General features: G+C 28.3%; 4 protein-coding genes across 5 annotated transcripts; 1 reads left to right on the top strand and 3 right to left on the bottom strand.

Moving 5' to 3' along the window:
* Window positions 1–15940: 15940 nt before the first annotated feature.
* Window positions 15941–38676, bottom strand: Nprl2 (Nitrogen permease regulator-like 2). 2 transcript variants are annotated; one of them, XM_043039437.3, is made up of 11 exons: window positions 38485–38676; window positions 38250–38341; window positions 33867–34035; window positions 32510–32618; window positions 28312–28448; window positions 24172–24192; window positions 20679–20776; window positions 19299–19429; window positions 17880–17997; window positions 16946–17097; window positions 15941–16059 (listed from the first exon to the last, which is right to left on the bottom strand). In XM_043039437.3, exons 1-11 carry the CDS (start codon window positions 38578–38580, stop codon window positions 15992–15994), a joined length of 1191 nt encoding a protein of 396 aa, XP_042895371.1. In that variant the 5' UTR covers window positions 38581–38676; the 3' UTR covers window positions 15941–15991. The 2 variants fall into 2 exon arrangements, with proteins under 2 accessions (XP_042895371.1, XP_042895372.1); XM_043039438.3 differs by lacking the exon at window positions 24172–24192 and having other exon boundaries at window positions 38485–38675.
* Window positions 38677–38835: 159 nt separating this feature from the next.
* LOC107439594 (putative protein-lysine deacylase ABHD14B) lies at window positions 38836–49148 on the top strand. The gene is made up of 4 exons (XM_016052248.4): window positions 38836–39145; window positions 43639–43810; window positions 45555–45853; window positions 48885–49148. Exons 1-4 carry the CDS (start codon window positions 39038–39040, stop codon window positions 49056–49058), a joined length of 753 nt encoding a protein of 250 aa, XP_015907734.3. The 5' UTR covers window positions 38836–39037; the 3' UTR covers window positions 49059–49148.
* A 2054-nt stretch (window positions 49149–51202) lies between these two features.
* Window positions 51203–79050, bottom strand: shop (sulfite oxidase). The gene is made up of 10 exons (XM_043039435.3): window positions 78693–79050; window positions 78228–78338; window positions 76758–76957; window positions 67585–67805; window positions 63853–64043; window positions 61759–61948; window positions 57903–58097; window positions 56045–56234; window positions 52272–52549; window positions 51203–51453 (listed from the first exon to the last, which is right to left on the bottom strand). The coding sequence occupies exons 2-10, from the start codon at window positions 78314–78316 to the stop codon at window positions 51289–51291; spliced, it is 1719 nt and encodes a 572-aa protein (XP_042895369.2). The 5' UTR covers window positions 78317–78338; window positions 78693–79050; the 3' UTR covers window positions 51203–51288.
* A 6079-nt stretch (window positions 79051–85129) lies between these two features.
* LOC147808012 (uncharacterized protein F54H12.2-like) lies at window positions 85130–87322 on the bottom strand. The gene is made up of 3 exons (XM_087166824.1): window positions 86983–87322; window positions 86138–86844; window positions 85130–85147 (listed from the first exon to the last, which is right to left on the bottom strand). Exons 1-3 carry the CDS (start codon window positions 87320–87322, stop codon window positions 85130–85132), a joined length of 1065 nt encoding a protein of 354 aa, XP_087022950.1.
* Window positions 87323–104745: the final 17423 nt, after the last annotated feature.

The following is a 104745-nucleotide window of genomic DNA, read 5'->3' as shown; positions in this document are numbered from 1 at the left end:
TGTTCGCAGAATGTTTTTCCTAGTCTGATCGTGTGCTCGGTATAACGTAAAATACCCTCGTGCACTTCTAATTCTTATCTCATTATATCGCCAACAGTGAGCTTGAAACAACACTCTTAAAGTATATTTTTAGCAACTATATCACGTCTAAGTAGCTCTTAAAAGCCTCTTTTATTACTGAAATCTCAAAAAATGCTTTTACAAAAATTGAAGAGTTATGTTGAAGGCACAAAAGGAAATTTTTGTGAATTTAGGAAAAGTAGCTTTAGAAAGTGTAGCAACAGCAGAAATTGTTTCACGAGGAAAAAAAATTTTCTTTATTAAAAACTTTCTTATTTATTGACCTGTCAGAAAAGAAATGTTTTACGCAGATGGCTGATCATAATTTGAAGAGCTTTTAAATCACAGCTGATAATAATTAGAAGTGCTTTTAAATCCGAAATTCCACTCTTCAAATTTCGGGTAAGTCATTGATTGGTTCCTTCTTCGTGAAAACTCTTCTATTATGAAGGTAATGAAGTCAATTATATATTTAAAAGTAAAAAAGTTTATATATTTCTCTTCAGTTGAGAAAGAAGTTTATTTCAGCCCTGAATTTCTATTAACTTTTATAGAAACTACGATAGCAAGTACTAATTTTCAGTTTAGCATTATAGAACATGAAGGAAAACTAATTTAAAAAAAAGTTTGTCTTATTGCAGGCTAATTAGAATAAATGTATTTTATAAACAAAGTAATCTTCCTTTAATCAAATTTTTAAAAAAAAATAAAGCAATATTATATGAGAAACAACTACAAGCATTCGCACTTCTTGGTGGTACTTAAAATATTTGTTGGAGATTTAGAAAAGGAAATGAATGTGGCGGAAAATCCAAAATGAAACATTAAAAAAATTCAGAACAGTTATGTTTCTTTTCCCCCATTCTCATGTGATCCAGTTTGATTAAAATAATTGTTTCTCTCTCTTTTAAGTAACTTTCTTATGTAAAAAATCTTATTATTATTTTCTCAAGAATCTTAAATTAGACTATCTATTAATTCAAAAGATATAAGTAAGAATCAATTAATTCAAAAGATAAGCCACAAAATAAGGTTAATAGTAAGAAAGTTATATGTTTTAATTCATTTCAGTTTCATTCATCGCATTTTTGAAAATAACGACAAAAAAAAAAAAATATTTACGCTTGTCACTTTTTCCAGGATTTATAACACCTATTTACAAGGTGTTATAAATCCTAGGTGTTATAATTACCATCAGCTGTGAACAATTTACCAGAATTTACTTGTGTAGTAAAAATATTTTCAGTTTTTCTATCGACGATTTTTTTCTTTTTTTAAATTTACGCTTCAAGTCAAATGTAAATTAAAAATTTTGTTTTAAAAAAAATCAAATTTCTCGAATCTTGACTTAAAAAAAATTCTATTAAAATAGGTCATAAAAAATGTTTTCAAATATGAATTCAGCAGTTTCTTATGCAAATGATGTTAACATGGACTTGGAGAAACGATTAAAAAATTAATTTAAAAGTGTATATATATATATATATATATATATATATATATATATATATATATATATATATATATATATATATATATATATATATATATATATATATATATATATATATATATATATGTAATACAAGAATTAAATACTTTTGTATTAATAAAAGAATTAAAACTCCTTCGGTTTCATAAAATGTCTTTGTTAAAGAATAAGCGTAGAGAGATTCTATTTTGGGAATTCAAGGCTGAAAACATACCATTGAAATATAAATAGATTTATATTTCAAAGGAAGAGTTATTTATAGAATCGTGCCCTTTTTCAATTCCATATAAGGAAGCAGAAATGATTTTCCTTAATGCGTAAGGATACAAGGAATGTACGAATGTGCCTTTTTACCTAAAATCTATGTTGGTATAAAACCTAAGAGCGCATAGTTTTGCGTGTCCTTTCATCATAATGTGATCCTGATAAGCTGTACCGGGATTGTCCGGAGTCTTGTCCACTCCCCCTCCTTTGCAGGGGTGGGGACGTGACTGTTATCGATACCAGCCTACATTTAATAAACCTGTTTAGAACGTCTGATGGCTTAAGACTGCAATTATTTCAAGCTAAATACAACACTGATAACAGGGTTGGAGCCCTGTTATTACAAGCCGGCAGGATAGTTGCTTCTTGCGGAGGAAGTTTACCCATTTTGACTGCTTCGTGGAAATTTTCCATCACCCCCGGAGGAGGAAAAATTGGCAGTGAAAAAAACGTTGAAGGAAGGAAGGATGGCGATTTTCCACCCGTACTACTTGTACCTCGTCGCGCCTGATGCTGATGTACTGAAACCAGTGAAAGTATCCCATCCGATGACCCTACAATTCCATAGTGCCTCTAAGTTGGAAGAAACATCAAACATGGTAGTGATTCGACACCGAGTGATCCTACAATTCTTACTACTCAAGTTGTGAAATAAAAAGTGAATGTGCGCGAATCTTAATCATGAATATTCATGAAATGCTATGATTTAAGTGCGCGAAAGAAAAAGAAAAAAAAAAGTGATAGATTTTGTGTCTCTCGTCAACGAAAATAAATGAAGGTCAAATGGAAAGGATTGACTGTAGATATATATTTTTTTTTTCACTCTCTCATTTTTATTTTCTTTCTCAATGTTATGATTAAATATTTTAGTAATATTAGATATCAGTAGTAATCTAAATATTTTTTTTGAATAATGGAATAGAGTATTATTAAGAGTTAGCTTGTATTTCTTGTGTTTATATATATTTTTTTTATATATAATATTGATATAATATTGTTCTTTAGTGCATTTAAAATGTTTTTTTTTTTTTGAAGAAAAAAATATGGTTCAAACGTCAATTAAATTAGTGACGGCAAACTAAATTAAGTTTTTTTTTGAAACTTTTGTTTCCAAATGATTTTTTAGATTTAACCACATTAAAAATTAAATTTTTCAGAACTTTCTTTTAAACCTAACAATGAAGAATTTTCAAACAAACTTAAAGAAATTTGTAATTCTCTTACTTTTTCGGACTTGGTCAAAAATAAATATTCCTATTATAAAAAATGTGAAACCCAAACAAACGGACAGTTAACACTTAACAAAATTTGTGAGACTCCCTTATTACGATAGGCGAAATTGTTAAATCAGCTAAGTTTTTATAATTGATACTGATTTACCATATGCTTTAGTAGGGTTGTAGACTTGCAGGGATTTTTGTTTGTTTATTGATTGTGTCGGGCCAGTTGTTACTCTATTTGGTAAGAGACTGATCATCTCTGCTAATTCTAAAAGTGACAGCTTATCTTTGCACATTAAACAGTAGAATTCTCAAAATGATAAGGTTGAAAACAGTGAAAAAGATGTTTAAAAAAAAAGTAAACATCGAAAAAAGAAAAGAATGATGTTTCAAAAAAGTAAGCATCGAAAAAATGAATGTTAAGGATGTTTCAGTAAAAGTAAACATCAAAAAATAGAAAGAAAGAATGTCCAAAAAGTTCAAATGTTTCGAAGATAGATCTAGGTAATGGATGCGTTCATTATCAGGTTAATATCGACGAAAAATTTGTAAAGGATAACAAAAGCAAAAAATAAAAGGAAAAATAGGAAAAGGAAAGAATGACCAAGAAACTGATTACAAAAACAAAATAGAACAAAAGGAAATTTAAGTAAACAAAATTTTGAAAAAGTACATGTATCAAAGCATAGGAAATATCAAACCACAAATGTTGAAATTAAGTTCTGATTAAATGACACTTGTTGACCAGTTCATTTGCATAAAAATTTTGTATATTTTTGTGTGAAAATTTTTGTTTTGAAAATTTTAGTAGAATAGTTATATTTCACCAAATAAATAATCATTTAACCACACAGAATCTTAAATTCTGAATAAATGACACTTGTTGTCCAGTTCATTTGCATAAAAATTTGGAATATTTTTGTGTGAAAATTTTTTGAACATTTTAGTAGATTAGTTTATAAATGTTTAATTTTTCTTTCTGTTTAGTTGAGTAAACAGATAATTTGCATAATCATGTTTTACATATTTTTGTCATTGTAAATAATTTTTTCTTTGCATAATTGAAAAAATGTTGTTTGTAGTAGGGAAAAGGAACAATCGTACCAACCTAAAAATTTTAAATTTAAAGTATTCAAAATTTTTTTTGGCTCACCAAAAATTTTTTTGGGGGGGATGTAATACAAGAATTAAATACTTTTGTATTAATAAAAGAATTAAAACTCCTTCGGTTTCATAAAATGTCTTTGTTAAAGAATAAGCGTAGAGAGATTCTATTTTGGGAATTCAAGGCTGAAAACATACCATTAAAATATAAATAGATTTATATTTCAAAGGAAGAGTTATTTATAGAATCGTGCCCTTTTTCAATTCCATATAAGGAAGCAGAAATGATTTTCCTTAATGCGTAAGGATACAAGGAATGTACGAATGTGCCTTTTTACCTAAAATCTATGTTGGTATAAAACCTAAGAGCGCATAGTTTTGCATGTCCTTTCATCATAATGTGATCCTGATAAGCTGTACCGGGATTGTCCGGAGTCTTGTCCACTCCCCCTCCTTTGCAGGGGTGGGGACGTGACTGTTATCGATACCAGCCTACATTTAATAAACCTGTTTAGAACGTCTGATGGCTTAAGACTGCAATTATTTCAAGCTAAATACAACACTGATAACAGGGTTGGAGCCCTGTTATTACATATATATATATATATATATATGTAATGTTATGCCTTTAAAGGCTAGAGATTTGAAGAGAATTAGGCGAATACATTTAAAAAGGCATTTTATTACTTATATGGAGGATGGAAATCAGTGTTCATGAAATCTTTACAATTATGGTTTCCCCATTTCAGGGCTTGTTTGGGTTTGGCCTAGATTTCTCTAGCCATGGAAAATATGGAAAAGCCACGCATTTTTGCCTCTCCCGAGCTTTTAAAGAGAGGTCCTGTAAAGGGGAGGGCGTTGCAAGCATCTTATTATTCAATGAAACGTCATTCAATTGATAAACTTTAGAGATTTTGATTCGTTAAAAGGATATCGCCACTCTGACGGTGGGAAGTTTTTGGGGTATTTTAATGTCTACTTCATTTACGAATTATTAGACAATTAGCTTCAAAAAATAATCTTTTATCCGGCCGTATCTGGTTTATCTTGACTTTTTATGGTTCTTTGTGAGAGACCGGCTTCCATATCTTAACTTTGATAAGAAACATATGTTTTAAGCTTATCGGTTAATATAGAAAGACTCGTCTGAGAATTTCTATATTACATCCCCCCTCTCCAAAAAGTTTCGTTTTATATTAAATTTAGGAGAAAGTTTATATCTAATTACTTGCAACCCCCTCTATCAGAATTTTCAATGAAATTATAACAAAACACATGTTAAATTTTCAAATACAAAATATTCAAGCAAAAACAAAAATAACAAATATAAAGTGAAATCTATGTACAAGAAAACCTGCATACCTATTAAGTATAACAGTATGTAATGTTTACATTAAAATATCTTCTATATGTAATGTATTAAAGTTTATGTGCACATAAACATATAACAAAAAGAATTAGAGTCTCTAATATTATTCAGCATTTTTTTCGTGAAAAGTTCTGTGCATTAACACCACAAAATGCTGTAAGTAAAGATTCTTTTTGTTTCTTTTTTAAGTAAATAAAGAAGACAAATTAAAAAATAATAAACTTAAAAACATATATACAAAAATTCATTATTCACAAAGTTTTTTTAAAATAAATGAAAGAAAAAATAAGAAAAGGACACCAATGTGTCTTAATTCTAGAATTTAAGATTCTAGTATCGTTAAGGGCATGCTACTGGATACCAAGTTGTAGTCCCGAAAAGAAGGAGAACAATTCTGTATCTTATCAATATTGATACGGCAGATTTTATCTCAAAATACACAACAATGAAAAATATTATTTGTTGATGGTTAGATTATATGAGAAATTTCACCCTATATTTATTTTGGATTTGGGTAAACACACCCTTTGTAGAAATTTTGAGGGGTCAGATCTTCCGTGAAAAAGGGCTAATATGCTCAAATGAACCATGTACATGATAATTTCCTATCATCAAATTTATATAATGCAAAACAAATCATATATTTGTTTTTCTCTTTTATATTTACATTTTTTATTTAATAAATTTTATTCATGATTAAGCTTCAATTTCTCTGGTTCATAATACTTTCTTAGTTTTGAAACATGTACAATTTCTGTTTTTTCTTTAGTGTGACTATTCTTTTTATTTATTTCATAATTTACATCAGACATTTTTTGAATGATGCTATAAGGACCACTAAAAGTTGGAGAGAGTTTTCTCGTGTTAGGATATTTAAACTCTTCATACATGACTGTGTCACCTGGTGAAAAGTTTATATCTACAAATCTAGAATCGTAATAAACTTTATTTTTCTCGTGGTATCGTTTTGTGTTTTCTATAGCTATTTTCCTAGCTTCTTCAATTGGAGGATAAATATCCTCTTTTAAAGGATTTTCATATGGAACTATGCCATTTAATAAATATGCCGGCGGGAATTCCGTAACTGAGTGAGGAGTTAAATTATATTCCTGAACAACTTCTTTTAATAATTTAGGCCACGGTATCCTGGAAGAATTTTGATTAATTTTGCATTTTAAACGCGTTATTATAGTTTGTCCTAATCTCTCTACTTTGCCATTAGTTTCAGGCCGATGAGCTGTAGTTAAAAGTTGTTTAACTTTATGATGTTTAAGAAATTTTTTGAAATGCGAAGATGTAAAAGCTGCATTTCTATCACTCAAAAGCTTTGTAGGTATTTGATTTTGAAAAATTTGATGAAGAAAAGTGGTATAAGTTTCTGTTGTTATAGATTTTGAAGCGAATGCCCATATATATCTAGTCATATGATCAATAATTAAGGTCAAATATTTTTTTGTTGAATTATAATGATTAAGACCACACACCAATATGCAAGTAAATCAAACGATTTATCAACAGGAGGCATTGATTGTAAAAGCCCAAATCTTTTTTGTCGGGGCTTCTTATTTAATTGACATGTGTGACAATGCTTAATAAATTTAGTGATATCAGAAGTAATGTTTTGCCAATAATATACCGGAGTTAATAAATTAATTGTTTTTTGAATACCCGGATGTCCAAACTTTTCATGAGTAATTTTGAGTAATTTTAACCGTAATGAAAAAGGTACTACAACTTTAGTAAACCCTTTTTTACGAAGGCATAATACATCATTAATTTCTACAAATTTTCCAGTTAAATTATCACATTTTTGAGCCTCTATAATTTCATTTAATTGCAAAAGATGTGATACTTGACCTCCATCATTGTTTACATTTACATTTGAATCTGGTGTTTCTCTCGAAAGCATATCTGCTTCTATGTTTGTACTACCTTTTGTATATTTTACAACGTAATCATACATACTAAGGTGTAAAGACCAGCGAAATAATCGTCCTTTAAGATTTTTAACATTTTTAAGCCAAAGAAGGGCTGCATGGTCCGTATGTATTGTAAATTTCTTTCCAAAAAGGTAGTGATGAAATTTATTTAAAGTGTCCACAATAGCGAGACATTCCAGCTCAGTGATAAAATAGTTCTTTTCATAATCTTTTAATGAGCGGGAGTGGAACGCTACGGGATACAGAACACCAGATTCATCACATTGTTTAAGTACAGCTCCAATACCATTTGTACTGGCATCAACAAAAATATGACAATCATGAGATGGATTAAATATTTTTAATATTGGTTTGCTAGTTAAAGCTGATTTAAGAGATTCAAAAGATTTCTGACATTCATCTGTCCATATCCATTTAGTATTCTTTTTTAACAAATTATTTAATGGAGCTCGAATAGATGCATATTTATCTATAAATTTGTTGTAAACATTAATGGATCCCAGAAATCTTTGCAAAGATTTTACATTTGTAGGAGGTTTTAATTTTTTAATAACTTCAATATTACTATTATTTGGTGTAACAGTGCCGTTTGTTATCTCATATCCCAAAAAGTCAATTTTTTGTTTTAGAAAGGAACATTTAGAGAATTTTAATTTAATATTTTCTTGTCTACATATATCAAAAATTTGTTTAATATGATCTAAATGTTCAGAATAGCTGTTTGAAAAAATAATTATATCGTCAAAATAATTTGCAGCGAATTTAATTTTATGTTTAGTAAGGATTCTACGAATAGTTCTTTGAAAAATGCTTGGGGCATTTTTCCAACCAAAAGGTAAACGTAACCATTCATATAACCCATTGTGTGTTGCAAATGCTAATTTTTCTGTGTCTTCTGGGTGGATTTGTAAATGCCAATAACCACTAATCAGGTCAATCGAAGAATAATAAGAACTTTGAGCTAGTTTATCAATTAGAGATTCCATGAGAGGTAACGGTTCCGCGTCCGACTTCGTCACCTGATTTAATTTTCTAAAATCTACACATAAACGCGTTTTTTTATTTTCCTCCTTTTTAAATACTAATGTTACTGGGGCCGAATATGGAGAAGAACTTTCTTTTATTATATTATGTTTTAATAACTCTTGAATTTGGTTATCGATTTCTTCCTGTTGTTTCGGAGATGTTTTATACGGCCTTAAAGAGATCGGTAAATCTGAAGTCAACCTCACCCGTTGCGGTTCTATTCTAACTTTGCCTATATCATACTTATTTTTTGCAAATATGTCCTCATATTCCTTTAGAATTTTGAGTAAATCAGAATTTTTCACATTTTCCATTAATTTCGGTGTTTCGTTGACGTCTATCTGACAATGTGCGCGCTTATTATCAGAATTTATCTCAGAAACATTCGAAATTTTTATATTTTTATCAGTTTCATTCTTTTTCGTACAGTTTTTATTTTTGTGTACTTCTTTTGTCTTATTTATTTTTGAAATTGTTTCTCCAATGTTCCCTGTTTCTTTTATATTTACATTTCGTTTATTTTGGTTAACACTTATAGGTATTGGATTTTCAGGTGAGAAGTGCAATGACAAGTTATTTACTTTGACTGGAGAGAAAGTGATCAGTTTTCTGTTCCTTTGAAAAACAACTTGATTTACACAATTTATCACTAATTGAAAATCCTTTAATGCCTGTAATCCAAGTATGGCATATGTGAGATCGGTATTAAGTAACAGAAACTCAGTCGATTTCACAATATTTCCAATTTTTAGATCCAGTGTGCATATTTTATTTAGTGTTAACTTTCCTTTTGTTTGGATAACATTTATTCCTTTACAACTTTTAACGGGAACCTTCAATTTTAATACAATATGTTCGGGTATCAAATTTATTGTTGATCCCGTATCCAAATTTAACATTAATTTTTGCATGCAACTCGAGTTATCTTTGTTCTTTATCTTTTCCTTATTCCGTACGTACGTATCATTTTTTATGTATCCGGATACTAATAATTGCTACTTTTGATTTTGTATAGCCTTATCTTGGGTTTCCGCAACAATTGGATTATTCACACAAGATTGCCCCCAGTGATAATCATTAAATATCCCTATCAGCGCAAAATTTGCATGGTTTGGGCGGCAAATTTTGTATAACATGATTAGTTGGGAGTCTTTGTTTTTGGTAATTACTCATATTCCGTTTATTCCTCATTCGGTTTTCTTTGCATTGAGGAGATTTATGGCCAACTTTGTTGCAATTATAGCAACGAATTTCTGGCTTTTGTTTGTCGAATTTGGGAGTATAGTAAGGTACGCGATTCATTTGCGTTTTATTTTTAACTCTATCCATGCATAGTTGTTCGTATATGCGTAATTTATTTTTAAAATCACTTAAATCAGTAGAGCCATATAAAATTGTTTTGTTATTTATTGTGTCCTGAATGCCAGCAATACAATATTTAATTAATGCTTTCTCATCTATCTTACTTAGGCACGAAATTTGCTGCATTTTCAAAAAATACTCTTGCAGGGATTCGTGGGAACGCATTTTTCGGCACTGCAACATTTCATGAATATCAGCAGAATTGTACGGTATTTGATATTCATCCATTAACGCATCTTTTAATTTTGAATATGAAACGACATGAGGCTGAGTATGCAGAAATAATAAAGCATTTCCTCTCAAACACCTTTTAGCATATATAAACTTTTGAATCGGTGATAAATTAAACATTTCAGATATATCTTCAAATGATTCTAACCATACAGTAATGCTTTCATGTTTTTCTCCTTTAAAAAGAGGAGTAACAGTTTCAATATCCGAAAAATTAAGCAGTAATCTAGGTTCATTCACATTTTGCTCTTGTATTGTTACATTTTTTTAAATGAGAATCTATTTTTTTTTTTTTTTTTTTTTTTTTTTAAACATTAATGTTATCTGTTTGTGAATCTCGATTACCTGCTTCATTTTTCTTTCCAGTGTCTAAGTCATTAAAATTTTCATCTTCCGAAATATCGTCCATAATTAACGAATTTCGAAGAGCATCAAAATCCGTTAAATAGGTGACGATATTTTTCGCGAGGTCCTCAATCTGACCATCACCTGAAATATTTAATACATCGGCTATATGAATTAATTCGGATAATTTAAAATCATCCATAACTTTCATTACCTTTTCATTGAATTTATCACTAGAGATTTCGAATTGAAATCCTGGAAAATTCAAAATTTTTGTTCTACTTAAGCGCGCCTTATTATTAGGAAAAATAATTTTATCCAATAATTTAACTTTAGTTACTTGAGTTGTTTTTATTGACTTAGCCACAGCTTCAATATCTTTTAACGTGCAGGCCGGGATAGCCTGGTCGGTAGGGCGCTGGGCCCATATCCAAGAGGTCGTGGGTTCGATCCTCGCCGGCCGAAGACTCCCCGTGTAGTAAATGGTGACTGATGCACGTTAAATCTGTCGAGTCTCAAAGTCCTCCATGTTCCCACAACAAATCAATACCTCTGGGGGTACTGATCCAGGAGTTTCCTTGTCTTCTGGATTGGTTCAAAATTACAAGGCTACGGAGTTGAACGTAAGTAGTCGTAAACCCATGAAATTGGGTCGGCTGTTCAACGACGGTTATAAAATAAAATAAAATATCTTTTAACGACATTTTTATGGCAATAACAAATTTAAACACTATTATATCGTTAAAAGAAAAGTGAATAATTATTTACATTTAAACATTTTTAAAATTAATAATTCTATTAGAATTTATATCTTCAAAAATAATGAGCAGTAATAGACTTACCCATCTGGTAGCTTTTGTTGACACTCGAAAATTAGAAGCATTAGAATTTTACAAACCACAAAAATGTATTTCTTTTTCACTACAAAGTATCCTAGGTGTTAGTGCACAAGCGAAGTGACATTTCATCTGAACTAAACAAGAGTCTTGAAAGCATTTCGAGGAACAAATCTTGACGGTGCTTTATATGTTATTGTCCAGATGGAACACAGAAGTTAGATGTAAGGGCTTCATTTGTCAGCAGTTCTATGATGAAGGCAGCGTTATCTCAAATAGCCTGGGTGGGAATTACTCTTCTGTCTTTTTATCATGCACAGGAACTTGTTGAAATATAAAATTATTCTGTTGGTGGGCCACTTGATGATTCTTTCTATTTCTTTCTTTTTGGGAAGGAGCTATGTGAAACTTTTTTGACTTTTCATCTTCTTTCTCTTCTTTTAACAGAATAGTAACGCATCAAAAGTTTTTTTTTTTCTTTTCTTTTACTTCTTCTTCGGAGGGAACTATAGTGAATTCAGCTTTTTTCACCCCATCCATCGGAGCTTGTTGACATATTATTAGTTGTTTCTTTTCACGTTCTTTTTCGGTCTGCGGCCAATTTTTCCAAACAAATTACATTTCACATGCCGGCTTGTAATGTTATGCCTTTAAAGGCTAGAGATTTGAAGAGAATTAGGCGAATACATTTAAAAAGGCATTTTATTACTTATATGGAGGATGGAAATCAGTGTTCATGAAATCTTTACAATTATGGTTTCCCCATTTCAGGGCTTGTTTGGGTTTGGCCTAGATTTCTCTAGCCATGGAAAATATGGAAAAGCCACGCATTTTTGCCTCTCCCGAGCTTTTAAAGAGAGGTCCTGTAAAGGGGAGGGCGTTGCAAGCATCTTATTATTCAATGAAACGTCATTCAATTGATAAACTTTAGAGATTTTGATTCGTTAAAAGGATATCGCCACTCTGACGGTGGGAAGTTTTTGGGGTATTTTAATGTCTACTTCATTTACGAATTATTAGACAATTAGCTTCAAAAAATAATCTTTTATCCGGCCGTATCTGGTTTATCTTGACTTTTTATGGTTCTTTGTGAGAGACCGGCTTCCATATCTTAACTTTGATAAGAAACATATGTTTTAAGCTTATCGGTTAATATAGAAAGACTCGTCTGAGAATTTCTATATATATATATATATATATATATATATATATATATATATATATATATATATATATGCACGATGATTTACTATAGCACAGGGGGTTATGGATGATCATATCAATTTTAATGTTAAAATTAGAGGAGATATTTATCATTTTCTTTGAAAATAGAATTATACAGATAAAAGAATGAACTATAATTGAATTTAAATATTTGAAGTCAGTACTCATAATAAGACTCAAAAATTTTTAAATCGTAATGCCCAGATAAATAATTTAGAAGAATCGTCAAAATTAAAAACCATAAATATTCTAAGATTTAGCAGAGCAATTAAGATGTTTACTTTATTGGCAATCATGCGCAATTTTTGGCTAGTCCCCAGAGCGTTTGATTCGTCCTTACGTCATGTATTTCTCAATTAGAGTAAATTTCGAATCTATTTAAGATTTGGTGGTAGGTGGCAATGCTTTTGATGTATCTCAACATGATATTGAATGTCAGATGTCGTAACGTGAAAAGACGCATCATTAAATCGAACCTCACCAGTAATTATTTTTAGAAGGAAAACATGGTTGTAAACATAAACTTTCTAATGTAGGGTTTGCTTAAATGAAAGCCAAGGACAAATCTTTAAGCAAATTTTATAGACAACGAAACTAACATCGACACATAAATTTTAAATCAATGGAACATATTTTGGAAATTTAAATCCGATTTTATCAGAATGATACAAATTTAAATACATATTTTAAAATTTTATGCACCAGAGAAACGCCTTGTTGATGTTAGTATTTATTTGGAAAATTTGGTGATATTCTAGAATGTAGAATCACCTATATTAAAAGATTAAGAAATTAGCTTGTTGATTTCAAGAAAGTAAGAAACTGTGTTATGGCAATTCCAGTATTTAGGAATATAATTTTTTCAGACTTTAAAATCATCTAACTCAGTTTTAAAAAATTCAACCAGTTTTAATAAGTTTTGTGAAAATAAGCCTTGGTGTTATTTATTCTTACTCTAATGTTCAGAAACTTTTAAAAATTTAGGTTTTTTAAAAATTAAAAACTGGTTGGTCTACATCTGTAGAGCCCAGTTTTCAATTTCCAAACATTTTTGATGTTGTTGTTGTTGTTAATTTACGTCGCACTAGAGCTGCACAATGGGCTATTGGCGACGGTCTGGGAAACATCCCGGAGGATGATCCGAAGACATGCCATAGCAATTTTGATCGTCTGCGGAGGGGATGGCACCCCCGCTTCGGTAGCCCGACGACCTGCGCGCGAAGTCGAGCACTTTACGGTAGCACAGTTTAACGAGAACCAATACCGCACACCCTCGGTCCCTACGCAGTCTGATCCAAGTGGTCACCCACCCGCACACTGACCGTAGCCAGTGATGCTTGACTTCAGTGATCTGCTGGGAACCGTGTCTTAACGATCAGTCCACTGCGGGACCCAAAAATTTTTGAACTTATGAAAGTTACTAATAATTGGAGTAAGAGTAAATCACACTAAATAATATTTTGATAAAAAATTATTGGAACTGGTTGAATTTTTAAAACTGAGTTTCATGATTTTAATGTTTGCAAGCACGATATTTGTAAACAGTGGTATTATCAAATAAGTACTATCGTGCTTATTATAAGGAATTTGGTGCAAGAAAAGCATTTTTCTACTCAATCATTTAAAGTTTAATCTCAGTTTTTCTAACTAATTCAATTTGAGACCATTTTTAGTCAATTAAGAAACTTATTCAGTTAAACTATTCAATAATTTAATATACCTCATTATGATATAACTTACGCAATTATTTAGTCAATTAAACTATTATTTAAAGTAGAAAGCGATGAGAATTCACTACAATTAATTATTTTGTGTAATATATTTCGTATAAATAAAACTAAAGCCGAACAGAAATTTATTTCCTATTAGATTTTTTTTAATAATAAATTTAATTAAACTAATTTTTAAAAGCAATCGGTATATGTTTAGCAAATAAAATAAAAAAATTTTAAATTGAGCATTTCTTAAAATTAAATGGAATGAAACGATTTTGCATGTTTTAAATTTCACGATAATAATACATTCATAATTTTCGAAAACATAAAGAATAAGGAATAAATAAAAATTCTGAAATCGAAATGAAGCTTTCCAATGGCAATCAATGGCTGATTTATGGTAAGGCCTGAGAGGCCCCATCCTGGGATCTCTTTAGATGTTACAAATAATATCCTTTTGTGTTTTTCCTTAAGGATTGTCTATTAGAATTATGAGTTAGCAAAAATTAAAAGAAATAAAAATATAAGCTCAAATTTACTAATGTACCATAATTTGCTTATGTAAGAAATAATTTAAAAACTTTTCATAATTAAACAATGTGTAAATTGGTTTTAAAGTAACGACCAGAGGATCAGACTTTTTTTATTTTTACTTTACTTTTTCTAATCCTTGAAACTTAAGAAATTCCAAATTAATGAGCTATTTTGGTTATTTTTTTGAAATTTATTATTTCTAAGATTCATTGTTTTCTTTTTTCTGATTAATTCAAATCCTTTCACGCTCAATTTGTAACCAACTCAGAGTTATTCACTGGATTAAGCAATGATTATTCTACTTAAGAGAAAGACACACTATACACTAGTGTGCTAGGTTTATAAGCTTTTCTTATCAAAGCTAATAGTGCACCAGGAGGGGACAACAATACAAATCACTCTGTACCTTTTTTACATTCTAAATGATGTGGGAGTGAAGTCACCCCCTTTGTTTACTCCAATGTATAACTGGCAGCAAGATTCAATTAATTTTTCAACTTTACTTCTGTTTAGACCAACTAATGAACAGGAAGTTCTTATTGAAGTGACTACCTATTGTATCCTTATCTTAACTGTAAAACGGAAAATCCATTTTAGCCGGTGAAACATTTCTCATAAATAAACAAAGTTTTTTTAATTTCAGAACCTCTTCTTTATGCAGTTAGGCGGAGACAAAAAAGCAACCAATATCCATTTAAACAGGGAAGTTTAACATTAGTTTCATATAAAATTATTTGATTCCATTAAATTTTATTCGTAGAAGCGGGTTATTCGATTATTAGATATGCAATTAAGTTATAACGACTGTATATATATATATAAATATTATCCTTTCTCTTTGAATACAAAATTTTACTCAAATTTACTTCCAAAAAATCCTGTTTCTTAATCTCAAATCTCCCAGCATACAATTCTGTATAAAAAATTATACAGAATAATACTCAACAAAGCAATATCTTCTCATTGATTAACACAGGGAGAGATCTGTTTTTGTCAAAGGAAACAAAATCAAATAAAAAGTTTTTTTTTAAAAAGAGAAAAAAACTATAACACAAAGGGAAGTTGGAAGAACGGGTCTGAAAATGCTGTCAGTTAAATAAATGTAAAAATCAATATGAAGATCAATAATTAAAAAACAAATAAAATGATGAAAAAATTCTAAATCAATACATTTAAATATATATGAAACAATAAAAAGATGAGAAATTATAAGCATGGTTATTAAATATATAAACTTTATTCAAAATATATACAGTATGCTTTACAGTTCTATTTCCAACAAACAACTATATGAGGATCCTTTTCCACTCTCTCATCCAAATCTTGATAGCTGATTCCTAAAATGCATAAAATTTTATTCACACTTGTCAAAATATGAAGCCATTTTATTTCTTTAGGAAATTAACAAAAAGCATTTAAAAAACAAAATATGAATAAAAATTTATGAAAGAATCCTATTTTACACCATATAACTGATTTAGCTTTTTTGTCTCTATTTCAGAACTATATAAAAAATAAAATAAAAATATTTTATACTAATTCAATAATAAAAGTGGGTAATCTTATTACATTTGATACAATGTTATACAACAAAAACTTTTGAAATGATAACCATGTTCTATTTTTACAGCCTGTTCTTGCTTGAAAATTCTTATTCTTATTTCTCTTTATGGAAACAAAATTTTATAACAAACCATTCAAGTAAGATGAAGATATAAAACTTCAAATGTAAAAAAAAATAATAATAATAAAAACTGTGTAAGTTAAATTCACATTAAAATAATTTACAAACAAATTATAGCTTCAACATGCAATTCTCTTTGTGAATCTCTTTTGAAAGAATATTCATGGTTCATAACAATGCCTTAGTTGCATTAAAAAAATAAAATTATAAAAACCAAAAAATAAAGGTAGCATATTATACCATAATGGCTGAAAGAAAGTCATTAGAAGACGATATAATCCAGTTTTCACGGGATTTATTACTCAATGCAACAGATTTGTTAGATTTCTACAGCCATATTATTTTCTTGTTTTTATTTAAATAATTTGTGACCCTTGATATGCATAATATTTTTTTTTACTTGATTTTCTCAAAGATTCTAAAGATATTCAGTGAGGTCATTAGAGAACACCCTGTATAAAAATTTTGGTCATTACCTAAATTGTATGATTAAAAATAAATTAGTTAAATAAAGACACATAGACTAAAATATTCCCTACCTGTTTTACAACAAATTTCTTCAAAGCTATATTTTCCATTGAAATATTTAACTAATGATCTTTGTCTTGAGACATTATCTGAAGAAATTTGAATCGGATACTTTTGGAGTTGCCTAATCAAACCTCTCATCAGTCCAAATTGTATTAGTTTTCTAAGGAGATAATATTTTTCATACAAATTCACAATCATCTAAAAATATGTACTGAAATAAACTAAAAAACCTTACAAGCTGAGAAATTTTGATTTGTAAAATAGTTCTTATAGACTCAAATCATACAAAAAATTATTTTAAAAATCAGATATGCATTCCCAAAACAAATTATACATAAAGCTACTATACTTCAGCAGAATAAATTTCTCATATTCAAAGAACACTATAGTGCAATTATCACAAGAATAAGCTTGGCAATATTGCACTGTAAATATCAATATTATTACCATATGATGTAATAATAAATTTCTTTATATATTATACCATATAAAATTGCATGTAATTATGAGAAATCTTTTAAAATTAACAAAAAAATTAAAGCAAAATATTTAAAAAAAGTATGTGAATCATAAAGAATATGTAAAGAAAAAATTACATGAGCACAAATTATAACAAACATGGAATTTTATGTACTAATTTTGCTTTATACTACTAAAGCATATTACTGTTATTTGAATAATACATATTTTGCTATTTCTTATATAAACAAAATAAAATAAAAACATAAAGAATCTAATAACGCAATGTTTTGTATGTATAATGTAATGTTAGTGTAAAAAACTACCATTACATATAAATAATAATATGTATGTTATTATTTATATATAACTAGATGTAAATCATATTACAAATAAATCACAGAGCATTTTTTGATTATATTAAATAGTTATACACTTACATGCAATAAATTTTTGTTGAACATATAAAAAATTAAAACATACCTTTCATCTATTCCATTAGCTCTGGGATTATTTCGCATACATAGAGTCTTCACATTTGTTTGGGGTGTTAATTGACAATAAAGAGCAAAAATGGATCGAAAAAAAGGTCTGTGACATCCTGTAAAAAATAATTTTTAATATTTGTCCAACCAATTATAATTATTGTAAAAAAAACTTATACAGAAACAAAAAACTACATTTATGGTATGAGGATATGTCATTTTAAAGACTAATAAAAGCAAAGCTCTAATCATAGATACTTTTATAATGTTAAGATGAATCTAGTTTTACAAAATTTTGTAAAATTACCATGGAATAAAATATAGACAAAATTTAGAAACTGACATGCTATAAATAAAGTAAGGCAAAAGGGACGAAAAATGTAATATTTAGTAATTTTTAATGTATTTTAATATGCTAATTGACATATTAAAATACATAAAAAAAAAATTATGTATTTTACTCCTCTTTTTTTTTGGGACAGTTAACTTCTATCAGTACTTAACTACTAAATTTAACCAAACATAACTTAACTAAAATTACTTTTATTAATATTGTAATAATTTTAAATATATATGATCATGAAAACTAAAGCTGTATTATCGCCAAAACTCGCCACTAGATGGCAGCTATGTTCATAGACACTGCCTATTTTGGTATTTTTCTCCAAATAAAGGTGATCAGAACAGTGTAGAGAGCGCTCGAGTATATATAGTTTTGTTTTCAGCACTGGCGTGCAGATGTTATAATGTTTCATTCAATAAAATGTTAAATTTTAAATATTTTTTTAGTTCTTTAATTTATTCTACCTAATAATATTATAACAAAACAAAGGTTAAAAAATAATTAAAAATCATGAACAGAGAGTGCTCATTTTATTTGACTTGATTTCAAAAAAACTGCTGATTTTATAGGATAGAAAATTTTTTTAAGTTTTCAGAGTTAAATTTTTTAAATACATACATACTCAAAGGTTGTATACATTTTAAAATTATATACAAAAAAAAGATGGACATGATTTCCACTAAAGCATACACGTAAAAGGTGAATCAGGTTTTCTTTAATTATAAAATTTTAAAAAAAAAGGGAAAGGTTTTCTTTAATTATAAAATTAAAGAAAACTTTTAATTTAAAAATTATATGAGATTTTTTTTAAACAGTTCAACAAAATTCTTAATTTTAATGAAACGCAAATGCTTTGTAGAAGAAACATTTTGATAAATTAATTTTTATAGTTTCAATGAGAATGAAGTTCTTTTTTTAGTTGTTTAAAAATGTAATGACATTTAGTACAATAATTTTTAAAAATGCTCTAATATTCAAAAAAATTAATTTGAAAATAGATAAATATTAATTTGAAATGCACCTGAAAAATTAAATTTTTTTAATTTTTTAAATTAGAAATAAAAAGGTATATACCTTGACGAGCAACATAATTTATACATTCTTCTTGTAAATCATAATTTTCAGCAAGATCATGCAATCTAGTTGTAGGCGTATAAACATTTGAATACATAAAAATTGGAATCAGAGTAACTACACCATAATACCTGAAATTTTCAAAAGTGCACAATGTTAAATAGATTGCCTTACTTAAAAATACTGACCTATAGTAAAATAGAGAAAAAAATTCCGAAAATATACTATAATTATATCATCCTTAAACATTAATGATCTGAAAAAATTCTAAATATTTAAATAATGAACATTGTCTTAAATTATGAACTAAAAAACAATTATTTTCAGTTTAATAAATATGAATGAAAATTACATTTCAAATTAGTTTATCTTTTTTAAATTTTCATTTAAAAGAAACAATATGAAAACAGATAAATGTCAAATTTTTACAATTCTCTCAATATAAGAAGGATAATAATGTTAAAGAAAACTATTTTAAAAATTTAAAACATATTTCTTCTTATAAAGTTTACAAACAACCAGAAAACATAATTCCACACTTTCCATGACAATAAAATGACAAAAGTATTTTTAGAGTACATGCAAATTAATAATTCAATATAAACATTACCACACCTGTATAATATACATGAATGCCATTCGAGGAAAAATTGTCATCACTGCAGAAAATTTTTTCACTATTACTAAAAAAGAAAAATAATCTGCCTCTTCAAAAAAAGTTTGTCTTTTTCCTAATTTTATATCAATCATCACATTTCGTATTCATGAGAAAAGCCACTATTATGATTCGTCTTCAAGTGACTAAAAAACTATACAACAGAATTTGTATTCACACGCTTTTAAAATTAAACATGGAGGTTTGTATTCACGTGATCTAAAAATTACACATTTCCAGAATTTAAACAAATAACATCACGCATTGATGCTTTTATTAAAATATTGATAATATTTTGTGAATCAATAATTCCTTCATACTTTTTTCTTGCTCAAATTTTAGGTATTTTTTCAAATATTTAAAAAATGTTTTTTGTACTTAACATTTCTGGATTTTTATTTTCCGCTTTTTTGATTCTTGACCTAACTCAAACCTGTGGTCTATAAAAATTAAGCTCTATAAAAAAAAAGCTCGATAAAAATTAAAAATTTTTTTAAAAAAAGCCGAGATTTTCAAACAAATTTCGCCAAAATGGGAATTACGCAAAAGGATTGAAACTACTTACTACCACTTTTTTTAAACTACTTTTTTAATTGAGACTTGTGTTCACATAAAGTTTTTCTTTTTATCTATGTTACATCACTAAAAAATTATAATTTCAAGTAAAAAAAGATAGATATGTTTATTATAAATGAATATGAAACAGTAAAATAAAAGAAACTAACACCATATTCTGAATAAAAGCTTTCACTAAATGTATCTCCACGCCAGCTTCAATTGCGATTTTTGAAACATGACGAAAACCATCAATGTATGGTAAAATCTGTAAGGAACAAAATAAATTTGAGTGAATATCTTTCCATAGTCATTAGAAATGAAAGAGTAACTAATACTATTTTAGAAATAATTAAAACTTTTTATAAATTACATGTCTGTGGTTTAAATATCTTTTACATAATTACAAGCATAAACAATTACTTTTTATAGCTTTGACTTTTTTAAAAATTATTATTATTTGAATTATTATTTATAAAATTAAGAAGGCATTCATACACTCTAGAGGAGAACTGCATAAAAAATTTACAAAGCTCTATAAAAAAATTTTCCTCTTAAAAGATGAGAACTTAGATTGCATGTTTCCTATTTATTTTACTAAAAACATTTGGTCAGAAATAAACTTTTCAATGACAAACTTTTTTTACAAAAAAAGTTTGACTTTTTTACAGAAATGAGCAAATAAAGAAAATGAAAAAGCAAATTATTTAAAGATTTGGCAGTATACAAGAAGAAATTGGCAGTATACAAAAAATTCATTACTACTTATGATAATTATTGAAACAATTTTCAGTCAGTAAATGTACAAGCATCTAATAGCTTAGATGTGTAGCTACGTGGAATAAACATTCATTTTACCAATTGGGTTAAAAAAAATTATGTTGTAAAGTAAGTTTTATTTAGAATTACCTTATCAACACCATTATCATACATAATGTTAAATAGCGGTAATGTTAGATATATTAGATAGGGGTTATCAAATTTAACAGTAATAAAAATCAAACTTATTGGGTTAATTAAAAATTTATTTGATAATAAATGCTTTTATGTATTTAATGACCAATGATATTTAAGAAGGAAAAGAATCAAGAATCTATAAGTGCAATTGAAATAAAAAGAAAATTATTTCCTATTTTTATACTAAATAAAAATTTAAAAAAGCAAAATATAATTAGGGAATAAAATTAAAAATTGAATAATTAATTATTAAGCTGGAGTTAACGCTTTAACAAAAAAACCTAATTCCCTCTTAAAACCTGTATAAAAAAGAAAAACTTAAAATGGGCATTTATTTCTGAAATTTAAAAATGTTAAACAACTTTATGAAAAATAAATAGATGCGAATGCACTTAAAATACACAACAAAGTGGCAAAAAGTAATTGTTTTTTTCCCCTTCTTTTACTATTTACAGCAGTTTCTGCGACATTGTCTTATCAAAGTGAAATAGGCACTTAATAAAAAATGTGAACTTTTACAGTCACATTTTTACAAAAATCGCACGCGCTCTATTTAACTTCCCATTTAGATATACTACTTTTCCATTTTGATAATGTTTTAAATGTGATTATTCAAATCATTTTACTTCAATTACTTACACAAGTTTAGATGGTTGTAACGGGTAAAACTATAAGACTATATATTACCACCTCAGACAAGATATACTAAAAATAAATTATTGTAGTGAAGTTTTTACATTACAAAAACTAAATGGAAAGTAAGTTCTTGAAGTCTTTAATAGTTGTGATTGTTGGGTTCCTAATAAAAGACCTTAGAATGATAGGGATAAACCATTAAAAAAAACGTTAGGGATAGAATTTTTTCTTTGTCAAGTTCCATTGTTTTCAGAAAAAAATAACCCTGGATATTTATTCCATATTTTCCGCCATTTTGAATTTAATAAATGCAGAATTTTAATAAGATTCAAATTTTTCGAGAAATTTAATGAATTAGTCAAAATTTTTAAATAATGAGGAACCTGCATGCTTTTTTTTATGCTTTAAAATGAAACATCGTGCCATTTTATAAAAATGGACACCAATTTCAGACCGGTGCAATAACTAGTTGTTTTGTTACTGATAGTTAAAATCGCTCGATTAGCCCCGCCCCCTAAATCGCTGCTAGGTTTCCCATCCGCTCTGATGACGTCACAGGATAGTACAACCATGACTCCCATCATGTTGTGAAACGGTAAAAGCATATGCCGCCCGAGTATAAATTCTGAAAAAGGGCTCCAAGCGAAAACTACAAATGTTGCTTTGTACTATGTGCAATAGTTCTATGTTACGTTAAACACGCCAAATAAATTATTTTTTAGTGTACCAAAAGGAGAAAAAAGACAAATTTGGTGCAAAGCCATCAGTTAAAAAATAATTAATTAATTTTATCTAAAAGAAAAAATTTTGAAAGTTAAAATAAAAAATGATAGGGGCTTAGCATTATTTACATTTTTTCAAAAAAAAATTTCAAGAAAATATTTTAGAAGTTAATAATAAAAAAGAATTTTTTAAAAAATTTTATTTACCTAAAAACTTATAATTCCAGGTCATATACCATTTATTTCATTCCCTCTAATTGGGATCAACTCATTAAATAAAAAACTTTCAAAACAGTTCAGACTTTTAAATGAATGAATCGGTATAAATAAAGAAAAATGAATTTATTTCAAAAGTTATTGAAAAAAAAGTAGTTTCGACATTTATTTTTTCCTTCCTCAATTTTATTTCATTATGCTGAAAGGTGCCCACAAAAATTTTCTCAAGATGGAGGATGCAACTGATATACACTACATATATATTTAAACTATACGAGTATATATGATATAAACATGAAAGAAAAAGAAAATTTTTAAAAATGCAATTCAAATTAAAACGCCTTTGTAACACATTTCTAGAAAGGAAGCTTATGGTTTAACTCCTTCTGCTCGTTGTGTTACTATACTTTGACGTCATAAGCAAACCCCGCCTCATTTTGTGTCATGTGAAGCTAGTTTCGTTTCCAGCTAATTTTAAGTTAAGTTTTTTTCAATATTCGGGTCAGTTTTTTAAATTTTGAATAGATTTTAGAGAGTTTTAAGATATAGACTATTTAAAATAATCAACATTCTGCGATTGCCCAACGCATGCAGGTTCCTCATTGAAGTTTTAGATAGTTAAAAAATACTTAAGAAATTGTTAGATTAAATACTCTAGATTTAGAAGCAGAGAGCTAAAATTCAAAATTAAAAGAAAGAAGAAAAATAATGGGGTGACTTTGGCAGAAAATTTAAAATAGGAAATGATGATTAAAAAAATGTTCCTTAAATTATATTTGAAATATGAGCGAAACATATAAATGTAAACAGTACAAAAAGTCAACTAAAATTAGTTTACATAAATATAAAATAGGGATCTAGATACACTTTTATTACTGCAAATAATTTATGCGTGCAAATTATAAAACTCTATAGCAGCATGCATTCTATCATTCATAAAGGCATTTCTATTGCCATTGCAAGCTTAAAAGGGAAAAAAATTATGAAAAAATATATCCAATATTAAACATTTTTCTTAAAAAAAATTGCAGAAATCAATATGCAAAGCACTCTATTGGATTTTAATTTCTGTGATAACAAACCAAAAATATTTCAAGCACTTCATGCAGAGTATTACAGAAATTGTACTTACCAACATTACAGTCAAATCCCACTATAGCAGCAAAAACGAACAATTAGTTAGGTAAATAAACTTATCACACATTATAGAAAGAACTATTTTTTTAAAATCTTCTTGCATAAAATTTTAAAATTATTATTGCCTTAAGTTTAAGAACTTAATCACTGACTTAATTCATTATTTTTATTTTTCGCAATATATATTGATATATGGTTATCTGAAAACAGAGCATATATTAATTCTCTTATTCATTATTCTATCAGTTTAAGCCCACATTTTACAGGAAAAAAATAAAAAGAACCAGTTTAACATGAATTTCTCCCTTCCAAAAATTACTATTTTTAATAAATTGTCTTCAATCAAAACGAAATAAAAAAAAGTTTTTGAAACATGCTATAAAATTTATATTTATAACAAGATACAAGATAATAAAGCTGATTAAGAATTTTTTTTTTCCTTCAAAAACTCTTTTAAAGTTGAAATATCATCTTTATGCAGATATAAATGAATCCATTAAATAGACTAAGTTAGTTAACATTGCCTTAAAATAAAATTACTCATATTTATTCATTAAATAGAAATCTTACAAGCTACTAGTATAATGATCACAAAGCGATGATACAGATGCATATAAACATAAAAACATAGGTATAATGCGTACACATAAAATTTAAAAACACAATACTAAACTTTTCATCATCTTTTGATTTAATGTTCTTACAGTTTAAGCTCTCATTTTTAAGCAAAACAAATAAAATAAATTATTTTCAAGTAATAACTAAAGTTAGAAATGTAATAGCTAAATTTATTCACAATTGGAAAGTACTACTTACTTCATTGCTATAAATTATTTACATAGAGGAGAAAATGGAATTAACAAATAATAAATATGACAAACAGACAAGTACACATTCTCTATACAATATATGAACTATTTCCTTAATGAAATCTGATAATAAAATTTAAAGCAGAGTTTAAAAGTATTAAAGAAAATGAAATATTTTAAAATATTTTATTGTTTTGACAAAATACTTCTTACAAGGAGAAAAGTCAAATATAAAAGAAAAGTCCTATCACTGATCTTTTTATAATAATGCATTGTTATAGAAATAAGTACTAATAAAGTTTTTAAAAAATTATAAATTTTAAAACTTTGTATTTTTAAAAAATTTTGCACCATAATGTAAAGATAAATATCAATGTGTAGGCATTGCATGGGTTGATTTGTAAAATAATGATATTCTTTCAGAGAGTTCAACTACATAATCAGATAATAAAAAATACACCACAATTGATGGAGCATCAGAAAAGACCTATATTCTTATACAGGGGTTATTTCAAATGAAATCCAATTTTTATTGCAACATTTATGAGAGGGGAACCAGGATAATTATTTTATAAACAAGAATAAAACTAATAACAGCTTACAGTCCTCATAATAATCTTCAGCATTTTAACAATGTTTCAGATTAAAATTCTTCAGATTTTTTATTTACATATATATACAGTAGAGCGCCGATTATCAGAGCCTTTATTATCCGAACTGCAACTGAATTCGTTTTTTTTTTTTTTTTGAAGTTTAGAATACTTTTTAACCTATCGACAATTTTTCGAAATTGAGAAGAATAAATAATACCCCCTACATCTGAAGACCATATTTAATTTACAACCTTTTTAGCAGTTTTCTTATAGTAGCCATACATACATGTATTGTGATACAGTTAAACCTACATACCCCTTTAGCCCTTTAAAACAGAAAATTATCTTCCAAGAATGCAAGCTTCATTTTGATAGTCTGCAATGGTTGGAATGCAGAAGGAGTTTATGAATTGATAAGTTCTGAAGTTCTATAATTGGGGAATGGGTAGTTGTAACTTATGGTTAATAATTAGTGAATACAGTGCTTGGAATCTTAAATCTTGGAATAAAATTCTTAACAGAAAAACAAACGAAACTAAAGTTTCTGAACCAGTAGATCTTTCGGATGAAAATGATGAAATTATTGCTGAAATTTTGAATGAAAATCGGAACTCTACAGACGAAGTGAAAGAAGTAGGTGATCAAGTTCAAAATAGTGGACCTTCTCATATAGAAGCATGCAATCCATTAGATTTCGCAATGAATTGGCTAGAACGTCAAAATGATGTTGATCCAGTTCAGTTGATTTATTTATGAAGAATAAGGGATAAATGGCTGCTGAAAAAAACGATATGGGATAAATGGCTGATAAAAAAAAATGTGTCTTCTTTGAAACGAGATCTTTGCTGGGGTTTTTTTTTGCAATGGAAAATAATGAAAAATGTTTTAAAATCAGTAATTGACAAAAAAATTATAAAAAACTGAAATATGATAAAAATAATTCAAAATGAAAAAAAAAGTTTAAAATTTTTTTTTATTAAAAATATTTAAAAATTTAAAAAGGAAAAAAATTTTAAACACGCCAGAGCTATTTTAGATAGTACTGCCAGTCCTAAGCCTACAAAAGGTGCGAAGGGAAGTTAATGCATAAATAATAATCATTTACACTAGATTTTAAACAACTTTCCAATTATCCGAACTTTTCATTATCCGAACCATGTTCGGTCCCGAGCAGTTCGGATAATCGGCGCTCTACTGTATATATATATACACAGTTGAACCTGTCTATCACGAACCTCTTTATCTCGAAAACCTCTATATCTCAAAATTTCTAAAATTCTCTACGTTTTGTCTAAAATCAATGTATTTTCCATGTTTAAGTCAAAAACTTATTTTCAAAACCTCTATTTCTCAAATTTCTAATAATAGATCATAAATGTCAAAACTTTCTTTATCAGTAGAACTTGCAGACAGAGATGAATCTCATGAGCCCACAGGAAATAGGGATGAACAGGTTGGGGGTGTTTCTTGGAATTTCAATCACTATCCCTGCACTTCCTTAACTAGAAAGGAATGTAATGATTCTGACAGTAAGTGAAGGGTTAATGAGTAGTGATCACTAGGGATTAACTTTTCAACATAGATAAGAAAGCTAAGAATAGAAATTCATTTTCACCTCAAAATTGCAACCAATGGATCAAAGGATAATTAGGAGTTTTAAAGTGAAGTATAGAAAACAGTTGGTACGCAAACTTGTAGATGCCATTGATGAAAAAAGTTCTCTTCCAAAAATAAAGATGTTAGATGCTATCAGAATTATTGTTTTGCCTACAGAAATGTGTCTCTAAAAAACATCCAAAATGGTTTTAAAAAGCTGGTTTTAAGAATAGCTGTGAAGATGATGAACAAGAGGGTGAAGGCATCAGTAAAGAAGAAGAAACTGTCGACGCTGAAAATGCAGTGACAGATTTGCCAGAATAGAATGCAATAAAACCAGGATTTAATGTTAACATTAACTTTGAAGATTTTTACAAGGGGACAACTGCCTGGCAACATGAGGAACATCAACAGATGCAGAAATCATAGATAATGTCAGATGAAGAGGAAGAAGCTGAAGATCATATTGATGAACCAAAAGTGAATGCAAAAGAGGTAGAAAAAGCAGTACAATTCTTATAAACTATTCTTGAATCTCAGGAAAATGTTGGCTATTGGATTTGCGATCTTTTTAGCCTTAAAAGAATAATCGAAACAAATAATGTTATGCGTCAAAATTCTCCGAAAAATTTTTTTCAGTGTTAAACGTATGTTAGGAAAATGTTATGTGAATAGATGTATGTGGTTTTTAATTTAAAGAAGTGCCTATATTTTTCTATTAAAAACAATTAAAGCATTTTTCATAGAATTTCTTAAATAAATTTAATTTTTTAAAGTACCTGTATAACTCGAAACCTCTTTATCTCAAATCTTTCGCCTTTAATGTGAAATTAAAGATAAACAGGTTCGACTGTAAGTATATATATATATAAACTATTGGATTGCCAATAATAGAAAAAAATCATTGCAGAAACAAATATTTTTATCATGATTTCAAAATTATCTTAAATTGAGTTATAAGTATAATTCAGTTACATAAATAATTATTTTCAGTTTAACATAGCATTTCTGTAACACTTAGTAAACATTGATTAATAGAGTTACGGTCAAATTGTAAACCCTAAAGAAAAAATATAACATAGTGGTTTCAAAAAGTTTTAAAATTACGATAAGCATATCTAATGGAAATAAACATACTTGTTGCATAGTAATATCCCAATCTGTAGGTAAAACAGGAAATTTTCTCTCAGTAAATATAGGAACATCCTGGTCTTTTACTTCAGGTGGTTTTGGATAAACTCTGATTACATTCAAAAAAATAGTATTGGAAGCATCTAAAATATAAATTATTTTTGTACAATGTTTAATTCATCTTTAAATAAACATTTTCCATAATTTTTATTTTCTACATAAAAGGAGTATAATTGAAACATGAGAAAAATTAATGTTTGATTAATTAGTTTCTTCATTCACAAGTTATTTCTTTTTTAAAAAAATAATTAATTTGAAATAATCTATGATCAGAAAATAAAGCTATTTTGAATAAAAGCTATTTTGAATAAGATTTTCCTATTATGAATATCCAATGGGAGGATACAAATTTGTTATGCAGAAAAACAACTAGTTGAAACGGGGAGAAATTCCAGATCAAACAGACATAAGGTAAAAAAAAAACAGAGAATTTTCTGGAAGTATAACAATGGGATGGGAGAAGTTTAAAAATATGAAATCATTAAGAACCTAAATACTTTGTATGGACTTCTAGTGATAAAATAAAAAGTAAATTGAAATTTATTCTACATTTTTCATATTATTATTTGAATTGTTGAATATGTTCTCCTTACACATTATTGTTGGCCAGAATATAGAAAGCAATATGTCTACGATAAAAAATGTATTTCAACAAAAAATAAGTCAAAAATAATAATACAAAACAAATGAAATAAAACAAAAATACGACCACCGAAGCCGACGTCTTCAGGGGGTACCGGCCCCGGTAGCCATTAAAAACAAAACCATTTCTATTTGAGGGAGAAGCAAAAGCTTAAAATATCTCCCTCAGTACCCCGATGGTTTTGTATAGAGGTCCAGGAAAAACAAGATACATTCAAAAGAATAAACAAATTACGAAAAGAAAATCAATAAAAATCATCAGAAAATTAAAAACTCACAGTCACAGGTCAAGAATCAACTTCAAAAGCGGAGGAAAAGAAAACACTAAAAACTGAAAAACAACGCCCCCTATAATAATGCGCAGTAAAAGTTTAAAAATGATATGAAAAGGTCAGGAGAAGGAGATACGTAGATAAATTAATAGAATGCTTAACTGGGGCTGCTCAGTTAAGACTAGAATTGCGCCCTGTTAAAAGAAAAAATATAAAAAAAAACTAAAAACCATCAATCATTTTTTTAATTAAAAAATTAACATTACAAAAATTAAAAGGAAAATCATTTTTACTCAAATTATTTAAAAAATTATCCACAGCTTCTCGAAAACTTTCAACATTATTACAAATTTTCTTGATCCTAACTAATTGCGAAAAAACAAGATTTTTGAATATTTTACTACACAAATTAGTTTTAAAGTTGCAGAAAAAAATAACATAAAATTAAAGGCTTTTCTTTTATCAAACACACCAATTTTAATAAAATTGTTAACAATATCAATTTTAAAATCTAAATATTCAATATTAAAGCAATTTTCATTAGTTTTTTTCAGGACCAAATCATCAGGATAAATTGTATAAATAAAATTAAAATCGTCACAATTAAACAAAATCAAATCATCAATGTATCGGAAAGCATTAAGTACTTTATGTTCAAGAAATTTAGCCTCAAAAAAGTGCAAAAAAATGTTGGCAAAAGCCCCAGAAAAGGAATTACCTTGTGGAATTCCAATAATTTGTTTATAAAAATCTAAACCATTAAAAAGAACATTCTCAAAAAGATTAAACTTGCATAAATCTAACCAGTTAAACCTATCAATTTTTTCATCAAATAAATACTTGTCATAAATACCTTCACATATCTCAATAATTTTTTCATGTGGTATGCTGGTATACAAATTTTCAAAATCAAAAGTGTTAATGCTGGAAATATCATTACTTTTAATAAAATCCAAAACTTCAACATTACTTTCAATAATAATATTTTTCTCTTTTTTAATTTTAAGCAAAATAATTTTTAAAAAACAAAAAAACCTTTTACTAATATCAGAATTATAACTATTAGTACCACATGCTATAAACCTAAATTTAATTGGATTTTTATGAAATTTAACTATTGGAAATAAATATGGAAATGTAATCCTATTTAATTTAAATTTTAATTTTTTACTAAATGCAATAATTCTTTTTTCAATAACTTTTTTATCTTCTTTTAACTTTAAATAGGTATTATTTGCATTATATTCTCCAATAATCAATTTTTTAAAAAAATATTTACACATAATACAAAAATTATTTGAAGCTTTATCTACAACAGTAACAATGAATTTATCCTTAAGATTTTTAATTTTTCTAGATAAATCATAATCAATAAAAGTACCTTTAGGAAAAGAACTAAAACTGGTATTAAATAAATTAAATCTAACCCTTTCAATAATTTTAGCTTTCCACTCAGAAAAACCTTCAACAGGCCAATGATATTTTCTGGAAATTTTTGCAATAAAAAAATCTAGATCTTTTTTAATGGATAAAATAAAATCTTCTTTTTTCATCTTAACTCTGGTTCTAAATTTTGAACCCTTACTTAAAATGCTAATTAGATCCTGATCACCCACAATTTCCAAATTTCCGGTAATAACATGTCCATAATCATTATCAATAAATTTTGAAAAACCCTCCTCATTACAATAACAATCAGATTTAGAAATACAATTAAGATTTCGACTTAAAAAATTATAATTACACACCTTTTTCCTAAGTGTAGAAGAATATTTAAAAGCAGCAGTAACTCTAATTTGTTCTAAAGGAAAGAAATCAGAAAGACCATGAATAATCTGTGGTAACTTAGCATTTTCAAAATCCTTATCATGAAAATTAATCGTACAAAAAACCCTTTCGACTTTAGAAACATTATTAAAAAGCAAATCAGTTTTATTAACACCAATTTTTGATTTAATTAAATCCAAAACTATAAATTTAACAAGTTCAGTATCAAATTTAATTTTAGAACCAAATTTAATAAGGAAATATTTTAAAATTTTATTTTTAAAACCAAAAATATATTTCCTAATAGTGAAAATATTATTCAAATTAACAGGTAAGTTACAAAAATTCGAAAACTCATCAAACTCAATAAATTTACCCTTACCTTTTCCACCTCCCCTTTTACTTCTAAATTTTGAATCACAAACACCAGGAAAATCAAAAACTTTTAATTTATTATAAATACAAAAATCTTCAGTATTAACAGTACCTTCCCCATTAAATTTACTATTTAATCCATAAGGAAAAAGAGTCTTAAGACTACCAATGTAAATATTTTCTAAATCAAGTCTTTTATCTAAATTTTCCATAAAATCCAAAATAAAAAGAGCAACATTATTAAAATCATGAAATTGAAAATGTAAAATTTCATAATCCGTGGAACAATTACTATTTTTAAAATTTTTATAGCTGATCTGTGGGAATTAATCCGCTTATGAAATTCAAGACCTGTCTGACCAACATAACACAAATTACAACAATTGCACTGAATTAAATAAATAATATTAATACTTTTACAAAAAAATACATTAGAATGACTGTCAATTTGAGAACTATCAGCCAAAGGACAAGTTTTACATTTTTTATTACAACATTTCTTAAACTTTTTAAATTTTTTTATATTTTTAAATTTATTTAAACAAAATATTTGACTTAGTAACTTTTGTCCGAAGTAATCCCTAAGTCAAGACTAACTTCAGTGCTCCTTGTTTGGGCGCGCGACGAGCCAGGCGCCATAAAATATTTAACTAAAATAATATCAAAAATAATAACTAATATATTAAACTTTGAAAGATACATCTTTCTTACCTTCAAAAATTAAAAAAAACTTAATATAAATTGAAATGATTCTAATAAGAAAATTATCCTACATATCAATTGAAACTGAACTTAATTTATTTTTCAAAATACATATATGATACAAAGGATAACTGAATAAGTTAAAGCTAAACTAAAATAATTTCAAACTATTTTTTTAGAAAATAGTGTGTATCTTTGACTTGTATAAGCTTATGCTAAAAAAATCATTAAGTTATCAAAAGAGTATATATATATATATATATATATATATATATATATATATATATATATATATATATATATATATATATATATATATATATATATATATATATATATATAAACAGCAGTAAAACTACTACTAATAAAAAGAGAGAGAAACTTACTTATTGGTATAGAACATTGACCAGTTTTGTTGAGCTCGTGCCTAATATTGTCCATTATACCAGGAAGTCTAGCTTTGGTTTCTTCATTAACTAAAAATCCATCTTCCAACTGTATGAAAAGAAAGTATCACAGTTAACAATTTGTTTAGTAATTATTCTCTAAAATCAGTTTCTTTAAGTGGTCACTTATATATTCAATAATAAAAAAAGAAATAATATTTAGATACACATAAACCTTGGTAAAAGTTTTGAAGAACAGCATGATAATTCAAAAATCTATGCTATTATGATGGTAAAAATAAAAACACAATTAGAAATTGTGTTAATATTGATTTAAATCTAATAAAGTCACAAAAATTAACCGTATAAAAATTCAATGTGCCACTAACATGCCGTTTTACATTGTTCAAACAAAGAAAAATAATGAAGTCTAATAAAAGTTTATTTTAAATGATTTTATCATATCTGATGTTTGTGAAGCATTTTAAAATAGTTTAACATTTTAATTACAACATTAATTTTGGAAGGAAAAAGTGCCTTAGTTAATCAATAACCCCCTGAACTATTCTGGGAAATTCTAGGAAGGAGTTACTAATGAATGGTTCTGAAATTAATATAAAATACTTAAGTATGAAAAGTATTAAACAGGCGGTGGCAATACCTACCAGTAAAGAACAGGTTGTTTTGGAGCTTTTTTCTTCCTCTATACCACCCCTATACCATTATTTTGTCCTTGAAAAAATACATGAGACACAAAAAATCATTTATAAAAATGTCAAGTGTATGTCTTGAAGAGATTCAAGAGATTTTTTTACCTTTAATTGAGAATTTCTTTGATGTAATATTACAAATTAATGTTTGTATTCATTTAAGAGAGTGTCTGCCTAAAGTTATAATGGTTAATTCATAGAAAACTATTGGAGGTTTTTTTGAAAATTTTCCTTAATTTGAAGGGTTTGCAAATTTGAGGTTTCCTGGTACATTAATCTAAACATTTAATATTTTTATTCTATGCTGTAAAGAACCTTTAAATAAAATATTCAAATTATTGGTGAACATTTCCAAGATTAAGACATGGAAAAAATTACTCCATATTAAAAAAAAAAATTATCTAAACATGAAGATGAAATATTTTAGTGAATATTTTCCTGGTCTCATTCACTGGGCATTTAGCAAATAAACCCACATTTGAAAAGAAAAAACTTGTCATAACCTTTATATAGTCTTTAAAATTGATCTGAAAATTATTGAACCAAACTTTACAATACCTTCTAACTTTATAACTGATATGTCAACTCGGAAGAAAAAACTAAGTTAATATTAAGAATAATACAAAAATTGATAGTATTTTTCTTACCTCTAATTTTACCAGGTAGTTTGCTAATTTTCTGACAATGGGTTCATACTGAGTTGTTTTCTTTGATGCATCACACACAAAACATAGATTGAATATTAATCTATTCCGGGGATATTTCTGATTTTCAATATGAATGGGGTATCCTATGATCTTGTCCTTTTTGGAATTACTAGAAGAAATTAAAGTTTGTAAATTAAGCACCATATTGATGAAATTGATATAAAGCAGGGTTGGCAGGTTTTTGACATGTGACAGTTTTTGACGGTTTAAACCCTGGTTTAAACCGTCACGTCAAAAACCTATATTCATATGTGAAATTTAATTAATACATAAAATTTATATATTTTTTATAAAGGATAGTGTTTCTAAATATGTTCTAGAAAATTTTGAGGAAACACTTATATTTTGAATAGTAACCAAAATCTTGTACTTTTGAAAGCTCACATCTTTTGTAATATTATGTATTCATTTTCATGTGTTATTGAAAATCTGCAGTGATATTATTAAGAAATTTATTTATAACCAAATTTAGTGTATAGTATAGATTATACTAAAAATTAGACATTTTTAAAGATAAACATTAGACATCTTTTAAAGAAAAATCTTTTTAATATTCTTTTAAATCTTCTTAATAATCTTTTTAACATAAGACAATACAAATTTAAGTGCTTTCTGTTAAATACACAGAGTAGTTAGTGTCGATTTACAGTATATTCAGCCTATTCATTTACTGTGCTGAAAATTTAGTTTATCCAAATACTTGTGAATTTCATTTTGCTTAATACTATATAGTTTTGTTGAATATCTAAATATTCAGCTGTTGAATAATTACTTCTTGCTTTCAAGATATGCATTATTTGTAGTCTTAATACAAGTGGAGAAAAAAAAATTAAGAGATAAAAATTGTTTTAAAATGATAAGTGTAATAATTATAAATAAATATAATAAACAATATGAATTACATTTATCATTATTCACAAATATAACTACTTTTAAATTCAAATTAACATACTGGATAATAAAGATATTCGGTATAACATTAAAAAAATTTTTTATACACTTGTATCAAGTTTGTATTTATACAACATAACTTGTAAGTTCCTTACAAATATAAGTTATATGTTCCTTATATGTCAAAAATGCATAATAATAAACTTTTAATTTTCTTAAGTATCAAAAAAAAAAAAAAAATTTTTTTTTCAAAATACAAATATTTAAACAATTTTTGCACAAAATTTTTCTGCACATGCATTTGAATATAAATTTCTGAGATTTTAAATCTGTTATTTTACCTTAATTTTAATTAAAAAATATTTTAAAACCTGCTGATTTCCTATAGTATAATTAAATTTCAATATACTGCATGGCAACTGTTGGTAGTTTTGAAGTTTATACATTTTCTTGGCAAACTTCAGTGTTTGACGGTTTAAACCGATATTATACCCTTGTCATGTCAAAAACCACTTTTTGACGTCAAAAACCCAACCCTGATATAAAGACTTTCAAAATGTAAATAAGTCCTTACGAGTTCACATTTTAAAGATACAAAAATATACAAAGTAATAGTATCAGAATAAAAAAGATTTAATTTTATAAATAATGTATAGAAATAAATTTATGAAAAGTTCTTATTTGCAGTTTAAGTTTTTTAAAAAAAAGTTTTTTTTTCAAAAATGAGAAATAGTATAATTCTTACATGCCTCTCAATTTATGAAAGATAAAATTAAAATACATATCTACAACAGTTTCTTGAAAAATAAATTGAAAAACTTTTCTATCATCAACTAAAAATCTCCCAAAAAAATTTATTATTTTCATTTTTAACTTAGCTAGATTTAAATAGATGTTAATTCATAAAAATTCTCTTCATTTCTCTGAAATATTTAGGGGGAGTTTAATAAATTTCTATTAGCAAGGTCAAATATAACATTCCTTTTACAAAGTAAGCTTTTGGGAGAGTAGAAAATAGAAATAAAGTAACGAAGCACTTAGAACCATTTCAAGTAACAAAGTGTTTATGCATAATTTATATAGTTTATACATTATTGAAAATGTTAGTTAAAAAAATCCTACTAGCACTAACTTAAAAGAGCCATTATATCTCCTTATACAAAATGGAATAAATTTCTGAAAAATAATATTTTTCAGTAGGGTGACCCGGGGTAATTCACGATCACTCTGTTTCTGGGGTAAATAATGATCACCTAAGTTTTATTCAAAAATTTTTTTTTTATAAATGTGAGACATGGACAAGAATGCTTGTACACTTTACTAAAGTATAACTACATTTACTTAATAATAGTTTTTTGTTAAATCTAACAAAATAAGTATATTTTAAACTGCTTTCTCTATTTTCCATTTCAAAGATGGGTTTCAAAATGTGCACATTTCTGTGCACCTTCTCTTAATAATAAATATTTTGAGTTGCTTTCTTTTTCTTTGATATAAAAATAGTGTAAGCTTTCGCTTAATTGTTTCACATCTACTGTAAACATTATAATTTATTATAGGAAACTATATCAAATGTTGCCCCCTACAGATGGGGTAATTATTGATCACTGGGGTAATTCCTGATCAATGTCATTTCTTCTTATAAATAGTATAAAAAATAGGAAACTATATCAAATGTTGCCCCCTACAGATGGGGTAATTATTGATCACTGGGGTAATTCCTGATCAATGTCATTTCTTCTTATAAATAGTATAAAAAATAGCTAATAAATAGCTAATTGTCTTTTCTTAAATAGCAGTTCATATTTATTAAGTGGAACAACTATAAAATATATTCTAACTGTAAACACAAACTTTGTTTTTAACTGTATACAAGACAAATGTGTTCCGATTTGCTCCATTTCTAGTTTGTCTTACCTTGCTTCTATCTTAATTTTATGTGTGTACATTGTTAGAATAGTTTTAAAGTTTATAAATTAGCCTAATATAAATATGGAGAAAAATTATGAGCCTAAAAAGGATACTAAGCTTCTAGAAAGCAAAATGAGTGAATTTCCTGTAATGATTGAAAATGAAAATTTCAGTGTGAGAGCTGCTGTCAGAGTTGTTGACATACTGTACTTAGCTTTACTCTCACATAATTAAGTTAAAAAATCCAGCAAAAGTAACCCATGTAGGAACTCTTTCTTATATTCCAGCAGAACATGAGAATGAGTTGGATGCTTGCCTAAAATGTATCGCATGATGCAAAGATTTTTGGAAAATTTAAAATGTTAATCTTTATTCCTGCTTTTAAATAAATCATTTTATTAACTGCTTAAACATATCTTTTTGGTTTACTTGTTTGACCTTGATGTCTAATTTGTTAATTACGATTGTATAATTATTTTCAAGCAGCCCCTTAACTATAAAAACTGCTGATCAGTATTTACCCCAGAAGTGATCAGGAATTTCCCCAGAAATGATCAAGAGAAGGGGTAATTCCTGATCACTAAAAATTTAAAATTTTTTTAAATTCTAATTAGATTTTCAAACAAACGAAGGTAGCATAGGACTCATCTCATATACCCTCAAACTTCCACTAAATATTAAAATTCTATCTTGAATAGTTTTTTCACAAAATAGATGTTTGCAGTTTTTGATTAGGAATTTCCCCAGGTCACCCTACAAGTTGTCAGCATTAAATCCGCAAACAAATTTAAAATGACATCTAAGAAAAATTTCAAAAACTGATATGTTTTTGTTCAGACGAAGTTTGAGTCATCTTTACAAGTTACACCAAATAAAACTACAGATTTCAAGTTTTGGGGGAGATTTCCATATTGTGATCTGTGCAGAATAATGGCCAAGTCTTGGCAACTTCCAGGCAGCAGCCTGCGAGAAACTAAAGAAAAAAACATCACAGAAAGGTACCAAGTCAAAAGGTATAACTTGTAGCCACCCCTGGGCAAACATCTACACATTTTTTGTAAACAAATTTGCAAGTTTAAAATCTATTTGGCACCTTGGCGATTGTAATTGGGGAGACAGATCACTATATGGAAATATTCCCAGGTTTTTCTTGCAGTTTAGTCAAAAATTGGAAAGATTTCCTTAGTGAGACCTGCAGTAGAATAATTGTCAAGTCTAGGCAACTAAGGGGCAGCAGCCTGTGAGAAACTTAAAAAACATGATGAGCCAACTTAAAGGTAATGACTCGTAGCTACCCCCTCCCCCCTTCTGGAGTAAATCTCTCCATTTATTTTCTTTAATCCACTTAGCACCTCGGTGATTGTAGTTGTCGCGACATATCACGAGACAGAAGTGACACAGAAACGAATCAAATAACTAAATGCACATGATAAAGATGCATCCCTCAAAAATTAAAAAAAAAATTAAACATAAATAATACTAAAATTTTGAATTTGCATGTAATTAGTAAGAACAACTTACACTACCATAATCTTTCGCTGCAACTCTTCTTTGGGAATTAAATAGCACACAAACGAATCAAATAGCTTATTTGCAAAATAGTCAGTTGGTACCTACATAATGATAAATAAACAATTAATTTAACTCGTTATTACAATACACAAAGATACAAACAAATAAAGATATACTTTTTAACATATTTTTGAAATTCAAGAACTACAAAACCAAAACAAATTCTATTTATAAAATTACTCACTTGAAAAGTTATTTTAGGCCCAGTTACAGGATGAAATTCACAAAAAAATATACATTTTACATCACTTTCTTCTAGACATTCATTAATTCCATACATTGTGACATAAGAAAATCGTATACAGTTTAAAAAAAAAAAAAAAATCAGCAGACTAAATGACAAAAACAAACATTTTTGAAGATTTGAAAACGCTTCCTACTGCTTATTTTTACAAATTGGACTTACTTGTTTACTTATGCTATCCATAAATGAAATTAAATTAGTTAATTTAAAATTATAGAGACGTAAGCAAGCTTCAATACACAATAAAAGTAAAAGTATATTTCCAAAGGATCGTAAATATTTCAGTTTTTTAAATTTAACGAGTTTTATTGTTCGTAATTGTAGTATTCAGAGATGTATCATGTTATAACCTAGAACATTCAGTTTTTAGCTTTCAATCAGGGGACTCAGAAATATAAATTAGTAGAGAAAAACTTTTATCAACTACATTTACCTCCTATTATCTGTTATGAAATTGCAAATTTTATTCATGTTCATAATAGTGTGAAGAAATATGTCGCAGCACTGGAAACATTTAGATCTAAAAGCATTGCCTATTCCTGATGATATTATTCTTAAAAAGGACTGCGTTACCGTAAATGAAGGATTTAAAAATGTAGAAGTAAGTTCTTAAAAAGTTTGTTTGATTATCTATTTGTTTTGGGTGTCTTTTGATGCGTCCGTTGATAATTGAGTCGCTCAGCAGCCAATGCGGTTAAGTCCGAAACACAGAAATTGAGAAAATTAATGTTTTCTGATACATTAGTTTTTAAAATTCTTGGTTTAATAATTTAATTAGAAAAGTGTATAAAGTCTTTTTTCGAGGTGTAAACAAGATATGTACAGGATGTCTAAATAAAAACGTAAGTATTTATTGAAATAATGACAGCATCTTGAAAATTTTAGGACTTATACCTTTTGGCAGCTGAAAAAGATAAGAAATTTATGTAAAAAAATACATATAAAAAGTGGACTTATTCACAATGGCTTCTGAAATTATTGTACAATATATTCAGAAGCTATTAAAAAAAGGGCTGTCTAACCTAGAAAAAAGTAACCAACGAGTTAATCCTTTAATAACTTAGAAGATTATTATTTATTTCATCAAAATTTCCAAAAATCAGAAAATATCAAAAAATGGACTTAACCGCATTGGCTTCTGAGCGGCTCAATTCTAAAATTATCATTGTAGTAATAAGTTTTAAAAGTTAGGAAACGAATTTCTTATGTTGTATTCAAGAGAATCAAAGTTTTATATTCCGTTAGTTTTTATTTCCGTTTTTGTTTTTCACTGAGAAAATTGGGAGTCATTTAAAATTATTTATCCTATAAATTTGTACAGATTTAGTAATTGTCTACAGTAATTTATGGTTAAATTTGGATTTTTTTTATAAATTTAATTCTTGTTTTTAGGTTTTGTAATATATTTTCTTAAACTAGTGATGCAAAATGGGAAAACATTGGTCTGCTAATACAATAAAAATTCTGATCTCAATAATACCATAAAAGAGAAATTAAAATTGAATATTTTTTATTAGTCGCATAAATGTTTTATAATTTCTATAGAAAAGCTATTATTAATGAATTATTTTAGAAAGAGGGGATTGGCCCACAAAAGTGCAATAGCTTCTAAAATCTCCCTGGTACATTTTTTTTTTTTAACACCTTCCTCTACAAAAACCAGAGGTGTTTTGCTCCTTGCACAAATTCTGCCTCACACTTTGAGTAACTTCAGATTTTAGCAATTCTCAACAATTTCAGAGATGTTTAGAGTGACTAATTATTGTTTTATGGATTATCTACAGAATTCAGTTATGTGCCTGTCAGAGTATATATGTATAGGAGATATATAGGAAATTATGAATATTTTTTTATGCTTGTCAAACAGATATTTTAATTTAAAAATATATTTATGAATTAATTTAAACAAACAAAGAATAACTTTGTGATGCCACAATTGGCATTACATATTTATTTTCTATCCTTTTAAAATATCTTTCATTACTTAAGCTTATTTTTCTTAATAGAAGAATTATATTTAAAATAAATCAAAAACTTAATCTTTTTAAACGAACATAAAATATTTATTTCTTCTCTTCTAAATCAAAGTAACGGATACTTTTTATTTTATTATTATGCAGACTTATTAATTCACTGTCTCCCCTAATCGAAAACAAAAATCTATTTATAACTTTTTAGTCTAAATTTCCAACTACTAAATGTTTCGGTTGCATGTTTGCAATAATTCTCATAAATTTGTTGGCGACTCGTGATCGCCAAGGTATTCTTTTACATCCATGTTGATATGCTAGTTGGCTTTGTTTTGGCTATGGTATATTAGGAAAAATCGCCAAATTATGGATCTTTCTATGTCCGTTGGGAATAATTATATTCACTTTTAATTTCAAATTTGTGGAGGCTGGGAGCCCTTTGGGGGCCTCCCCAGTCTCAATTTTTTAACCGTCAGAAATGATATTCTGGCTGTATGATCTCTCAATCGAGAGTATTCTGATTTCATCCCTTTAAGGGATTTCTTATTTTTTTGGATGAAGAAATGGCCATTGTCTAAATCTCAAATTATGCTTAATAAAATCTAAATTTACATTCAACGATTTGTACACAGGGTTCCCACGGTCCTTGAGAGTCCTTGAATTTTTTTTTGCTAAATTTAGGTCCTTGAAAGTGCTTGAAAAACGTCTTAGGTCCTTGAAAAACTTGATAGGTCCTTGAATTTGTCCAATACTGCCGGTGGCGCTTTTTATAAAACACCCACGGATCTTTCTGTTTTGTTCCCAAGCTCTCTCACGTGGTTTTTAACGCCACCGTTTCTAACCCTGCCTAGCGTTTTGGTGTCTGCCAAGCGCGCGGAGCACGGCAGACAATCAATGCGTTCAGGGTGAGACTCCACTTCATCTTCTGTCGCATATGCTTAGATCTTCTTTTTTTTATCGAAACTGGAATGCTCTCGAATTTCGTAACAATATGTACCTTGTAGTTTTCAATAAATTTGTCGTTTTACCATCCGCACTTGTCCTTACGTTTGCGTCATTTCAAAACTTTATTGCAAAGCGTATTCGCAAAAGGCACGGCTTCGTATTTGTGTTATGTAGTTTAGACTAGTTATGCCTGGGAAGTGCTATTTTAATCCCCAATGGATGGATAATCAAGCTTATAATAAATGGATTTTATCGACGCCCGAAAAGAAGTTCAGAGCCAAGTGCCGATTATGCATGAAGGAGATCGATATCGCAAAAATGGAATAATCTGCTCTGAAATCACACATGAAAGAAAGGTAAAACAAAAAAGCAGTCTCATGCCCTGAGTTCTCTTTTTCCAAAGACATCAACATCTAATTCATCTGGTGTAAATACTCCTTCAACATCATGTGCCCCAAGTGAAACAGAAACTTTAGTGGCTGAGGTAACATTGTCTTCTTATCTGGCCAAAAGGAATGTGCTTGATGCTGAAATTCTCTGGAGTAGTATCTGGTGCATCACTAGTAATTATTCATGTAACTCCTGTGAAGGGATTAGTAAATTGTTCTCCAAAATGTTTGCTGATAGCTGTATAGCGAGACAATTTTTTTGTAGTGCCACAAAGTGAGCCTATTTGGGCTCCTTTGGATTGGCACTATACTTCAAAGGGATTCTTATAAATGAGCTGAAGAATGTTGATTGCTACACTGTACTCTTTGATGAGACGTTAAATCAGTCTCTACAATCTAAGCAGATGGATATTATGGTAAGGAATTGATAATCAAGTTTGCACTAAGTATCTTACCTCCCAATTTATGGGTCATGGAACTGCAGAAAATATTTTGTCCTCTTTTTACAAATGCATGGATGATGGTTAAAAGCTCTCTAAAATACTTCAATTATCCATGGATGGACCCTATGTCAATTGGAAATTCTATTAGAAGCTTCAGTGTGAATTAAAAGAGAAATATTCCCACCAGGTCATATTCATTGGCAGTTGTGGATTACACATAACGAATAATGCTTTTAAACATGGTGAAAATGGGATATGTTCCATCAAATTTTTATTTTCAGAAAGAATTGTTGCTGCATAACATTTAGAGAAGGTTGTGTAAATTATGGATGAATAATTTCAGAAACGATGTTTAATAAAGGAGAGGAGGGGGTTATGGAATAGTCATGGAATACCTAAGATTTAGCTCTGTCTTTCATGCAGCCTTCACATGGAAATACGCAGGATTGAAGGATTTCACCATTAACACCTCATTACCATTAGTTATAGATTGTGCTGAAAATGATTTTGTGAATTAATATGTAAAACCAGTAGGGTTGTTTTTAAAAAAATATAAATCTTAGTCCATAATACATATACTCTCTTCTCTCTGTATAGGCAAAGCATTTAGGTATTATATTTGAAATTAATTATTGCCACAACAAGCATTGTTGCTTCTAGTAAAATAGAAGAGAATAATTTTTAAAATTGGTCTTAGATTAAGGTCCTTGAAAATTTTGTTGAGGTCCTTGAAAAGTCCTGGAAAGTCCTTGAATTTCAATCTCATTATAGAGTGGGAACCCTGGTACATTATTTCCTGGAAACTCAATTGTTCAATTCATTCATTAATGGCCTAAATGAACATTCATGTACTACACTATACAACTATGGGCGGCCACTGACGGAGACACAAAACTTCCGTCATAAACTTAGTAACATTTATATTCTTACTATTGTTAAATTCCATCCTAGGCCTACATCTGTCAGCTATTTCAAATAGTAGTACGGTTTGTTGAGGTCCTTGAAAAGTCCTGGAAAGTCCTTGAATTTCAATCTCATTATAGAGTGGGAACCCTGGTACATTATTTCCTGGAAACTCAATTGTTCAATTCATTCATTAATGGCCTAAATGAACATTCATGTACTACACTATACAACTATGGGCGGCCACTGACGGAGACACAAAACTTCCGTCATAAACTTAGTAACATTTATATTCTTACTATTGTTAAATTCCATCCTAGGCCTACATCTGTCAGCTATTTCAAATAGTAGTACGCCTTGATTACACCACACAGTTATATTTTTTAAAATCTTGGTTATTTTTAAGAAAAAAAAATTGACATTCATTATTGTGTTTATTTACAGAAAGCTGAAGTTTTTTATCGTGAAGCTCTACCACCTAATGATTCTCGAACTCATCCTATAAGTGTTTTGTTACTTCATGGACAAATGTTTTCCTCACAGACTTGGTTGAATTTAGGAACAATTCAGATGTTAGCTGCAATGGGTTATCGCACAATAGCTGTAGATCTTCCTGGTAATATCAATGTCTCTTTGCGGAGTTTACGATGTTTTACTTTATTACAATTTTAGTTTTTATTATTTCTTTTTTTTTTTTTTTAATTATTTGTAGTACTTTAGTAATCAGCAATCTAACATAAAAAATGGGATTTTTTTCCCTTGTAAAACAATTGAGATATTTTTTTATGTAATTTAAGTAAAAAAAATTTATATTGAGAGATAGTTTGGTTATATTTATTAAGCTTTTGTTTACAACTGATACAGAAGAAAACCAGAATTGCAGGCTACAATGCTAAGCGTGCAACAGGTTAAATTAAACCAAAAATTAAGACATGGAAAATAATGAACGTTTTTTTTTTTTTTTTCCTGCTACTGTGTCAACCCTATACAGTTGCTATTTTTTAGAATAGTTAGGAAACATTTACAGCTTTGAAAAGTAGAATTTTTTTTAATTTTTTTTGTATTACAGTGAACGAGTGTAAGGAAACTGTGATAATTGCAAGAATGTAACTAATTTTTTACTAGTATATATAAAAGTCTACTGATGGTGTCACAGTTTTCCATTGTTGTCCATGCATTTTTATTGGCCGAAAAATCATGTGGTAGGATCCAGTTTTTCCTCATTCATTTCCATATTGTTTTGGTTGCCATCAGCAAAAAATTAATAAAAGTCATGAAGGCTCCATAGAGCTTTTCTATAAATATTTTTGTATACCTAATTAAAGAAACTTACAAAAGTAAATGGAAGCATGTTGAATTTTAAGAAGAGCCTCAGAGCTCAAATAAATCTTATTAGGCTAAATTAAGCCTTACTTATTGAAACGCAGTGCTATAAGCGAAAGCAGAGAGCACGCCGCATTTTACTATATTCAATACCTAATTAAAGTTATTTTCTTGTACTGCTTGTAAAAAAACAAAGAGTTTTTTATTTTATTTTATTATTATTCTTATGTAATTCTGTCGCACATTTTAAGATAAAGTTATTTAGAAAAGTGGTCTAATCTTATTAACCATTTTACAATGATCATTTTTGTGCAACATTAATATACTGTTATAAATTACAGTTAAAGGGATCTGTTAAATGATTTAGAACTTAACGATTAGCTTTATTCACAATGAGTTGCAAGTAAAAATAGTATTTAATATATCTGCCTGTTTGGTAAGCGAAAATATTAAATTACGGTTTCGAACTCATTAAATTTGTTTGAACAATATGTCATATGTTTTTTATAATGCTTAAATAGATAATAATGTTTGGACATAGAAAGTGAAGACATGTGTGTAAGGAAAAACAAAATTCCTTTTAGTATATATATGTTAAGTGCATAATTTTAACTTTAGTAGGAAAACTTTTTCATGATAAGAAACAACAATAATTATGAAGCAATCATCGGGGTTGGTAAACGGCAGCGAACATGATGCTTAGCCCTTTTGTAACATATTAGGTTCTTATACTCTTCTACCTTTTTTTGATAAAACACAAATTAAAAACTAAACATCAGCATTAAATCCCAATAGAAACAACTATCGTGAATTTTAAGCCAATATTCTTAAATGAATTTTTCTTATTTATTGTAAATATATTATAGAGATTTTTAGAAAAGTATAAATTTCTAAATGGCTGAAAAGTTAGAACATTTTACTTTTGATTTTATGATAATTTAGAAATATTTTGTTGAATTGTCACATTATATCAACACAAATGAACTCTAAACATAATTATTTGCTCAAAATTATAACAGTTTTGTTTATTTAATTAGGTTATGTAAATTCACCAGCTGTTAAAATTTCTGATAAAGGAAGTTTTTTGCAGTCATTGCTAGAAAGCTTTAATATGGAAAAGCCGGTCATAGTAAGCCCAAGTATGAGTGGAAGTTATGCTTTACCTTTCCTAGTCAAACACAGTGAAAAACTAGCTGGATATGTTCCTGTTGCTCCTGTAGGCATTGAAAACCTAGAAAATTTACCAGGATGCACAGATTTGTCTGTTAAAAATCAAGTTTATGTTCCTTTACAAGCATTCCTGCATGACCCTGTTCCTGATTTGAGTTTTATAAAGGTATGTCTCTGCCTTTTCTTCTTTTTCTCTTTTACAAAATACTTATGTTTGCCTTTTAAATGTAATGAAAAATTTATTATATATTTTATTTATATAAAACAAAATATATTTTATTTTTATTCTAAAATGTTCTTTATTTATTCAGATATTTTTTAAAGATAATTAAGTTACAGGGTGTTGTGATGATTTATTATTCAGAATTACTTTTTGAACTGCAAAGTTTTTATTTTAATCATTTTGATTTTTTTTCTTATTTGTTTTACAAAACTATTAAATGCTCATTTTTTTCCCAATTTGGTTCAGATGGGGTATAGTGGGTATAAAATCAAGCTTTTTTTAAATAATGCTCTAAAATCAAACTATTAAAATTATTTTACCCAAAATTTTGATGCATTTATGTACATTGTGTTCATATAGATTAAATATGAAATATAACTTATCGATTTTGTTTGATTGTTTTCTTACAGTAATGCATTCAAAAGAACATGTTTTAATCTATCCACTTTTCCAAAGTAGAATGAAGTGGGTATAGTTCTAAAATTGTAATATATTTCCTTAAAAAGCATATGTAAATATTGTTTTCGAAATAAAAATGCTTTTAAATAAATGTATCTTGATTATATTTAAAAAAATTCTGAAAAATAATTTTTTTCATATTAAATTAAAGAGCTAATGTTCATGGCTATAAAAATTAGGTTTCACTTAGAATGAACTATATTTTGCTGAACTTTACACAATTTCATTAAAAAGTGTGAAAAGTATAATAGTTTTTGGTTTATATGAAATGTAAATGAGAGTGTAAAAATTAATATCTTTTGTGGTAATTCATAGTGTTTTTCTATTTATATAATACATGTAATTATTATAATGTAATTTTGTTTTCCATGAAAAAACTGCCATATAAAGGCAGAAATTTGCATGAAAACTTATCTATATCTTTAAATATGCTCACTAAGTTGTACCATTATACTATTTTGGTAATTTCTTTAATATACGTGATATTGTTATTATCATTCTTATCTTTAAAAAATGAAATTTAATAGAAATTTTGTTTTCATAGTTAAAGTTACTATGTAGGGCTATAATAAAATGACTAAATTATTTTTAAGCTATTTTATTATTAAATATAGTTCACAAAATACAAAAATATCCCTTTTATACAAAACTTGACTAAGCTTAACCACTTTTCCCTACCTCAGAAAACAGTTCATAATAAATGGAATTTTGAAATTTATTCTTAAATTTTTATGTAGATCTGTCCTTTAGGTGTCCCTCTACTAGTTTAGAATAGTTTTATATTTTTGTTAAATAATAGTTTTTGCCAGTTTTTAATGATATTAGAAGAAAGTTCATCAGCAACTTAAACTGACTTGTATAAGTTGATCATAAACAGATAGTTTGTAAACATTTATCAGTTTCTAAAACTGAAATAAAAATGCTTGCCGGAAATCCCAGTAAATGTCTCTAAAAATATTAAATGAATTATCTCAATTTAAAAGGAGAAAATAGATGTTTTTTAACATATGCCCACTTTCCCCCATGTACCACCCTCTTTATCCCACCTGACCTTATAAAATAAACATTATAAATTTATTTGAATGTCTAAAATGCGAGAAAAGTATTTAAAACAAATATACATAATCATATGTTTACTGGTATAAACTTAACTATTTATTCATCCTGTGATGTATAAATATAATTTATCATCAGTAAAACTAGCTATTTCATTAATTATTTTATATTTAACTAATAATCAGGCTATATTTTAACTATTCCGAATTTCATAAAATACTGAAAATTGAACTGAAATAGCAGTAAAAAATAACTTGAAAACTAAATTTGTAATATAAGGTTAAAATCATTTATCACTTAAAACATAGCTTTAGAATTGCATAATTTTTTCTGTTCTCATTTTTTTATTAAATTATGCTATCTACTTACTTAAATAAATATCTGTCACAAAATAATTATAACCTAACTAAACCTAAAAGAATATAACAAAAAAAGATATTGAAATGAGAAAACTATGGTAGAGTAACTGCAGCTTCCAGTGAAACACATAGTGTCTACCATAGTAATCTTACACATTGCTTGTATAACGGCTAACTATTATTTTATTACAAACTTATTTTGCTCTTTTTGCCATTTGAAAAATCATTAAACTTTCTGAAATTAATATTTTTCTTTAATGTATGTATATTAGCATAAAAAACTGTGTATTTTTCTATTTATAGTTGCTAGTATATTTCTTCATTTTGTAACCATATCACTTTTTGTAGCATATCTTGTAAATGTAAAACAATATTTTTTTATTCAAAAAACTCCTATAACTTACAGGCTTGTGTTTGGTTTTTGAGTATACAGAATTCATGTAATTATTTGATAAAAATGTGATGCTACCTGTTTTGTCTTTCATTTTTTGTCGTAGATGTAGAGACATTTGGAAAAATATTAGGCAAAAAGTTTGTAGATTCCTTTAAAAAGAATATATTTTTAATAAAATTTGTTGCATTCCTCCTTTATAATTGAAGATCTTGCCAAAAGGCTTTATTTTTAAAATCAAAAAAAAGTCATAATTGCTTCTTTATAAATATTTCCTGTTAGTTAACATTGATAAAAAAAAAATTTATTCAAATTATTATTTTGGGGGAAAAAACAAGTTGAACACAAATGATAATTCTTCTACACCAGGTAATTTTTGCTATTTATTGTTAGGTGAGTTTGATATGTAATTTTTATTTGATTGCTTTTAACTGAAAATTTTATACTGGTATGATGTTCCACTTTCTATTCTTTTACTGGAACAATCTGTCAGCATGCTTTCATTGCTGGTTTTAACCCATTGGTATTTCCCTCCATTCCCAAATTCTGTAGGTTAAAAAGTTTCACAACGAATAACATAAAAAGTTTGTTTTGATTGGTAAGACTATTCTGCATGAAAATAGGTTGGTACAGATAGTTATAATTAATAAATTATGCTGTTAATATTAGGTTAAAATGTTAAGTTTGACAAAAATAATTTTTCTTTCAGACACCAACAATGGTAGTGTTTGGAGAAAGGGATAGATCTCGAAGCTCAGCTTTACTAAATTTATTGCCAAACAGCCAGTGTCAAGAAATACCTAATGGAAGGCATCCTGCATATTTGGATAACCCAAATTTATGGCATCAACTTTTGTACAATTTTCTGTTAAAATTATGGTGAAATACTTTTTATACAAGCAATTTTTGTTAAAATTTGTATGATTTTTTTAAAAATATTGTATAATTTTATAATTTAAATACTTTTGATTTAGTTAGCTTGCATATAGGTTAAAATATTTACTTTATTGTTTTTCTGTACTGCACTTTTTAAACAATTTTGTAAATTACTCATCAGGATTTTAAGCTTCATACTTCGTGTAAGCAATTATTTTTAAACACTAAATTATTACAAAACAATTCTGTAAATCTTTAAAAAATTAAAATATAAGTATATAAGAATTAATGCTATTATTTAATAATAACATCAATATACAGTTATTTTCTTTTCTATTCTTCGTTGTACTAAAATGAGCTTTATTTTTACATAGTTAATATTAAGCTCATTTATTAAAAAATAATAAATTGAGCGGTAGCTGTCTTAGGAAAACAAAATTTTAGATTTATTAAATTAAAACTCTGCATATATTGTTGGGAAGCATTTTAGTTTTGCAGTGTCAGATTAAAAAGAATAATTTTAAAATAGATAAATTGTTCATGAGTAATAATTTTAAATCCACAATTATTTTATAATTGGAATTTTAAAATTTATAAACTTAGAAATTCGTTGATTAAAAAAAAAATTTTTTTTGCATTAGTATTGTTGAAAAATATATTTTTTACTGTGCCTGTGTTGCTTGGAGCTAAATGAATTAAAAAATCTTTCATTTTCCTGAATTCCTCCTGTTTTAGAAAAAAATTACTTCCCCCAGGACACTAAAAAGAAATAAATCTTTTCCAATGTTTTAGATTTAAAAAAAAATTTTCATTTGTTTCTCTTGGGTTGAGATAAACTTATTTCTCCTGGGACAGTTTTTCATATTTTTTTTCCTTTCCACCATGGTGGAAATTTGTTATCCCTGCCCTAGAGGTGATTTTTCCAATCCTGCAGCCTTTAACAACCTGCTCTCCTGTTTAACATTTTCTTTAAAAAAAACTCTAATCTTAAATTTTATTTTACAATTCGGATAACAAATTTTAAAAAAAAACTATATGTGTGTATTATAATTAAGATTAATAACAGCCAAGAGGGAAATCTCTAAAATAGAGAGCAAGTTGTTAAAGGCCGCTAGTTTGTAAATTAGCTCCCTGGAATGTCAATAAAATCTCACTACTACTCCACTTATCACGAGTGCCAAAAAGCCATAAAATAAGAACTGGCAAAATGTCACTAAAAACTTTTTCAGTTAACCTATATTTAAGAAAATATGCAAGACAATGATGACAAACAAAAATTGCATATCGTTAAAAATTAATATTTTGTGATCAAAAATTTTCTATGACCACTTTTAATATTTAAGTGGTGACAGTTATTCTTCCTGTAGCATTCAAGTGTCATCTGTTGTAGTGCCTCAAATTGTTTCTAATCATTATTTCTAATAGTCCCTTTATTAACCAATTTATACTTGTGCTCTCTTTAAAAAATGAACTAAAAGTGTTCCCTCTTCTAAAGATGCACTTTTGGTCAAAAAGTCAAATCGTTCAGAAAGTTTTTGACTCTAAACATATCAATGCAGAGAGTGTTCAATATTTATTTCTTGCAGATTTTATATTTAATTGTAGACAGCATATTTTTTTTTTAAAATTGGGTTTACACTTTTAATTTAGGAATCCATAATATTTTTTTACCCATAAGTGCTTTCTCAAATGCCAATGAGACATCAGACACAGTTTAGTTTTTAAAAAATGAATGATACTTATACATAGCATTTTATAGAAAATTGGAATATTTTTATTATGGTTGCACAGTAACTGGAGCACATTGCTTTAGAGCATTATAAGACTTATTAAAAATTGAATATATTTTCTTACTTATTAAGTAAATAGGATGGTTTTATTATGATAATAGATATTTTAAATCCTGAGTTAATTCTCTTTTTTATCCATATAATTTAAATGAAATTGTGATGATATTTTAAAGAAGGCTGTAATTTATTGGTGTGTAAAATTCATTGTATTTAATAATGGTTATCATTACTTCTGCTAGTCATTTAATATGTTTTTAATGAAAGATTTAAATATTTTCTGAAGATTAATGTATTATAATAAATATTAAGAAAGTAGTAATTACTATGTAGATTAATTTTATAAATAATAAATATTATTAAGAAAGTTTTGTTATAAATTTTATTGTTCTTTAATTCATATAAATCCATACATATATACATGAATAACAAAATAAATAAAAACTTTATTTATTTACAAACTTTTACATTTACTCTATGCCATGCATTACCCAAGACCCCACGTAAATTCCATATAGGTGGGAAGGAATCTGGTTGATTGTTATAGGATGAATCAATAGCTTTGCATATAATTTGTAAATCAGTTACCCCTTGGACATCAACCGGAATTTTTGCCTAAACACGAGAGAAAAAGAAAACAGGAATGTTTAAAAAGATAGTAAAAAAGAGACATTTTATGTTTTAGAAATGAAAACATTTCAATATTATTCCTTTATAAATTTTATTAGATTATGTTTTTTAAATTTATTAAGATACGAAGTTGAAAAACAGGATTTCTTACATATTTTTTTTCTCCGTCAAATGCAATAATTATCTGGTTAAAAACATTATTAGTTATTGCAATTAAATTGTTTTATAGGAGGATCATAATTATTTAAAATAAATATATTAATTCAAAATCGGAACTCATAAATTTCCAGAATATGTATTCTGATAGTAAAAAATTAAAGGTTCTATTGTTTGTTTAATGTAATATTTTTACATCTTTTGTCTCCATACAAAATCACTGAAAAGTTTTGCTTACTAGCAAATAAAATTACTCAGTAAAGATTTTAGTTTGATTTTACAGTTTCTCTTGTATGATAAATAATTTGTTAGATGTAAAAATTGAGAGAAATTTTGAATATCAATTATTATCAATCAAATATCAGTTATTTTTTTTAATATGTAATAAAAATTAGTATATAATTTTAATCACAATAATTATATAATTTTTATCATAAGTATAATAAAAATTATATCATTATTGTACTAAAACAAGATAAATTGTAAATAAGATTATTTTTTACCAAGATGACCAGAACTATAGTAAGAAAAATTAATATACAAAATAATAGTGATGAAGAGGCATGCACATTATCTGGAAGCTTTATACATATTCACACGTACATTAATAAGACTAAAATAAGTTACAATATTTAAAAGCAACTTACATTCCACAGAGTCCAAGCCCAACATTTATATAAAGGACTGTCATCTTGTTGCAAATCAGCTTTATGCCATGTTTTCCCACCATCAACAGTGATATCCACCCTCACTATTTTCCTTCCCCCTCCACTCCATGCATAGCCTTCTACTTTCAAACAATTATCCTCCAAAGTGACATTACTGTTTTCAGAGGGTTTACAAATGGCTGAATTAACAGGAAGCTCTTGAATAGCAGGCGCAGAAGAGAAATCGACATTTTCCCAGGTCGTTGATGGGGAAAATCCTAAAACAAAAGAGCAAAATTGAATGTTTCATAAATTTCAATCATCAAAATTGTAAGGTTTGTAAATTTACATAAATTTAAGAGATATGTAGGATTGTAATCAGTATGACTCATAAACTGTATGTTCTGTTTATAAATCTGATATGTAGTATCATCAAATATGTAGTATCGAAATTTGTTTTATTGTTTTTCAAAATATTCTCCATGATGATCAATACACTTTTGCATGCGTTTGAACCAATTTTTAAAGCACTTTTTCCAGTCCGATTGAGGTAACTCCAAAACATGCGTTTTGAATGCATCAACCGCTTCTTCGGGGGTTGAAAATCGTTGTCCACGTAATTTATTTTTGATGTGTGGGAATAAGAAGAAGTCACTGGGTGCCAAATCAGGGTTGTACGGCGGATGACTCATCAGTTCGATCTTTCGCTCCGCCAGAAATGCCTTTGTTTGAGTCGATGTGTGAGAGCTCGCATTGTCATGATGAAGAATGATTCGCCTGTTCTGCTTTTTTCGAATTTCTCCGATGACTTCCGGCAAACAAATGGTCGTGTACCATTCAGAATTGACCGTCCTGCGTTGCTCTAACGCCACTGTTGCCACATGACCGTTAATGCCGAAGAAACAGGCAATCATTTGTTTCGATGTGCTTCTTCTTCGAACAACTTTTGTTGGTTTTGCCTCGTCTTGGAAGACCCATACAGTTGATTGCTGTTTTGTTTCCGGCTCATATGCATAGATCCATGATTCGCCACCTGTGTAGATGTTATACACAGCCTTTGATGTACCTTGAACGTATTTTTCCAACATTTCCTTGCACCAATCGACACGAGCCTTTTTTTGAGCGCTTGTCAGATTATGCGGGATCCAACGCGAATAAATTTTTTTTACGCTCAAATGTTCATGCAATATTTTATTGATGCTAGTCATACTAATGTCCAAAGACGCCTCTATCTCACGGTATGTCACATGACGATCTTGCTTTATCAGTTCACGCACAGCATCGATCTTTTCTGGCACAACAACGGATTTTGGACGACCTGCACGGGATTCGTCCTGGATCGAACATTGACCACGATTAAATTCGTTATACCAATTTTTTACAGTGCTGTAGGATGGCGCTTTATCGCTGAATAAAGAATTAAGTTTATCGAAGCACTCTTGTCTTGACACTCCACGTCGAAAGTTATGAAAAATAATGGCACGAAAATGTTCACAATTCAATTCCATTTTTTGAAAGAGAAGAACTTTTCAATTTACTGTCAACAGCACAAATGAAGCTATAATGGTAAATTGTCTGCTGAATTTATGTTTAAAAATATCAAACTTTCGATTAAAATCGTCTGCGGTCGCTTAGCAAGACTTACTGTTGCCAAGGCCAGAAATATAAATAGCAACCCTCGTATATGTAATAATTTGAGACCCTTAATGTGTAAATTTCTTTTACTTCATTTTTAATAAGAATTCTAAAAGTTTATATTAAAGGTGGTCATTACTGAGCTTCGTATGTATTTGTAGAATGAATTGTCCACATCCACTTTCTGTAGTATTACTGGATAAAAAAATTTTTAGCACAACATTGGGATAGGAGCCATATAAGGAAAAGCAAAACTTTCAATCGTGTTTTAGTTGAAAAACACAATTTCCATATGCTGGCTATAAGATGTTTCCGGAAATTATATTGCTATTTAGGGGGAAAATCTGTAAAATACTTACATAACAACAATATTTTGAAAACATTTTCTTTAAAATTGTCAAGCTTTGGAAAAAAATTTAGCTTATTACTAAATTGCTTCAATTGATAATTATAGAGCAATGAGGAAATATTGTTGTAACAATTAAATTACGATTTTTTACAGCTAGTAACAAAAAACGACTCAAGTTTTAATGTATTTTACATAATATGAAGTTATTATTTGAATTAACTGTTATTATTACTAATTACAAACAGCAATCTTGTACATTATTTGATAGTTATCACTAGTAAGTTTAAAAGGTAGTTTGTTCTACTTATTCATATAATTTAAACAGAATCCAAACTTATTTGCTTTTCAGTATTTATTTTAGTCTCCAATTACAAAAGTCAGGCAAATTGGGGGAATAAGTTGGCACCTTTTCAGTAGTAATAAATATAGATGAGTTAAAATGAAACTGTATCTTCCAATTAGGTTGTAGGTCAAAGTATTTAATTTTAATTAATTGCTGTAGTACTTAATTTTGTTTTGGACAAGGTGAGACAAAATGTGAATATATAGAAAGTTATGTCTGTTAATATGCAGTGTCTATTTTTTTTAATAACCTTAAAGAAAATTTACTGCTTGACACCATAATCTTATAGATTCATACTATAATTCAATCCATAATTTTTTTATAAAAATGTTTTTTCATGACAATGATTTTTTTGGTTTTTTGAACTGAGTAATTTGTTACACTTTTGCTCCGTTTTTCTAATTCTTTCAAGTAACTGTCGATTGTGCATGCCCTTCAACATGTTACTCAAAAAACAAAACTATAAACTTTTATAGTGATTAGTTACTTAGGAACAACAATTAGAGTAAGCTTTTTTGTAATAAAAATTGGTATAATCTGGGTTATAAAAAAGAAAAAAATTTATTAATAAATTGTTGATGACAAACATAATAGATTCTCTTTCTCTCTCTCTATATATATATATAGTCTCATCTGACATCTTGGTCAAAATTTGAGGTATACTTAATCAGTATTTTACAGTATTTCTAATTAAATATTAATATACCTAGTCATACAATAAAGGTAAAGAATATATACCCTCTCCAAATTTCACATGCCCTGAGCATGTAAAGAGATATAATTTTTAGCCCCTTTTTACAATGAAGAAAATTATTTAAAAAAAATAACATAGATTTTCATTTGAGGAGAAAGAAATAATTTGAATATTTTTAACACAGTAACTATTTCAGCAAGTAATAACTTCTAGAGCCGATCTTTAACAGCATAGAAATCATCCTACTCTAAGCCTGTCAAAATAAAAAATTCCAAATTAATTTTTTAATTTAAAGATGCAAGAAATATAATAATATCTTTTGCATATTTTAAAGATACATTATAACTTTAAGTTAAAACTTCTTCTAATTAAAATAACAATTCTTTGAGCATATGGTAACATTATATGAGCATCAGACCAAACAGTGACAGTGTGGAACATTGTAAATAAGATAACGAAAATAAAATGTAATATAATAATTAATATTTTACTTATATTACCTCAATATTTATTTTTTGACTCACTTTAGAAAATGTACTTTAAAGAATTATGTGTTTAAAGGTTCTAAGCAAAAACTAAATCAGTTCCTTATTTCTTAATCAATAATAACAATATCCTAAATGATGTGTGCTTTTCTAATAAAATTTCTGCAAATCATTGTACGAAACAACATTTTCAACTACACAAGATCATAGCATAAAACAATGTTGTCAACTTCACATCATTATGTAATATTTTTTTGTGCTTCTCACCTTTGTAATCATTTACTTGCCAATGACTTTTATTTTCTTCATCACTTACAATGATTTTTCCCAACCACTTTACATTCCTTGCACCAACAATTCCTGGAGCAACAAGTCTTATAGGATATCCATGATCTCTAGGCAATTCTTTACCATTCATTTCATATGCAAGTAGTACATCATTTTTAGGATCGAGGGCCTAGAAAATAAATTGATAAAGCTAAATGTTTTCAACAACTAATCTAGTGAAAACAACAAAACTTTTCAACAACTAATAAACTAATGAAAACCATTAAATTGTTCAACAACTAAACACATAAAAAATAATTAAACTTTTCAACAACTAAACTAATTAAAGCAACCAAACTTTTCAACAAATAAATTAATGAAAACAATTAAATTGTTCAACAACTAAACTAATAAACATCATTTACTAAATTAAAGAATTTATTATTTTTTCTTTAACCAAATAATAGAAAGTAGAATAAAGAATAATTTTACCAAATTTTGTTTTCAAACATCAATAGCTATGAAATAGCAAAAAATAGTGATTTTTCAAATTTCTAAAATGCTGATATAGAACTATCTAGCTTACAGGATAAGTGGCACATCAAAATTTAATAATATTAATAGATCCTGGGGGAAAAAATATTAAGCTTGTAAAAAAAATTTCACATGACTATTAAAAATTTTTAAAGACTTTGCTTAGTCTTGAGTATTATAAAATTATTTTGAGAGTGCCTTCAAAAAGATGTATTTCTTTTTAAAATGACAAACCCATATTGCTTTCAATTCTGTTACAAGATTCGTTTTTCAGACTACATGATACTTTCTAATTTGGTACCATTGATTGGAAAAATATGCTCTTCCTCTTGACAAGGAAAAATATGTTGTAATAAGATGTTCCTAGTAAGATTTTTATAATAGTAATCATCTATTTGTCTAATTTCTTATAAGTTAAAGAAAAGCAGTAAAGATATTAGAATCAATTTTTTTTTTAATTTTGCTAAAATTTTAGTTAGCAAAATAATAATAATAAGCTAAGTTTTTTCCTTTGTAAATATATTTAATTTTTTTTTTCATCATAAAATTCAGAACTGAAATTTGTACATGATGCAATAAATTTTGAATTAACTTTGCTAATCTCTAAAAACACAATTCATAGATTATATATTTTCTCCCATTTTCTTACAGTTAATGACAGATTTATTAAATTAAGATCGACATTGTACATTTAGAAAAATAAAAGTTAAAAACACATATCAAACTTAATTTTTTTTTTTTTACTTTAGCTACAAATGTGGCCATTAGAAAAATACAGCAAACTCATACATTGTACAGCAAAATCGTACAAGTTTTCCATGATCACAAATATTTATAATAATTTATTAATTAATAAATTTAATGGAAACATTCTATGTGAATAAAGAAAATATACTTAAAAATTAAAGAAATTTTCTTAAGAATTCTAGATTGTATCATCTGTTGTAAATTGCATTAATGCACATCACAAATGTAGTATAAGGTTTTTCCATAACTATTTAGAAAAATGGATGCAGATAATAAATTTATAAACTGTGAAAAATGTCTTTAACAATGATGTCTTAACACCCTTTTGTTCTATGTTAAAGTACTTAAAGTTAATAAATGTTTATATGTCTTTATAAATTAAAAGATAACAGTTTAGATTTAAAAAAAATTATGGTAAAGAGGTAAATGTATCAAAAAGCTAAATTGATAGCAAAATGTATTTTTTTTAAAAAAGAGCAAAAATCTTTTTCTGTTACCAGATATTTTCTCCTCCAGATGAAAAGCAGAATCTTAGCAATTTTATAAAAAGCTAAGTTGGAAGTAATTTAGAAATCACCTTAATAGAAGGAATCGATGCACCATATGGACAGTTTGCAGGATCCATATCCAATCCTTCAAATTGAATGTGTTGAATCTTCGGATCATCAAAATCAACACCAGCATATTTTAAAACATCATATAATCTTGCTCCTGCCCATTCAGCATTGCTAATTGCTGCACCACCCCAACTTAAGCCCTTGACTTCTTTTACCTACAAAAAGTCGAAGAAAAAAATTAAATATATTTTTAATAAGAATAGATGCAAGCTTATGTATCACACAAACAAAACTAGTCTACACTGAAAATTAATTATATGTCCTAATTATCAAAGATAATTTGTTAATTCCAATCCAATATATACTTTTCATTATTTTAGTGCAATATATGATGTAATTTCTAGTGTAAGTAATAACTGAAGCACAAATTAGGGGAAAATACTAAGCAGATGGATTGATTGAATGTAACATTTTATAGCACAAGATCCAAAGGAGGATATGCCGCATCAAACAATTTGTTGAATCAGATCAGATCAACATTTAATAAAAATTTAGATAAATATGTTATTATATTCTACACAATAGTGTAATAATTAATTACACAATTGAAATTTAATTTAGTAAGAAAGGTGATGTGGAGTGGACAGTTCTAATGCTTTTGTAAGTATATTAATGTGTTTATTACAAGTGTAACAATAACAGAAACAATAAACAATACAACACAATATGGAAACACAGATGGTATTGTGAAACATTTGAAATCTTTGGATGTTTTCATCAACTATTTTAATTAAAGTACAAATTACAGTGCAATTTCATTTTAAAACATAATGTTTGATATACTGATGATCTCTAATGTCTCATCCTATGTCATTCTATTTCCCGAAACTTGCTAGGGAAAGGGTTCTGAGTTCAAATAATCACCTAGTAACATTTGAGATATTGGCTAGCTCATGCCATTCAATTTAGCTCCTATTGGTAAATAAAGCCTGAATAAAAGCACACGATGGTAAATAGTTTTTTACTAGGTAATATGTAAATTTTCTTTTCCAAGACTTATTTCCAATTTTTGAGCTGTATTTTTTTTTCTGATGAGAGTACACACATTTTAAAACATGAATAGATATGCTGCCCTTTCAAAGACTATTACTTTATACTTAATATCACACATTCATGCTTCAGTTGCATTTTTTTTTTCATAAATACACATAGAGTTGCAGTAAGAATTTTACCAGTTGCCATGCTTCACATTTAGACTGAAATGGTAGCATTGGCTTTATCTGATTAGACCACGATAGGCACATGCAGAAGGAGAAGTAGGAACCAGTGTATATCCCTATTAAATTATGAAAAATATTGTTCAAAGTCACTATAATTGAACAGGAGATATTTTTGGAAAAAATATTAAATAATAATTTGAATTAAGACTGTTGCCACCCAATGCTAAACCATAGTAAAATTTTGCTTTCATATTTTCTATAAGGAATATACTTAAATTAGTTTTTAAATTTTGAACAGATCATATACTTCTGCGGTCCAATAATTTAGTTAATCAAAGAGTGTCTTGGTATGTTTTATTTTATTGAAAAATAAAAGTTCAAAATTAAAAATTTAAAAAAAATTCCAAATCTGGAACTAAGAAAACAGTTTCTTAAAAAAAGTTTAATTTATTTATTTTGCTATTTTCTTCATATTAGGGAACTTTTTTTTAATGAAATAAGATATGCCAATTATTTTTAAATAAAATAAAGCATATTAAATCACATTATGGGTCATAAATGCTGCAGCAGTTTGATAGTTATGAAAAATTTGAAAAGCAATTTAAGTATTGTTTGTATAAAATAAGTCATGAACTGCTACATGTGCTAATATAATACAATATGCAAACGTTTTATTATCTTTATTAATTTCTTTCCATTACTGAATGCCTGCCTTTAAAATAATTTTTGCCAGTAAAAACTTTAAAACATAGCTGGATAAGTACATAATACTTATACTGTACATAAGTAAAATAGATAGTAAGATCTTATATATAAGAAAATATGAATGCAGAAATTTTATATGATTCCTTTAATTAGAGAACAACAGCTTTTGACTTACTTGTTTTCCACTATAAGGAGGTATTGCCATTAAGCATTTCAAAACTACATCACTTTAAATATAAAACATGCTTAACAATAAAATAAAAATAACTTTTAAGAAAATACAATAAAAAAAAACTACAGTTCATACAATCTTAAACAGTTTATACAATATTTTATTAAATATAATACAAACCAGGTTTTAAAGAAATATCTAATATTTTTTCTTAAATTTTAATGTGTAAAAAATTAAGTTTTCAAATAGGTATAAAACATTGACACTTTCTAAGCCTTCAAATACATAATTTCAGGAAAAATTAATTATATCATGAGATAAGGTACATTGATCATAAAGCAAGCTAATAGCTAATATTAGAATTAATGCCAGCTTCTTATTCTACTTCTTACAAGTTATGAATTAAGTTCAACATACAAAGTTTATTAATGGTAACATTTTAGCAAAATAAAATGTTTTTTATTCCTTCTTCATTTTAAATTGCTAAGAATTAAAAATTTATATTCATTGATGCAGTATTTTCAAAGGAGCCATGTTGCTTAAAAGTACAGTGATTATTACAACAATGATAAATAATAGAATAAATTCAAAGAATTTTGATATGTCATCCTTATATTTAAGCATTTACATTAAATCAAAATTATAACAAAATATAAATCATATATTGATAATGAATGATTAATGAAAATGATAAATTGTCATTTCAACTTAAAGAATTTAGATGCATCATTACATTTAAGTATTTAAAGGGACTTGAAACTAAGAGATGACAAAATAACATTAAAATAGTATATTAAAAGATAACATTTGTAGTATAACACTTACAAATGATAATGCTCTCTACATCAAAGATATCAATATATCATAATCTATTTTAAATTGACGGAACAATTTCTAATTAATAATGAAATAAATTCTAACAAACTAACTATAACTCCATAGATTCATTCATATTCCTAGATTTGTTCATTGGAGGAAAAAGGCACTTTATCCATTTTTAAAGCAATAGAGTAAAATGTAAGAAAATACACAAAAGAATCATTAAACTGGTTTGTTGGAAAAAATTAATATTCTTAAAAATATTGCTTTCAGGGTGAAAGCAGTATTTTTAAGAATATTAAATTTTCCTCACTATAATAAAGGCATTTATTAGTGACTTCATTGATAGAAATTAAAGCATATTTAAAATAGTAATGAAAAAGGATGAGCAAACTCAACATGTAAGCCCAGTAGCAGAAACTATATAATATGTTAGTGTTGGTTGCAGATTATTGTGTTTAGCCACAGATTATTTTTATCGTTTTAAAAAACAAAATATCGATGGAAAATGTTAAATCTTTATAAATGGCTAAAGGGTGATTAATATTCACAATACTTATTAGTGCATGATTTACAGTACTGCATACATTTTTAATTTATTAACTATAAAAAAAATTTCAGTGTGTAAATATGGTTACTTGCTTTTTATGAATGCACATTTTTATGAGCTGCAATAATTATGGTCTATTATTTGAAATTCAAAGTCAATTTTTGAAAGAAAGCAACAATACCGGAAGTCACAGAAAGTTCTGCGTCTTGGTATCCAATTAAATTTTTTTTTTAAATAAATAAATACTGTTCAAATTACATCAATAGATGTTAGGCTATCACTTGTCTAATAAATAAAATAAATTCATAATTTATAAATGTATTCTTCTTCATGTCCACAGACTAAATAAAAAAATCTATTGTACTTTATTGTTTACAGAAAATTTCAAATGAAATAATCAGCTAACTTACAGCATTTAACTCTGTGCGTCTGTTTCCAGCACACTGTATGGCAGCAGTAATTTGATGCTTTTTAAATTTTGTTTTAATATCATTGAGATTCAGAGTGATTTCTTTAATACCTATTCCTTCAATTTCTAATTCATACTCATCAGGATCGACTAGAGGCACAGGGAGATGATTTCGAACAAAAAATACCTCACTGAAATAAAAAAACAAAAGTCTATAACAAGCATTCCCAAATCACCTATCTTAAAATTTTACGAATCATTGCTAAAAGTAAGATTAAATTTTTTTTAGAAAAAAGTGAGCTCCATAGTTATATGACAAATGATATTTGCATAAGGAAAAAAAACAAAAACAGTAAAAAAGATCTGAAAAACCACCATTAAGGAAGACAAGATTTAAAGCTAGAGATGTTACAAGGTTATTACCCAGCCTTGACAAAAAAATATCACTACCCAGTACAGGGTACCCAGACCCATTTTAACTGGTAACATTCATTTATGTTTGACACAACTCTATTCAGAATTATAGTAGCCTTAAAACTATTCATAAAAAATAATTGTAATTTGGAAAATCCATGTATTTATTCCATCTGTTCTTCATAATCGATCTGAAATAATTGTTTAAGCATGACATATTTTACTTTTGAGCAGAATTTTAGTTCAGGTAAAATTTAACAAAATAGGCACCTTCAGGAGAGAGAAATATGTACGATAAAGAGAGATCTGCTTGGAAGAAGGACTTGAAAATTCAGAAATCTAATGCTGAAAGCTATTTTAACTAAATTAATATGATAGTTAAATAAATACAAAATTGGAAATAATTACACTGATATTTTTTTTAAAGTTATTAAAATCATACAGAAAAAAATTCAAAGATAACTGTAGAAATTTGTGATAAAAATATAAATATATATATTATAATGACAGTGATTGTTTAAAATTAATTAGTGGATTTATACAGGTAGCATTATTTGACTTCTTGGCTGTTACAGATACATCTTAATTTGGATGTAATAACATGATAATTGTCTCAGAGTAATAAATAAAATCGTCAAAGGAAAATTGATTTATTAATTATTGAAAATGGCCATAATTCAAAAATATAAATATAATAAAGAATAGAAATCCCTTAAATGGATCAAGACAAAACTATCTTACATTGAGAATTTTAGTTAGCAATTTTTTATTCAACTGTTGGAACTGGGAAGCACAAAAGGGCACCCCCAGCCACCAAAAATTGTTCATTGGAAGTGAATGAATTTATTCCCCATGGCCAGTTAGGAGCAAGGGGAAGAGAGCCTAAGAAATGTGAGAGATCACAGAAAAAAAACATGTTGTATACTTACAAGAAATCAAAATTAAGGAAATTATATCACACATTTACAAAGATATTATGGATACCTTCCTGGCAGAATCGTGGTGACGGGGCGACATTGTCGCCGAATATTGCCTAGTATAAGATTTTTTATTTGGGAACCAAAGAAGTTTGAGGTTTTTATCTCCAGAATTTTTCAACATATTTTTTTCCTACATAACTTTTTTCCCCCTTTCTGCAGAATTATATACAAAAAATACTTTTCTCACCCATCATAGGTGGAAAAAAAATGCTCATGATTTTTTTTTTTTTATTATTCCCTTTTAATAATAAAAAGTTTTTTCGCAATGATTGACTTTAGCTAGAATTTCAGATTGACATTATAAAAAGTAGCTTCCAAATACCAAAAATTACAAAAAGGTTAGCTATACAAACATTTTTTAGAACAGGAGAATCTCTCCAATAACATTAGAATATGTATTCTTTTATATTTAGATTTAAAAAAAAATTCTTACATTTATAATTTTAAAAAACATATACTGTTCTGTTTTATACATGAAGGCTTTCTTTTTGTAAACAAAAAGCACTTCTGTTACTTTAAATTAGTTGTATATATATTTGCTACTATAATAAATGTCTCTCAGAAAGTATTAATATTAGAGAGAATTGTTGCAGAAAGTTCGAAAAAATTCCGCCACAGGGATGAATACAATTGCTTTTGTAATAAATATTTCAACACATAAATTTAAAAAATTGAAAATAAATGGATAACAATATTCTTACTTTGGTGTCAAAAAATTTTCTACTAATAGATCTTCAGGTGGTTCAGCATTAAAAGGTTTCTTTGAACGAGGCTGTAACACAGGATGTCGTTTCGGGTCTAAAGCAAAAGGATCATTTGACTTATCAATACTTAAACCTCTATCATCAGGTCTCAAATTTCCTATTCGATATTCCTCTAACATTTCCATGACCTAAAAAAATATTAAATATAAGAAAATAGCACATAAATCTCATAAATGCACATAAAACATAAATTTATTACTGTAGACACTAATCAAATTATTATTCATTAATTTCAAAAGAACACAAAAAGCCTTCTGAGCCAAGAGAGTTACTTCACAGTTACATGATATTTACAATCCGGCAATAGATGTAAAATTATTAACAGTATTTATATTCTCATTTCGATGCTTTTTTTGAAACTATTTTATATTTATGAAATAGATTGATGACATTGCAGAGTAAAAGTTTTTAATAATTGTTAATTGCTGTTTCCATAATTAACTGAATGATGTAAAATTAAATTAAAAAAATTATAATTAGTTGATTTATGTGTGATTCAGATGATTATAATGATTTTTGCATGAAAATATTAATTATCAGCAAGTAACTAGTTATCAAATTCTAAATATGGAATTATTTTGGTCTACAAAGTTTATTGATACGCTTATTCAGCAAATTTTTTATACAGATTTTTCATTTCAGATTCCTTTAATGTATAAGATACCCAAACAAATAAACTTTTTAAAAAGTTATTTAATTAAAATTAGCACTTTATTTAATGATCTTTGATATCAATGATATATAATTTATTAAATACATTTTTCTTTTTTAAAAGCAAATGAGATAATGTATAAAAAAAATGTTTGGAACATTTTAAAGTTATTAATAAATAATACATTAAACAATTTAATTAAGTTATTGCAAAGGGAAATAAATAAGGTATATAAAAGTAACAGAAATTTAAAAAACCGGTAAGCTTCCATTATCCTTCTATTAAATCTAATTTGCGGTGTTGGATTTTCTTTTTAACATTAAAAATTTCAGACAAATTAATGATTTATAAACAAAATATATATTTTTATAAACTGGTTTTAAGCAAATTGTATTGTTTGTTAGCCACACAAATGCCATTTATGACAAAAAATAAAAACTTATGTTTCGGTTAAAAGTTGTAGCCTCAACTTTTAAACTGCAGGTTTTTCCTTTTTGAATTATTAATATTTCAATTTCTTTCATTTCTGAATCAAAATTGTAAAGTTCATGTTTACTGAATTTGCGATTGAAGCACCTAAGTTATATACTGCGTTTTACAGCAAAAGATCAGAACAATTCTGAGCTAATAGCTAAACGTTCTACAAAAAATATTTCAAAAACTAATATGCTTCCAAATGTTTATAACTGCACATTTTTAGAATTATGTGTAAATTAATAGAATAAATTTAATGTTATTTAAAAGAAAAGCTACACTATGAAATATTTCTGAATAATATAAAACATATTATTAATATAGTATAAATAGATTTAAATTACATATCATTCTTATTAATATTTTTATAGTATCCATAAGAAAAATTTCAATAATTTTTCCTTTTATATTTAAACATTGCAGATTATTTGTTCATTCAGCCATAGAAACTATTTAATTACGTATTCAGCAATACAGATCAAATAATTTATTTTTCATACTTATAAAAATTTAATATACTTAATAAATTACATTCTAAATTTTTAAATTTTACATTTATTTAAAGTATTTATTACTTTTCTATTTTCATTCAACAAAAAACATAGCTAAATTATTTATACACTTATTTTTTAATTTAAAATTACAATTACAGGCCTTACAACTACTACGCTTTTTGCAAAATACTTAATAGAATGGTAGGCATTTAAAAACCAAAGCTTTCAGAATTTTTGGTATTTTTGGAAATATCTTAAAAGCAAAAGAGATAAAGCAAAGTGACATTGCATATGAACTTATAAATGTTGTTATGGGGGGGGATAAGTTCAAATGAATATAAAATAATGCATTTAAACATAAACTTAGGTACCACTAAAATAAATTTTAACAAAAAGAGTAGAAAGTTGGCAGCAAAGCAATTAGGTAATTTGATTGAAGAAAAAAAAATGTGATAACACTCTGATTTTTATACCTGAGAGAAAATTTTTTTTGAGTGCAACTGCTATTAATAATAAAGATTTAGGAAAAATTTAATGTGATACTGACTCATAAAAAATCACTTTTTTGTTTTATTTAGTTATTTGATATAAATTCATGAGTTCTTTGGTATAGGAATTCAAAACCAAGATGCTTATGTGGTTATCCCGGGAAACTCTATAATGGTGACATCTAGTGATGAATCAACCCCATAAGAAAATAAAATAGTAATTCAAGATGGTACCCAAGATTCACAACTAAAAATACTTTATTATAAATACCTAAACACGTTTCTTAAATATTCAATATGCTATAAAAAAATTTACACGAACACAAATGCTTTTTTTTTTACATTGTTTTAAGAAAACATGTACTCTGAAATTTTTAAAAACTCAGTTTTCCTTCAACATTTCTAAGAACATTACAGAAGGTAAAGTGTTATAAACCATCATTTTGTCATGACATTTCAGAAATTTAAAACAAACTTACTCAATCCTTATTGTCAAATTTGAAAATTTTTCAACTAATAAAGGAAGCAATCTAACGATTTTTGCATTATTTGCGATGATTAAAAAGTATCACAAAAATTTAGATTGCTTTCTGTCGACATGAAATGGACTTAAATTTATTTGATGTTAATGGAACCCTTTAAAATTATAAAAACATTTGATGGAATTAAATTAAAGAAACTTTCGAGAACATGTTAATAATGTTATTATTACAAACTAATTAGAGTATTTTATGCCTATAACTAATTTTCTTTCCTTCACGTATTTAAATCAATGCGAAATGTCAGTTATGCCTGCATACAAGGTGTGATTTAACACTTATTGTCGATGAATATTAGAAAATATGTAACACACAAAAAAAAATATTTTGCTCAATTTTGTTGATCTTAAGCAATAATTTACAAAAATGATTATTAACATGACAATATATAGAAATGTTAAGAAAATGTGTTACCCAAGCTGAAGTATTAAATGAATGTGGTCCAATAATCTGTACAATTCATTACATGCTCATATAGTTTAGGACCATATTGATGGTGGTCTTTTGGTCTGAAACAACTAAAATTTTACCATCATAAAATAATTATCAGTGGTCCCCTAGATCAACAATCGATATAAAAAAATAGTATGCTGTTTTGATTTTTCTTCTTCTTTTTGATTTCATGGTCTGGTCGCTGTTTTCACAACAAAATAGCCTATTTCATCCCTGAAATCATGCCTCTTTGTATTGTAATCTTTTAAATCAAATTAACTAACTTTTTTTAGCAAAACGAAAATTGATTCTGGTAAATTTTGACTAACATGAATTGGCCGGATGCAATAGCATCATGCCAAATGATACTGAATGCAATTATGTGTGTTTTGATGAGATGAACTACTAAAATAGTGTTTTGCTTAATCTAATATTTTAAAGCTACTGGGAAGGATAAAACATAATAATTAATGGAAAATTTTGGAATAATTATAACTTCATTAATTGTGTTGGTTAATGTCCTTAAGTTATGTATATGACTCTGTAGTGTTTACTTTCTCAGTTTTGAATTATTGATTATTTTAACATACTTGCTCACTTTTATGAACAGCAAATATCTCCCAAAACGGTTCAATTGATGCCCCAGCAGCCATCAAAATCTTGTCACCACCAGGATGCTTGGAGATAAAATCTGTAATATCATAAACACCACTTTTGAAACAGACCCAAACTCCTTTTTCTATGCTATCATGTTTTGAAATTTCATCAGCTGAAAACTCAGGAAGTCCAGTAATTTCAACACCAGCTACATCTATTAAAAAGCAATTAAAATTATAAATATAAACTGTAACTAACATTAAAAAATGTATTGTCGAATAACATAATAATATAATGGTTAAAAATTTGATAGTAATTGGTAGTTATTGATTTGATAATATTTTATGTAAAAAAAAATTAAAAAAAAAAAAAAAAAAAAAAAAACTATTTACTGTATAGAAGAAAAATATTCACAAAAAATTAACAAATATTATTAATAAAGAACAAAAAAATATACACATTTTATTTTTTATAAAAATTATATCTATCTATAGAATAAAAAAATATAGATTAAGTGAATTCATAATAATGAATGCAAATATCAGTTTAAGAATTTATTTTTCAATAAATTTATTTAAGAATAAAACTATATATCTTCATAAAAAAAAGCTTTTTTTCTGTGATAAACCACAAAATATTTGTTTTTAAAAAGCTGTCAAGGAAAATAAATTTTTAAAACATAATAAAAATAAAGGATAGTTACAATTAAATTTATTGAAACCCTTAAATCAAAAATGCCCAGAAAAAAACAATATCTTACTAGTTAATATTATATAATATTTTTAAAACAATCTTAAAAAATAAATAATATAATTAAATCAAATAATAAAATCACTGATTGAAAAAAAGTATCTAAGTATATTCTTCATTAGTGTACAGTCCGCAAAAAAAAAAACGAATCACCCTGAATAACTTTCGTTCTAATGATCGGATTTTCACGAACTAAGTGTCAATCTTAATGGTTCCTGGGGGTGACCTCAAATATGTTAATTAATTAGTGCTAACTATTAATTAAATTACGAAATCAGACACAAAAACGTACTTTCTCTGAATAAACATATAATTTTTTTTACATATTTGGAATCTAGACCCTTGAATTAGTGGGGGTAGACAAAATTTTAAAAAAATTGGGTGGTAAATTGGGCCGCAATAAAGGTTTATATATTTGGCGATAGTCCAGAAAACCGCCAAAAAAAGTCGCCTGCGCAAATAAATATTTTAAGATAACCCATTGACTAATTCAAAAGAGGAGTGCTTAATTTTACTAGGTTGCTACGCAACCAAACTCTAATAGTAAAAAAATTGAAATAATGTTCAGTGATTGCTCGGAGGGGCTTAATTTATTGTTAATAGAAAATATCTCGAAGTTTCCAGGCCATAAACAATTTTTTTAGGGGATTTCTGTCCAAAAAGGAAAAAAAATATTATTTTAATCTCCTTTGAAAAGTAAATTTGAATCGATTTATAAATTATTTATGATAGTTTTTAGAATTTAAATACATGAACTTTTTATCTGATATTATTTAGATTACACTGTTTTTACTATATTTATTCGAGGATTTTATACTAAAATAAAATGAGCATAACTTATTATAGCTATATACAAAATTTTAGGGATAATCATTTTTACAGTTTTAATCGAGTCTTCTAGGCAAGAAAGTTTGAGGAAAGAAAAAGTGCTTGAAAAATAAAATGTAGATTGTATAATAATTCTAATGCACATTCACAAGGCTTTCTATAATATACGATATTTCTTTTTTCTATAACTCAAGGAATTGCTGAATGTTTAGTGGCATTTTAAAAAGATTGAAATATGTTATGTTTAAGAATAAGATATTGAAATAATATGTTGCAAATTGTAGGATTCATTGCTTAAAAAATCGCTTCATTCTACTAGATATTTAGGTTACATCGTTTCCTTTGGATAAAGATGATTAGCAAATAGCATCCTCATGTTTCGATACATTCTGAAACTTATACGTTCGCAAATTCACCATAAAATGTCGCACAGCATATTCTTCAATTACGATAAGCTACATTTACCACCAAATACTGCTACTATGGTTATTTTTGTTTTCTTATATATATCTGATGCTCTCTTTTTAAACAGAGCTCGTAAGATCCTTAAGATACTGAAATGGGGGCACAAAAGCTTAAGAGATAAAATATTTAATTTCATTAACTCAAAATATCTGGTGTCAAAATGTTAATTTTTAAGTTAAATATAACTTTTACAATATTGATGTTCTTACATTTTTAAAGACCATATGAATCCTGATAAAATATTAAAATGCATATGTTTACTTTAACTAGTGTAAAATCCTTATCAAAATAATGATCAAGACCCAAATGTAAAACAGTATAATTGACGATAAAAACTCAACTGGCTTCAAAACATATGAAGAGGGAAGTAAAAGTCGACATGTTTCGAGTTTTCAAATATAATCGACCATTCTAAAGACTTGTCAGGCTTGGATAACTTGTGACTTTTATTATTGGACGCTCAAAACATGTCTATTTTTATTATCATCTATTATTTTTTTAAATCAATGAAGTTTTTATATTTTCGATTCAGTTTCTTGGGATTATCCATTTAGTTACACAACATATTAAATTATTTCACTCGATATTAAAATAAGTTTTACATATGTTATAGGCACAGGTTCTTAGATTGAAAAAATAATAATTCACTACTTTGTAAAAACATTAATGCAGTAAAAAAAAATTTTTTTTTTTTTGCTGCAAGCCTTAACATTTTAGTTTAAGGTCATAAAAAAATTCCGTTTACAATTGAAATTTCAAAAGTCGAATGTGAAAATGGAATGTCCCCTAGTACCAGGAATCGAAATTAAATAGTAACAAGGACAACTTTTTTAAACAAGTTAGCGTTTCCGTCCTACTCGAAGTTGTTTGAAAAGATATTTTTTATATATCGATTCCAAAGTTTATTCTACATATATTTCAGGGTATAATTTCGGAGTATTTCGATCGAGTTTATTTTTACACCCTTATTTGCTTAAAATTATTAAATAATTTACTTAAAATAAATTATTCAAGCTACATGATTTAATGCATTTATAGTATAATAATAAACGGAGCTTCCGACGCATATCCTTAACCTTAATACCGCTATCATTAAATAAATGGAATAAGCTTAGATAAATAATAAAAGTTAATTTTTCCCTCGTGTAATTTTCAAGGAATAATATGTTTCGATCAAACAGATTTCATTCTGGAAATAGCGAAATTATTGAGTAGGTCTCTTGGAGCAATATCATTCTTATCCTCTTTTGACGAAATATAGGAAAAATTAGTTTTCACAGTTTCTGTAAAAAGTATGTTAGCCTACTTGCCACGTTTTTTTTTTTTTAATTTTTTTTTATTAAAATAAGGTCGGAAATTGTGTATTGTGTGCACAGCTTCGGAATCCTTACAAATTTCAATTTTTAGTATTTCCTGATTAGCAAAGTAAGGCATTTTCCTGATAACAAATTATACTACAATAATATCTTGGAAATCATGCTAAAGTAAAAGATTAAACTAAATAGTTTAGTGTATTATCAGGAAAAAAAATCTACTTGGTATCATAAAGAGTAAAAGATATAATGAAATAATTAGTGAATCACACGTGGTCAGAAAATTAAAAATTTAATTTCATAACTAAGATAGTAGGACGACATTTAAGATACTGAGATATTTTAAGACACTAAAAAAATTGGCTACGTATTCCACAGCTTTTTATGTTCGGTATCTTTATCCTCTTTGTAGTGACTTATAAAACATCAACACTATTTTAGATAATCTAAGTTGAAGTCACAAGAAACAAAAAAAAAAGACAATCAACAATTTATATTCTTTTTTCAAAAAAATAGTATGCTAAGTAAATAATCAGCTGTTTTGCATTAAATAATTTTAAACAGCTGAATGTTTTTAATTTCTTAACAAGGTTTTATTCTTAGCTAGCAGACAATAATTCTTTAAAAAAAACTTGACTATAATTTGAAAAGGAAACCTAAATTAAAGAAAATCTAAATTAAAGTTCCAAAAAATTATTAGTATATTAATGAAGAAATAATAAACGTAAAATGGAAAAGAATAAGAATCTTAAAATGTTAAAATTTTATTAAATAGTTGGTAAAATAGTTCTGCGATACACTTCCGGAAATTTCTTTTAAGATTAGGATGATATAAGGAAAACCAACAAATGAAGGAGCATTTCATAGATATTTCTTAGAAATAAGATTTTAAACGTTTTAATTTAGATTGATTGGTAAGAGTAGCTTACTACCTAACAATAGGAAGTTCTTTAACAATGCATTTAGTTATCTGGTCTTTGAGTCTTCTCTGGAAAAAGTTTTGAATTTGTTAGTATCTGTTCAACGCCTTGTTTCTTTGACAAAATTATAAGGTCAGTGTTTGTTGTTATCCGTTTAAACTACAATTAATTGCATATAATAATGCTTTTTCTTTTCATTGTGAAAAAAAGAATTCAAAATATGGTCATTGAATTAACGTTTTATTTATTTTAAGCATCATAACATAAGCAAGTACTGAGATTAGGGGGTGTTTATTAACTGGATTACAGAACGATGAAAAACCAATGTATAAACAAGTGTTCCTTTACTGGGATTTTTTCAAGTTAATGAAAATAAAAGAAAAATTTTAATTTTCTTGTACCTTTTGTTATATTATAAATCAAAATTATGTTAGAAATTAAAAAAACAACTTCTAACCAGTTAAGGAACAGGCATGTTCCTTCACTGAGAATAGATTTCCCAGTGAATGAATAGTATGTGTGAAATATGATATTACTTGGATAATTAGTAGTTCAGCGACATAGAGGACTCCTAAAATTCAGTTAAATGTTGTATGAATAGTTCCTATAACTATTTCATTTAAATATGCAAATTTAATTGCTAAATTTATTTAAAGAATTATAATAATAATTAATTTATTATTTATCTTTATAAATGTAGTGATTAGTTATTACATCATACCTTAGACTCTTTAATAAACTATGTTTATTAACTAAATATAACAACTGAATATAATAATAAAAGCTTGAATGGAATCTTTGCAGGATTTTGTGCCAATAATTAGCTAAATTATTATCCTATTGCCGTCTTTAATGTCCTAACGGGAACTGGTAGGAAAAATCCATTTAAAGACAATTATCTAGGTGAAAAATGGGTGAAGTTTTTTTAAGGTGACATCCACCCATAACTCAGTGCAATGCGAAGATAATTTCAAAAGGCAAAACTTCCCTTAGAGAATAATATTCGAAATACTGGTTTTAAGAACTTCAGAGAATCTTTAGGAGGGAAGTAGCCCTGGCATCCTTTTATAAAGTGATTGCATTTACAATGCGAATGAAACAAGAGTTGAATACTGCCCTTAAACGGGAAAAATCTGCGGCCTTAAAAATTATAAGGATTTATATTCTAAAGTACCTAGGAAAGAAAAAGAACCTCCATTGGTAGTTTTTCCTTACAGAAGAATTCGTAGAGATATTACAGAATCAGTCCCTGCTACATATTTCATTGGTAAAAGCTATTCATGAAATGAAACGATGACCGCAGCAACATTTTACAAATATATTGCAAATGTTTCTACCCATGGCTAATTAAAAATGCAATCAAATTCCTAATTTTGCTTCTTCTGGATAGGTATAAATCTCATATCAATTTGAAACTGAGCAAGTTTTGTTCCTCAAAACAAATTTTCTGGTTTAGTTTTCTACGTAATTCTTGGAAATCTCGTTAGATCTTGAAAACAAAAGAATTGTAAAACAATATGTCTAGAAAATTTTACATCCATTTTTAAATAAGATTTGAGGCATCAACTGATGAAGTTAAAATGCTTTTATGAAATGCGATATTTTTTCATTCGATGTAGAAAACGTTGACTGTAACAAATGCATGCAAAACAGACACCAAGAGTTAATGAGCAAGACAACTTATCAACAAAACACATGCTTCGAGAGTAACGATGCGCTATTTCTTCAGAAGCTTGAGAAGGAAATCTCACAAGTTATGTTGCAAATTTTTAAAAGAACATTGACAGAAAAGTTTAATCTCCCAAATATCCAATAGCCTGCGCTTTTCTCAATATTGAAGAATTTATTTCAAAAAGAACAATTGTATAATCAAATTTTGGCTCTGAAGCTGAGACAACTAACATTAATAATGAAAGTATCTTGAAAACCGATTTTGAGATAAATCCTCTTGAGGCATTGTTAGTTGCAAAAACGATTGGTTTCATAAGTAACTACTAGATATAAGTCAATGAGAGATGGGTTTTACTCAAACTGTGAAACTCCTTTTTCTCATTTATTATCCAGTGAGGAATTCTGGAAAATCAAAAGAAATTTCGAAGATACATTTACATTGGCCAAAAATTTAGAAAAAAGGAAGGTTAAATCAAGAAAAAAAATTACTCATGACGAAGAGAAAAAAAATACTTAAAAAGATTAAAAAAAAAGCTTAAAAAATATGGGGATAAGAGTAAACAAAAAATGATCGAATTATGATAATAATAAAAACATCATCAAATTACACAATGATAAACATTCATAATTTAGAACGGACTATTAAACTGTGAGAAAAAAATGAAAAACATTTTTTTAAAATTATGTATTCAAACATATTTTACTTTCCATTCCATGACTGAAAAAAAAGTAAAATTTTCCACATTAACTATGGTTATATGTCGTAATTCCAAGAAAAATCTTGTTTTTAGACATTTGTGTGGCCTATGGATTCCTAACGAGCATCAAACATTATCAAAATTAAGTGTTCATTCTCTGGAAAATTTAGTGCTTATTCACTGGTAAGAACTGTTCCTTCACTTGGTCATCTTACTACTTATTATTTAAACCACCAAAAGCTTAAAACAATATTATGTAAGTTATCTAACTTTTTTTATATAATTTGCATTTAATAACAAATATGTCGAAACCATCATTTAGCTGAAATTACAAATTTTGAAATTTTTATGAATTTTTTTTAAAGGCAAGCTAAGCTTAAGTGTTCCTTCATTGTTTAGTTTACCCTATAAGATGTTGAGAAATTTGCGATGTTGTGAGAGATGTTTAAAAATGTTGACTACGTATTTTTATTAATATTTATAAAATATATATTCAAGAAATTGATAAATATATTATTCCAAATCTATGCATACGTATGTATATTATTGAAATTGTATCAGTTATTGAAAAACAAAATAAAAAAAATAAAAAATAATCACATTAAATAAGCACAATCTGGTGTATTCTATCAGAAGCACGCTTTTTTAAAACTAGACATTTGTTGAATAAAGTGTTTTTTATTCAAAATTCTTTACTAAATTGGAAATAAATTATTAAATGACTAAAAAAGAAACATCGTATTTCATAGTGTGAAAGAAATAAAAATAAAAAGATTAGCAAACGATTATTAGCGAAAAAATATGAATGAAATTTTACGCTACGCACGCGAAGTCCAGTTCCTCCGAAGTTTATCACATTTTAATATTAATCGCCCCAATTAGTTATTTCTTTATTGTCGCCAAATTATTTTTTTAAAAATAATTAATTTTAATTTTTCTCAGCTTCTAATAAATAAAAACAGTTGAAACTTTAGATTTTTCAATTGAAAAATATGTAGATTAATATGGTATAAAAAAATTCATACCTTATAATTCAATATTTTTTCATCCTCACTTTAATTAAATAATAAAAAATAATAAATAATTATTAAAAATTATTTTTTGCATGAAATTATCTTTGGGTAAATGAGTTTTATGAGTGGGTGCAAATTTTTTTGAATTGCTTCATTAGTTTTGAAAATATGACTGAAAACGCAAAAAGCGAAATTAACATTAAGGGGAACGAACTTTGAATCGCTCTCCTGACCAAACTATGGGGACCACATTTCCCAGATTGCGGCTACCCCCTATATTTTGAAGATAAGAAATCCAAATATGTAAAAAAAAATGCATGTTTATTCAGAGAAAGTACGTTTTTGTGTCTGATTTCGTAACTTAATTAATAGTTAGCACTAATTAATTAGCATATTTGAGGTCACCCCCAGGAACTATTAAGATTGACACTTAGTTCGTGAAAATCCGATCATTAGAACGAAAGTTATTCAGGGTGATTCGTTTTTTTTTTTGCGGACTGTACATGCTTTTCAAATAGTTTTTGACAGTACACTTATAAGCATCGCAAAAATACACTTTTCGTTACAGAAACACTTAATTTTTCCCTTTCACTTCAGTCTTTTCTAAAATTGTTTTATGTTATTTTAAATGGAAAATTCAATTTTAATTCTAAATATAAATTAATAATAAAAAAATATAACATGAATCATCAGAATTATTCTAAAAATTTAACTTCAACATAAGCTTATAAAATCCCTTTTACAATATAATTAGAGAAAATAAAAAATTTTAGTAAGCAATTTAGATTTTATTTATGTCTTATAAAGTTTTTTACTCTGAATTATAAAATTGTTAATTCAACTTATGGAAATAAAATCATGACGTTAATATTCTTACACAAATAATGTGCAAGCACGGTGTAAAAAATCAGAAATATCAATTTTATGATTTTTATAATACCGCAATTGGCATTGTAGTATATATATCTAAGCTTTAAGCCCATCCAGCTTCAAAATGATGGGTACCAGCCTATCAAAGAAGTGAAGACGACCAGTACTACCATGATGCTACTGACTTTGAAATCATGCCTCTGTGACCACCTCAACTGACTGTTGCGTAAGTATTTTACGTTTTATAAAGACAAACTTGGAAAAAAAAGCATTGTACGCCAGGTAAAAATAAAGTTAAAGATGCATCAAAAATGTACATATTATATTATATAAATTTTCGAAGTACATTATGTACATTTTGCTATTATGCGCAAATGTACATATTTATACTGTACAAGATCTTGATAAGAAGTATTAAGATTATAATTATAAAGAGCTCATAATTATAAAGAGAAGATTCAATTAGACTGCAAAGAATCACAATTGAATTTACAGTATTTAAACTATAATTCAATACCTTTCAGCTCAAACAAGAAATGTTCCTAAAAATGTAAAAGAAAATAATTCACAACTCATAAACTGGAAAGTGATTATATTAAACTTGTACTTATTTTAAATAAATTAAATTTCTACCATACTCTTTCGTTTTTCAGCTAACAGCTTCACATCCTTCAAATACCAAAGTGCAACGCCGGTTGAAAACAAACCAATTCCAAGCCAAAATCGAGGGTTTTGACTGGTTCTGTTATTTTCTTTCGAAGAAGTTGAAAAGTTAGGCTTTAGTTTAAAACTATATGTTCCAGAAGCATTTTTGAAAGGAAATTTATACTGAGAATATCTGGAAAGAAAAAAAAAGAAATATATAAATAAATAAATAATAAAAAAATAATTGAATACTGGAATTAATTTGATAGTCAATGAAATAAAGCTGAAGATTTATTAATGATTGGTTAGCTTTTCTTTTCTTTTCAACTCATACAAACTGTACATTCAGTATCATCATCATCCAGCATTTTTCTTATTAGTTTTAATTCAATTTTCCCCAAAATTAACAATTTGTTAATTGCACTTCTTCTGTTTCCGGTTTTCAAATACAATATAGAAACAAAGTAAAAAAAATTTATGTTTCAAATTTATATATTAATTAAATAACTTCATTCATTTGAATTCCTATATTAACTGAAATTCATAAAAAAGTTTTTTATTGTATCTTTTTTTTTTCTTTTTCTTCACATGCACACTTTTTTTTTTTAACTTTTCTTTTCTCAATTTCAACAATATGCTGTCTTAATTCAGTTATAAACTAGAATATATTAAGAAATAAAAATTTTGGCACATGCTAAAGCTGGTTGGTATGGTTTTGCTTAACCTGAAAGTAGTAACTTCATCCATTTTCTAAATCATTATTACTCAGAATAAATAAACTAGATCAAGCCCTAATTACTTTAGAAAAGTGGTCCTGCTTTATTAATTTATCAAATTGATTTTTAAAAAAATTGCATCATTAAGTATTATGTATAAGATAATAGAGCAAATATGAAATTATCTATGCTCAAAAAGTAAAAGATAAATTACTATAAAGAAAAACTAGTCTCTCAAATTATATTTGCATAACACACATATATATGTGCATAACATGAAATACTTTCTAATAGCCTCTCTAAATAACAACTTGCTTTAAAATTCTAAACATTTCAATTTTCATTAATTTCAGTTGCAACTGCATGTTTACTTGAAAAAATAAAAATCCTAGAAACTAACTTTAAAAGGTATGCCACTGCCTAGAGAACACAACTAGGCTTTTAATTTTATAATCTTGTCTCAAGTCATGCACTACATGCTATTACACAGTATTTTCCAATATATCAAATAATACATGAGAAACGAACTATAGGATTGCATGCGACATGAACATGATTATATTTAAACAAGAGTATGACAATTAGAATTAGAATATGAATTTGAGAATAAGTATGGAACATAAATGTGAGAATGGAAATAAAACATGAATACGAACAAAAGTATATAACATGACTAAAATGGAAGCTGAAATTATTGGGTTATCTACATAAGAGAAATTTCATCATATAACTATAAAATTTACTTACTTTAAAGAACATGATAATTTGGAAAGTTGAAATAGTGTTTGGTTCGAAGCTACCTTTAGGATCACTCTTCTTGACAAAAAACAAGACATTTTGTTTTTGAGTTTAACTTTTCTAAATGAAGGAATAAAAGAAAGAAAAAAAGACATTTAATTATAAAAAATTCTGATAAGAAAAGTTACTAAGAATGTATAGCTTTACATATATATCGAGAAAAGTTTTTGTAGGCTAAGAGCCATCAGTGTAAATCTATAAATACAAAGACGTTACTTTCAACTTTTTAATTGGCCAGCATTTACAATGACAGGTCGAACAGAAACGATGATTGAACAAAAGTAAACAATAATTAAAAATTTTGATTTTATTTACAAACATAAAAACTCATAAAAATTTTTAAACGACAAGCAACTAGCTTAAATAGTAAATGTTAAAGTTTTTGTAAAATTAAATAATATAAATAATGTATACCATTCTTCAATTAGGTAATATTGGTCACGACTTTTCTTTAACTACACGGGCTAAAGACGCGTTTAATAGATAGGACACTCAATTACGAAAATTTTATTGAGATTGAAAAGAATAACCAAGTGTTAAAGAATTCTCAATTTTCACAAGGTTATTTAGAAATAATCGCAAAACATTATCAACAGATAACAAATATCATGATCGAGAGAAGCATTTTATTTTTCTCGAATAGTTTAAGTATCAATTTTGATTGCATAAGTTAGAAGAAAAAGAAGAAAAAATAAAAGCACCGGGATTACAAAATAACGAGACAATTACAAAACTGTAAACACGCAGAAGGAACTTGCGTCATTATTAAAATATCAGATGCATTGCCACTAGAATTTTCTTTACTGGAACTCGCTAAAGGATTTTTTTCACTGTTGGCCCACTGCATGCATACGGGGCCGTTCACAACGCATCCGATTCAAATACTTCCGGTCCCACGGTGGACTGATCGTTAAGACACGGTTCCCAGCAGATCACCGAAGTCAAGCATCACTGGTTGTTGTCAGGGTGGATGACCACTTGGATCAGTCTGCGTAGGGACCGAGGGTGTGCGGTATTGGTCCTCGTTAAACTGTTCTACCGTAAAGTGCTCGACTTCGCTTGCAGGTCGTTGGGCTACCGAAGCGGGGGTGCCATCCCCTCTGCAGAGGATCAAAATTGTGATGGCTTGTCTTCGGATCATCCTCAGGGATGTTTCCCAGACTGTCGCCATTAGCCCATTGTGCAGCTCTAGTGCGACGTAAATGAACTACCTACCTCAAATACTTCCGACTGCTGTAAAGAAAAGCATCAAACACTTCCTCCATTATTCTTTGCTATGATCATAAGAGCGTGATTCACATCTGTGAGAATTTCCCTTGAAACAATAAGCCGAATAAGCATCATTTCGTAGCATTTATTCATATAGAAGAAGCATTCTCACTGTACTGCAAATGATTCGCGCACTTCCAATCATCGTCAGGAAGAATGAAAATCTGATGTGTAAAATAAATTTTCCCGCGAAAAATTCACCAATCGAATTTGGCTTTATCACTCCCTTCCTCATCCGTCGATTTGGAGGTGGGTGGGTGACATTATGCAGTGGCGTAGCTAGCGAGTGGTAAAAGCTACATCTGTCACCGGACGCTTGCCTCAGAGGAGTGCCAAATTCTTGAAAAATAATTAAAAATTGAAACCAGAGTAAAATGCATTTCTCTCTTAAATATCTTCAGTTTCATTTGTTTATGTTGAGTCCCATAACTTCATCAAATTTTTATTCGATTCACCTAAAATTTCAACATGTATATTAATATTGTAGTTACGTTAGCACGTAGATTTCTTTTACTATTATTAAATTATTATTATTTTTGACAAATTATAGCGATATGTTGAATATAACAATATCTTTAGAGCTAAAGCTTTTCATTCAATAAGAACCAATAAAGACAATCAATAAACGTTTAAGTATTATAAAAACTACATTAGTAACATTCACCGTAAAATTTATAATCAAATTAAACAAAAATTTATGAAGTTACTTAAAAATCATCGTGTACAGTTGCAAAATTAAGGAAAATGTTTTTAAAAAAATGCTAAGTGCGGTTGATTTAAATTTCAACATTATCTAAAACTTAAAATGCTTCCGAAAAGCCCCCTCTTAAGAGCTATACAATATTGTAAGTGGCGCACACACAGAGTTGGTTCCCATGCAGTTGAACTGTTATATGACGAGAGCGAAGAGATCGAGGCAATTCAAGCTTTAAATGTAGGTGTTTGTTGCATCGAATCAGCCAAACAGACGTAGGAAAAATTATCATACTTTTTTATTACATATTTATGATCATGTTGATTAAACACATGCGTAGCGTGATGAGCACATTTTTTTTTAAAGTTAGAAACGTTACCATGCATTTTCGATATTATATATTAAATGTAACTTATTTTCAAGTATCAAAAAAGTTGCGCACAAAGATATATTAGGTTTTCGAACACCCTATGCCAAAAAATATAGCAATAAATCTGTAACTTGTAACTACTATTTTGGTTATTATATGCGATAATTGCACGAAATTTCGTAAACCTAGCTATAATATTTATGGAGACTTGAGCATTTTTATGAAAAAACTAATTTTTTCGACTTTTAAATTTTTTGGTGTCATAACTTTAAAAATTTTTCAATATAATCAAAGTTTTTGGAGCAATTTAAAATTAATAACGAAATTATTACTTTAAAATTTGAGGAAAATTCGCTTAAAACTGCGCAAGATATTAGCAATTAAAGTAGTTCTTTTATACTGCGCATGCACGGAAAAATTTTAATTTTCTTTCTCCTAATTTTGTTAGTGAATCGTATTTATCAACTAATAATAAAAAATACCGATTTAAATATCTTAAAATTTAAAAAAAAATTAAAAAATTTAAGCAATTTTTTAGGAAGTCTTCGTACTTTTTGAAAGAAAGCTCACAATAATAAGGAGTTTTCCTCAAATTTTATTTTGTAATATTAAACAGAATTATTGAAAATGTCACTTAAATTGTTGGGGATCATTCCCATAATAGTATCTTTACTTTCGCATGTTTTCTTTCCTTATACAATCACATTTCTGTGTATAAACGTTTATTCTAATGTCTTATCATTTGTTCTTTAATTTTGTCTCATAATATAAAATAACATTTGAAGAAAACTGCTCATGATTTTAGGAAAAAAAAGATAAAAAAAACACGGACCACCCTGAACGTTCTCGGACTCAACGTTCGGATCTTCACGTTCTACGACCCAATCTTAATGCTTCGAATGAGTGACTTCAAATATGCTAATTATTTAGTGCAGACGATATTTCAAGTTACGAAATCAGACACAAAAATGTATTTTCTCTGAATAAACATATCTTCTTTCCGACGGATTCGAACTTCTGACTCCCAAAGTATAAGGGGTAGCCGCAATCTGTGAAATATGGTCCCCGTAGTTTGGTCAGAAGAGCGATCCGAAGTTTGGACCCCTTAACGTTAATTTTACTTTTTTGCGCATTTCGCCATATCTCAAGGACTTTTTAGACAAATGTTTGCACACAATTGTAAATTTCGTGAACCCTAATGATAATTCTTTGAAAAAAATAAATTTCAGTAAATTTAATTTAATAATAGCGGAAAACATTTTGAATTGAAAGGTTTTCAATTTTTTACTTTATTTTGAAGTATTTAATTTTACATGGCAAAATACAAAATTTGTGCGAAATCGGTTGAATAATTCCGGAGAAATCAAATTTTAAAAAAGTTGTATATTCAAAATTTGATTACTCAGAAACTATTCAATCGATTTCACTCAAATTTTGTATTTTGGCATGTAAAATTAGATACTTTAAAATGATGTAAAAAATTGTGGACCCCACAATTCAAAAACTTTTTGACTGTTATTTTATAAATTAATAAATGTTAACTAAATTTTATTTTTTGCACGGAATTATCTTTGGACAAACGAATTTCATGGGAAAGTTAAAGCGAGATAAATATTAACGCTTTTTGGGGCGAGAATTCCAAACTAGCATACCATTTCGATTCTTCTGTTCAATACGAGAGAAGGCTCTTTAAATAAGTTAAATTTTTATTTATTTATTTTCATTAATATGCCAAATAAGTAGTTTATATTTACTTTGCCCGATAGTAGTATGTGGGGCACTATAGACCCGGAAGTGACGTCATAGTCAACCGGAGCTTATTTCTGCCTCAACCGGAAGTTGCTTATTTCTGCCCTCATACAAACCGGAAGTTGCTTATTTCTGCCCGTTTGCTTATTTCTGCCCGCCTGAAAATCGAAACTTCGTCTGCAGCGTCATGGGGAGCTTATTTCTTTTTTTTTCTTAAGCCTAATATATTTTTAGTTTCGGTTTCTGTTTTTAATTTAGTTTCGTTCTTTTAAATATTATTTAATTTATTAGTTTTTGAGGGCGGCAACACTTATTATTAGTTTTTAAGGATGGCAACACTTAGAAACTTTGTTATTTGGGGGAGAAATTGTGTATTATGAAGTTATGACGTCATCTTTTATTACATAACACATAAATGATATCATGCTTTTGATCTAGTGGCGCCATCTATGTGGGAATAAAATAACTTTAAATTTATTTTTATTATTTAAATCTGTTTTTAATATTATTTATTAAATATAATTAAGGCTGAGGATCGAACTCACGCCATTAAAAAGCCTTCGTGGGTCAGTAGTTGGATATCATAACCACTGACCCACGAATGCTTGGTTAGATATGTGTTAATAAGTTAAACTTTTGTATTTTGAACACGTGTATAAGTAAAAACTGTTTGATATCGATATCTTAATACAGTTTAATCGATATAGTTTCACTTAACCTTTGATAGTTATTAAATAATTATTTCTGCCCCTCTTAATGTTATTATAACTTTCTCTGGATGGCAACGGTACTGACCATACACGCGTTAATTATTACATAATAAATAAATGATATCATGCTTTCACTCTAGTGGCGCCATCTATGAGGGTATGTCAGAAATAAAATAACTTTAAATCTATTTTATTATTTAATTTAAATATAATTATTTGCTGAGGATTGAACTCTTCATGCGGTGATAAGAGATAACGATAAATAGAGGTTACGAGAGTAAAGTTTTTCATTCATCATGGATCTTTTGAAGTTCAAACATCCCTTTACAGCTGTCCTCGCAGGTCCAACAGGTAGTGGTAAAAGTTATTTTATAAAAAAAGTGATTGAAAACCAAATGATACAGCCTTTCCCAAACATGTAGTATGGTGTTATGGCGTTTATCAAAAATTATATGATGAGATGCCTAATGTTGTTTTTCAAGAAGGACTTCCATCCGATTTGAATCAATATTCAGATGCATTAATTGTGATTGATGATCTCATGAGTGAATTGGGAAATGATCCTCAATTGACGAAATTATTTACAAAATTTTCCCACCATAAATCTCTTAGCATTATTTTTGTGGTTCAAAACATTTTTCATAAAGGAAAGGAAATGAGAGAAATATCCTTAAATGCTCATTATCTTGTATTATTTAAGAATCGTAGAGATCAATCGCAAATTACACATTTAGGACGTCAATTGTACCCTCGAAAAGTTAATTTTTTTCAAGAATGTTATGCTGATGCCACATCAAAATCTTATGGTTATTTACTCATTGATTTAAAGTGTGATACGGAAGAATCTTTACGCATGCGTACTGGTATGTTTCCTGGAGATACTTATTATGTGTACCAACCTCGATAACTTCATTTCAACTGTGAATTTCAAGGAAATTAGATGACAACTTTAACCATTGTTTTTGAAGGTTTTCAACTTTTATCAACACCTATAAATAGGACAAGCACTCGAAATTCAAATCATTTGAAAGTAAGATGTCTGTATGTAATGAGCGAACATTAGAACTCATGAAATTGATCTCTAAAACTAAACATTGCAAGCCTCTTTTAAAAAAGTGTTCAAAAAGTGAAATAAAAACTTTGTGTGAGTGTGTATTGAATGTATTGTGTGGTAATATACCACTCACGAAATCTCAGAAAAATAAATTAGCTCCTCATAAAGAAAGTTTAAGAAAACTTTCTAAGAAGAAATTGCCATTGTATAAGAAGAAAAGAATTCTTGTACAGAAAGGAGAAGGATTTTTATCATTTTTATTACCTGCAGCTATTTCTGTCATTAGTTCTTTAATTCATGGAGTACAGTAAGAAATTTGTGTTGGTTCCGGAGGATAGAGGGCAAGTTGCGGAACACTTATCACAATTGGATCAACAAATGAAGAATATTCTACGGAAAAAGGACTTAGCAGATGACGAGAAAGCAACCCTGTATTTACAAATATTGCTGAAGTATACGCACTTTTCAATTTCGAGACCGAATAAACCAGAACCTCAAACCGTTCAGGAGGAAATTACGAACCTAGACGATTCTCCAGTAGAGTCTACAGAAGAGATCTCTTCAAATATCAAAAAAGAAACTGAAGACTTGGAGGGAAAAATTCTAACTGCTGTTCCAGTTCGATTTCAAGAAAAAGCTAAAGATATGTACCAATTCTTAAAAAATAATGAATCTCTCCTTTGGAACGCTAAAGGTGAAATTATTCATGAAGATAAAACTGTTCCTGGAAGTAATATAGTAAATCTTATCAATGACTTTTTGCGAAATAGAAAATCAGCTCCAGTGGGGAGAAATGTATTTTTGAAAACATTAAATGATATTCAATTACCATCACATTTAGATGTAAATAAAAAATTGTATAGTAAAAATAAAATTGTTAAGAAACCTATGATGTATGCCCGCAGAAGTGCTTGGGTGAAACTTTGAATAAAATTTTATTTATTTTATTAAAATGTATTTTGTCTTTATTGATCATTTTTTTCACAGGTGAAAAAGTTTATATTATCAAGGAAACATTTCACCCTTTATTAATTAATACAAAAAATTTTAGAAAAATAGATAGAATTTTCTGAAAAACTGGAAATTTCCTTTTTGCAAAAACATAAATATTTTCTTAAAAGAAAGAAAATTTTTTATAAGAATAAAAATATTTTTTTTGAAATATTAGAAAGTTTTTTTAAAAAGTTTGAAATATTTTTACGAAACAAGCAAATTTTTAACAAAAAAGTAAAAATATTTTCTTAAATCAGAAAATTTTTGTGTAAAATCATAAATATTTTCTTAAAAGATAGAAATTTTTTATAAAAATAAAATTATTTTCTGAAATATTAGAAAAGTTTCCATCAATAATAAAAATATTTTCTGAAAATTTTGTTAAAAAGAATTAAAAATGTTACACTATTGCCTACATAACAATATTTAAATGTAAAATTTTATAATAATGACATGAGAGACACCAGATTTAGTTTCATTCTTTTTTTATTTTCTAAACACAAATCTTACACCATATTTTTTCTTTACAAATTGATACATCTGAAAATCATTTACATATAATTGATTTGAAATATGATACATAGAATAGCCTTGACAGCGTTTGAGTAAAAAGTAAATACAATATTGTCCACATACATTGGATGTAGGTGATTGAAACACTTTGGAATTCCATAGTACGTCCGTGTAGGAAGCGGTATTCACGTTGTAAAATCCGGGAGGTTTCCCATATGAGTCATAAAACTCTAACTGTCTTTGATCATTCACAAATAACGCTAGCCAGTGAGTCCCAGGTTGTGATGAGTCATCTGAATTCGTGATAGCACATGTGTTTTCTCGGAGATTCGGTAGCGTATCTCTTGAATATACGCCTTGAAAGTAAGGTGATGTTATCTTATCTTGCGATAAAATGTTGAATAGTTGCAATCCATCCATTCTTCAATTTCCGAAGTCGAATAAAATATTTCTTGACTTGTTAATTTCAATCAAATTTTCAAATTCGGCAAAAACGATTACGCATACTGTTTTTTCCAGTGATTTGGCAAATTTCAGTTCTAATCTCAAATTGCTATGCTTAATCAGATTTAAATGTTCTCCTGAACATAGATCTGGGGAGAGATTAAATCCAAATAATGTATTTCCGTTCCTGTAGTCTTCTCTGGAAATAAATATTCCTCTATCTTGACCCATTCGTTCCGTTCCATCAAATAAAGTTTGATAGGCACGAATGTATTGATTTTGTGAAAAGTTGAGTTCCAATGGATTATGGGGGACAGGTTGTCCATCTACATACACTCCAATAAAATTTAAATCAAAATGTTTAAAATCAAAAGGAGATTTTGTCAATGTTCCATGAAAAGCTTCATTATCTACACAACCAATAATAACCTTTTTAGGCATTTGGCCCGAAAATATATTATCTTGAATAAAAGACATGCTCCCTTTAGGGATCGAATACACTTTGCATAGGACTCGATTAATGGGGTATTTTGCACTTGTTTTCTCGAGTGCTTTAGCATGACCAAGAAGCACTCCAGGGTTCACACGAACTTTTCGAATGAATAAAGAGACATGATCCAATACTACTTTAAATCCTTCAGATCCTTGTAGACAAAATTCTGGCTTGCTTCTTATTAGTTTTATTTTCAAATCCACTAAATTGAGTAAAAGACGATCTTGATGAAATAAATCTGAATGAATGCAGCCAATCATATCCACTGTTGCGCTTTCTTTGAAAAAAGCAGTTCTTTTATTTAAACCATCCTCAGAATCTTTATAAAATAACTCAGCAGTTAATTGAGATGTTTTGCTATCATATCCATGGTTTAGGAGAGTTTCAATGTAGGCCCTATAGGGATAGGTATTACTCGAATTGGAAACTGTACGATCGTTTAAAGATACATCTACTTGAGAAAATAATGAATGTAGAAATAAATTCACAGGTCCTATAACATCATCTTTAGTGATAGCTGTATTGTTCGTTTTTACTATTTTCGCTTTCACATACAATTGTGTTTGACTGAGATCTATGTAATCTTCTACACTTCCAGAGACATGAAACTCTACGGGAGCATTATCGAAAACGTTAGAAAGAGGATGAAATTGTATCCATTGACCATCTTGAATAACTGTTTGAGTTCCAGGTAAAGTAAAAAGTTCCAATTCCGATTTTACGCACTCAGGAGAATCTTTCAACAAAAATGCCATTTTATGGATCAAAAATATCACGTCCACTCACTTTGCGTGCTTTAGATGAAATGAATCGTTTTTGCTTCTTACGCTTCCTTTTATAGTTTCCTTTCCCGACCATAGACTGCACTTTATCAATCGCTTTTTGTGCTAGATTTTTTCCACTTTCTTTAGTTCTTGTTTTGACGGCTTCCTCAAAGTTTTCTCCAGATAATACATCAGATGCTACTCGAGTTCCTGTTTTTAAAACTTCTTTTCCAATAGTTTTACCACCTCTTACTAAAAAGGGTAGCGCTGCTCTAAATAATCGACGAAATATACCACCAAGTCCATAGCCCTTTTGGAAATTAACACCTTTATAATAGGGCAAACCCGAGCCAATTTGACTCGCATAATGATCTTCGAATTTTTCAGCACAACAAACGTACGGTACACTCATCTTGACGTCTTCTCTTCAAATGAATGATTCAAAAAACGCATCGTACTATTTATAGTATTTGTCTCATGCGGAAATGTAAAACTATAATCACTTTACCACTTTCAAAAGGTACGAAATCACCTGAATTCAATCTGAGCTCCACATGGATAGTTTGAAAGGAGTGTCTCGTTAAAGGTAAGTATTGAGGTCTATCATAATACTGGCTGATTGTTTCACCATCATGCCCTTTTATTCGAACGATCCGCAGTAAAGGAGCTTGCGTATCTCCGACAATTTGTGGTGAAATTAAATCTGAGTAGACGTAAAAAACGGAAAAATTAGACCACGCATCAGCCACTAATTCGCTTCTCCGGTTACCCGTAATGACTGCATCAGGTTGGAATCCTAACAATTCACCTAACTTTTCTAAATGAAGACTGCAACCTTGAACGGCGTTAATTTTAACTCGTTTCGTAGCTTTATTGTAATTTATAGTAAATCGACTAGGATTTTTAGGTAAAGCAAGTTGTATAGCTGATACAATATCGAACATTGATTCGTAACACCCCACATCAATTGTTTGCCTCGCAGTCGATATGATATTACCGTTACTTATCTTGTAATGAAAATAATTGTTACTTTCATTTACGTTCAGCCAAGAATGCGGATAGATGATTTCAGATAGGCCTACTTCCCATTCCCCTTTTAGATTAACTGGTATCGGTAACTGCGTCTTAAAATGGGAAATTTTGTTGTTAGGAAAAAACTGCATGGAGCTATCAGAGGGTAACGTCACATAGAAAGACATTTTTGAGAATGAGTTTTCATAGGTTAAGTTTCACTATTTATACTTTTTGAATATCACTCACCCAGGCATTAAACTTTTCAGGATAACCTAGAAATTTAACAAAATATTCCGTGCTTCCTCCTTTCTTTCTCTTTTTGATAACTTTTTCTACGGGATAATAGCCCGAGTTGACTACTTTTTGTAATTCTTCTGCATAAAAAGTACCTTCTATTGCTTCATTCTTTAAATCTTTTAATTTATACACTACAGGATTTCGATGAACTATTTTATCTATGACAAATAATTCTCGAGTCCAATTATTTTCATATCCTTTCTCAAATGTAAGTTTTGATTTACTAATGCGAACAGTGTCACCTACTTGAAAAACAGGTTTATCAATATTCACATTGTCGCTATATAAATTATTCCAAACTTGTTTCTGATTATCGATGTTCACTGAGGCTGGTTCCATTTTTATACTTCTATGCTTTGTATGATTATAACTATGGATTAATTTAGAAAGGACATCAATGTATTTTTTCGTGTTGAATTCTGTAAAGTATTTCCACATCTTCGTTTTTAAAGTGCGATTAAATCTCTCAACAATACTTGCTTTAGTTTCATTATTCGTTGTAAAAAAATGAACTCCTAAATTTTTAAGATGCTGCTGTATAAGTTTATTAGTGAATTCTGTTCCTTTATCTGATTGCAGTTTCTCAGGTTTTCTTTCTCTAAAAATAGTTTTTAAAGCTGGCAATACATTTTTGGCTGATTTGTCTTTAATAGGAATAGCCCAAGCATACTTTGAGAAACAATCTATACAAGTTAACAAATATTTATATCCATTATTAAATTTCGCTAAAGATTGCATGTCAACTAAATCAATTTGAAATTGTTCATCTATACCTCCAACAATCACTCTATTACGTTTAAATTTATGCCTCACTGGTTTATGTAAAGTATAAGAATCTTTAGTCTCCAACCATTTCTTAACGTCGCTTTTCTTCACCTTACCTTTCACAGAATTATAAATAGCATTTACACCTCCAAAACTTCCTGGATCTCCAGGTTTCGTATAAACAGATGAAAGTAAACGATTCATAATCTATTTCAAAAATTGTTTAGAAATTATCAGATTTTTTTTTCTTTGATAACAATTTAATTCTAAGAGTTAAAATTAACACTCATAAACATTCTTAAAAAATAATGGTATACAATAATTTCTATAAAATTAAATAATAATACCTATTTAAGTATAAAATAGTTTTCCTTATTGTATTACAGCAATAATTTTTTCTTCTTCTATTTTAAGAACTTGAAAAAAGTATTATTTTGAAAAAGAAAATTCATGCCTGCTGAAAAAAAGAAATCTCGTTTCCTCTGAAAAAAAAAAGTTCACAGTAATTTTTACAAAATATAAAAATAACAACAAAATATTTTAAAACTTAAGTTATTTTATTTGCAAAAATCATTTTTAGCAGCAGTTAATAAAGTATCTAATTTAATTTCTCTTAAAAAAGCTTCACACAAAAAGTCTTTAAGGGATTGTCTAAACAGCCTTCGTTCACTTAGTTCATTATTAAAATCCACAGCAATATTCTCCACATGTAAGTCCAAGCAAGACTCATTGAAATCGTGAACACTGCACACAACCTGGTCTAGAAAGTCAGCAGACCTGTCTACTGACTTCAGACCTTTCTTCAGTCCAATATGTTTATTCAACACAATTTTCAGGCAATCTTTCATAACAGGACCAGCTTCGTTGATGTCTGAATTCTTTGGCACCACTGGACACTGTTGATGGGTGGATTCTTGAAAAATGTTCAAAAAGTCCACGGACCTGTATTTTAAATTAATATAGCCGAATGTCACACTATCTCGACACTTCTGTAGTTCTCTCCACTGTTTGAAACTGATTTCCGTCTCGTGCTTGTATACGCGACCACTTCTGCAGGTATATTCGTCCACTAGCAGATACTTTCCCTCGTCATTCATCAGCACATAAAATTTTTCACGGGGATTAGCTGGAGGGATCTCTTCCAAAGCCATGTTGATGTCTGCAATGCCGAAGATACATGTCGGTGTACCATGACAGAAGCAAGCATTATACTGTTCAGGCTGTAGAGTTATACCATATCCTGAAGGATAGTATGAGTGTCCATATCTGTTAAACCTTCGTATATGAATGGCTGATTTCTTGTTATACGTGCTGGCCAAAACGAATAAGTCCTCACCAATTGGATAGCAATACTCTGGAAAGTTTCCCTCCTGGAACAAACCTTTCCTCTTTGGTTCATCCTAATAAAATAAAAAGAAACACTTTTTTGAGTCACCAAGAACAACAAACAAGCAAAACCTAATTACTGTTTAGACATTAACTACATTATTTCGATCTACTATTTCTAAGTAAATTGTATATTAATATACAATGTAAAGTTTAAGAGTAAAATATAATTTCTAAGCAAATTGTATATTAATATTTAATGTAAAGTTTAAAAGTAAAATATAAGGATAAGTTTCGAATAGGAGTGTTAAAAACATTTAGTAAAAGAAGTTAAAAATTATGTTTAGCCTGGAAAATCTATTAACATTAAATAAAAATATTATTACACATGAAGATAAAATAAGGGTAAAAAAATATAGAAGTACTTACTTGAATTTCATCGTGTTTTCTTTTTAATGAAGAGTTGGCTTCCATAACTATCTAAAGACTGTAAAACTCCACTTAAGAAATAAATATTAACAATTTTCACGAAGTAACTACATACGCCAGAGCAAAGGAACTTGTTATATACGATAGGGAAATTATAATCAACACAGTATTAATCGTTGCCAACAAAGGAAATATAACTCCAACAGCCAATCAGAAAAATATGAAACTGTCACATGCTTAACTACTTACCAGCGCAAGTGAAAGGAGCTGAATTCAACACACACGTCATAGACCAAGATCCAACTTGTTATACCTTATCAGAATGACTCGCTCTGTAATCAGTAGTTCTGTTATCACACAAAACACGTCACACAAAACAGGCGTATGGTCAGTACCGTTGCCATCCAGAGAAAGTTATAATAACATTAAGAGGGGCAGAAATAATTATTTAATAACTATCAAAGGTTAAGTGAAACTATATCGATTAAACTGTATTAAGATATCGATATCAAACAGTTTTTACTTATACACGTGTTCAAAATACAAAAGTTTAACTTATTAACACATATCTAACCAAGCATTCGTGGGTCAGTGGTTATGATATCCAACTACTGACCCACGAAGGCTTTTTAATGGCGTGAGTTCGATCCTCAGCCTTAATTATATTTAATAAATAATATTAAAAACAGATTTAAATAATAAAAATAAATTTAAAGTTATTTTATTCCCACATAGATGGCGCCACTAGATCAAAAGCATGATATCATTTATGTGTTATGTAATAAAAGATGACGTCATAACTTCATAATACACAATTTCTCCCCCAAATAACAAAGTTTCTAAGTGTTGCCATCCTTAAAAACTAATAATAAGTGTTGCCGCCCTCAAAAACTAATAAATTAAATAATATTTAAAAGAACGAAACTAAATTAAAAACAGAAACCGAAACTAAAAATATATTAGGCTTAAGAAAAAAAAAGAAATAAGCTCCCCATGACGCTGCAGACGAAGTTTCGATTTTCAGGCGGGCAGAAATAAGCAAACGGGCAGAAATAAGCAACTTCCGGTTTGTATGAGGGCAGAAATAAGCAACTTCCGGTTTGTATGTGGGCAGAAATAAGCAACTTCCGGTTGGGGCAGAAATAAGCTCCGGTTGACCGCTTAATTCTCACTTTGCACACGCCAACCTGTGACGGGAGAACTATAATAATAAATAAAACACGATTCTAAAAAAAAAAAAAATTACTATTATTTAATTAAGTTACTTTACAAATACCCCTAAAAACGGCTAAATACAATTATAGTAAAATAACAATATTAAAGATTTGTTTCATTGAAATGATTGCGTTTGATTTGTAAGAAATAAAGGGGGGAATAGTACATTAAATTGATTTTAAAATATTACTTACATGAAAGTAATGATTATGAAATTAATCTGTTAAATTATGTATAAACTAGCTAGTTTTTCTGAATTTTTTAATCAATTGAAAAGCAGAATTTTTGGGGTTTAAAAAAAGTAAAGATAGATGTTGGAAATAATCTGAAGCTTAGAAAAATTATTACAAGGGAAAGTATATACAGCCTAGGCCCTCTTATATATACTTATATGAAAACTGAACGTGGAAAATAACTAAGTTTGCTTATTATTTAACTTGGAGTCCTTGCTAGAGAAATTATTTGAAGTACGAAAAAAACATTGTTTCTGACACCTACCTTGAAAACATCGAAACCTCTTTGGTTCTTGAAAAAAAAGCAGTTAGAAATTATTAAAAAAACCCGAGAGTGTACTAGAAATCAAACTAGTATTTACATTCTTCATCTTTCTTTCCTCACTGGCGATTCAAAAGATTTCAGTAGTATTTCTGTTTCCCCCTCGCTTAAATATTAATTTGCAACACTCAATGTACATTCGCTTTGTACTTTATTTTTTAACAGTGAATTTTAAAGTATACCTTTTATAACAATGTATGATTTCTCCGAGAATAAAAACGTGAATAAAATTTATTTTTATTAGCAAATTAAATTATTTAAAGCAATTTTAAATTGGAAAATATAACTAAAGAATTTAAAATTGCCTATATCAATAATTCCCATTATAAAATGTTTTTTCCCTATACTATAATCTACAAAAATAACTTACAATATTGCTAACAAGTAATTAAAAAATTTAGCAAGAAAAATACATATTTTCCATGCCAAAAACTTCTGTCACTTTATTCAGTTAAGTATTATTAAAATAGAATTTCAAATTTAAATGATTGTTAAATTTTATTACTTAAGAGAGCGTTTACGACAAACAAGACAGTTCCGCTTAAGAGATTTTCTTTCATTATTTTGTTTAAATAACGGCATAAATTTCCACCTCTCAAAATTCATAATTTGAAAAGAAAAAAAAATAAGAAAATGCTCTGAAATCAAATATTAAATAATTAAATATCAAAAGATCTATGAAAAGTGATTAATCATAATAAATCCAACAAATTTGTACTTCATTATGAGAATTTTCTTCTTTTTTTTTTGCATCATAAAAAAAAGCCGAACCAAGTCTGAAATTACGACTATGTTCAACTAAGTAGCATAGTAATTTTGAAACCCCAAAGGACAAGAGAACTCCTGGATCAAGCATTGGGACACACTAGAATTCGTGGAGAAATTTGTGATGCAACTTACCTGCATTTGCATTTCATAGAGAAGAAATCCACGAAAATCTACCACGGTTAGCCCAACGGAAAGAGATCTCGAACCCAAGATTCGTCTACCACTGAGGATTTTCTTACGTCGGCACTGCGGTTGCTTCTATCAACCAGCAACTGCTGGATTTCGAACCTGCGTCATCTTATTAGGAGACGAACACTCTACCCCCTGAGCCACTACGACTTTAGTTATGAAAATAAAAAAAATTAAAAAATAAGATTGGATTCTTTTAAAGTTGATGATATTAGCGGCTTTGCCCCCCGAGAAAATGCCTTTTGGGGCGGATCGTCCTTGATGGTACCTTTTTACTAAGCCACTAAGGGCACGGCCATACACTTCTGTCTACTAGACCTATTTTTTATTATTTATTTACTTTATATATTTTCTGATAACTTTTGTAACATTTTTCAGTCAGTCTAAGAAACATTACAATTAAAACTAAATTGAAATATTTCAAAAATAACAACCTGTTATTGTATCATGTAATAGCAGCAAGGAAACTTTCTTGAAAGCATACATAAATTTAGTGCGAGTTTTGGGGGGAGGTGAATAATTATATTTCTTAAACATAACTATGACAGTTAGGGTTTTTGATTGTTCAGTATAATATATTCTACAAAAGTGAAATACAAAACTTGAAGTATCTTGAATAGGATATAATTTTTGAAACAATAGGTTCCTTGCTGGGAATATCTTGAAACTGAAATTTCATGGCAAAATTTGTCTCTCGACTTTCGTTTTAAGGTTGAAAATGAGAAAAAGAAATTTTAAACAAAATATAAGTTTGTTTCATTGTTTGATCAAAATTTAATTAAAGTCGGTGCTTTTACATTATAAGATGAAGACGTTAACGAATGTAAGAAATGTGACATATAACAAAGAAGGAAACTTAGATATGATTGACTTCTCCCTTGAGGTTCATTTAGCCTTTAAAATAATGATTAAAAAGTCTTTTTCTCTATATAAGAAAATCGTAAGACCTTCCGTAACCGCTGTTTTGGTTGTTGAACTTAAGTTATATTTTGCTTTTTGCCATAAAAACTTTAAGATTTAGAAACAGGGAGGTAAGAGGGTGTTCATACAGGGAGTACGAATGAATGAAAAAAAGTAATATTTCATAGTTAGTTCGAGAATTATGAACTTGTAGTTAAAAAATACCATACGGGCCTATCTGTAGCCCAGGAATTTAATTCAGGAGATGAAGTTTGACGAGGTGAAAGGCAATTTTTCTTCGCGAACTTTTCGAAAGTTACTGAAACTTTAGGTGCTTGTATAGCGGAATTTTTGTTTATCATTATTATTATTTTTATTTATTATTTATTTATTTTTTACATAATTTTAAGTCGCATTTGCTTCCTTTTTTTTAAAAAAAGGAAATAAACGTTAAATTAGTGTTTTTACTAACCATATCAGCTATGCACAAATGAAAGTGCTTATCTTCAGCATCTAAACAACACTAGGCTACTAGCTATTTTTAGTGCTTTTTATGCCAATTTTTAGTTTTATTCGGTTGTTTTTTTCTTACTTCTCTTATTTACCGTCACTTACACTGCTATTAAAAAGTTAAAAAACAATCATGTTTTTATTAAAGCACGGGCAGTTTCATAAGGCCTTCATCTAAAGTATGAACAGGGGGAATTCTACGACATTCTCTGTAACGCATAAACCAATTTATGAAAAGACCGTTTTGAAAAGAAAAGAAAAAAAAAGAACATAATTCTTGCCAGCTTTTGCATTTGACAGCCAAACATGCCAATGATTACTTTACTTATCATTGTTTTCTCTTAAAAGTTGACATTTTCTATAAAACAGAGAACAATTTGTTAGTATATATGTAATTATTATAATTTTGTGTAAGAACATTTTGTTGATATGCGTAAATCTGAATTTAAAAAAATGATTACTAAGATTTAAAAAATAATGAAATGTACTTGCATTATGATAGAATTTTATTTTATTTAAGTTAGTATTAGAGGAAAGCGCTTTTTAATCTATTTTCGAATGAATTTATCATTTAACAAAAAAATAGAATATGTAATATGCATGCAGATTATACATTTATGTAAATAGCCTGGAAGTCAATTTGAATAAACGTAAATAAATTAACTACTCTTTTTATTTTACTAGAAAATCACAAAATTATGAAATGGTAAAAATGACATTCAATGTTTATTCGCGAAAGAAATTACAGGTTTGTCAGTTGTGTTAGCCTAAATGCTTTTACAATAAATATACTCGACCCATGCAAAAAAAATTATAATAAAAAATTTGCAAAATTGAGACGAATGTGATAAAATCATTAGCACCAAAATAATAAATTAATATTCAAAAATATTTTTAGTTTGTGCTTTGCTTAGTTCTTAGATCTGACATTTGTGATTTCAAATCCAACTAAGAGGTAGGAAAATTCTGATTCAAACTCTTAACGTCTGATTTTTGAGCTAATAATGAACAACTGATTTGCTTAGCGAAGATCTTATTTGAATCGAATGTGGTGATGCGACTCCATCCTAGATATTCATAAGTGTTTCTTTTAAAAATGACTTTATATCCAATTTTTCTTTCGTGATCTTTATTTTATACTTTCGCTCCTGAATTGAAAAATAATAAGATCAGGGATAAGATTTTACCACTTGTATTGTCAGCAGACTTTAGTTAAAGATCCAAGCGCTCTTTCAACTGTCGAATTTTCAGGTAACAATGCATACAATAAAGCAGTAATTATCCGTCACACTTAGTTATCAAACCTTTTATCCAACACCTCCTAGAGGAGAGATGGCCTCCTCACCGATCAATTTAAAAGTCCGACATTTAAACATGAACTGTGCAGTGGGGAAAAAAGGGAAGGATGCCATTGTGTCAGGCTGCAAAACTGTGCTGTGCGTAATAATTTTTTTGCTAAAGAAAAGCTCTGCTGACGGATTGAGAACGATTGAAAACTTAAGAACAGCCAACACCAAAAGGAAGGAAGCCAACACCAAAGGATGGAAAAGTTACTAAGGATGAGACTGGATGCTTAAATTACCGGACGATTTCTGCACAATCATTGATTCACAAGATGCTCTCATTAGCCTAATATTTCCCGATGTACACACGCAATGCCTTCATCGTGACTGGCTGGCAGAAAGGGCGATTTTAGCAGCAAAAAATGTGGACGTCAACGAATTGAATCTGTAGATGCAACAGTTATTGCCAGGTAACTTGGTGACATGCAAATCCGTTGATGCAGTTTGCGATCCCATTGAAGCTGCAAATTTTCCAACAGAGTTTTTAAACTCATTGGATTTACCTGGCATATCACCGCATAATTTAGTACTCAAAGTTGGATCTCCGGTTATTTTGCTTCGTAATTTGAACCCACCTTGGCTGTGCAACGGCACGCGATTAGTCGTTAAAAAATTAACGAACAACGTCATCGAAGTCATTATTTTAAACGACAAATTCCGGGATGAAAGTATATTACTTCCACGAATTCTTATTATGCCCCCACAGATGTGCCAATTCAATTTAAACGCATTCAGTTCCACATTAGATTGGCATTCGCAATGATAAGGCCAAACAATGTCTGTTTGCGTCTTAGATTTGAGCACACCATGTTTTTCACACAGATACGTGGCATGCTCTCCAGTGGGCAAACCATCCAGTTTATTTGTGTTACCTAAAGATGGAATGACAAAAAATATTGTACCCTCCATTGCACTAAGAGATTAATATTGTTGACTAATAATTTCAGAATTCGTTGTATATATAATTTATAAAAAAAGTTGCAATAAATTTAAAAAAAATTATTATTTGGTGTGTTGTTACTTTCACATTCCGTCATCGTTCACAGCTCTCCATGCCTCTTCCACTCATATACCACATACGCACACATTTACAATAAATAAGATATATTTTCATACTCTAGAAATAATTCATATGGCAAAACATCATTTGCCGGGTCAGCTAGTATATATATATATAGTAACAACGGAGGATTTGTAGATGAACGATACTCGAGGAAAGATAACGATCATCGCCATAGCAATCATTGTTCACTTACGGTCGGAGGAAAATGCTCTTTGTTGGAGCTTGTGGTCATCGATGTCATGATCCGGAGAAGTGCTCTTCAATGGCACACTTGATATCATCGATGTACTATCTGGAATATCGCGACTGTAGACATCGATGTCAACGATGCATCGGAAAACAACGTACACATTTCGGTAAATCGCAATTTCCAATGCTTCGGGGGAAAAAAAGCCAAAATTCAAACATCGGATCATTTATGAGTGCGTAAAATCGAAATTTTCCGATGCATCGCCAGTCCTGGAGTACAAATGATTATTGATTTCAATTATTTTATCGAAATGATTATAAAATATTGTCATCAGGAACAAAGTTCCTGTAAACGTTTGATTAATCGCCAAATGATCGGAACATCGATTGCATTACCACCATCTTACACACGGAGGCGAATTTATAATGTTGTAATATTATAATGAGAGGTAACTGTAAATATTCCTTTTATGACGGTGTTCGTTCAATTTAGTTAATTTTAGTAGCTAAATCTTTGGATAGTTAAAAATATAAGCAATAAAGTATACTAATTATTTAGCGATTTTAGTTTTCCGACTAACTGATTAACGGATAGATTCGGGATTTAACTTTACTATGAATATCATTTAATCGCAACTCAATTTCGCGAAATCTTTTAAATACATTCAACTGCTTAAATAAAATCATCACAGCTAATATCATATCTGCCAACTCTTCCGGTTTTCCCGGAAGATTTTAATTTCGTATTTAAAGTGGTACCGAAACTCATGTCATGCCATTAGACTTTTTGAATTATAATAATAATTATAAATGAGTTTGACCACCACTACATATAAATAATTACGACGAATATATAAAAGCATACTAATCTTCATGATAGCGGATTTTAACCGAGTCAAAATATAAATATATTTTTGAGTAAGATTGCTTTTCGGTGATTGTCTTGAAAAATCCATTCTCTGAAAGAGTAAAAGTTGGCAGGTATGTAATATTAAAGAACAATTTGTAATTAATTGTTGAATAATAAAAATATTAATTTTTTTGTTTTCCCTTATAATGAAATTATATCATATAATAATATTAATTTCTGCATATGTATACTTCTTTTGGCATTAATCGAAGGACATTCCAGAAGTTGGGGACATTCCAATGTTTACCACAACAACACAACAATTTCTTTGCCAATTTGGCGAAAATACAAATAATTTAATCTTATTTTCAAAAAACTCAGTTATATATAGTTATGTATATATATATATATATTATGAATTTATATACTATGTGCTTGTCGCTTGTTCTTTTAAAATTAATGTACTCGGTTATACATATTCGTTAGAAGAGGAGAGGCATAATGTATGTACTTAAGCTTTCTCATTCTTAGTTATACTTTTACAATCAAAATTTATTTTAAGATGCATCTTCCCTCACGCCCAAACTCAACTGTCCGAGGTAGGTAGACGAAGTGGATAAGTGTTAAATATGTTTTTACTCATCTTTAATTTATTTTTATAAATAAAGTGATAGTGAATATTTATTATATTCGATAGAATCATTAGAACAGCGCTCCCCAATTTTTAAAAAAAAAAAAGATTTAAAAAAAAGTTCATTAGCAGCTGTGAATAAAATATTAAAAAAAAAAGTTGCTGGATATTTTGAAATTACACAATAAAGGATTTAATATTATAATTTTTTCTTGTGATACATATGGGTATGATAAAAATAAATAAAATAAGCTAATTAAAAAAAAAAAAAAACTGCTTTAAGGATGAGAATAGTTATTAGAAAAACGTAATTCTTTATTCTCGAATTTAGCTACTTTATTTTGAATTAAAAGGTTAGATGAGAAGTACTTGAAATATTTATAAATGCATATTCTTTTCATAATTTATTCAATCTGTTGTTACTGAAAAAATATATATATTTTAAATTTTGCTACATTTTTTCAATCACATTTTACATGACGTTCATATAAACAAGCGAAGTAAATTACGGATTATTGATTGGATATAAATATTATCATTACTGGTGAAAAATATCCTATAACTCTCGGAAACCTTGTCCTCCTTCCACGGAAATTTTGGGGTTGCGCGGAACACCTTTGGAAACCGTTGCTTTAGAACAGTGGTTCTCAACGGGGGCGCTGGCAGCATGCTGAGGGGCGGTGAACTTGTTTTGGGCGGTAGGGGGGCGTTGGTTATGTTTTGGGCGATAGGGGGGCGATGAGCATGTTTTGTCATTCAAATTTAATTTTAAAACTTAAAAATAAAATTATTAAATTAAAATTTATTCCATGAATAAAATTAATCTAAAATTAATATTAAAGAAAAAAGATTTAATTAATGTAATAAATACAGATTATCCGATACACCATTTGCACCTGCAATGTAGCTCTGAGAGACAGATTTCTAGAATTTAAGAAAGACTTTGGCTGATTTACATGTAAAATTTAATGGCGTTAATTTACAACTTTAAGGCGACGAGCTCAATTTCATTCCTACAAAATCAGTTATTTCTGGCTTTCTAAAAAAAACTCACTTTGAGGAAGCAGAATTTTGGTTGGAATGAGTTCAACCAAGAAGGCGAAATTCGCTCTGATGATGCAAAAGAATATTGTCAACACCTACTCCTTGCATGGCTACTACTCTTTGCACATGGACTTTTCTGACCGTTTTAAAATTGTTTTGTTCCCTGAAAGTTCCCCAATAGGTTTATGGGTTATGAACCATTTTGTGAATACTGATACAGCAGAGGTTCAGATTTACGAGAAATTGGTCGAACTTCTAAGTAATGAAACTTAGAAGATGTGATCGTCTCACAGAATTTTTGTTTAAAGGTTTCATCAGTCGGCTCTATTCTGGACTGTAGACTATCGCAAAATTTTTTTTTTAAAGGCCTTCGGCCTTCCCTTCCTCCTAACTTGTCGAACGTAGATTCAGTGCTGTTACGGATCTTGTCACAAAAAGGAGAAATCAACTCGAAATCGTTCAACGAGGGGATTTGTGTCTTCATCTCAGTAAAAGTATTGAACCGAGCCTTAAGAAATTGGTTCTGAACCATTAAGTACAATCATCCCACTAACATATTTACTTGAACATTTTGTTGATCTACTTTTTAGTGTTAAAAAATTTTGGATGTTTGTATTTTTTTTCATTAAACGTATTTATTTTGATCATAACAAATAGAGAAAATTATCGAGTTAATGTACACATTATTTAAAAAAAAAAATTTAAAGGGTAAAAAATTGCTTAAAAATATTGCCTCTTATAATTCAGCACACCTCCCTCCGTCCACATGCTCTAAATAACTGGATTTTTCTCAAGGAGGGCGTTGAAATGTTTTTTGCTCCTTGAGGGGGCGGCAACGTTAAAAAGGTTGAGAATCTATGCTTTAGAAGCATGTAAAATGCAAGGTCGCTGCCATTCAAATCGAATGGAAGATTTATATCCTGCTTTATTCTAGATCGGCAATAGATTGTTTTTATAATTTTTATAAACAACATTTTCAGAAAATTTATTTCCTATTGCATGTTAGTTTATTAAAAGATTTTTTAAGGAAACAATTTTGTTTTTGAATAATGTAGAGTCAATTAAGATTCCTTTGTTAATTTTTTAAACTAATATTAATAATAAAAACTGGGTGTTAAGGAGCGTTTATTCATTAGACTTAAAAAAAAATAAAAAAAATATGAGACGTAATGTTGACAAGTTTTAGGCAGATGCGTTTCTGTTTAATAATATTTTTTTTATTAATCTGGACGAGTGAGTCATAAAAGCAATCGTATAAAATCAGAATACGGATTGAAAAAAGTTAAAAAGCGGTAGCTTACATACGGGTCCTGTTAATTCCATAGTTTTATTTTGCTTTCCCTTTAATCAATGTTAATCTAATCACCAGTCTAATCAATGTTAGTTAAAAGTTTAACTATATAATTTTTATTTTAAACTAAGTAGTGGTTAATCAAACTATTATAACTCCGCCCATAAACAAGCTGCAAAATAATTAGTTTGGTTACCAGTTTTATCTTTTTTACCCAGATAACGGTTCATGCTGGCATATATTTGTGACAATCGGCGAGGAAGGAGTATAGAATTGTTCTCATCGGCCATCAAGACAGACGGGATGCGATTGTTCTTGTTTTCTAGTGGCGCCATCTATGGCCAGGAATTAGACTTCCACCACACCCATGCTTCACACCCGTTACAGGGCGAACCCATTCATTCATTCACAGATCGTAATTTTGACCTGAACCAGAGAACTATCAATCTCCAGTTCAGTACCCCCAGATGTTTTAATTTGTACACCTTTTGTACACCTTTTGGAATGGAAACATGGAGGACTTTGTGACCCGACATATTTAACGTGTACCAGTCACCATTCACTACAAGGGGAGACTTCGGCAGGCTGGGTTCGAACTCCCATTCTCACAAACGTGAGTCCAGCGCCCTGTCAACCTGGTTATCCTGGTCTGGTTAATAGAGTGAAAAGTGACTGTCGTTTTTTAATTTTAGCATTTCAGAGACAGTGATCCCACAGCTAGAGCTGGCAAGTTTAGAATTGCGGATGATTGTGGAGTTTTTTCACCGTGATTTTCACTTAATTTATTAGCCGGACAATTACTCTATAACATCATGTTAGAGGTTACGCCCTCAGTTCGCAACCACTTACTTTTTGTTGTGCCTTTTTTTAAATTTTTTTTATTGATATAATATAAATGTATTATGACGAAATTAGCAGGGTACTTATGTCAACTAGTTTTACTTATGTATTTAAGTATTTGCTTAAAAAAATAATTCTTTATTACTGGATTGGTGAACTATTTTCTCTAAAATATGCTCTACAAAGAATAGAAACGTCATTCACATCTCCAAAATCAGTGATTTAAACCAAAACCAGCATTTCTCAGACCGATATTATTTTAAAAACTCCATCTTCAGAATAATGATTTTTCAAAATTTTTCGAACAGTGTGTGTTACATTATGTACTAGCATATATGACCATTTAAAAAAATATTTCTGATAACATTCATGTATCTTCTATACAATATTATCCGAAAACCTAAATAACAAGGTAGAAACCATTAAAAAAGACGGATTTTTTTCAATGAATTTTGAAACAATTGTGAAGAATTTAACTTAATACATTCATTTGCAACTTATTGTACGTATTATTGTACATATTTTTATCTACATCTAATCATGTTAGAAACGAAAAAAAAAAAAAAAAAAAATAGCAGAAGTAACAGAAACACAATTTCGAGTAAATTACGTTTGAAGTTCTGTGATCAATAATCCATATAACATTCTGCAAACTATTATCTATCAATACTAGGCCCATGGCATGCTTTTTCTCCATTTTCAGCAGTCTCAAGTTCTAATCTAGCTCTTTTACTTGTCGATTCATCCTCATGTGACACCTCATGTGTTTCCTGAGCAGCAATTGAAATTCTGCGGTCATCTTCATTTTAAGCATTTTCATAGACTGCTGAGCCTACGTACTATATTTCTAATTTCCCCCGATTATCCTGACGGCAAGGGGACTCTAACCCATGATCTGTCGACAGCTGAGGATATTTCATGTCAGCACTGCGGTCGGTGCAAGCCGGGCGCGGAATTCGAATCAAGCAGTCATCGCTGGGATTCGAATCCGGTTCATCTCATTGGAAAGTGAGCTCTCTATCCCCTGAGCCACCACGGCTCTGCTCTCATTATTTTATTTTATAACCGTCGTTGAACAGTGAAACCCAATTTCATGGGTTTACGACTACTAAAGTTCAACTCCGTAGCCTTGTAATTTTGAACCCAATCCAGAAGACAAGGGAACTCCTGGATCGAGTATTGAGAGAAATTTGCCTTCGTGGAGGGCTTTATGATGGAGCTAACCCGCATTTGCGTTACGTGGAGAGGAAGACTATGAGAACCTTCCACGGTTAGTCTGACAGCAAGGGGTTATCTTATTATTTATCACTTACAGTCAGGGTTGTATATTGTGGGTAGTTTAAAATGCTCCAACTCCGGGTTTTTTTAGAGTCAGACTCAGATTTCATGCTCTGGTACATCCGTTCATAAATGGTGTTCCGCGGAACCCTTGAGTTCTGTGAGAGAGTGAAAGGGATTCCGCGAGTTAGTACTTTTTATAGCCAGTAATGAGGTTTGAAACATCTGATTATATTTAGATCGAACCTATAATTCATAATTTATTTTATCTTTTGATTGCCTTTATGAAATTATTTCAAGTAAAATGCTAATGAAGTGGAAATGGAAAATACCATTTCCATTAAATTGTTTCAATTAAAGTGTTCAATTTAATTTCCATTAAATTGAATTAAAAGGAAATATAATATTTCTAATAACAATGTATTGAACAAATTATGAAAAGAACAAGCATTTATAAATATATAGAATATTTATATGGTATTTCTTTTCGCGCTTTTCAAAACAAAACGAAATAATTCTTTAAAAAAGAAATATGTTTCCTTAGCCATTTTCAACCGCAGTTTTCTTCTCGAAGTATATCATAATTCGGCTTATTTTATTCATTCATGTATATACACCAAAACCAAATTCTTAACTTGACTAGATATAGGAAAGTAGATATAAACTGCAAATCTAACTGTCGGAAATAAGACCTAATTTACGATTAGCAATAAAAAAATGATGGAAATGTTTCATTCCTATAATTAAATATTTTAAAAAAAGTTTCTTATACGTTATGACGTTCACAATTACCATAATAAATTTTATTTATAAAATCGAAGCTCCGCCGAAAGAAGGTTGATTATTTAAGGTAACGTAGTCGATAAAAATTGGGAATCGCTGCTCTATTGCAATTTTTGCTAAAAATTTTAAATATT

The sequence above is a fragment of the Parasteatoda tepidariorum genome, chromosome 6 (assembly GCF_982258835.1).
Source record: "Parasteatoda tepidariorum strain Cologne lab strain chromosome 6, Ptep-v5.0, whole genome shotgun sequence".
NCBI lineage: Eukaryota > Metazoa > Arthropoda > Arachnida > Araneae > Theridiidae > Parasteatoda > Parasteatoda tepidariorum.
Note: the sequence above shows the minus strand (reverse complement) of the source record. Positions and strands in the feature narration are given on the sequence as shown.

Bases quoted from the DNA above. Each gene is read 5' to 3' on its own strand.
- LOC107439594 (XM_016052248.4), top strand. From the start codon at position 39,038: ATGTCGCAGCACTGGAAACATTTAGATCTAAAAGCATTGCCTATTCCT. The intron at 43,811-45,554 runs GTAATATCAATG...TTATTTAATTAG, and splicing joins AATAGCTGTAGATCTTCCTG to GTTATGTAAATTCACCAGCT. The intron at 45,854-48,884 runs GTATGTCTCTGC...TTTTTCTTTCAG, and splicing joins CTGATTTGAGTTTTATAAAG to ACACCAACAATGGTAGTGTT.
- Nprl2 (XM_043039437.3), bottom strand. From the start codon at position 38,580: ATGTATGGAATTAATGAATGTCTAGAAGAAAGTGATGTAAAATGTATA. The intron at 17,098-17,879 runs GTATGTTTTAAT...TTATCTCCTTAG, and splicing joins GCTAATGGAATAGATGAAAG to AAAACTAATACAATTTGGAC. The intron at 16,060-16,945 runs GTAGGGAATATT...TATGCATTTTAG, and splicing joins AGAAATTTGTTGTAAAACAG to GAATCAGCTATCAAGATTTG.
- LOC147808012 (XM_087166824.1), bottom strand. From the start codon at position 87,322: ATGGCATTTTTGTTGAAAGATTCTCCTGAGTGCGTAAAATCGGAATTG. The intron at 86,845-86,982 runs GTAATACCTATC...CTTTTTTCAAAG, and splicing joins TCGTACAGTTTCCAATTCGA to AAAGCGCAACAGTGGATATG.
- shop (XM_043039435.3), bottom strand. From the start codon at position 78,316: ATGTCTTGTTTTTTGTCAAGAAGAGTGATCCTAAAGGTAGCTTCGAAC. The intron at 58,098-61,758 runs GTAAGTTAGCTG...GACTTTTTGTAG, and splicing joins GACGCACAGAGTTAAATGCT to GTAAAAGAAGTCAAGGGCTT. The intron at 51,454-52,271 runs GTAAGTTGCTTT...TCTCGTGTTTAG, and splicing joins GGGCTTGGACTCTGTGGAAT to GCAAAAATTCCGGTTGATGT.